Below are 144,179 nucleotides of genomic sequence, written 5' to 3'. Positions count from 1 at the left end.
CAGAGCATGTCAATGAAGCGGCTAGGGCTATGAAGATACAGGCATTTATTTACTATATAGCTTAAGAATTTTTAAGGCACCAGACTGAAGCTTCTCAAAGGCATTTAATACAATTCCACTCAGTTCAGCATACGCTTATTACTGACAAGACATTGAATCTAGGTTAATTTCATCAGTATCTTTACAAACCCAAGGCCTAGCATGCAGTGTGTGCACCATAAATGCTTTCTGAGTGAACAAAAGAATAAATGCATGAAGCTTGATGGCCCATCCAAGGAGCTGAATCAGAAACTAAATACAATCATATTTTTCACTCTGATTCCATTTCTTATATTAACTATTTTACTTATAGATACTTGCATGTTTCTAGTGACCCAAGTTGACCTTAGCTATTTCCTTGCTTGAATTTTTTTTTTATTACTTTTGTAATAAATTACTATAACCTTAGTGGCCTAGAGCAACACCCATCTATTACCTCAGTTCTCCGGCTCAGAAGCCCAGGTAAGCTCAACTGGGCTCCCTGCTTAGAGTTTCTCAAGGCTGAAAGTGAGGTACTAGCTGGGCTGGGCTCTTATTTGGAGGCTGTGGGGGAAGAATCACCATCAAACCTTATTCAGGTTGTTGGCTGAATTCAGTTTCTTGCATTGCAGGATTAAGTTTGGCTTTTTCTTGCTGACTGGTAGCTGGGAGTCTTTTCCAGCTTCTGGAAGTAATCCTCAGCTTACCCTCTCCATCTTCAACCAGCAATGTGAAGTCCTTCTCATGGGGGTTGAATACTTCTCATGCTTCAAATCTCTCATTCTCACATTCTCTCCTTTGCATTAGTATTATATACAAGTGAACAAAGTGGGTTGGTGCACTTACCATGAAGTGGGAGTAACTAAAAAATGCACGTCTACCAAGGCAATAACCCAATGTCAGATTTTCAAGAAAATTCTAAATATCCAGAATTGGAGAGAAAGTATCTCTATTTCGATATATTTAAACTCTGCAGATCAAAACAAACATTTCTGCCACCTACTTCTAACCCTGGGTTACCAGTTTATCTATTCTCTGCACTAGATTCTGCACAGATTTTTATTTAGCTCTTCTTAAAACAAGGGTTCTATTTCTGTATCTCCAACATCTGGAATTTCTCTGACACCTGTTAAGCCTTCAATTAATGTGTATTCAATGAACTAATGGCTATATTAACTTTCTGGTTAAAATGGGTTTATGCTGTATATTGTCTGCCTTTTACAGGAATGTAATGAGAGTCTGATATTTTTCATCTCCTTAATTAATGCTCATTGCACCTGATTGAGGACCACAAGAGTGGGTGTATTTTTTAAGGTTTATTTTTAATTGGCAAATAATAATTGTATAGATTATGGGGTACAATGTGGTTTTATAATACATATATATTGTGGAATGATTAAATCGGACTAATACAAATATTCATTACCTCATATACCTATTTCTTTGTAGTGAGGACATTTACCATCTACTCTTTTAGCACTTTTGAAAGATATAATGCATTATTATAATAATCATAATAATACATAATATTATTATAATACATTATTAAATATTGTCACCATACTGTACAATAGATCACTAGAACTTATGCCTTCTGTCTAACTGAAACTTTGTACCCTTTGACTAACACTTCCCTTATCCCCATTCATCCACCCTACCTCCAGCCTCTGGTAACCATCAATCTACTTCTAGGAGCTAGACTTTTTAAGATTCCACATATAACTGTTATCATGCAGTATTAGTGTCTGGCTTATTTCATGTAGCATAATCTTCCCTAGATTTATCCGTGTTGTCATAAATGACGGAATTTCCTTCTTTTTAAGGCTGAATAATATTTCTTTATCCACTCATCCATTGATGGACACTTAGGTCGTTCCACATCGTGGCTATTGTGAATAATGTTGCCATGACCATGGCAGTCCAGATGTCTCTTCAACAGAATGACTCCCTTTCCTTTGCATACACATCCAGAACCAGGATTGCTGGATCATATGGCAGTTTATTTTTAGTTTTTTGAAGAAGAACCCCATACTATTTTTCAAAATGGCTGTATTAATTTACTACCAACAGTGTACAAGGCTTGCTTTTTCTCTAGATCTTCCCAATGCTTGTTGTCTTTCTCTTTTTTTATAACCATTCCAACAGATGTGAGATTATATCTCATTGTGGTTTTAACCTGCATTTCCCTAATGATTAGAGGCACTGAGCAGTTTTTATGTACCTATTAGCCATTTGCATGCCTTCTTTGGATAAATGTCTATTCAGGTCCTTCGTCCATGTTTAATTGGATTATGTGTTTTCTTGTTATTGAGTAGTTTGAGGTCCTTAATAGCCCCTTATCAGATATATTAGCCCCTTATCAGATATGTGATTTGAAAATATTCTTCCTAGTCTGTGGGTTGTCTCTTCACTCCATTGTTTCTGTTGCTGTGCAGAAGCTTTTTTAGTTTGATGCAATCTCATTTGTCTATTTTTGCTTTGGTTGCCAGTGCTTTGGGGCTTTGGGGTTTTATCTAAGAAATCATTGCCCAGTCAATGTTGTGGAAGTTTCTCCATAAGTTTTCTCCTAATACTTTTACAGTTTCAGGTCTTATGTTTACATCGTTAACGTATTTTGAGTTGATTCTTAAACATAGTGTGAGATAAGAGACGGTACATCTTAATGCGTGAGGAATAATATATGTTCTAGGAGCAAAAGCATTCGCAATACATAAAATATTTTCACCATTGAAACTGAGATTGCTCAGGGAACAAATCAGCCTTTGACAATATTTATATCTACATCATTTAGAGATTGCCTGAAAGCATTTATTCTGTGTGTGAAGCCACATTTTGAACTTCCATAACGCCCTGAGGTACCCCTTTGAATACTTTACAAATGGCTTCTTCACTCTATCTGAAGCCCAGGTTTTAAAGCACATTATCGATCTCTTATACCCCAAGCATTTCTCACATGGCTCTTTACTAGTGTGACAGTCTTGTCTGATACTATTTTTAGCACTAACTTTGAAGCCTCCAAAATTTAAGCATTGTATGTTCTCAAAAAATAAGGTGACCCCAAAATCATGGTCAGGTGTTGGCATGAGTGCAGGATTAAGAGCATGAATAATAACTTTGTGGAATTACTGTAAAGTCCCTTAGTCAATTATATAAATGAAAGGTCAAGCCATAAAAAAACAAGCAACATATTTTGAATTTCTGAGCCAAATATCATGCCTCATTTATATGGACTCTCAGAATCTATTTCTTACCATAGCAAAGAAAATTCATTTCTGAGTTCGGAAACCATCAACAAAGAAAGCTAGGAGAACTGCCAATTCTATTACTACCGTACAAAGATGAATGACCTACAGTGAATTAGCCTGAAGACTAATTTAGACACTCAAAGCTAGAGTGTTGGGCAGGGCACAGTGGTTCATACCTATAATCCCAGCACTTCTGGAGGCCAAGGCAGGTGGATCACTTGAAGTCAGGAGTTTGAAACCAGCCTGGCCAACATGGTGAAACCCCATCTCTACTAAAAATAAAAAAAAAAAACATTAGCCAGGCGTGGTGGTGTGCACCCGTAATCCAAGCTGCTAGAGAAGCTGAGGCAGGATAATCGCTTGGACCTTGGAGGCAGAGGTTGCAGTGAGCTGAGATGGTGCCACTGCACTCCAGCCTGGGCGACAGAATAGACTCTGTCTCAAAAAAAAAAGAAAAAAAAAAAAGCTAGGGTGTTGTTACAGTGTCATTTACTATAAAAATTAAAGGATATGGGGGTGAAATGAAGAATTTTAAAAAAATAATAATATCTCTCCAGGCTCATCATTAAAACATGTGGTTGTAGAGATGTTGTTTCCCAACAGATATATAAAAATGTTATTCTTTCCCTAATATAGAAATAGTATGTTCCAAAGGGCATTGCACTGGGTTTAGATGGATCACTAGCCGTTTTCAGTTGCTAATTCTCACTTCCTCTTTGAAACCTCAATGCTTTACATTTATCAACTAAAAAGAAACCATTTTTAAAAATCATGAAGGAAGCTAATCTATACTTTGTAGTAGAATGTTATGATTTCTATTTTATGACTACAAAACTAAATTTAGTTATCCAGCGAATAATGTCTAATATCTTAAGCCAATTGAATCATATTGAGTTCTCAGAAAAATACATGAAACAAAATGGATTGTTTTAAAGGGAGTAAATCTTACCCCATAAAAGACAGCTGCTTTTCAGATAACATCAATTGGATTTTTAATATAACCTATTAGGATTTTGTTTTCTTCCTTTTTTGGAGACTTTCTTAGTCAGATATAACAACCAGAATCTACACTTTGGCTCTCTTCTCTGTGAGCATTCTTATGGTCAATTCCCACTATTTTTAGCTTTATGCGGTTGTTCCCAGAGCATACCTTTTCTCAGAAAGCAATATTTTCTCTACCTTCAAAGAGAAAATTTAGGAAAAGGTCAGAAAACACAGAGTCCCTACAGTTGGACTTGACCTGCTTCTTAGAACTTAAAAACAATTGGGTATTTTTAGTCCAGTCACTCTAAAGAACAAAGGCAACAGCAGAATTTGTTGCTATAAATATATAACTTGACCGGCTGCAAACCATCAAACATAGACCCCAATCCCATCTAAATGCTTATGTCCCTACTTAATTAACTTACTTTGTTTTGTAATTAGTTCCACATTTTCAGTCTCTTGCAGTTGAGACTGGACTTGATCACCTAAAAAATGGTAGCTCAGGCTGGGAGCAGTGGCTCACACCTGTAATCCCAACACTTTGGGAGGCCGAGGTGGGCAGATCACTTGAGGTCAGGAATTCGAGACCAGCCTGACTAACATGGTGAAACCCTGTCTCTACCAAAAATACAAAAAGTAGTCAAGCATGGTGGTGTGCACCTGTAATCCCAGGTGCTCTGGAGGCTGAGGCATGAGAATCGCTTAAACTTGGGAGGCGGAGGTTGCAGTGAGCTGAGATTGCACCATTGCACTCCAGCCTGGGTGATGGAGTGAGATTCTGTTTCAAAAGAAAAAGAAAAGAAAATGGTAGCTCAAAACACTCAATTATTATTTTAAAAGCTTTTTCATTAAAAAATATTGGGGTACTCAGCAGCATTTATAACTGACTGGTATCTAATACTAAGAGAAATTGGCATGAGATAATCTGGCCAATTAACAGTATGCAGTCACTGCATTTATGTTTTATTGTAGGGATGTGACGAGTTGTAAATAAGTAAGAACAAGTAATGCTAGTATAAAATACCTTTTAACATTTTGTTTTGTAGGTTGTCAATCTCGACACATGGTACCTTGTATGTGAGTCTCTTAGTGGATCGTGTTGCTATTATTTGTTTTCAAAACTGCAGTAGATTTGTAAACACCCTGATGCAAAACTGTTTGGTGTTCCTACATACATACCCGGCAGCTGCATAGGATGTGACATGCATAGTAAGGCTCTAGAAAATATTTAGGGAAGGATACAAGAAAGGGAAGGAAGAAAAAGGAAAAGTTTTAGAAGAGTGAAAAAAATTCAAAGGGTAAAATTTTGAGTCTACGGTATAAAAATATTACAGAGTTTTTTTTTTTTTTTTTTCCCATCACCTTGTGGGTGTCTAGGCCAAAATAAGGCACTCAGACATGCAAGAGTTTCCAACTTGACAGTGATGGAGCCAAAAGGGAACCTGATCCTTCCCGGTCTCCTCCTTGTTCCTCAGGTGCCACATATGCATCTGACTAACGTCAAAACAGAAGGCTGGACTCCTCATATAAAAATGTGCTGGCGAGCACGCCCATGACCTTTAAAATCAATCATTGCAAATGGGTATTCAAGCAAGGGGAAATGATCTTCAGCTGGGCGGTTTCTCTTCTACATCAGCTGGCAAAGAGGCAGGCATACAATTACAAGCAGCACGATTTTTGTTTGCAGACTGCCTGCCCAAACCTTCCAGTATTTTCCATAGCTTTACTGCAAAAAATAACACTACCCTCAAGTTTAACAGGATGTGAAAACTCCTTCCATGTCTTGAGACAATTTCCCTCCTATGCTGTTGCTCAGCTGGTTGGTCTCTTCTTACTCAGCCCAGTGTGATTTGCGTAAATTGCTTTAACAGCCAGATATTAAGAGCAAACATTGGCCTTTCTTATTCCTGTGTTCCTGACTTTTCTCTTTATCCAAGTGCACCTGGCAATTCACCCAAATCACGAGGTATTGCCTAGGTCGTATTTATGAGGTCAGTGTGGGTAAACACAGCTGATCACTGGCCACCAGTTTTCCTTCCTTGCTGGGTCCTTTCATTTCCCTTTTCAAGATTAGCTTCCAACTTCCTACCTTTAGTGGCTCCTTCTGGAAGGCCATGTGGAGTGGGATGTCAGGCAGCAAATGCAGGACCTCTCCAGATCTTGAAAAACAAACAGTAAAGATGGTTTCTAGAATAATATTGCTCCTCATTTCTCCAAGCTCCTGCTTGTGAAGCTTAATCCTTTTTTGTTTGTTTCTGAATAGTTTATGAAAATGGACAGTTTCTGTTTTTCCTCTAATGAGGACACACACATGCATGCACAGTCTCACACACACACATACACATACACACCTTCCTGTAGAAAACATATTTTGTTTCTTCTTAGAATAGAAAAGAGGAGGTGGCAAGAGGAAGTTGTTTTGTTTTATAGCACACGTTCTTTTAAGGTTAAAAAAAATCTGATGTATTGGCTTTCAAAAATCGTGTATATTTTTACATACTGAAAGTACTATATTGCACATTTAATTGGTGAATTATATCTCAATAAAGCTATTTTAAAATCATACAGTATCAGAATATTAGCTGTAAGTCATTTTTTTCTAAAAGATAAATATCAAGTACAAGTAAAAGAGGTCAGAAAAGAAGTTAAGCTGCTTTCCAAAGCAGTGTTTAGCTTTTCCTCAGCTACAGGAACACAGGTGTTGCTGCCAGAACACAGGTGTTGTGAAATCCACCCCTAAAAGCCAAAATAGGGAAGGAAAAGACTCACATCAACATTGTCGTCATTGGGCTTGTAGATTTGGTCAAGTCCACCCCTACTGATCTAAACATGTGGTGGGACTGACAAGAGACCCTCTGCAAAATGTGAGGAGGAGGCTGCTGAGATGGGAAAGGGCTCCTGGGTCTTGTATAAACAGAAAGCTGAGTGTGAACAAGGTATCACAATTGATATCTCTCTGTGGAAATTTGAGGCCAGCAAGTGTTATGTGACCATCATGAGACTTTATCAAAAACATGATTACAGGCACATCCCAGGTAGAATGCGCTGTCTTGATTGTTGCTGCTGATATTGGTGAATTTGAAGTTGCCATCTCTAAGAATGGGCAGACCTCTGAACACACCCTTCTGGCTTGCATGCCAGATGTGTAACAAGTAATTGTTGTCATTTACAAAATGTATTTCAATGAGCCACCCTATAGCAGAAGAGACATGAAGGAATTGCTAAGGAAGTTGGCACTTACATTAAGAAAATGAGGGCTGGGCGTGGTGGCTCACGCCTGTAATCCCAGCACTTTGGGAGGCCGAGGTGGGTGGATCATGAGGTCAGGAGATCGAGACCATCCTGGCTAACATGGTGAAACCCCGTCTCTACTAAAAATACAAAAAATTAGCCGGGCGTGGTGGCGGGAGCCTGTAGTCCCAGCTACTTAGGAGGCTGAGGCAGGAGAATGGCGTGAACCTGGGAGGCGGAGCTTGCAGTGAGCCAAGATTGTGCCACTGCACTCCAGCCTGGGCCACAGAGCGAGACTCTGTCTCAAAAAAAGAAAAAAGAAAATGAGCTACAGCCCTGACACTGTAGCATTTGTGCCAATTTCTGGTTGGGATGGTGGCAACATGCTGGAGCCATGTGATCACAGGCCTTGGTTTAAGGGATAGAAAGTTTAGGATAAAGATGGCAATGCTGCTTGAAGCTCTGGACTCCATCCTACCACCAACTCATCTAATTGACAAGCCCTTGCATCTGCCCCTCCAGGATGTCTATGAAATTTGGGATATTGGCACTATCCCTGTGGGCCAAGTGGACACTGAGGTTCTCAAACCTGTATCGTGCACACTCTGCTCCAGTCAACATTACAACTGAAGTAATGTCTGTTAAAATGCACCATGAAGCTTTGAGTGAGCTCCTCCTGGAGACAATGTGGGCTTTAATGTCAAGAACATGTCTGTCAAAGCTGTTCGTTGTGGCAACATCGCTGATGAAAGCAAAACCACCCACCTGTAGAAGCAGCAGGCTTCACTGCTTGGGTGATTATCCTGCATCCTCCAGAGTGAATCACACTGGCTGTGTATGCCCCGTACTGGATTGTCACATGGTTCACACTGCTTGCAAGTTTGCTGAGCTGAAGGAAAAGGTTGACCAATGTTCTTGTAAGAAGCTGGAAGATGGTCCTTAAATTCTCGAAATTAGGTGATGATAACTATCATTGATACGGTTCCTGTCAAGCCCGGGTGTGCTGAGAGCTTCTCTGACTATGCTATTCCAGGCCATTTTGCTGTTCATGATATGAGATAGACAGTTGCTGAAGGTGTCATTAGAGCAGTGGCTGCTGGAGCTGGCAAAGTCACTGAATCTGCCGAGGAAGTTCGAAAGGCTAAATGAACAGTATCTTTAATACTTTCCACCCTAGTCTTTTTTTTTTTTTTTTTTTTTTTTTTTTTTTTTTTTTTTTTTTTTTTTTTTGAGATGGGGTCTTCCTCTGTCACCCAGGCTGGAGTGCAGTGGCACCATCACGGCTCACTGCAGCCTCAACCTCCTGGGCTCAGGTGATCCTCCCTTCTCAGCCTCCCAAATAGCTGGGACCACAAACCTGTGCCATCACACCAATCTTTTTTTTTTTTTTCTTGTAGAGATGAGGTCTTGCTACATTGCCCAGGATGGTCTTGAACTCCTGAGCTCAAGTGATCCTCTCACGTCGGCACCCTAGTCTTAATCAATGGTGGAAGAACAATCTCAGAACTGTTTCAATCAGCCATTTAAGTTTAACAGTAGAAGGCTGGTTAATAATGCATCATAAAACCTCAGAAGGAAAGAATGTTTTGTAGACCATTTTGTTTTTGTTTTCATGTGGCAGTTTTATTAGTTCTTAAAATCGTTACTTTGTAACGGAAACACCTTGACCAAAAATCTATCACAGAATTTTGAGACCTATTAAAACAAAGTTTAATGAGAAAAATAGTTATAGCAGAATAGTCAACTTAGAATGTAACATTTTGTCACCAGCTGATGGTAAGTAACTACATCGCTGAAGAAGTTTACATCATATTCAGTAGTGAATCTAATATTATAGATGAAATACTACCAATAAAAATATTTTTCTGTTTTGAAAAATCTGTCAACAATACAAGGCAAGGCGCGGTGGCTCATGCCGGTAATCCCAGCACTGTGGAAGGCCGAGGCGGGAGGATCACTTGACTGCAGGAGTTCAAGACCAGCTTGGGCAACATGGCCAAACCCCATCTCTACCTAAAATACAAAAAAAAAAATTATTGGCCGGGCGCGGTGGCTCAAGCCTGTAATCCCAGCACTTTGGGAGGCCAAGACGGGTGGATCACGAGGTCAGGAGATTGAGACCATCCTGGCTAACATGGTGAAACCCCGTCTCTACTAAAAAATACAAAAAACTAGCCAGGCGAGGTGGTGGGCGCCTGTAGTCCCAGCTACTCGGGAGGCTGAGGCAGGAGAATGGCATAAACCCAGGAGGCGGAGCTTGCAGTGAGCTGAGATCCGGCCACTGCACTCCAGCCTGGGCAAAAGAGCGAGACTCCGTCTCAAAAAAAAAAAAAAAAGAAAGAAAGAAAAAAAAAAGAAAAATCTGTCAACCATAATGCGTATAATGGCCATTGTACATCCATCCGCAATTAAAATATGTTCATGTAAATGCTTTTGAATAAAATTTATATGGCATCACTTCCTAAAAAGCTTTTTCGGTATTCTATTTTCCTTTTAATACATCATATGGGAGTAAATTTCAAAATCTCTTAATCTTTGTCCTGTTCTGTTTATGTTTCTCCTTACAAATTTGTGGTGACCTCAAAGTCTTCCTAAGCATTGGGAAAGGCTTCTTTTCAACAGGATGGTTTTAAACTAAGTTTGCTAAATAACATGATTGCCATCACACCATTGGCACCAACACCCATAGCAGACATCGCTAATTAAAGAACTAATTTCTCCTGCAGAGTGCAGATTAGACTCAGCTGTGGAGCTCCAGACAGCTAGGAAAACCTGTCTCTCTGGTTACAGAGCTGAAGGAAGTCAACTCAGTTCTCCAAAGTTCCTCTCATTGTCTTGTAATGGTGGTCTCTATTCTATCACAATCGCTGTGAAGGTTTGTAATGCCCAGTTTGAGAAACGTGGTCATGACGTGATTTGCAGATGCTCTTCCATAGTTCTGTAAGAAAAAGGAAAAAGTTTTTAACTCTCCAATTTTATGAGCCAGAGAATTTTCCAGAATATTAATAGTACTGGAAAAGACCCTGAATAGTTAGTGCTGTGGCAGGAGGGTCCAAGCAGCTGTAGGAGAAGCACATTCTGTTCCTTTTCTTCACCAGCCAGCCAGACCAAATAAGAGTGGGTCTCCTTTCCTCTCCGGAGCCACATTCCAGCCTGGACAGGAGAGGTGCCCCCGACACACAGTGTTTCCTACTAGGAAATGCGCTAAAATTAACCGAAGTTCCTCAAGTCCTGGCTGGGGAGGTAGCACAGTCTGCAGAGCTCCCTGTTCCTTCCTCAGCACACTGCTTTCCTTACTATCTCTGGGGCAAGTTGTCTTTGGCTTCTTGAAGGATTTATACTTGTCGTGTCTTAAATGTGTAACTCACTAGTAATGAGCCAATAGTGGAAATTTCAGTGAACAGAGCTTTTTACTACAGTAATTCCAGGTGTGAACTACAAATAGAAAGGTTCATTTTGTGAAATTTTCCTCTACAGGCCCTATCTGGTGTTTGCACCCCTAGTCCTAGGAAAGCTAACACGGAAATAAAGCCTCCCAGTGTTTGTGTCTGTTATCTATAGGGCCTCCTAACTAATATTGCCCTTCTAGGACAAAGGTGCCTTCCTTTCCAATAAGCTTTCTGCAGGGAGAATGCAGTGAAGGAGCCGGATCCTCTGACACCAGTTCAGAGACACCCCCTCTCCCACACAGCCTGGTGCAGCTGGGGCCGGCAGGCAGGAAGTGTGCCCCATGGGATAGCAGTTGCGGTCCTGCAGGCTCCCTAAGAATGGCATTTGGTCTCCTCAGAGAGGTTGTTAAAGTCATGTTAGACCTCTAAGGAATTTCCTCACCTACCCCAGTCTGACTCCCAGCCCCAGCACAAACTTTTCACTTTGGATCTCCTCCCCTCATCCACAATCCCTTTGGCCTGAGATGACTTCCTGCCCTCTGGTCAAGACTGGCCCTGGTGCCCTCGCCTCTCCATTACCAGCCTCTCTCCTGTGTCCCAGGCAGACCCACAGAGAGTCTTGCCTTCTGCTGACAAAACATGCCCGTGCTCTGTGATCCTTCCTCTCCAGGGCTCTAGTCTCTTTCTAGATCTCTTCAAATCAAGATTCTGCTTTCTAGAAAGCAGGAAGGTGGTCCAAAGCATAACAATATGGCTGCCGTTCGAGCTACGTGGCAGGATCGAAGGTTGCCTGGGGTCAGAGGCACAGCCTGGGGAGTGCTGTTCCTCACTTGCCTCCTAATCTTGGGCAAATCTCTTACCTGCTCTGAGGCTTTGTTTTTCCATCCTAGAAAAGATTATACTCATAACCCAGGAGTACTTAAATATTCTATTCAAGGCATTCAGTACTGGGCTGGCAACAGGATGCTTCTCGGTATTAGTATTACTTGTTAACAGTGGCATTTATCGAAGTATCTCCTGAAGAATCTAATCTCATGATTCACTGTAGCAAATAAGGTTTAAATTCAAATATGCTTGGGAAATGTGAACTGTGAACTGAAGCTTACCCCAGGCCATATGGAGATTTATAATGATCACAAGTAGTTCTTCCCAAGTTACTTAACTGCTCTGCCTCAATTTTCTCATTCATAACATGAACAGTTTCTTCCTCTTATTATTTTTGTGAGCACTAAATTAGGTGCCATATATTAAACATTTTGCAAAATACCGGCTGTATCACATATGTGCAACAAATGTTAACAAGTAGTATTAGAATTAAGTAGTAGTATTACAATTAAGTAGTATTACAGTTTATACTACTATCGCTGTTTAATGATACTGAAAATTCCTAAAATTAAAAACAACAAATAACACCGTCTTTTTAATGTTGCTGAACTGTTGCAATGGTGCAAACTTCATTTGGCCAGGGATCTCTTCTGGTGACCAGTGGGAAACACTAGCTAAAGAATTAAACCTTTGAGAGATATTTGGTTTGGAACCAAATGCACTTGAAGATATTGTGTCTTGATCCAAATAAGTTTTCAGCCTCTAGGATTTCCCCCTGAACTCTCCTTGGCATAATGGTTCATGCTGTGGGAGAAGAAATGCTGAAGATGGTGCAGCAGTGTCTGACTTGTGGGCTTCAGTGTCCAGACAATTGAGCATCCTAGCAGAGCCCCAAGAACATGGATCTAATGCTCCTACAGAACAGAGTCTAAATCTTCACTGAATATTCTTTATTATTTTGGAGGAGGAAATAAAGTGAAATTATTTAATCTCACGATACTTCAGTGTTCTCATCTACAACATTAAAAATAATTGTACCTACCTCATAGGATGGTTATGTAGTATAGTAAATGGCATGTAAATTAACCTCAATACAGTCTGTCTCCTGTTACTATCATAGTGTATTAGTCATTCTCATGCTGCTAATAAAGACATACCCAAGACTGGGTAATTTATAAAGGAAAGGGGTTTCATGGACTCACAGTTCCACATGGCTGGGAAGACCTCACAATCATGGCAGAAGGCAAGGAGGAGCAAAGTGACATCTTACGTGGCAGTAGGCAAGAGCTTGTGCAGGGGAATTCCCGTTTATAAAACCATCAGATCTCATGAGACTTATTCATCACCATGAGAACAGTATGGGGGAAACTGCCCCCATGATTCAGTTATCTCCATCTGGCCCTGCCCTTGACACATGGGGATTATTACAACTCAAGGTGAGATTTGGGTGGGGACACAGCCAAACCTTATTGCGTTATCATTAGGATCTTTGTTATTATTACTGCAGATTCTCTGCCTGAGTGGTATGTGACCTTTCACGTGGTACGTTTCTATGTCTGGAAATTCCTTACAGCTTTTCAGGGTTGAATGAGAAAATGGATGTGAAAAGTGTGGCCTTGGAAAGCACTCACTGGGTAGAACTCCATTCCTTCCCCTGGCTTGCAGGACAGCCAGTGTATTTCATGTTTTTACTGTGCCTCATTGCTTCTTATATGGAGACATTGTTTTGACCAGACTGTAAATCCTGAAAAACAGATTGAAAATTTCCTCCCCTTGCTCTACCATTCTCTAAGTACCTGGAATACGCTGAGCTTATAGGAGAGTATCAGATTCACGGCATGCGAGGAATAATGGAAAGTCAGGTCTTAAAGCTGACCAGTGTGGGAGAAAGTTTCAAACTACCATCTTTCTAGAATTCTTCAAATTAAAACCAAAGAGAAAAGCACATAAAGAAACTCTTGTCTGGCTTTGTGTCCCAGAAACAGGCACCACCTCTTCTGTGGAAAAGGGCAAATTTAACTCTTGGCATGCTTTATTCTTTCTGAATTATTCTTTTTTGGGGGAGGTTGGCCTGTGGGGGGACAGAGTGTCACTTGGTCACCCAGGCTGGAGTGCAGTGGCACAATCTCAGCTCACTGCAACTGCTGTCTCCTGGAAAGCAAGGACTTTAACTTCTAGTGTATAATAAACTTTCTTTAAGAATACTTAAAATATAGAAATTAATGTGCGTGGCTTTGCCTAACCCATCTACTTCATGAGAAGGACCATATCTGAATTCTAGCAGACGGATAATATAATGAATTCTAGCAGACGGATAATATAATGAATTCTAGCAGACGGATAATATAATGTGAAGCTTCCTACTTATTTAAAAAATCAATGGTGCCAATGTGTTTCCATTATGCCACACACTTGCTAAGCATTCAGTATCTTGAGACTGAAATTTTTAATTTAGCAGCATTTCTTACAAGTGGACATGAATAATGAATTTGGGCCCATTTTATTGTTTGTTTAATTGTTTCAGTTTGAAGTGAATAGAAATATGTGGCTATGTCACTTTTTTCAATATATTCCATGAATGTACACAAGACACTGTGAAGGAAACCCTAGGTCCAAAAACAATACTTCCTAACAAATTTCTTTTAAAAAGCTGTAGTAAGATAACATTTCTTGTCTTTATTATGTAATAATAATAGTGAATCCTATTAGTATTGCATTTGAGATTCCTATGCAGATCCTCAAATGTCCACCCAACCATATGGCAATATTAAAGTCCTCCTTTTAAGTCTTTGGGTTGTTTTAGGAAAGAATTTACTACTCTCTTTGCAAAGTGCCACATCTACCAGAAGAGGGCACTGTGCTCCTAATTCACTCGAAAAGAAGCAAACATTCTCACTTTGCGAAACAGCACCGTGTCCTGTCTTATCCCAGAAGATCCCAGGGGTGCAAAAGGAATGTTTACACCACGCGTCTATTGCATTTGGACGCAGATGAAACAGGGAAGCCGCAATGAGTTCAATACTTCCAAAGGCAAGAAAACAAAAGTGACAACTATTTACTAGTTTGTCACCACTTCAAGTCATTTTTCGTCCATGCCACACGATGGCGCCTCTTCATCAATTATAGCTGCGCTCCCCCAGGGAGCCCGCAGCAACTTAGGTCTTAAAACCTGGAGTTGACAATCAGCACTGTCATTTTGAAAATAGATTTTTTTTTCTTTTCTTTACATAAGTAGAAGCTTTATGGAAAAACTTTGTAACAGCTTAGTTTTCTTTTTTTCCTCTACTTATAAAATTTTTCTTCTTTTAAAGAATGTCTTCCTGTTAGAGATGATCAAGTGTTGGTTCAATGAAAGAGAGAGCTATTTTCACTGTATCTGGGGGATTTTCACTAGACCCTGAACAGAGTCTTCATTCAGTGTAGAGAATTCTCAGCTGCATATTGTCACTTGTTTCCACTACTAGGTTAAAATTCTCTCAGCAGAACTAAAGGAAAGCTTTATTTTAAGCAATCCATCCATAACAATCCACCTGTTCAAGCCATGAAAAAGATAAAATTTAAAGGAATATAATTGTATTACTCATGTTGCAGTTAGGTTTTCAATTATGAAGAGCTTAGCTGGATAATTTTCTAACTCATAATACTGGCTCTCAATTTCCATTTTGACTTGTACAGTCCTGTGAGCTTGAGACGTTTCTGGGCTGTACTGCAGAACCTGGAGCTGCGGTCTCTCTTTGTCACATTAGAGTGATGCACTTTCTAGAAAGACAAAAGAAGAGAGCAGCCTGGGTGTCAGTGGGTTTATGTAAGGAATGCAGGCTGATACAATGTCACAATAAGACTACTGATGAGGGCTGGGTGTGGTGGCTCACGCCTGTAATCCCAGCACTTTGGGAGGCCCAGGTGAGTGGATCACCATGAGGTCAGGAGTTCAAGACCAACCTGGGCAACATGGCAAAACCCGGTCTCTACTAAAAATGCAAAAATTAGCCAGGCTTGGTGGCATGCCCCTGTAATCTCAGCTACTTGGGAGGCTGAGGCAGGAGAATCATTTGAACCCAGGAGGTGGAGGTTGCAGTGAGCCGAGATTGTGCCACTGCACTCCAGCCTGGGCAACAATAGTGTAACTCTGTCTCAAAAGCAAAAACAAAAACAAACAAAAAAAACCCAGACTACTGATGAGTATCTTTAAAAACCCACCACGTTGGTTAGTTAATCAATTGTTAATGCTCTAGGCTCATCCTCTACTATCATGCTTCAGTGGGTATTGTTTGGATGAAGGGAGGCAAGATGGCGCACTTCTGGGTTCTTCATCACCAACCTTTCCCGCGTGCGCGAAAATGCAGCCGGCGCCCAGGAAGGTGCAGACCAACTGGGCATGCGCCAGGTGACGTCAATCCGAAGAGACCAAGATTTACCTGGTTGCACCTACGGAACGCCCCCCTGACACGCCCATGCCCCACCTATTGCCCTCCCACTCCTAGAAAAGCCGCTCCAGGCAGACGCCCCGCGTGGGCTTCCTCAGCCCCCACTCTTGTCGGGACTGCAGGAACTCCGCCTGAGAGCTCCACCGGGTGACTCTCTTGGCCTCCTTTGCTGGAGGCCGACAGACCTCTCCCTACCCACCTTCTTCCCTGAAGCTAGGTGACCAAAAATAAATTTGCAGTTTTGCTTCTAGCCTTGCCTACTCGCTGGTTCTTTTGTGCTCGCTCTGGTGGTCTTAGAAAAACAAATCAGGTATGAGGTGGGAACTGGAAATATTTATTTTTACAAAATGTGCCAGGTGATTCTCTCTCACTTCCAGGTTTGGGGATCACTGAAATGGAAACTATGGTAAAAGAACAGATGAGAGATAAGAAGAACTTGAGTTAAATCTCTAATAGTGAGGATAGCAGGAAGCATTGAAGACACAGGGAAAGATAGATTGTGAGGACTGGATAAATGAATGAAATCTATGAAATTTCAAGTTTCTGACTATGTGAATGAGAAGACTGTGGTGCCAATTCACTAAAGCAGGAAATAGATAAGAACACAGAATTATAGAGTAAGATGAGTTCTATTGGGGATGTAACACATTTGAAATGAGTGCATAACTCCAAATTGCTGTGTCTAGTCCAGTTTGGAGGTCGGGAATTATCAATATACAAATAATGTTGAACCCTCGGGAGAAAACAAAATGCTGAATAGCACTGACATTTAAGCCTAGAAGCTGCAGAATCACAAAAAACATATTTATGGCCAGCTCAGAATTTTTTAAATTAAAAATGTATTGAAGCCTCTACTTGAGACTTGTATTCTCCAATTTGGCCAAGGATTTCTTTATTTCAAATTTTCTTACAATCAACAACAATGCTGGCTCACATCACCTTCTAGACCACCACGGTTACTGAGTTTGCCAGCCCAGATATAAGGAGTGGACAGGGTTTGAGAAAAACTGAAAGGTTGGGAAACAATGAGGAGAGAGAACATAACCAGGGGAGAAAAGTATGAAGCAGAAAGAAGGTTGCAGCAATCATTCTGTTGAATGCAACAGAGAAGTTCAATGAGACTGGTCTCAGAAGCAATTTGACTTTTTCATCTAATAATTCATGAAAGAGATGCATTTATTCAACAAATGTCTGTTGAGCACCTTCTCTGAACCTGGTAGCATGTTAGGACCAAGTGAGACGACAATAAACAAGATAGATGTAATTGATACCTTTGTAAAATGTATAGGCCAGAGACCATAGAAAATGTAGAGGGGATATATAGAGATGAAACCTATGAAAAATGTGAGTGCCTGATGCTATCAGGAAATAGATGAAGAGTGTCCGGAATAGTCTCCTGGAGGAAAGGACTTCTACTGCTGGCCCCTTCTGCTTGGATATCCGGCTTCCTATGGCTAGGACCAATCTGGCTTAGCCTTTGACTTTCTGCTCTTCTTTGGCTCTGCACTCTCCTGGTCTTAGTGTTGACTTTAAACCAGGCCCCATCAAATGGGTGGAATCTTTGTATTCCTGCCCTGGACCCAAGGAACCCCATTAACCAGGTAGATAAACTTTTCCCTTCTTTTATGAAAAGAGGAAGAATTTCAGTGGAAACCAAGTCATTTCAGATATTAGGTCATATGAGCTTTTTGACATGCAAGCTTATCAGTTTCATGAATATTAAGTTAGGATGCTACACATTGGCACCTAGAAGTCTGAAATGAGGAGACAGAGCTGTGATTATAGGAAAGCCAAGGCTGATAGGATTCACAGGAAGAGTATGAGAGAGGAGATAGATGCACGGAGAGAAAATTCCAGGAGTTTTCCTCATTAGGTATTCAGTTGACTACGAATCATTTCATGTGGAAGCCAGGGAGAAAACTACCTGAAGGAACTAGAGGAAACAGTGCCTGGAAATCACACAAGCTGAGAATAATGCTAGCGCCTGTTCACAACAGCCAGAGTGGAAATCTCGCGATTTATCAGGTAGAATACTGAGATGAGTTTTGCTTCAGTGGTGGGAAACAATTAACCCTAGACTAAATGCTGTAATTTTCACCAACAAAGCATAAAAGTAGATTTGAGGATTAAACTGTTTCCAAGTAACTTGAGTGTTCCGGAATAAAGTTCAAGAATATTTATAGTAATATAAAAACATCTGGCAACCAACATGGTAAATCTTTAAATGTCTGGCATTCAGTTAAAAATTACTGCAAAGAAGCAGGAAAATAGAGTCCATAATGAGAGAAAAAAAGTCACTCAGTTGAAACTGATGTAAAGATGTCAAGGTGATCGAATTAGTAGACAAGGGCATTATAATAGTTATTATAACCATATTTCATATGTTAAAGACACTAGCAGAAAGATTATGCATGGTAAAGAGAAACATAGAAGATATTTAAAACTTCAGCTAAAATTTCTAAAGATAAAAATTACAATGTCTTTGATGAAAACCACATTGGATGGGTATACTTCCTGGTGATATTGCTGGAGAAAAGATTGAATTTAAAGACAGCTATAGGCCGGGCGCGGTGGCTCAAGCCTGTAATCCCAGCACTTTGGGAGGCCGAGACGGGCGGATCACGAGGTCAGGAGATCGAGACCATCCTGGCTAACACAGTGAAACCCCGTCTCTACTAAAAATACAAAAACTAGCCGGGCGAGGTGGCGGGCGCCTGTAGTCCCAGCTACTCGGGAGGCTGAGGCGGGAGAATGGCGCAAACCCGGGAGGCGGAGCTTGCAGTGAGCTGAGATCGGGCCACTGCACTCCAGTCCGGGCGACAGAGCGAGACTCCGCCTCAAAAAAAAAAAAAAAAAAAAAAAAGACAGCTATAAAGACTTTGCAAAATGAAACACAGTGAGAAAAAAGACAAAACAAATAAATAAAACACCACTTAAGTATGAAACAATGTCAAGGTGCCAAATGTATTAATTGGAATCTCTGAAGGAGGAGGATAGCATTAGAAAAAAAACTTGAAAAAAATCATAGCCAAAATTTTCCAAATATAATGAAAAATATAAAACCTTGATCTGGGAACCTTGAGCACAAGAAACATGAAAAAAGTGACAACAGAGCATATCATAATCCAATTGTTTCATACTAATGGTCAATAGAAAGCAGAGAAAATACCCATTACATGCAAAAGAATAAAGATAATTATGACAAAATATTTTTATCAGAAACAATACAAAAGAGTAATATCTTTAAAACACTGAAAGAAAAGAACTGTGTCTAGAATTTGCTACCTGGCAAATATATTTTTCAAAAATAAGGTGAAGTAAAGATTTTTTAGAATATAAAAGCCAAAAGAATTTATTACTAGTGGACTTTCACTACAAGAAATGTTAAAGGAAGTCTGACAAGCAGAAGGAAAATGATACCAGATAGAAACCTGGATCTGCACGAAGGGATGAAGATCATCACATGGTTGCTAATTGCATGGATTAAAATAAAGGCTTTTGCATATTATTTAAATTTGTTTATAGATAATACACCTTAAAGCAAAAATATGTGTCATGGGGCTTAAAACACATGAAGAAGTAAAATATACGACAAAAATATCAAGAAGGTCTGAAGAGAAGAAATGGGATTTACTGTTGTAAGTTTTTGTGTGTAAAATAGTAAAATATCACTTGTAGGTAGACTGTGATAAGTTAAAGTTACACATTCTAAACCCTTCAACAACCACTAAAATAACACAACTAAGAGTCACAGTCAGCCAACAAAGGAAATAAAATGAAACTATACATAACACTCAATCCAAAATAAAGGAGAAAAGAGAACAAAGGACGAACATACCAAATAGAAAACAAGATGATAAATTTTAATCCAACCATATCAATAATTGTATTAAATATAAATGGCCTAAATACCCCCAATTAAGGCACAAGTTACCAGATTATCTTTTTAAGAAAATCAAGACCCAACTATGTACTGCCCCAAAGAAATTCACTTTAAATACGAAGATAGAAATCAGTTAAAAGGATTGAAAAATATATAGCACTATTCAGTATCAACTTACTACATGAAAGTTATTTTGTTATGAACAGGTGGCAGCCTGTTCATAACTGTAAGACAGATGAAAATAAAACTTTATTTTGTTAGCATATAATCACATTTTATAGCATCTACTAAAAGAAATGAAGCTCCTAAATTGGAGAGGAGCAGTTTACATTGTTGATTCCAGTCACCAAGAGAAAACACTGTTACTCCTTTGTCCCAGTATATACTGATAGAATTCTTCAAATGATGCTTAAGTTGGTAAGAAAGACAATTTCTATAGAAACTGAGAAGGTCTGGCCTTTCTTTGGAAAACTGTTCTTTAGAAGTTACATCAACCCTAGCAGTGACACTGGGATGCAGGAGCACCCCTAGGGAATCCGGATTGACCCTCGAAGTTCCAGCCAAAGTGAGTCAAAGGCAGGAAAGGCAGCTCAAAGGGCTCCACTGATAAAAAGACACCTGCAGCTTCTGTCCTCAGTGTGACTGCAGCTGACCCTGAGCTGGAGCTGAGCTAACTAATGTTCTAGATTATGTTTCCTAACTCTCATCCTGAAATGAAACACCCTCCTAACACCTTGTGCTTTTCCACCAAGAACAGATCATAATTCTAATAAATTATTTGTGTGATTTTTTTCCAGCGTATACATAGTGAATTATTTTTACTTTCATTATTTAACAAATATGCATATATACTTTTTATTTTGGAATAGTTTCTCATAAGAAGTTGAAAAATTAATACAGATAACTCTGGAGTATCCTTCTCCTAGCTTCCCCTCATGATAACATATTAAAAGCAATTAAAATGACATTGGTACAATAAAATTAAACTACAGACCATATTTTGATTTCATTAGTATTTGCATGTACCATTGTGGTGGGGGCAGGGGGCAGTGTAGGTTACGTAGTTCTATGAAATGTTATCACCTAAAACACAGTCATGTAACTAGCACCACAATCAAGATATAGAACTCTTCCACTATGTAGGGTCCTCCAGTCCCCCTGATTTCTTTCTGTGTCCTGATCAAAAATCACAGAATGAGTCAGGCACTGTGGCTCATGCCTGTAATCCTAGCACTTTGGGAGGCCAAGGTAGGAGGATTACTTGAGACCGGGAGTTCTAGACCAGCCTGAGCAACATAGTAAGACCCCATCTCTACAATTTTTTTTTTAAATTGATGGGCATGGTAACATTCACCTGTAGTCCCAGCTACTCAGGAGGCTGAGGTAGGAGGATCACATGAACCCAGGAGGTTGAGTCGAGGCTGCAGCGAGCTAAGATTGTGCCACTTCACTCCAGCCTTGGTGATAGAGTGAGACCCTGTCTCTATTTAAAACAATAAAAAAACCACAGAGTGTGTTGACCTCTCTGTGGCACAGACAGCTGCAGGTTTTTCCCAGCAGGTTTGCACCTAAATCAGAGCCTTGAACATTTTCAGGTACTGACTTCAGGCACTGAAAGTTATCTTGTTGCCCAAAGAAACTGGCCCTGGCTCTGAGCCAAATTCCTTTAATGCTCATATACACTCCCTACCCTGACCCCCTTGCTACAGACATACCTAGGCAGAACACTCCCTTTTTCTCACCATATGTAAGCAGGTTCCCTTAATAAATGCTTTGCACTGATCACTCAGCATTTAGTGCTTCTCTCTTTGGAACCCCAACCAGTCCCCTCTCTGGACAGTTTGGGGCTCTCCCTTGTGGGAACTCCCCAGCATTGCTTCTGGGTAGATGCCAGCTGTGGGTTCAACAGGGCAAAAGACACTACCACAGAGAGACTTCCTCATTTTATTTCTTTATAATCAAACCCTAGCCCAACCTAATCCCTGGCAACTACTCGTATGTTCTCCATGGCTATATTTTGTTACTGTGATAATATTATACAAATGGAATCATACCTTATGTAACCTGTTGAGATTGTCTTTTTCATTTAGTGTAATGCCATTGAGAACTATCCAAGTTGTTTTGTGTGTCAGTGGTTCATTCATTTTTTATTGCTGAGTAATATTTCATTGGTTGCATGTACTCCAGTTTGTTTATCCATTCACCCATTGAAGAACATCTGGTTGGTTACCAGCTTTCAGCTACTATTTTAAAAGCTGCTATGAGGATTCATAAAGGTTTATATATGAACATAAGGTTTCACTTCTCTAGTGTAAATACTCAGGGTTATGATGGCTGTGTTGTACAGTAAATATATGCTTAATTTTATAAGGTACTGCAAACCTTATTTCAAAGTGGCTGTACTATTTTATATTCCCAACTGCAATGTGTGAGAAATCTACAGATTATCACCTCACATCCTCATCAACATTTTCCAGTTTTTTTGTTTGTTTGTTTTAGTCATTCTGGTATATGTATAGTAGTAGTTGTGTGATTATTGTTCATTATTTTTCTCTCCAATTATGCTGTCAGTTCTAGAAGGTCAGAAAATGTGTATTATTTATGGCCTGGCAAACACTGACATTCAATAAATACGTACTGTCTAGCTGAGGGAGTGCAAATAAAAGACAGGGAAATGAATGGAGAAATGGAGCAGTAGAAAGGAAGGGTGGGGAGGAAACAAGGAAGAAGGAAAGACTGGTGAGGAATCTGTGGGTGTGGGGCCACAGTGTTTGCTCACATTCTAGGCTGCTGCTCTGTCTGTAAGACCAGACTGCTGGGCCCTACAGGAATGATGTGTTTCTGTAGCTGCCTGGGCATCTGCCCACACAATGGGACTTACATTCTCTAAAACCAAATAAGGATCTCAATGATATGTCACCTCTTCTATTATTTGGTAAAGTCACACCACCAAAAGGGAGAAGGCACATCTCTTATGTCTTATCCCATAATCTTGCTGCTTAATCAAGTCCATCTCTAGTTGCAGAAGACTGAAAGAAAATGTTTCTCTTGTGTATGGGGGTAGGGGAGAAGGGCATTTTAAAATCTGAATTCTGTTTTCCCTCTTGTTAATCCATGGACTCTCATTTTACAATAGAATAAATATTTTGCTGCTTTTATGGATACCAAGAGAGAATCATTGAATGCAAATCATCTTGAAAATCTTGGATGTGCAGCTTATGCACGAATATAGTGCTAGCATAACAAAAGGGAGAGGAAATTGTCTTAAACTCCTTTTCAGCATCCATTGCCTTTGCAGGCAGTCTTGTTCATTGTTCCCCCTGGAGTATGCCAACCAGTTAATTGCCTCCAGCCTTCCTATCTTCACCACATTCCCATTGTATTTCTTCTCTCTCAGGAAGAAATAACACTAAGATGTAATGTGTTACCTTTCCCATTACCAAATAATGATTATCTACTTTTGGAATTTTAAGTAGCAGCCTGAAATGAGCACAGGTTTATCATCTATCCTGTAGGCTTCTGAGTTCATGAAGCTAAATCACATGAATGGTTATCAGTTTTAACAAAGTGAACCCTGCCTGTAAAACACAGCCTCGAGCTAGTCTTATAGTTCTGTTTACTGTGTTTTTCTACCAGTAATAAGATGGCCCATGAAAAGGGTTTATATGGGAAAGCTTGATTTATTTAATCTGACATTACATGCTCTATATCACACTGATACAAAACACTCTAAATTCATATTTTTAAGAGCTATAAAAAGCATATTTATGCTAAGCCCCACTTAGCCTATTGGGCTTTTGGCAATGTACTGTTTAAAAGAAATTTTAAAAACATCCTTGGAGATTATCCAAAACTACACAATTTCATAGCGATTCAACTAATATTTATAATAAAATCACTATATGCAATTGACTGTGCTAAAAACATTACAGGGGTTACAAAGAGAAATGTGAAAGCTTTTTGGTTAAATCACATTAGATAGTCTAATATGCATACATTTCTAAATAACTATTTTAAAATGATTTTTTTAAATTAATATTTTATTCTAGCTTCTTCATTGTACTTGGCTCAACTTTAAATCAATCCTTTGTTCATTGTAATGAAGTAAGACAAAGATTTAATGTCAGTTCTTCACATGAGAGTAAGTACTAAAGGTACTATTACCTGGAGACTAAGCATTGTATAACAATTCCAAGTGCTTTTCTGTAGATATGCAAAATTAGCTACGGTACAGAATTCAGACTGTTCTCCTTTTTCACAGACCCTATGCTCACTAATCCCACCTTTCCCTTTCACTCCTGCAGGTAGAGTGCTCAGAATAATAATTTATAAATTAGGTAGAGTTGAATCAATCCAAATAATATAAAATAATATTCTTATTGGAGATGCAAACATATCTTACTTAAAGAAAGATATTTTAAATTATTGGATGTAAATAAATTCTTCTATATTTAGAAGAATTCTTCCACTTAATTATTTTAATTCCTTCCTTTTTTTTCTACAAAGTGCATTCTCACCACTGCTCACAATCAGCTTAAGCACTTCTCAAGTTGTTATTAAAGAGTATATCTTCTTAAAATAACTAATATTTCTAATACAGAAGAATTCATATCTTTTCTATATTTTCTATTATATAGAAAATATGATAGTTCTAAAATACACTAACATTGAGAACAAATACAATACTTAATTGAACACAATATATATGTCAAAGATTATGACAAGTAAATATGTATACTATATGTGAAAAGAAATTATGCCCCATGGCCATCAGAACTGATGCTATATCAGCTAAGTAAAGAGGACTCAGAAATAAGAGACTTAAAAAAAATGTATAACTGTAGTCTCTGTTTTCTTCACTAGATTTTATCATTAGCTTTCTTGTTCACTCATGTATTTCAAGTATGTAGCAGACTGGTTCAAGGGTGAATGATTGATGAAAAGTTAAAATTATTTAAATGCTGCATATGGACTTCCTGCAGAACTCATATGTACAACCATATGTCAATTAAGCAAAGAACAGACTGTAGGAAATCTCTGTTAACCATAAAAAAATGGAAGATTTTAAAAGAAGGAAAGGGAAAAGTTCTCTATCTAATTAGCAATCACCAAATAAGAGGAGAAAGCTGGCAACTTCCAGAGAGGGCTTAGTATACCTCATTGCTCATTTCTCCAAGCGCACTGCACATAGACAGCTCCTGAATGGGAAAAGGAAATTGTCATAGTCTACTCCAAACCCTATGGTTTTGTCATTTGGAGACAATGGAGTATTAAAGAACACAGTTCTTCATACGAGGACTAAATGGTCTATGGGAAGCAATTCCATTCTTGCAATTCCAGTATCCCATCTGAGTGACGGTGCTTCTGACTCTGGCAAGATTAGCAAATGACTAGGCAAGTTTATTGCAGAATCTTCATTTGGCCTGGGAAATTCATTACAGGGAGCCAGTGATGTAAATGCAGGGAGTACTAAGGGAAAAAAATTCCTTCACTTTTTCTGTCTATCAAGTGCATTCTCACCACTGCTCACAATAGGCACTTCCTCAAGTTGTTATTAAAATAAAGAAGTATATCTTCTTAAAATAACTAATGGGCTACACAATTAAAAGATTAGCAAAAAAATGCTTAAAATGATTAGATTAGAATTAATGCTGGAAATTAAATTTAAAACCAAAAAATTGAAGATAAAAGAACAAGAATTTAAAAGTCTAAATACAGTAATCTCAAAATAGAAGGTGAAGTATAAAATGCAAGCTACAACAAACTAACAATTTGGAAAATTTCAAAAGAGGCTTAGAATCATTACAGTAAAAGGTTAGGAGATTTAAGGTTAATCTTAGAGCTCAACCCTCAAGAAGAATTATTTTAAAATTATTTAAAGGCTGCATATGGACTTTCCTGCAGAACCCATCTGTACAACCACATGTCACTTAAGCAAAGAACAGACATTAGGAAATCTCTGTTAACCATAAAAATGGGAGATTTAAAAATCTTTAAGAAGCTTAAGGTAATATGAATTTAGAATTAGCAAAAAAATAAAGGCAATAGGCAAAGAAGTAGGTAGGCTGGGAAGGGCCTGGGCGGGTTCTTTGAGAAGTCTAACACCTCCAAGCCAGCGCTGGCAGGATTTATACCAGATACGCAGTAAGCCGCCTAATGGCTGTAAGGGAGAAACACAGCCCTTGTTTAATACACAAGGTCCCCCTCTCCCCTTTATTTCCCATATGTTCTTTGTGATGGCATTATTTTGATTAGCAATATTTAATGGATTATTAAAAAATAAGAGGGAAACTTGTGGTTGTGGTGGGAGGATTGCTTGAGTCCTCTCTCTTAGTAATAATAATAATAATAATAGAAGATGTGTTTGTTTATTGGCAAAATAGCACAGCAAATAAGGAATAGACCATGAACCTAAGTGAAAGGCTTATATCTGTTCGGCTGTGTTTTATAGTTGCCCATGAACAGTTTGGAAGTTTCCAAGAACTTGTTAAAGAAACCTGGACATGCTCTGCTCAGAAAGTTGTGTGCCCCAGAGTGTGTTCCTTTGGGAACATTGCTCACCCACAACAGGGGTTTGGTGAAATGAGTTTGAGAAATGTTCCTTACTATCTAACTCTTCTTGGACTTTCAAATGCACATTATTATATTTAAGACAGAGACACTATGCAGTAAGCCTGTTTAAGTTTGTAACAATGTTCCATGACTCTTCATATCTTCCATGGTTCACAGCTCCGGCCTGGGGAGTAATGGATGCTGCCATGAGCCTGTTCAATTGACCATTTTCTGCTCATGAAGTACCAGTTTGACTATGTTGGATTTAGATACAACTGTCAGTTAAAGTCTTGTACGGCTAAGATGATCAAAATGATATAAACTAAGTTCATAGTCAAAATAATCTATGGAGAAAGGATGGTCCATGATGACGATGTAAGCTTTCCATAAAGCTAAATTTATTCAGTTTGAATAACCGATATTTATTTTGAATCCTTCCAATTTGTAAAATGAAATGTTGGTGATAGGAGGTTTAGTGTACTCAGCTATGGGGCTTCATCACAATTGTAAGCCCAAAGCTGTAGTACAGAGCATGGTTCAACATAAACTCAATACAATTTGTTGATTTATTAAATAAATAACAACTCTTCTGTTTAGTATCCTATTTTGCCAAACATATAGTTGACAACCCTATGTTGGTTTGATCATTGTTTTTAAAACTCAAAAATATTGGAATCATGTGAGTAGATGAAAGTCAATTTTACTGAAAATATATATTGCAGCAGAGATGGCTTCTTTTCTGTAGTGTTGTCATTCTCCAGGTACCCAAAGAGAGATGACATTCTTAGCCCGTCTTGCATTTCAGTGAGACCATGTGACTTATTTTAACCAACATGGTGAAAGTGGAATTGATTTTTGCACTTTCCAGATCAGGTCCTTCTCTATTAGCAGGCTGAATGCAGACGACCCTGAGGCCCTAGGAATGATAAGGCCACAGGATCCTGGGTCCCGGAATCACCACAAGAAGGAAAGCCAGTGACCAAATGAATCACACACATTGAGCAATTAATTGAATACAAAATAAACTTCATTGTGTTAAAGCATTGATATTTTGGAATTTGTTTCAGAAACTGTGTTACCTAACATCTATATCTCCATCTATATATGAATACACACAGATACACACCTTCACGGACATGTTCTAGAAGCATATGCACATAAAGGTTAGAAGTGGGGAATAGAATTAAAAGATTTTATTTATTTTTATTTATTAACAGGTTTTATTTATTCTCTGGGCAATAGGATTAACAGATTTTATTATTTAAAAAATTATCATACTTGTCTAAATTTTTTTTAGCAAATGGGCATTATTACACATTAGGTTTATAATCAGGGAGAGAGAAAAAGAAATACATTATTTATTTTTAAATGATTTCCAGCCTGCAACACCTCTTCCTTTTCTTTTCTTTTTTTTTTTTTTTTTTTTTTTTTTAGTTTTTGGGATTTTTCCTCATTCCCTGGGTCCCTCAAGCCCTCTGTTTTTGGGTTTCTTTCTTTCTTTCTTTTTTTCTTTCTTTCTTTTTTTTTCTTCGTTTTTTTTTGATTTTTTTTTTTTTTCTTTCTTTATTTATTTTATTCTCTCTTCTTCTTGGGAGTTATGTCTTTTTCTTTCTTTTTCTTTCTGTTCTTGGACTCTGTCCTTCTTCCTCTTTCACTTCCCTCTCCCTCCCTTCCTCCCTCCCTTCCTCCCTCCCTTCCTCCCCCTTCCTTCTTTCCTTCCTTCCTTCCTTTCTTTTCTCCAAACTGGAAGCACATCCTATCTTTAGTCAGAACTGACAAACTTGCAGTCATCTCTGCCCTCTCTCCGGGGCATCTGAGGAGTAAGCACCATCCAGTTTCTCTCTTTACCAACTCAAAATGTAGGAATACTGCATAGGGAAGAAAACCTACCTGGATCACTGTGCTGTAGCTGGATCCTTCATGATGTGTTTTGCGTTTCTAGCTTTTTATTCTGAAATAATTTCAAACTTAAAAAACTGTGACACTAGTACAAAGAAATCTTATGTTCTCCAACCAGACTCACCCATTATTATCATTTCACATGTCTCTCTCTGTAGATAAACAGACAAATGCCAGATAGATAGATAGATAGATAGATAGATAGATAGATAGATAGATGATAGATAGATAGATAGATAGATAGATAGATAGATAGATAGATAGATAGATAGATATTTTTCCAAACCATTTGAGAATAAGTTAATCTGGCAATATTTCTTCGAAATTCTTGAAATATGCAATGATTATTTCTGTAATTCCACTTAGTATGACCTAAATGTAAGAAAATACTTAGGGATATAAAAAGGTTTTAATTTCAAAGCTGTTAAATCAGCAATACTTATATTAAAAATTGAAATGACTTTTATACCCAATGGTGAGTTTAGCTGAGCGAATTATACATAGCCATTACATACTGCTTCCAAATGTCCTTTTGTTTGCCAACCATCATTGGCCTCTGGAGCCATTAGGACAAAGTCCAAAGTTATTAGTATGTCTACCTCTATTGACTACATCACTCTTATCACGCTAGGACTCCTTTGATTCTGCCTGAGCCCCCTTTAGGAAAAAAAAAAAAAAAATCACCCAGGATACCTTCAATTTCACATGGCACTGATGAATATTGGTTTCACCTGATATGTCTTCTCCACACTCTCTGAACCTAAGGATACAACCAGGGACCATCGTACATGGAGACCCCATTCTCCCCGAAGTCTCTGGCACTTGTGCCTGACAGCCTAGGCGTCAGGAGATGCTATTTAATCCAGGAAAGCGATTAAAAGCCTCTCTGAAAAAGGTGTAATAAAAAGCCTGGCTGTTCAGGAAGGTGTGCTCAACATAAGATCAAACAACTTAGAATATATCAGGATTCTATAGAACTTACAACAGATAACCTATCCTAATTTGAAACAGAGTCTACTCCTTGAAATCACATGTATTCATGAGAATTTCCAGAAGAATAATGTCAACTTTCTTCTTAGTAACATCAGTGGAACAGATTCCCTGGCCTGGCTCCATAAATCTAAGATTCCAAAGCTATTTACCCTCTTCTAGCTGGTATGTTCACCTTCCTTACCAAGAACAAATGTAGTATTACAGAATATTTGTTCTTGGTAATAACAAATATAATATTACAGAATCTCAAGACGAAATCATTTGACTTTGATACGCCAAATTCAGAAATTCTGTAGTAAAAATCAACATAAAATTTCAAATAGGGAGCATTTGGAATTATATTTCTCATATAAATATTTGAATGGAAAATCATAGAATGTGAAATAGCACTTATAAAATAAAACAAAAAGAAATAAAGTAAATTCAAAAATATGCCTCATAAATAGTAAAAATATTTCATCAAATGTACAAGTTCTAAGAATCAAGAAGGAAATCCTCTGAACCATATTTATTTAAAAGGCAATATGGTTTGTGTTGAAGACATTGTGGGGCAAAAAGGGCTTCAAAATGGAATGGAAAATGCAACATTCTTAATTTACTTTTATGTCAATACTAGGACTGAATCACTTCTATTTCTTAAGGAGTGTATAAAATACACACAAAAATGTAATTTCATTTAGTTTATTAATATGATCCAAACAGATTTAGCTTAAGAGATGAGGACAGGACATAAAAAAAGATTTGAGTTATATAAAGAAAACCAAAAGAGTGACAAGATTTTCAATTGCTGACAATTTTAAGTCATTTATTAACTAATATAAAAATAAATCTACAGTAGAACCATGACTTAAATGGAGCCAGTATGTGGTACATGTGTCACCCAACAGTCAGCAAGGAATTATTCAGAGAGCTTACACCCTTCTGGACTGGCTCACATGGTCTGTCTTTGACCTGGAACCTCATACAAGTCCCCTCAGACCACTGGGTTTGCAGTCAGCTACATTTTTTCTCTTCAGCCTACAATCAGTTATTAATGCATACCATTTCTGTGTTTCCCACAGCATCTTTCTTTTCAGATAGTGACAGAGCACTAGGAAAAACTCATCTGGCCAGTACTAAACAGGGAAGGTGCAAAAAAGTACTTTAAGATGGGTGTGGGGTCATTTGGGGTACCAACAGACTCAGATAAACAAGGGAACCAGAGTGGGCATCAACAAAAAGCACTGAGGTAAGGGGCCCAGTGGTAGTTCACAGAAATGAACAGAACTGGACAATGTTAAAGACAGGAAGAACGGTCTTACACTCTAAAAGTCATACTAGAAGAACAAGAAAGAAGAAGAAAACTGGAATGAACAGTAGTCCCTTTTATATTTTTTAAAAGGAAGGAATTTTTTAAAGAAATACAAAAGTCAAGTCAAAAAGTGAAATAGCAACAATAAGTATTTAAATAAAACAGAATGTAGTAGGAAATAAAGAATATTCCCACATGATGGCCCAATTTTTAAAAATGGTTATCTTAAGTCAGGCCAGTTTTATTTTATTGACCATGTATATATAACATCAGATATTTCTAAGAAAGAGAAGAGAACCTGATTGATGTCTCTCGTGTAACATGGAAAGGAAAAAGGAAGGAGGGAAAAGGGGGAAGAAAAGTCTCCACACTCTTCATGCCTAAAGTGGACACAGTCTTTAACCTGTACTTCAAATGATAGGTTCAGATCATAGAAAATATTGTCAAGTTCAGCAGAATTTTGATCACAAGCGCTTGGTGCTCAGCGTGCAGCTGAGTAGCAGAAGGCACACAAGCAAGTTGACGGAGAAATCTCTGTGCAGGGAAGAGGAAGAAGACGTGCCACACACCAAAGGCTCTGCTTTATAGGGTCTTTCTATATCTGGAGGTAATGCTGTCATTCCTTGAATCTGAAAACGGAAGCACAAAGAATGCAAATGAACATCTGATTTAAAGCACGCTCAGCTGCCCACACTTCTGCAGGGGATAAAGGAGGCACGAGTGGTTACCAAAGGAGTCACACACTGGGGGAGTCAGAAACCTAGGATTTAGGAGGAAATGGAAAAGAGGACCAGGCACTCCTTTGGAAAAGAACGCAAAGCAGGCTCTATTGCTTTTTGCAGCACTCATTCCAGCCTGTTCCTGCTCTATCCCAACCTTAGTTTTAGAACTAATTTATCTCTTGAAAGGGGTTAGAATGAGGAGTTTTCAGTCAACCCAAGTAATCACTGAACAAAAATTATCAGACATTAAAAGGCAAGTGGACCCCTGGATTTATGGATATTTGTCTTCTCTTTAGGTTTTCCTGTAATAGATTCAGATAAAATGTGTCATCTGGGTTGTCAGAGGTTAAAAAGAGCTTACCGACCACTCGGCATTGTCTGTCTTGGAACATCTCACGTTCACTGGCAGGCTGAGGACCAGCTTGTTGAAGGAGAGACCTTCCTTTTTAGTCCATTTAAACTTATTCATAGCATCCATGAAAGAAAGGTTTTTATATTGCTTGGGGCTTTTGATAATGAAAGGCCAGGTCCTGAATTTAAAAGACACAATTAGTCATATTCAGAACAAATGCATTACATGTTTCCTTTACTTTTTAACATCCTAAAATAGATCTCACACTTACTCATTTTCATACACATAGATAACCTAATGCAAAATGTTAATGAGCTCATTAGCGATTACTAGAAGAAATGTACCAAATAAAATCTTTTTAAATAATGATATTTATTTTTTTAGTAGCAGATTGGCAATAATTTTATTTTTAATTTTATATTTTTAAATACAGATGGGGTCTCGCTATGTTGCCCAGCTTGGTCTGGAACTCCCGGGAGCAAACAACCCTCTCATCTCCATCACTCAAAGTGCTGGGATTATAGGTGTGAGCCACCATGCCCAGTCAAAGTTTAAACAAATAATTTTGTCTCAGAAAGCTTCTACGGAGCCTCACAATTCTACACTAATTTGGTCTGGTTCTAGTTAACAAATTAACTGGTAAGTATTCATTTCTGAAGAGTACAATGCTAATGGTGTAATCAAGAAACCTGCAGGTTCCTAAAAGACACTGTGAGAGATGGAAAGTTCAAATCCATACACTATAAAAGCCTGACCCCTGCTGGTTGGTCTGTTTTGGTTTAGCTAAGTGAGAAGATTAATACAACAAAAAATGTGATGTAATCAATGTTTGGAAAATCTTACTCATTTCTCAAAAGAAGACATACATAAGGCCAAAAACATGAAAAAATGCTCCACATCACTAATAATCATCAGAAAAATGCAAATAAAAGCCAGAGTGAGATACCATCTCACCAGTCAGAAGGGCTATTATGAAAACGCAAAAAAAAAAAAATAATTGATAGTGGCAAGGTTGCAGAGAAAAGACAATGCCTATACATTGTTGGTGGGGATATAAATTAGTTCAGTCAACTGTGGAAGCAGTTTGTAGATTTCTCAAAGAACTTGGAACGGAACTACCATTCAACCCAGCAATCCTATTACTAGCTATATATCCAAAGGAAAATAAATAGTTCTACCAAAAAGACCACATACATTCATTCGCATGTTCATCATAGCACTATTCAGAATAGCAAAGACATGGAATCAACCAAGGTGTCCATCAAAGGTGGACTGGATAAAGAAAATGTGGTATATATACACCATGAAATACTATGTAGCCACAAAAAAAGAGAGAAGTCATGTCCTTTGCAGCAGCATGGATGCATCCGGAGGCCACCATCCTAAGTGAATTACACAGGAACAGAAAACCAAAAACCACTTGTTCTCACATAGAAGTGGGATCTAATCATTGAATACACATAGATATAAAGATGGGAAAAACAGACACTGGGAACTACTAGAGAGAGAGGGAGAGAGGGAGACAAGAATTAAAAAAACTACCTGTTGGGTGCTAGGCTCACTACTTGGGTGATGAAATCATTCATACCCCAAACCTCAGTTTCACACAGTATACCACTGTAACAAACCTGAACATGCATCCCTTGAACCTAAAATAAAAGTTGAAATTTTTAAAAGTAAGTACTGAGAAAAAAAAAATACTGTGTATAGAATTACACTCTGCCTTCACCTGCCACTCAAAAAATCACATGCTAAATATCCAAGAAAGGAGAAAGAAATCACAACAATGACATGAGCAGACAGAAAAAGTGACAGAAAAAGTGAAGTGAAAAAGTGAAAGACGTGACTTGCTTGCAAAGATACTTTTCAGGTGTTGTCTTTCATTAAATATAATATTATTGATTCCTGAAAAACAGAAAAGTGTAAGTATTGGCGTATCACAAAATTTTACATTAATCCATGGACCTTGCAGGAAATTATCATGGTGACTAGGAAGTATTTGGCACCCACAACATCCCAAGATGTTCCAGTAATTTCTATAATTACCAAATAATCTCAGCTGAAAAACATACATTAATCTTCACAATTTTTAAATTTATTTATGTCATTTCTCTCTCTCTCTATCTCTCTCCGACATACATAACCTACTCAGGCACATTGAATATCATCTTCTTAAGTAAATTAAACATTCTTTATTAATTTTTTGGAGTCACAAAGATAATTTTTAAGTCTAAATTTGAAATGTTTCTTCCATATCTAGTAAGTGAGACAATGAGGAAAATAGGTAATATATGCAGATCTTTACATTTTTCGTAACTTCCTTTAATTAGAATGAATATATATCTTTGTTGAGTTTTTAAATGCATTATTTTATACAAAGACCTTAAAGTGAAGCCCCATAAAGTAAGAACAATCAGCATCACATTACATAAACATACCTAGCAACAACCTGAAATCTACAGCATTTGAAAATTAAACATATTGTGACAATTTTATAGAGCTACAATCCAGAATTAGTATAAAGCAAAAACTTGACTTGAAAGAAGTTATTATATTCGCATACAATGTCCTTTTAAATGCTCTAAAAGCTACAGCTATTGATCATTCTAAGTCAATTATTAAAAATAAAATTTACTTTTCAAAAAGATAAAATGCCTAATTTGAAAAAGAGAAAATCAATTTTATAACCAGATAGATGCTAGGGGAAAATCATCGGTCTGTAACCATCTGAAACACCACAAGGTGGCTACAGTCTTTACTATGGTGCTTAGGCGGCCTAAAGCCTCTGGTGCCTCGCTGGCTAGAGTGAATAGTGTGACCATTATACACAGATGAAATCTTAAAAAGCTTTGTTGTTATAATAATTTACCACATTGCCTACTACTGAGATTGCCCAACATAAAGTGACACAAGATGTGTAACCCTATTTGCCAGTTTTTAGAACAGATCTGTAGAAAGGCCAAACCCAATGGCTTGTATGTTGGAGACACAGTGACAGAGGCTGGGTGACCTGGGGATGTGGTCATCAACCTGTCTGAGATGGCATCTTTGTCTCATATTTATCATCTCCTTTCCACTCCTACTAACTTGGTTTAGGCCCGTGTTCTATAATAACTTTATACTAATAAACATCCTATTTGTCATCTCTAATCTTTTTAGCCTATCCTACACACTTCCAAATTATCTTCTAGAGAAAAGAGTAGACAGAAAAAGTGAATATTTATCCTGAATACTTTTTTTTCAAAAAGACTAGGCTTTAAACCAGAAACAGGTAACCTTAAAGTAGCAAGTATTTCTGTTTTTACTGGATTTGGGGATTAGTTAGAAATAATTGGGAATGTTACAGAAATAAAAACAGTTACATTTCTGCATATCTTGTCAGTGTGTAAATGTCTATCCATCCATACATGTAAATGAATGGTATTATATATATATATTACTGTAGTCGATAAAAAGCAGTGTTACTATTATGCTTTAATATTGATGGGTAATTTTCCTTTGTAAATTCCATCTAAATTCTGAGACACTATTTTCTAAGAAGATAGCAAAGTTTACTGCAATACACCATGGTAGAGTAATTTTTTAAATTTTTAAGTGAAACATAAAGCTATTTATTCTTATAAATTCAAAGTGATCAATGGAAATTTTAAAAGTTTAATGATTTTTATACTTGGTCTCCCTGTTCTACATAAATTGAAAAGCAGATGGAGAAAGATAATCTGTAGTTACATTTCTTATCTGAGCCTCTCTGGACTCCTGTTTTAAAAGTTTTATTGCTAGTGTCTTTCTTAGGGTAGAGAAGGAGGAGGAAGGAAGGGAGATGGAAGATCTAACCAAGAAACAGTGTCCATGTACTTATAGCTAAATGAACTATATCAGACTCTCCATCCATCAAGCAAGTAAACATGTGATCAAAAAAAAAGCAAAAGGAACAAAAATTCAATAACAGACTTCCACTTTTGGCCATGTTGAAGTAACTGACACTAACTTCCTGTAAAAAACTCAAAATTCAACAAACCATATGAAACAGCTGGTTTGGACATTGGAAAATAGCATAGAACTATGATCCCCCAAAGGAAGGAAACAAATAAGGTGTTTGAATATTATGTTCATCCCAGCTTTCTGCCTAGAAGCATTCTCTGGACTAGAATGCAGGAAAGGCAATTTTGAAACAGAAAATGACAATCTCAATAAGTTAAGGAGATGAAAACTAGAGTTAAGGGAGTCTGAAGAAGCTTATGTATTCAAGGTAGACTATTGCAGAGGAAAAATCTGTATAAGGATCCTCTGAATCAGTAACTAAGCAATAAGTCAACTATATTTAGGGTAAAATCCACAAGACTGGGCAATGAACAACTAGAAGATTGTAACCTAAACAATTCCCAGAGCCTGTATAGAGTTAGCAGACATTTGAGCTCAAACTAGCCAGAGTGGAATGTCTCTGTTGACTACACGGAGTAAATATCTATTTTAGACTCACACTAACAAGGCTCTTTAAAGAAATAAAAACAACCTAGTACTAATTAACACAACGTGCATACTGCCCTGTTGTCTATGCTTAGTCAAAAATTATTAAACGCATCAACAATTATGTAAATGTGAATCTAAACCAGAAGAAAAAATCAGTCAATACTCCAAGATCTTGAAATGTCAGAGATTAAAAAACGAGCAGACAAGGATAACTAAAACTTAAAAAAAAAAAAACACACACATTAACAAAACATGTGCAAAACTTCTATATTAAAAACCACAAAAAAGTGCTTAGAGAAATGAAAGAACAGTAAATAAGTGAAGAGGCATACCATGTTCATAGATTAGAAGACTCAATATTGTTAAGATATCGATTCTCTCAAATTCTCTAGAAATTCAGTATAATCCCAATCAAATACCAGCAGGTCCTTTTTTAAAAATAAAATTGACAAGTTGATTTAAATATGTGTATGAAAATAGAATAAACCTAGGCTATCAAAATAATTTTGTGAAAAAATGACAAAGTTTTGGAGACCTACATTTAAGACTTCCTATAAAACTATAATAATTAAATTTGGTTTTAGAGTAAGACTAAACATATAGAGCAATGAAACAGAATAGAAAATGCAGAAAGAACCAATTTATGGACAAATGATTTTCCAGCTAATATTCCAAAGTAATTCAATAGTAAAAAGGTAGCTTTCTTTCATCAAATGGTTCTTGCACAACTTGATATCTATATGAAAAACAATGAACGTTGGATTTACCTCACACTACACACAAAAATGTGTTCAAAATGGATCCACCTAAATGTAAAAGCTAAAACTATGAACTTTTCAGGGGGAAAAACAAGAGAAAGTCTTCCCTTGAGTAGGCAAAGATTTTTTAAGCAGGATATGAAAAACACAAAACAAACCAAAAAATGATGAAACAAACTGCAATAAATACAGCTATAAAATGAAAGTCAAAACACAGACTGGGAGAAATGGTCTGTAAACATGCATCCAACAGAGAACTTACATCCAAAGTATAAAGAACTCTTACAACTCAATAATAAAACAAGGAACTAGATTAACAATGAACAAAAATTCTAATAAACAATTAAGAAGAAATACACAGTTGTCCCTTGGTATCCACGGGGGACTGAGGATAGCAAAATCTGTGATATTCAAGACATTATATAAAATGGTGTAGTAGTTACATATAACCTATGCACATGCTCCCATCTACTTTAAATTATCTCCGGGTTACTTATAATACCTAACACAATGTAAATGCTATGTAGATGGTTATTATGCTGTATTGTTAAGGAATGATGACAATAAAAATATTCTGTACATGTTCAATGTAGATGGAATTTTTTCAAACTTTGTTTTTTATCTGAAGTTGGTTGAATCCATGGATACAGAATCCATGTTCTGCATCTGAGAAAGCAGAGAGCTGACTGTATACACACACACACACGTTTATACACACACACATATATACATATATACACATATATATGTGTGCGTAAATATATATAAAACTTTAGGACAATTCTCTGGGTGGCTCTGGACCAATCCAATCCATTCTCATTTTTGCCTATAGTTTTCAAGAATAACTATAGAATGTGCTGGACATGCAAAATCTTGAAATAGGAAGGGACTGACTAGAATAGCCCAGGTTCTGTTCCAGTACCCCCAATAGGGTATGAATGTTCATGTCCTTCCAAAACTCATGTTGAAATCTCATCTCCACTGCAGTTTATTAAGAGGTGGGGCCTTGAGGAGGTGAGCAGGTCAAGAGGGTTCCATGCTCATGAATGGAATTAGTACCCTTACAAAAGAGGCTTGAGGGAACCTTCCAATTGTACCTTCTACCTGTGAGAACACAGCAAGAAGATGCCATCTTGGAGTGGAGAGCAAGCCCTCAGAAGACACTGAAACTGCTGGTGCCTTGATTTTGGACTTCCCCATCTCCACAACAATAAGCAAGAATTTCTATAGTTTATAAATTACCCAGTTTATAAATTACCCCGTCAATTTATAAATTACCCAGTCTAAGTTATTTTGTTATCACACCCCAAGGTGACTAAGAGACTCCCCTGGAAACGGAGTGTTTCAATTGTTAATTGAATTACTTCAATGCTTTAGCCTTGAATCTCACATTGCCCCGGGATATAAAACCAAGGATGGGCTGCTTTTCAAGCTGCAATGCAACGGGGACACGTACAGTAGAGGTTCCATCTATTCCAGGCAGATTTTCTGAGCCTTGGAGAACTGGCTTACAATAAATTCTAGGATTCTGTTGTTTTCGCGGACTATGTGTAAGCAATAAACCCATTTAATGTAACTTGTTGTGTATAAGTACGATCTTTCTTACTGGACTCAGACAACCTGCACAGTGAACCTGCTTTACAATAACCAATAAACATGTGAAAGAGGCTCAATATCATTAGTCACAAGGAAAATGGAAAATAAAGCCGTAAGAAAATACCACCAATACACATTAAAATGGATAAAATGCAAAATACTGAAAATACAAAATACTGCCAAGAATATTGAGTAACAGGAGTTCTTACACATTACTGGTAAGAATGAAAAATAAATCATTTTAAGAACATTTTGAGAGTCTATAGAGTAAACATAAACTTAGCCAACAGTCTCTCAAATGGAATCTGCTTAAGCCTACCGAACTCCCGAGGGCAGGGTCGACCAGCACCACAGTTGCCTGCTGTCTAAGCTGTTTGAGCTCCTTGGGAGAGGAACAGCAGCCAGCTCTGGGACTCGCAACTGCCTAACATACTAAGCTCTCTGGGTGGAGGAAGGGTGACATCCATCTCTATAGCTCCAGGCTGTACTTTTCCCCCGCTGGAGCCAGAGAGGCTGGATGGCTTGGTCACAAGACTTGTCACCCACAGCCCCACACACTCTGTGGCAGTCTTCCGCCAGAATGCCTCTTCAGGCTTGACCCTGACCCATCCTTCCTCACTGGGTGCGGCTTCCCTGGAGGACCTCCAATGACTCCAACTGGAGGCTCAGGGACAGAAGCTGGATCTCCCTAGCCCTGAGCCCCCAGCAGGAGGGGTGGCCGCAGTCCCTGTGGACCAGCAGACTTAGCCTTTCCTCCTGGTAGTTCTGAGGAATCTGGGCAGCCCAGATGAGTGGGTTTTCTCCCAGCAAGGCACACCCTCTCCACCCAGGGACAAAGTGCTTTGTTAAATGAGTCCTGTTCCTTGTGCCACCCAAACGGGTGAGAACCTCCAACAGGTGTTGTCAGACACCCTGTATAGGGGTAATCCTACTGGCATCAGGTTGGTGCTCCTTAAGGTCAGAGGTCCCAGAAGAAGGAGCAGGCACTCATCTTTGCTGTTCTCTAGCCTCCTTGAATGACATCTCCAAGTGTGGGAGTAAATCAGATGAATAGGGCCTGAAGTGAACCCCCAGCAAACTGCAGCAGCCCTATAGAAGAGGGACCTGACTGTTGAAAGAAAAACAAGCAGGAAGCAACAACAGCAGCATCAACGACAACAAAAAAAGCACCCACAAAAATCCCATCCAAGGGTCAGCAACCTCGAAGACCAAAACTAGACAAACTCATGAAGATGAGAAAGATTCAATGAAAAAATGCTGAAAATCCAAAAGGCCAGAGTGCCTCTCCTCCTCTAAATGATTGCAACATCTCTCCATCAAGGGCGCAGAAATGGATGGAGGATCAGATGGATGAATTGACAGAAGTAGGCTTCAGAAGATGAGTAATACAAACTATGCTGAACTAAAGGAGTATGTTCTAACCCAATGCAAAGAAGCTAAGAACCTTAATAAAAGGCTGAGGAACTGCTAACAAGAATAATCAGTTTAGAGAGAAACATAAATGACCTGATGAAGCTGAAAAACACAGCACAAGAATTTCGTGAAGCATACACAAGTGTCAACAGCCAAATCAACCAAGCAGAAGAAAAGATATCAGAGTTTGAAGACCACCTTGCTGAAATAAGGCATGCAGACAAGACTAGAGAAAAAATTTTGAATGAAAAGGAATGAACAAAGCATCCAAGAAATATGGACTTCATAAAAAGACCTAACCTATGACTCATTGGAGTTCCAGAAGGAGATGGGGAAAATGGAAACAAGCTGGAAAACATGCTTCGGGATATTATCCAGGAGAACTTCCCCAACCTAAAAGACAGGTCAACATGCAAATCAGGAAATACAGAGAACACCATTAAGATACTCCACGAGAAGATCAACCCCAAGACACATAATCATCAGATTCTCCAAGGTCAAAATGGAGGACAAACTGTTAAGGGCAGCCAGAGAGAAAGGCCAGATCACCTACAAAGGGAAGCCCATATGACTAACAGTGGACCCCTCAGCAGAAACTCTAAAGCCAGAAGAGATTGGGGGCCAATATTCAACACTCTTAAAGAAAAGAATTTTCAACCAAGAATTTCATATCCAGCCAAACTAAGCTTCATAAGTGAAGAAGAAATACAATCTTTTTTAGATAAACAAATGCTGAGGGATTTTGACACCACCAGGCCTGCCCTGGAAACGCTCCTGAAAGAAGCACTAAATATGGAAAGGAAAACCTGGTACCAGCTGCAGCGAAAACATACCAAATTGTAAAGACCAATGACACTATGAAGAAACTGCATCAACTAGTGTGTGGAATCACCAAATGGCAGCATGATGACAGGATCAAATTCACACATAACAATACTAACCTTAAATGTAAATGGGCTAAAGGCCCCAATTAAAAGACACTGATTGGCAAATTGGATAGAGTCAAGACCCTTTATTAGCGTGCTGTGTTCAGGAGATGTATCTCACATGCAAAGACACACATAGGCTCAAAATAAAGGGATGGAAGAAAATTTACCAAGCAAATTGAAAGAAAAAAAAAAAGCAGAGGTTGCAATCCTAGTCGCTGACAAAATAGACTTTAGACCAACAAAGATCAAAAAAGACAAAGAAGGGCATTACATAATGGTAAGGGGAACAATTCAACAAGAAGAGTTAACTATTCTAAATATATATGCACGCAATACAGGAGCACATAGATTCATAAAACAAGTTCTTAGAGACCTACAAAAAGAGTTAGACTCCCACACAACAACAATGGGAGACTTTAACATCCCAGTGTCAGTATTAGACAGAACAACAAGACAGAAAATTAACAAGGATATTCAGGACTTGAAATCGGCGCTGGGTCAAGTGGATCTAGTAGACGTCTACTGAACTGTCTACCTGAAATCAACAGAATATACACCCTTCTCAGTGCCACATGGCACTTATTCTAAAATCGACCACATAATTGGAAGTAAAACACTTTTCAGCAAATGCAAAAGAACTGAAATCATTAAACAATCTCTCAGATCATAGTGCAATCAAATTAGAACTCAGGATTAAGAAACTCATTCAAAACCATACAATTAATGAAAATCGAACAACCCGGTCCTGAATGACTCCTGGGTAAATAATGAAATTAAGACAGAAATCAAGAAGTTCTTTGAAACCAATGAGAACAAAGAGACAACATACCAGAATTTCTGGGACACAGCTAAAGCAGTGTTAAGAGGGAAATTTATAGCACTAAATGCCCACATCAGAAAGCTAGAAAGATCTCAAATCAACACCTTAACATCAAAGTTAAAAGAGATAGAAAGGCAAGAGAAAACTAATCCAAAAGCTAGCAGAAGACAAGAAATAACTAAAATCAGAAAAGAACTGGTGGAAATAGAGACAAGAAAAACTCTCCAAAAAAATCAATGAATCCAGGAAGTGGTTTTATGGGAAAAAAAATAACAAAATAGATAGACCGCTAGCTAGATAATGAAGAAGAAAAGAGAGAAGAATCAAATAGACACAATAAAAATGACAAAGAGGATGTCACCACTGACCTCAAAGAAATACAAACTACCATCAGAGAATATAAACACCTCTATGCAAAAAAACTAGAACATCTAGAATAAATGGGTAAGTTCCTGGACACATACACCTTCCCAAGACTAAACCAGGAAGAAGTTGAATCCCTGAATAGACCAATAACAAGTTCTGAAATTGAGGCAGTAACTGATAGCCTACTAACCAAAAAAATCCCATGACCAGATGGATTCACAGCTGAATTCTACCAGAAATACAGAGAGGAACTGTTACCATTCCTTCTGAAACTATTCCAAACAATTGAAAAAGAGGGACTCCTCCCTAACTCATTTTATGAAGCCAGCATCTTCTTGATACCAAAACTGGGAAGAGATGCAACAAAAAAGAAAACTTCAGGACAATATTCCTTATGAATATCAATGTGAAAATCCTCAATACAATACTGGCAAACCAAATCCAGCAGCACATCAAAAAACTTATCCACCACAGTCAAGTCAGCTTCATCCCTGGGATACAAAGCAGGTTAAACCCATGTAAATCAATAAACATAATCCATCACATAAACAGAATCAAAGTCAAAAACCACATCTCAATAGATGCACGAAAGGTCTTTGATAAAATTCAACATCCCTTCATGTTGAAAACTCTCAGTAAACAAGGTATTGATGGAAATATCTCAAAATAATAGGAGCTATTTATGTCAATGCCACAGCCAATACCATATTGAATGGGCAAAAGCTGGAAGTACTCCCTTTGAAAACTGGTACAAGACAAGCATGCCCTCTCTCACCACTCCTATTCAACAGAGTATTGGATATTTTGGCCAGGGCAATCAGACAATAGAAAGAAACAAAAGATATTTGAATAGGAAGGGAAGAAGTCAAATTATCTCTGTTTGCAGATGACATAATTTCATATTTAGAAAACCCCATCATCTTAGCCCCAAGACTTCTTAAACTGATAAGCAACTTCAGCAAAGTCTCAGGATACAAAATCAATGTGCAAAAATCACAAGTACTCCTTTACAACAACAATAGACAAGCAGAGAACCAAATCATGAATGAACTTCCATTCACAATTGCTACAAAGAGAATAAAATACCTTGGAATACAGCTAACAAGGAATGTGAAGGACCTCTTTAAGGAGAACTACAAACCACTGCTCAAGGAAATCAAAGAGGACAAAAATAAATGGAAAATCACTCCATTTTCATGGATAGGAAGAATCAATATCAAGAAAATGGTCATACTGCCCAACATAATTTATAGATTCAATGCTATTCCCATCAAACTACCACTGATATTCGTCACAGAATTAGCAGCAACTATTTTAAATGTCTATGGAATCAAAGAGGACCCTGTATAGCTAAGACAATCCTAAGCAAAAAGAACAAAGCTGGAGGCATCACATTACCTGACTTCAAACTGTACTACAAGGCTACAGTAACCAAAACAGCATGGTACTGGTGCAAAAACAGATATACAGACCAATGGAGCAGAATAGAAACCTCAGAAATAACACCAAACATCTACAACCATTAACAAACTTGACAAAAACAAGCAAGGGGGAAGGATCTCCTATTCACTAAATGGTGCTGGGAAAGCTGCTTAGACATATGCTGAAAACTGAAACTGAACTCCTTCCTTACATCTTATACAAAAATTAACTCAAGATGGTTTAAAGACTTAAGTGTAAAACTGCAGACCATAGAAACCCTAGAAGAAAACCTAGGCAATACCATTCAGGACACAGACATGGGCAAAGACTTCATGACAAAAATGCCAAAAGTAATTGCAACAAAAGCCAAAATTGACAAATGGGATCTAATTCAACTAAAGAGCTTCTGCACAGCAAAAGAAACTATCATCAGAGCAAAGAGACAACCCACAGAATAGGAGAAAATTTTTGCAATCTACCCATCCAACAAAGGTCTAATATCCAGAACTTACAGGAAACTTAAACAAATTTACAAGAAAAAAAATCCCATCGAGAAGTCAGCAAAGGATATGAACAGACACTTCTCAAAAGAAGACATTTATGTGGCCAAAAAACATGAAAAAAACTCAGCATCACTAATCATCAGAGAAATGCAAATCAAAACCACAGTGAGATACATCGCATTCCAGTCAGAATGGCATTTATTAAAAAGTCAGGAAACAACAGATGCTGGTGAGTCTGTGGAGAAATAGGAACACTTTTACACTGTTGGTGGGAATGTAAATTATTTCCACCACTGTGGAAGACAGTATGACAATTCTTCAAGAATCTAGAACCAGAAATACCATTTGACCCAGCAACATCCCATTCTTGGTATATACCCAAAAGAATATAAATCATTCTACTATAAAGACACATGCACTTGTATGTTTATTTCAACACTATTTACAATAGCAAAGCCATGGAACCAACCCAAATGCCCATCAATAATAGACTGGACATAGACAATGTGGTACATGTACACTATGGAATACTATGCTGCCATAAAAAGGAATGAGATCATGTCCTTTGAAGGGACATGGATGAAGATGGAAGCCAATGTCCTCAGCAAACTGACAAAGGAACAGAAAACCAAACACCACATACTCTCACTCTTAAGTGGGAGTTGAACAATGAGAACACATGGACACAGAGAGAGGAACAACATACACCGGGGCCTGTTGGGGGATGGGGGGTGAGGGGAGGGAATTTAGAGGATGGGTCAATAGATGCAGCAAACCACCATGGCACTCGTATTCCTATGTAACAAAACTGCACATTCTGCACATGTATTCCATTTTTTGTTTATTTATTTTTAGAATAAATAGATAAATAAATAAATAAATAAGAACACTTCGTGTTCTAGGAAAATTTAATTCAGATGCTCAACACTAAAGTGTATTCAATTTAACTTATGAATCCTACAGGTAAAGGAAAAATTATTCCACTGGTCCAGAGAGATCTCCCAAGGGAAAGAAATATGACCCCAAAATATTATATCCAGACAAACTACTGTCCAAATAAATGCGCAGAAATTCCCAAATGTGAAAGAACTTGGGGCATAAGGCACCAGAAGCCCTTACTGATTAAACAACTTGAAGATAAAATTCTAATGACTCAAATTTAAAAACTCATTAATGTAGAAATCATAAAAATTAGGGTTATCATTGAATCGATTTATACATACAAGTCATGTTAAATATTCTGGGAATTACAGTTTCATAATTAAGTGTAAACATTAAAAATCTTGACAATAGAATAATTATAATATAAATAACAAATATTTGGTGGTATAGAAAGCAGAAGTGGGAAAAATGTGAAAGTATAAACATCTTCATCTTTCATGACCTAAAATTGAAACATATAGTGAATCTAACAACTTGACAAAACGTATTTTGTCAACATTTGTGATCCTCTTTATAAAATATTATTTCTTGTGGTTAAAACAACACCAACAACATTTATTTGAACTTCAGCAAATGTTCAGTTTTACTTTAGTTTCTTTCTTATAAGTTAAAACAAAATTAAAATTCAATGGTTTTTAAAAAATACTGCACAAATTATAATCTTGTAACAGTATTTCATCAATTCATTTTATATAAATATACGCATATTAAGATGTTTGGCATAACATTCAATCAACATGTTAGCAATGTTTATTTTGAGTAGAATTTGAGGTGGTTGCTTTTACCTTCTTTGTAACAACTTTTTCTGCATTACCTGAACTCTTTATAATAAGCATGTGTGAGTTTTAAATAGTAAAAACATAAAGTGATTTTTCCTGCACAGAGGAAGAGAAACAGCTATTGATGCTTTTTAAGGAACAGAACCAATAACACAGGAACTTTCCATTACTTATATCTCACCAGACCTGCATATTCAGTCTTGATTTATGGCACGACAGGGAATACACAATTTATCTAAACTCATTATCTATTTTGTTATTTGATCTTTGTGAGTTTTTTGTTTTTCCCTAAGACTTGCCAGATCTGTAGGAGGCAGACAGAAATAGCATCCCTGAGAACAGACAATAAAATGGAGACAAGACGTAGTTGTCTCATGTTTTCTATCAATCCTTCCTAGGATTGCTATAGAATGTTTAAAATAAATTATAGAACCTGATTAATCATTATATGAAAAGCACAGAATAGAAGATTTTTGTTCATATGTTATATGATATTCCTTTTTAGTACTGTATGCTGAACACCAATTGGTAATATTCTTTTAAGCAAAACAGAAAAAAAAGCACCTAAGCCATTTTTCATTCTGATTTTTGAGCCAGCACCTTGTTAGTTTGGCCTTCACTATCATTTATGTCACTTGGTGATGAACTAGATTTGAATGTCTAATCTAAAGTCAAAACATGTATTTTTAAATAGAGGCTCTTTTTTGCTCATAGTTTTGAGGAATAAATTTAACCATGAAGTTAAATGGGTTTTGTCCTTTTGTTTTTTGGCACTGGAGAATGACATCTCAAAAGTAGCCTTATTCTGTAAAGCGATTCTTCCTGTCTTTCCAAATGATGAAAACCCAACTTGAGTATTTCCTGAGGGAGACCAAAGTTATGGACACTGGCAGAGCTCATTGGGAAACAGCAGCTGAGCATTTTTAGAGGCTTCATACCATTTAAACTTAAAAAAAAAATTGCCATAGAATGCATTTCAATCATCTTGCAAACATACAGCTTTTAATATCCTTTTCTTTTAACATTCTCTCAAATTAACCATCAATTAGAAAATTTCCATTCAATATGTAAAACATATTCTAAATGGGAAAAAGACTACTCAAGGCTAAGTAAGGAACAATATAACATCAATATTTGAAAACCAAGATTATATCCTAGTGTTTTTAAAATGATATTTTATGTGATGCTTGGATTTTTGTTGTTTTAATTTGTTTACATATGTAATTATTTATTTGTTATATATTTATGTATATTTATACATTGGCCTATATGTTCATGTTGTATGGAGAGAAAGAGATCAGAGACTACATACAAACCCCACTCTCCCTTTTATTACGTACTCTATAATGTTGAATAATTTCTTAATCTCTTGGTTTCTATTTCCTCCCCTATAAAGCTGGGATTGCATGTTTTGCTCTACCTGTTGGAATTGTGTAAAAATGAATTAAATAAAATCATGTATATGAAAATACTTAGTAAACTATAAACCAATTTATATAAGCATTTTGTTATTTGTATATCTAATAGCATTTCTTCCAGTGGTTATTTTGTTGTTTGCATAAAAATTCAGTAAAACCTATCTATGAATGATAAATTTAATTCAAAAAGAGGGGTTTGTCTCAGTTCATAATCTATAATGCTGTAATATGTAGGCACAAAAACTTGATCATATTTCTATTCTCCTTCATCATCTGCATTTTACCATATCCTCACTGAATATTTTTTCACTCTCTCCTTAAATACATGTCTCAAAATTCTATGTATGGCCAGGCATGGTGGCTCAGGCCTGTAATCCCAGCACTCCGGGAGGCCGAAGCAGGCGGATCACCTGAGGTCAGGAGTTCGAGACCAGCCTGTCCAACATGGCGAGACCCTGTCTCTACTAAACTACAAAATATTAGCTGGGCATGGTGACAAGCACCTGTAATCCCAGCTACTCAGAAGGCTGAGGCAGGAGAATCACTTGAACCCAGGAGGTAGAGGTTGCAGTGAGCTGAGATCGCGTCACTGCACTCCAGCCTGGGCGACAAGAGTGAAACTCCGTCTCAAAAAAAACAAAAACAAAACCAAAAAAAACCTCTACGTGTATATTTTCTCTAATTACGTAATTACATCAGTCCCTTTCATTTTGAAAAGCAGTGATCACTAGAAAATTCTTCTTTATATTAAAACAAATTCAGCCATCCCCAAATTTCCACCAGTCATTCTAATTCTTCTCACTGACATCAGTAAGAATAGATACATCAATCTTAATATATCCAAAACAGAATTCTCAATATCATCCTCAGGCCTGTTCCCCTAACGCCATTCACACTCTGCTCTGTCCTTCACTGCCTCCCTGAGATGCCATTGATCAGCAAGCCTGTGGGTGCTCCTTTTGAAAGGTAACCAGAATGGAACGTGTCTCATCAGCTGTGTCATCACCTTGGCACAAGTGACCCTCATCCCTCAACTAGACAATCACAATAGTTTCCTGATTGTTATTCCTTCCAGTCTAGCCCTCTTAGAGTCCTTTCTCAACATAGTAGACAAACTGACCTTGTTTATATCCTTTAATTGCTTCCCTTAAAGCCCCAAGGCCTTATGTTGCCCATAAAGTCCTAAACAATCTGGTCCCACCTATTCTCATGTGTCTTCACTTATTCTTTACCATACTTCACTCTTCTCCAGACAAATGCACTCTCTTGCTGCTCCACAAACACGATAGTTTCAGACTAACCACAGGGTCATTACACTGGCTCTTTCCTTTGCAGTATTTGCATATCTCTATAGCTGACTCCTTATCATGGAGGTCACCGCTCAGATATCATCAACCCAGAGAGGCTTTCTTTATCCTATTGACAACAGCTACATACTTCCTTCACTGTTTTGTCTTCATAACATCTATTACTATTTAAAATATCATATTTGTTTTTGTTTATTACCTCTCCCTCACTCCAGAATACAATCTCAAGAGGGCAGGGATAATATGAATCTTGTTTATTATATCTTAAATAGCTCCTATAATTGTACCTAAAGAGTACAATTGTACCTAGAGAGTTAACCTAATAGGCCCACCTCAGAAAGGCCTGCTTGCAGGTGCCTGGACACTTAAATAGTAGACGATTTCCTATATGGACATAAACTTTCTTTAATGATAAGAGTGACTCATTGTGCCTAGACTGTGCAACAATGCAGTTTACGCTGAACACCGCTTTCCATCTGGAAGTATGGAATTTTAGTAAGTGGTAGGCAGAGCGCACCTGTATGACTAGTTCCCCCCAAAATCTTTGGGCACTGAGTCTGTGATGAGCTTCCCCAATAGACAACATTCCATACATGTTGTCACAATTTGATGATGGTGGAATTTGGTGCATTCTGTGTGACTCCACTGGAAGAGGGCTCTTGGAAGCTTGCGCCTGCTTTCCTCTGGACTTCGCTTCACGTAGCTTTTCCTTTTGTTCTTTCTGCTTTGTATGCTTTCACCATAATAAATGTTTTCCATCAATACAACTATTTGCTGAGTCCTGTAGGTACTCCTAGCAAATCACAGAACCTGGGGGTGGTCTTGGGGACTCTGGACATAGTAATCATAAAGGTTACTTGGTCTCCCCAGTTAAAAGTAATCAAATAGAACAAAGAGTGCATAAAAATGTCTATAATGTGGTAATGAATCCAGCATGACAATAAAGCCCATCTTTCTCTGAAATACATTACCCTATCATGAAATACATTTACTACTTACGTGACTGGTCTGTAGATCTCCTTAACACCAATAAACTGAAGTTGTTCCATAATGTCTGGAATACTTGCACATCGAGTAAGATTGATTCTTGGGTAATAAAGAAGGTATGAGAGACACATTTCACTCCTGGTGCTTAGTCCTCCCTGAAAACAGAGAGTTTATTTAGCAAAGTATGACTTTGACATTTAAAGCACACAAGTCATCAATGTCATACAGTTCCTTCCAGTATTAAAATTTAATAAACCTTAAAGCTGAAAAGTAAAAAAACTGGCTTTTTAAAAAGGTAGTGATACAATTAAAAAATAATAGAATTATTTCCACTTTTAAAATTTGCCTTTCTTAAATAACCTAATAAATTCTGCTGATGGGATGTAAACTTTTCAACACAGTGAACATTTCAGAGAATCATAAGGATGTTTGGTTAGCATAATACTAATCAATCAGGAATTTTTTCAGGACATTTTTCTGATTTAATTGAATTTTCTAGAATCTTGTCTTCATGTGTATAAACATTAGCAGCTGCATACCACAGGGGAGAAATATTTCAATTTTTGAATCCAGGTAGTTAATTATCTATTAAAATTTGGAAAAAGATTAAAGACCCTCAAAAGAACAGAATCCAGAAGTTACTACAACATATTATCTAATATGTCTAATTTCAACCAAAAATTATTAAGCGGGAAAAGAAACAGGAAATTATTGTCTATATTCAATGGAGAAAAGTCAGTAGAAATGGATTGTAAGACTGAGATGCTGGATTTATCAGACAATGACTTGAAAACAGATAAAAATATGTTCAATAAAGCTGTTTTAAAAAGTGTTCAAAGAGTTAAAGAAAAACATGCTCACGTAATTAAAGGCAACTATCTTAAAAATGAGTGAACAGAGAAGGAATGAAATCAGGAAAGAAAAACATTTTTAAAAATAGAAATTCTATAGCTGAGAGGTACCAAAACGAAATAAAAACTTCACAGGATGAGCTCAACAACAGGTTTTCAGATGAGCAAGGAAAATATCACTGAACTTGAAGATTAATCAATAGAAATTGTCCTATTCAAATAATAGAGAGATAAAAGACTAAAGAAAAGTGAACATACTTCAGAGATCTATGGGACAATATTAAATATTCTAGCATTTATGTCTAACATATACGTATGTTTTCATTTATGTTAAATACATGTAATTGGACTTCTAGAATGAGAGGAAGAAGACAAAAAGGTAGAAAAAATATTCAAAGGAATAATGCCTGAAATAATCCCCAATTTAATGAAAAACATTAACTTACAGACCCAAGATGCTCAACAAAAGCCAAAGGTAAATACAAAAAGAGCCATACCTAGACACATCACAGTCATACTGCTGAAAACCAAAGATAAGAGAAAATCTTGAAAGCAGCAAGAGAAAAATGACACATCACATATAGGTGAACAAGAATACAATTGACAGCTGATATTTCATCATAAATGATGGAAGTAACAAAGAGATATTATAGTTATATATTCACAAGTGTTGCAAAGGAAAAGCAACTGCCAACCAAGAATTATGTATCCAACAAAATCCAACTTTCAAAAACAAAGGTGAAAAACTTAATACTGTTTATATTCTAAATTAATGTAGGGGCTAATATACAATGATTTTACTAATTGCACAAACATGACATTTTGCACTTGATGAGCAAGGCAGGATTAGGCAAAGGGAGATGCTGATCTGCAAATGAAGTTGCATCTGATGCCTCAGTAAATGCTGTATTTAATATATCCTTAAGTTAGGATGGCTGTTCAGAGTTGTACCAAATTGTAGAAAGAAACCTGGGCCTTTGCAGCCTCTTATCAACTAGTCATTGACTGCTGGCTCTCCTACTGTAGGGAGTATAATTTTAAGGAGTTATTCTCTAATACCAAGGGGGAATTTCCATTGAGGTACACCGCTGTTAACTATCATATTGTCATCTGATATTCCCAGTGGCTGAGGTTTGGTTGTGTTGGCCCTGAAGAGGGTATCAAGACAGTGCACCAAAATACCCACTACAATAATAACTTATTTACTATGTCTTTAGTAAAATATTTCAACAACAAAAATTATACATAAGGCATGGGAAAAAAATAAAACCAACACCAGTATCTTGACTACCCCGTGTGTGTCCAGTTTCTAACCCTCTTCTTCCCATTTCAACCAAAGGTGATTACTAGGTTAATATTTTTTCTTTCTGTTGCTTTTCAGTACACTTTACATTCGGTATATTGAAGTTTGTATCCCCAAATAATATATTGCTTAATTTTCCTGAACTTTACATACATAATATCACACTATATATATTCTGCTACAAGCTTGCTCTTTTCAATCAACATTATTTGTTCTTCAGATACATTCATGTTTCTTTTCGATCAACATTATTTGTTTTTCAGATACATTCATGTTAATACAGGCAGCTTTCATTCATTAATTTTCATGACTTTACACTGTTTCATTATATAATACCACATTTATTTGTTCTCCTTTTGACAGGTATTTGAGATATTTCCAGAATTTTTTCATTCCTATATTATTACATGTAACTATGAATAGCTATGAATTTCTCTCCTGAAACGCATTCTGCAAAAGTAATTCCAAGGTTAAATCTACATAGGAATGGAATTGAGTAGAGTATATATAAATCTCTAATTTTACTAGATAATGCCATGTTTTTACCCAAGATGGTTTGACAAATTCAAATCACTACTAGCAATGTATAAGTGTTCCAGTTTCAGCACAATGGAAATGCTATTTTAAATTTTGCCAAACCGGTGAGTGCAAAATATCTTACTCTGGTTTACATTTGCATGATTTTGGTTTTAAACAAAATTGAGCATCTTTTCATATATTTATATTATCTATATGGGTTGTTATTTCTTTGAAATGCTTTTTTCTTATCCTATTTTATTGTATGCTTCTCTTCTGTTACTGATTTGTGGACTTTGTTTTATAAGCTGGATACTAATGCCCTGTTAATCTATGTATTGCAAATATTTTTTCCCAGCTTAAAACTCTTTTTAATTTCTTAATAGTGTTTTATTTTAGTAAGCAAAAGCTTTGATGTAGTCAAATTCATTCATCTTTTATTCATAGTTTGTGCTTTTTATGTTTTGCTTAAAAAATTCTTAAGTACTCCAAAGTCATGAAGACATGTTCAGGTACTTTTTCTTCCAGTGGTTTTAAATTTTTGCTGTTCACATTTAAATATTTAATACATCTGGCATTGATTGTTATGCATTTTGTAAAATTAAGACTCAGTTTTGTTTATGTCAGGGATATCCAATAGTGCCAGCATCATCCTTTAATAAAAAGTTTATCCTTTTCCATTTATCTAAGTGCTATGTCTGTCATAAACTAAGTTTCCATCTGCAGAATTTGTAGGTCTGTTTCTGAGATGCCTCTTCTGTTCCAAATCTTCTAACTTGTGACTCAAAGCATACTGTATTAATCACCAGTTTTAAAATAAGCCTTCTTATCTAGTAGATTGTTTTCTATTTTGTTCTTTTTAGTTTTGTCTTGTCTATTTTTTAACATTTTGCTCTTCTGTGTAAATTTTAGAATCAACTTGCTCCACGTAAAAGCTAAAACAGCAAAATGTTTATCTAAATAAAAAATAGATGAAAATATTTGCAGCCTTGGTCCAGTAAAGATTTCTTAGCTAGGATACCAAAATCTCAAATTGTAAAATTTCTCTGATTTTTTTTACTAGAATAATATCAAATTTATGGGCCAATTTGAATAGAAGTATTTTCTTTATTTTACTGAGCCTTCCTATCCATGAACACAGTATGTCTTACTGTCTTTAGGAATTCTTTAATGTTTCCCAATAAAGATTTATACTTTTTTTTACAGAGATCAAATACATCTAGTGTTAGATTTTATTTCTGTTTAATTTTTATTTTAAATTGTATTTTCTTGAGATAATTTCTTATACACTGAAATGCAATTAATTTTAGATAGTATCAATTTGGAGGAGGGTTTGATGCAGAAAACTACAATATCTGTGAATAACGTGTTTTGCTTCTTCACTTCTTCCTTTCTGAACCTTATATCTCATTTTCGTTTCTTTTCCAGTACAATGTTGAATACAAGTAGTGATGACAAATACTCTTATATTCTTCCTAACTTGACAAAAACACTTATGGTATTTCATTTAATTTAATATTTGCTATAGCTTTTTCATAGCTAACTTCTACCTAGTTAAGATATTCCCTTCTATTTCAGGCTTGCTAAATGTCTCCCCTGGTAACAATAAACTTGAATTTTATGACTGCTTTCTCTACCTCTGTTGAGGTGATTATATGTCTTTTTCCTTCCATATCTTCATGTAGAAGACTTTAATATATTTTCTCATTTAAATCCATTTTATATTCCTTAGCTAAACTCAAGTTGGTCTTATCATTAGATTTGTATATTAAAAAGGATTTGGTTTTTCAAGCTCTTGTCCAAGTTATTTCCAACAGGTGCATACTACTGGCCCCTTCTATACTATCCTTGTGAAGTTTTAGTTTTAAGGTTATGTTAACTACATTTTATGACTTGGTGGGAGGTGTTCCCTCTTTTTGTGTTCCTGAAAGAGATTGAGTAAGACATGAATTATCTATTTCTTGAACGCTTGGTGGAATTCCCCCAATAAATCTGTTGGGACCAGATTTCTCTTTGAGTCAGAGGCCTCGAGGTCACGAAATTCATTCTTCCTTTGGAGGTCTGGATTTATCTGATCCAGACACAAGCATACAGTCAATTAATGACCACAGTTCTTTTAAAAATGTTAGATGAGAAAAATTAAAAGACTAAGGATAGCTTTTAATGAAAGAGTCAATAAATTACACTCCAAATATTATTTAATACTATAATATCATTAGTTAATTTGAAGTCTTAGAAAATGCTGAAACATCTTTGATGTCACTTTTATGATACTTGATGCTCAAGATTTTTAGAACTTTTCTTTCCAAATGGAAATGGCTTTTACTTGTTTCTTCTAAAATCAAGTTTATTTCTTTCTCTCCATAAATGAACTTTAATAATAATAAAAGTTTTCTTACCCAAGTCATCTCAGCTCTATCTTTCGTGTTGTAGCGACATTCAGTAATTAGGTTATCTCCCTGAAACATAAAAGTAAAAGCTTTCAGATTGAAGTTTTATGCTGGCTTATTTATCAAATACATTTGTACATCAACAGTTAATATTTCCTGTATGAATGGATGCACCAAGTAATTTGATTCAGCAGAAGACCTCTGATCTGTTTAATTCTAGGTTTGCTAATGTAACAAGCAAGCAAATAAATAATACCCTCTGTGTTTCAGTCAGACTCCACAACATTCTAGCTGGATGACCTACATATAACCCAGGCATAATTTGTTCATCTAAAACCTAAAGATAAAAATTGTTCTTATTTTTGGCCCCAGCGCAGTGGCTCACGCCTGTAATCCCAGCACTTTGGGAGGCCAAGGCAGGTGGATCATGAGGTCAGGAGTTCAAGACCAGCCTGGCCAAGATGATGAAACTCCATCTCTACTAAAAATACAAAAATTAGCCAGGCATGGTGGTGGGCACCTATAATTCCAGCTCCTCAGGAGGCTGAGGCAGAGAATTGCTTGAACCCAGGAGGTGGAGGTTGCAGTGAGCCGAGATCGCACAACTGCACTCTAGCCTGGGTGACAGAGTGAGACTCCATCTCAAAAAAAAAAAAAGTGATTTTTTTTTCACAGCTGTTACAAGGAGATTAAATGACATAACACACAGTCATTAGTAGCAAACGAACACTTAATAAATCTTAGACATAGATCACCTCTTCATTTACATTATTTTCTTTAAAGCTCTCTAGTCATGCCTTTATTTCCTTGCAATTGAATTGTGAGGCAAATTAAAAGAAATTTATTGTTCTAGTGTTTTCCACCCTTTTATACATAACAATACACATGGAAAATGGTAACATTTTTATGTTTCCCCTTTAAGGTAAGCAGATGAAGCTATTCATGGACCTGAGGCTGCCATCTTTGGGCTTTCACCCTTAAATTTGACCTCCCTGCAACGCCACTCAGAGGGCCCAGAGATCAGTATCTCATCGCACTTAAGCTGTAATCATGGTGCATCAGTTAGGAAGCTCTGAGATAACACTGTTTGGAAAGCCCCAGAGACATCATAATAAAATAGAGTGTAGTCCTTAAGAACCTTGACAAGATCACTGTTTCTTAAACTTCTTCTTTCTACTCTCAGGATGTATCAAAGAATTTCTAAGATCCAAAGCTATGGATCTGTAGAAAGAAGATCCCTTTCCTCTTTATCACTTTCTTCTGTTTTTTTCAACTTTCCTTTTACATCCTATTGTGCCATGTCTTCTCCTTGACAGTTCATCCCATCTAAAAATCCTGTTTCCAGCATCACGTAGAAAAGATATTGCCATTACTCTCATTTTATAAATGGTATAGGGATCTGACTTTTCAAAGTAAAATAAGGGGAGAAAATTATACTACAATTGAACTTGATGGTCATGGAATAAAAATTTGAGAAAACAAAGCATTATAACCTTTTTAAAGCCTTCATTCTCTTCTCTCCTTCACCATAACCTCAAGTATGTGTCAAGCTGGATCACACAGCATAGTTTAATTAGCTACATCCAAATAGCTTTATCAGATAAAATAATTAACCTTACATTCCCTTTTACTGAAATAAAACTTCTAAAAATATCCTATCTTGTCAACGTAGCATAAAGACACCTCTGATTTTACCAATGCAGGAATTGCAACCCAAAGAATCACTAACTGGAATGTCAAATATAAAAAAAGAGTAATGTTCAGTCCTCAGAACCTGAGATTTTTATTTGGGGTTGTTTCTATTTTTCAGTCAGCAACTTGAATTACTCCTGGGAATCATAAGAAAAATGAGTTTCAATTTTGGAAAACAAATCAAACACATTCTATCTGGGTTGTACAACACCCACAGTGGGTGGTGTTAAGAATACAGACACAAGGAAAAATTCATTTCACTAGTAGAAACCTTGCCACATCTCAGCAGATACGTCTCATGACTTTTATAACAGTCAATGAAAAAGAACAAAAACACGCATACTGGTAAGATTGTTTGCTCTTCCTTTAGATACTGAAACTCCTGGAAATTGAAGTCAAAATCATCATCATAGGCAAGTAATTTCATTTCCTTCCCGTTTCGAAAATGACGCAGCCTGATGCCTCTGCCAGCCAGGTGAGCATGGAGAAGAACAGCAAACACATGAATTCCACTTGGCTTTTCGGCTTCCAGAGCCTGCAGGGGACACCGAGGAAGACCCGATTAGCCCAAAGAAATGCATGTTCAGACAGTTCACATTCAAACACACTTGGAGGGACAACTGAGATGAAAAGCTAAAGCAATTTAAATGAATGCTTGAACTGCCAAACATTTTGAACTCGGATTGTTTAGTGTTCTCCTTGTGAAGCAACATTTGCCGGGAGAAAAGTAGGGGAGCTGATGCCTATGAGGGGCCTCCCAGACCATTTATACATGTTATCCTCCTTTTTCCTTCTTTTAGGAGGATAAGAGGTGGTAAACACTCTTAGCAAAAAGATTCCTGTATGTTAGTAACCTGAAAACCCAAATTCTTAAAAGGAATATTACTCCCACTTTTCCAGATAAGAAAGTGAAAGTGGGTCAATGGAATTAAGTGAATCACTCATGGTCCTACAGCTTGTAAAAGAGGTCATGGCAATTTGAATTATGAACTGTGGCCTAAATAACTCGGAAGAGCATAATCTTTCCACTTCGCCAGTCTGCCATACTGTACTCAACCACAATATCATATAATTCATAAACAGTCTGATCCATGTTGAAATATTTTCATTAAAAAACTTTAAGTGAAAATTGTCATTACTAAATACTTATACTTTTCTCCTATTCAATATCTTTTTTTATGTTAGTTATTTTTGCTCTGTGGTGAAGGAAGGGAAGGAAACTATAAGGCAGAGAAAAATGAAAATAAATGATGGAAAAAAATCAATATGGATAAAAGATAAACTAGAGAAAGGAAAAAGAGACTACACAAAAGTTGAAATTGTAAAAGATGATATAAAGCATACAGCATGCAACAAACAAAAAAGGTAGGAATAAAAAGAAAAACACCCTGCCAACTATTTCTTTTTTTTTTTTTTATTATACTTTAAGTTCTAGGGTACATGTGCATAACGTGCAGGTTGTTACATATGTAGACTTGTGCCATGTTGGTGTGCTGCACCCATCAACTCGTCAGCACCCATCAATTCGTCATTTATATCAGGTATAACTCCCAATGCAATCCCTCCCCACTCTCCCTTCCCCATGATAGGCCCCGATGTGTGATGTTCCCCTTCCCGAGTCCAAGTGATGTCATTGTTCAGTTCCCACCTATGAGTGAGAACATGCGGTGTTTGGTTTTCTGTTCTTGTGATAGTTTGCTAAGAATGATGGTTTCCAGCTGCATCCATGTCCCTACAAAGGACGCAAACTCATCCTTTTCTACGGCTGCATAATAATCCATGGTGTATATGTGCCACATTTTCTTAATCCAGTCTGTCACAGATGGACATTTGGGTTGATTCCAAGTCTTTGCTATTGTGAATAGTGCCGCAATAAACATGTGTGTGCATGTGTCTTTATAGCAGCATGATTTATAATCCTTTGGGTATATACCCAGTAGTGGGATGGCTGGGTCATATGGTACATCTAGTTCTAGATCCTTGAGGAATCGCCATACTGTTTTCCATAATGGTTGAACTAGTTTACAATCCCACCAACAGTGTAAAAGTGTTCCTATTTCTCCACATCCTCTCCAGCACCTGTTGTTTCCTGACTTTTTAATGATTGCCATTCTAACTGGTGTGAGATGGTATCTCATTGTGGTTTTGATTTGCATCTCTCTGATGGCCAGTGATGATGAGCATTGTTTCATGTGTCTGTTGGCTGTATGAATGTCTTCTTTTGAGAAATGTCTGTTCATATCCTTTGCCCACTTTTGGATGGGGTTGTTTGTTTTTTTCTTGTAAATTTGTTTGAGTCCTTTGTAGATTCTGGATATTAGCCCTTTGTCAGATGAGTAGATTGCAAAAATTTTCTCCCATTCTGTAGGTTGCCTGTTCACTCTGATGATAGTTTCTTTTGCTGTGCAGAAGCTCTTTAGTTTAATTAAATCCCATTTGTCAATTTTCCTGCCAACTATTTCTATCTTTAGAGTTCTACTCCTGTAGCTTCAAGATTTAAAAAAGCAGTCAAAAGTCCTACTAAAATTGCAATAATGGTTTCACAGTGTGTCAACAAAAAAGGAATTGATAGTAAACATGCACAGAATTTTTCACACCATAGTTTCTAGGAGCATTGATGAATCTGCAGAGAGCAGCTCAGACTCAGATGCTGCATACCTCTTCTAGGCACTCCAGAGTACAGTGACCCTCAGACTGGAACTCAGGCATCCCTGGAGGGATGGTATGGAAGAGGCTCACCCAGAGGCCAGCCTCAATTACCCCAGCATCATATTTCCTTATATCCATGGTATAAAATAACCTCAGTCCGGAATTATCTATTAAGCCTAGAACAAAAGCACATAATTAAAGTGAGTTTCAGTTCTTAAAATGTTTCCATTCCCAAGAAAATTCTTGGTTTGAATTTTTTAAAGTTTTCATATTCTGTTGAAATAGGTTTATTTATTTTCCGTAAATTGTCATGAGGGAAAGAGATACAAGCAGAGATTAGTGGCAGACAACATTCAGTTGCATAAACAAGAATTAAAAGATGAGTAGCCATATTGCCTGCAACTTTTGTGGACTTACACAGCATACCACAAGAGAAATGTTTCAGTTATGTGGCTGTTATATTCCACAATTATCTAACATGAAGACAGAATGAAGATTCTAAAGTCATTCATTAGCATATAGAATAAATAACTCAATAAAAGTTTTATATTGTTTCAAGATGAAGTTCGATAACATTTACTTTGAGGTAAAAACTCCTTAGTTTAGAAACCATCTGCTGATGAAGAAAACTACTAAAGATTCACTTTATTTCTTTAAAGTTTGTCACCATTTTCTTCTTCATTCAACAGCCATTCAATCAACACATAGTCATTAAGAATCCATTATGTAAATGGCACTCCATTAGGCATTGTGGGGATGAGAGATGAAGAAGACACACTTGTTGTTATGACATACTCATTACAGGGAGGGAGAGTATGAGCCCCAAACATTTCATAAATTCATTTCACTAACTTGGAAATTAATTGACTTCCTGCTGCAGTAACTAACAGATTGATTCCTTCCCCTCAGTTCCTTTTTTGTCTCATTTAAATCAATCAACTTAATCTATTTCTAGTCGATCATTTTTAAACACGAGGTCTTTATATCAAATATTCCTCATTGTATGTTATATACCCCTCGGTCACGAACACACACACACACACACACACACACACATTTAGAAGATATCCATTACTTTGAATGTTTTAGGATGTAATAAGTTGTTAAAATTAAGTATTCCAATAATTATCCCAGGAAATTCTTACCTCTTAACCTCCCTAACAGCCTTGAAAAAAATCCAAGCTTCCTTTCCTGCTTTGTGAATGTGTTATTGTGAACATAAAATAATTTACTATGTGTTGGTTGACTCCAGCTTGTTCAGATATTCAGCGTCATCACAAGGAAGCATTGTGATGTGACAATTAAGGACACTGACTCTGGAGCTGACCAACCTGGATGCAAATCCCAGCTCTGCTGCCTATGAGTTATGTGACCTTGGGCAAGTGCTATGATTAAATGTTTATCCCCTCCAAAAAGTATGTTTGAATGTTGTCAAAATTTAATGGCCATTGCGATGGTATTGAATGGTGAGATCTTTGAGAGGTGTCTAGGCCATGAGGGCTCTGCCCCTGTGATTCGATGAATGCCATTATTTCAGAAGTGGCTTTGTACTATCTTGCTGTCTTTACCCTTCCACCATGTGAAGCCTACTGCCATGTTATGACACAGTAAGAAGGCCCTCATCAGATGCCAGTACCTTGTACTAGTACTTCTCAGCTTCCAAAACTGTGACGAATAAGTTTCTGTTCATTATAAACTATCTAACCTGTGTTATACCGTTATAGCAGCACAGAACAGATGAAGACAGGAAGTTACCCAAACTGTTTGCGCTTCAGTTTTCCAGTATGGAAAATGGCCATAATAGTAGCACTACTACCTCATAATGGTGATGTGTGGCTTGAACATGAAGTTCTAAGAGCAGTGTTTGGCACAAATGAGGTGCTCAATAAATGGCAACTAGTCACACATATAGTGGTCACACATCTACCAGGGTTTCAATCAATTGTTAAACAAATAAATCATAAAAATCAGTTCTTCTTTTGTGCTATTATCAGTGCAGATACAAATAAGCATGATAATGTAGAACATCTATAGTGACCTTAGAATTTTCTCTGGACATATCTTGCAAAATTTTGTTTTCTGTTTTGTATTTTTGGGATCTACCTCCTTATAATAGCTTGACAAGGAAAAAATGTAAGTAGAAATTTCAGTTGCATTTAGTATAGTTAGGTTCATTAGTTGCATTAGCTGTTTGGACCATTAATAGATAATCTAGTAAATAAAGTAATAATTTCTTAAGCAAATATAAAATGATTATTAAAAAACTTTTCTGGAAACATAAATTAGTATTATGCTATATTTATAAAAATAAAATTATTATAATCTAAAATTTGGTCTAATTATGTATATGAATAAAAATAGAAAGTACTAGAAATCCTGAGTTCTCTATTAACCTGTTAGGAAAATAAGCTTATGTTTCATTTTTACATTGAAACTATGAGAAAGTCAACTTAATTGACAACAGAGAAGGCAAATAAATTAAGCCTTCTACTTTTGTAATAAACACTAAAAGGAAGAAGTAGTTCACATGGAATTTCCAATTGGAGAAGTATTATACATTATATAGCATATTTATTCTATTAATAATTTAAAATCAAAAATGTAAAAATTTTTTAAAAGGAAAGTTGCAATGTAAGACACATTCAATAATTAATCCCACTGTTATTGTGATGACAATTTTTATGTTTTATAGTTACATATGATTTCATGGAAAATCTAACTTTTAGAATTTATTAACAGGTTATTTTGCTTGGTTTATGAAAGTTTTAAACTTTATCATAGATTCATGGTTCAGAGTATGGGATATAATTGGTGGGTGGAAATTAAAGTGAATTCAGAGAGAAGCTATTTCCTATTAATTACTTTAGGATAAAAAAAGATACTTTATTGGCTTGCTCACAAATAGAATAGCTTAACACCTACTTTTATAGAAACATCACTCTTCAAATATCATACCACGTGTGCTCTCTTCAAAATCTATTATTCATGCTGCAGCAGCCAGAGTGTTCTTTTCAAAATACAAACCTCAATATTTGACTCCACTGTATCAAACTCTTCAATTGCTTCTCATTGTCTTCAGGGTAAAAATCCTTAATAGGCCCTACAAGATCTTAGATGGTCTGCTTCAGCCTTCCTCTGCAGGTTCATCGGCATCTTTCTTTACTGCACCCTAACCCTTCAGCATCTCCAGTCACCCAGATGAACAGTTTGATTCTTTAACAAAGACTTTCTAGCCCATCCTCACCACCACACACCCCTGGCTGGATTAGGTCACTAATTAAATACTCTCATAGTGTCAGGTATCTCCTTTGGATCAACTGGCACATATATAATTTCATATGATTGCTGTGATCGTTTGATTGTTTCTCTTTCCCACTGGGCTATAATTTCCATGAGGGTGGGAACAGCATCTGTTTTTCACTCACATTATATCCTCAAGCACAGATCTGGCACATAGGTGGGGCTCAGTATTTGCTTAAAAATTGCATGAGTCAATACAAAATAACAACTTGGAGTTACTTCTGTTGATAATTTCGTGTTAAATCTATCACTGTTGGTATTTGGAATATCATACAAATGATTTCAGAAATCAAATGCACATCCTTACATTTCTTTACTTCAATATCATATTACACAGTGTCACTGCATAAGTACTTTTTGAGTATATCTATGATTTGCTTACCACACAACAAAATGCTTACACTTTTTAGTATAATAAATGGTAACTTTTTCTTATGTGCAGTTAGAAAGAAAATGTTCCATAAACACCATGTACTGGGACTAACCTATATCACAAAGGAAAAGTGTATTACTCTACTTCCTGGTAGGTAGTATGCAAGTGTTTTTGTTAAGATTAGTGACTGCATGTGCTCATTTACCTGGTTTGGTGCTGGTTAATGCCTGCTGTTACAGTATAATTATAAACAGTACCCACTTTCACTTCTAAAAGCCTCCTAATTTGAATGACAAATGTAGAGGTTAATTCTTTCTAGCATTGGCTTCTATTTTGTTTCAACTCTGTTAAAGACAAGACTTATGAGGTACAAAACTTTTTATAAAAACCATAGGTAAAATATATGAACAATAAACTCACCTTCCTCATAAGTGGGATTGTCATAATGGACTTCTAGGAGCACATAATGCGGATCTAATGGAGTGCCGAGGGATAATCCAACATGAGGTGGATAAGAAAAGCCCTAAATATGGAAAATGCCATGAGACAGTGTCCTGTGAAAGTCCCTGAGAGCTCTATTCCACTCAAAAACCCGCCATCTTCAAGGATATTTCAACCCTGTGGAACCCCATTCATCTACAACTGATGAAATAAAATAAAAATAACTTAAAGAAAGGATCCCTTCCTATGAAAATGGAGTTAAGCCACCTTCATATCAAAAGTAGCGTTAGAGCTTTACTTCTAAGTATTAATTTACTTCTAAGTATTTACTTCTAAGTAATAATTATTAAACATTAGCCCCACCTCTCCACCAATAGCCCAGGCAAAAATCACGGTTTCACAGGTGAGGAACGCATCGGGCATGTTGGGGTGATAGCACTCGTGGCCGGACTCCAGAACACTGTCGTTAAAGTTGCTGCTGCACTGATAGAGCAGGATGTGGTGCACCAGACTCTCGTGGCCTCTCTGTATCACTGGCTCAACCTACACGAACATAAATGAGAGGGAGGACACAATAAATAAAACCACCCTACAACATCCCACAACACACATGAAACTAGCATAAATTATTATCAGTTTCTCAAAGGGATATTCTCAATTATGTCAAGGTTGTGTACTTCAAGTCTAATTTGTTCTGAAAATAGTGACAATGGTAAAGATAATGATGATGACAATGGCAACAACAAAGATGAGATAACCATTTACTCCAAGAAACAGGACTCTACTAATCGGCTTTTTTGGTTGTTAATTCACTGTCGTGTCCCTTGCCCATTCTGCGGAGCGATTGTTTTGAAACTTGCTTGCTTTCTCCCAGGCTGCTCTTCTTCTTCCTCCTTCTTACTTTTTTTTTTTTTTAAATTATACTTTAAGTTCTACGGTACATGTGCAAAACATGCAGGTTTGTTACATAGGTATACATGTGCCATGTTGGTTTGCTGCGCCCATTAACTCATCATTTACATTAGGTGTATCTCCTAATGCTATCCTTCTTCCCTCCCCCCACCCCAAGACAGGCCCCAGTGTGTGATGTTTCCCTTCCTGTGTCCAAGTGATCTCATTGTTCAATTCCCACCTATGAGTGAGAACATGTGGTGTTTGGTTTTCTGTCCTTGTGATAGTTTGCTGAGAATGACGGTTTCCAGCTTCATCCATGTCCCTACAAAGGACATGAACTCATCCTTTTTTATGGCAGGATAGTATTCCATGGTGTATACGTGCCACATTTTCTTAATCTAGTTTATCATTGATGGGCATTTGGGTTGGTTCCAAGTCTTTGCTATTGTGAATAGTGCCGCAATAAACATACGTGAGCATGTGTCCTTATAGCATTTTTTTTCCACATAGAGAAAAAAAGAAGTCAAGGCCGTGGGCACAAACGCTCTTAGTCTCCCTCTCTTCCACCTCAAAATGTTATCTTTACCCATCCCTACCAGAGGTAAGAGGTGAGATCTCATTCATCTCTATAAATGCATGGTGCTGAGAAGGCGGCTAGGGTTCAATCATTTTTATTGATGATTTTATCATCAATAAAATTCAAGAAGAATTAAACTGTAAACTGACCTCCAGATTACAAATTGAGGGTATAGCCTAAAACACAAGGATTTCCTAAGAAAATGAATCCACCCATGAAACAACAAGGAAATTTGCTGCAAGTTTCCTTGCACATTTTATTTTTATTTGAATGATTAAGATCAAAAGCCAATAACAATTTTATTCTTAGAATTTGGAAAGGAAAAAATAAAACATTGTTAGCTATGTGCTCTTGTGACACTGCTCAAGTTAAAAGAGGAAAACTAGAAACAAGGAGAATGGGCAGTGAAATTGGTCCTAATGTGGAAAGCGTGATCTACATGAATATGCTCCTTCCACTGTTTGCTCTGTTAGTTCCCTTCATAACAATATCCGCTTTAGTCCAAGAACCTAGGAATCAACTCAGAATGAGCGAAGCACACCCTAACATCCCAGAGATTCTATATGCAGACCAAATGGAGCCTTGTACTTGGTGTAAGTGGGCTGTAGGTGTTGGGATCACTTAGAGCAGGGGTCCCCAATCCAGTACTGGTCCGTGGCCTGTTAGGAACTAGGCCGCACAGCAGGAGGTGAGCAGTGGGCAAGTGAGCAAAGGTTCATCTGTATTTATGGCTGCTCCCCAACACTGACATTACCGCCTGAGCTCCACCTCCTGTCAGATCAGTAGTGGCATTAGATTCTCATAGGAGTGCATGTGCACATTCTCATAACTGTGCATGTGAGGGATCTAGGTGGCGTGTTCTTTACGAGACTCTAACTGATGTCTGATGATCTGAGGTGGAACAGTTTCATCTCAAAACCACCTTCCCCATCCTCCAGTCCATGGAAAAACCGTCTTCCATGAAACCAGTTCCCTGTTGCCAAAAAGGCTAGGGACCACTGAGTTCCAGGGTTCCTTTTTTTTTTTTTTTTTTTGCCCTCGGAGTTCTTTGAATCTTTGTTCAGCTGGTAAAGAAGCTCTGGTGTGCTCCTAAATATCCAAGAGTTTAGCCTTAGAGTTCATCAACACTTCTGTGTTTAGTCCTAACTACTCAAATTCAGGCACTGCATTTTGAAATCTTTGCTTACTCTCTACTTTCAGCATGCACATTTACATGAAGCATTTTCAGCTGTTTTCTCCTATGGGTTTGTTTTCCATTTTCTCCATAGTTTTTCTCTTTTCTGTAGGAAAATATAAGCAAGAAGGGAAACGGTATGTAGTAGGTCGAGTCTGAATGGGCAGTCAAGGAATTCAAGTTTTTAAATCCAGTTTTCTTTTGTGTTACATAGTGAGTCATGGCACACCTAAGCCTCAGGTATATTTTCAACATCACATTCATGGAAAAAACATTGCACACGGTTTTGTTTGCACTTGTTTTGTCTCTAAAAGGTCATGAGCCCTGAAGGCAGAAACTTTTCTGTTTTGCTTGAAGAGGGTGGTTATTGTTCAAGCATGATGGCATAATAACAATGATTGCACAGAAGTATAACCCAGCACTTCTATAAGAATTTCATTTCTATGTCTAGTTTGAGCTTCTGTCTGAGACTTGACGTTTTTGGGTTCCTCAGTCCTCCAAGGGGGACAGGGCACTGCTAAGTGTCAACAGTAAAATATTCAGGCACATGTGAGATTTTTGCTAAGTACCTCATAAGTTCAGGCAGAACCTTAAGGTTATACTGAGCTCTACAAGGTAGGTCTTGGAAAGAAGCCGTTAGGGCAAAGGAGAGTTGGTTACTGTCACGACAGTTTCAGGAACTAGTGGCTTTCACTGAAGAGTGGGAAGAGGGAGTTAAGAGTGTGTGATGCTGGGTGGTGCTTGACTTTGGGGAACTTCAAATAAACAGTTTGAAAAAAACTTTTAAGAACAAGTGTTTTTTTTTTTTTTTTTTTTTTTTTGTCTTCATAGGAAGTGCTAAAACTAACACCAAACTGCAAAGCTACCAATTTATCCCTGGAATAATAATAGCATCTGTCTTTTATTTAGACTTACTATCTACTAGCCACATATGAATCATTCTAAGTATTTAATTTAATATTTACAACAAATCTATAAGAAAGATGTTATAACCTCATCTTACAGATTTACTGAAACTCAGAGATTAGACAACAAGCTCAAAGTACCACAGCTGGGAAATGGTAGATGAGATTTTAAACCAGGCTGGTCTGACCCCAAAATCTGTACTTTTTTACTGGCTACATATTATCGCAGGAAGCATGTTGGAGATGCATCAAGGACCCTGGAAGTTACTGCCAGTGGGAGGGAGGATGAAAGGCTTCAGTAAGGCAAGTTGCTGACAGCTGTCATCAACAAGGGTGATGACCTCAGGAGCCAATGCCCGAAGGTGCTTCTAGAAGCCATTAGCAGGGACCATCACATGCTGATGCCCTCAGAGGTGCAGTGCCAGACTGGGAGTCTTACACCTGGGGGAAGGGGCTCCTGGCCTCCCTGCCACTCTGGTCCCAGTGCCCCTTGGCCTCTAGGATGAGAAGACAGACCCATGGCCTTTCAAGGTGTTCCTTCCTACAAAGGACAAATATCAAGGCTTCTCTCTGAAACCTGATGAGGGCTTCAAGAAGAATTAAACTGTAATCTGACTTTCAGATTACAGATTGAGGGAGCAGTCTAAAACATGAGGATTTCCTAAGCAAAAACATCAACCCATAAAACAACAAGGAAACTTGCTGCAAACTTGGGTACTGATCATGGGAGGAGAGGATAAAAAGGCTTGGAAGAAGCAAGCCCCTGGCAAAATAGAAAGGATGTGAGCAAAGAGAGGGAAAAAAGAAAGAAAAAGAAGTGCTTGGAAATGATATGTAAAGATAAATATAAATTATGAGGCTGATAATATGGGAGAAAAAATTACCTGATTATCAAACTCCTGAAAAATAGAAGAATAATTTCTAGAGAGGAAATGTTCAGACCACCATGGGGATATTAAGTGAGACACCAAGAATGTTCCTTAAGGATGGACATAACATGTTTAGTGGAAGGTACAACTCGAGGAAATGGGAGTACTTTGATCAGTGCAGGACAGGGCCATTGGCTCAAATGTTTAGCACAGGATAGGATTTCCCACAACGCTTCACGCCATGCTTAGAGAGCCTGATGAAGCCAGGGCACTGCTACCAATTCCCTAATGGAGGCTGCTCATTATTTTTCACTCCCACAACAAGTTCTACAAACATTTTAAGCAGTCAACAAACTTGTGTTTTAAACTCTGTTCCGTCTGAGGAAGCGGAGTGAGGCACACACAGAGCTCCATGCCCCCTCCTGCCTGTTGGCTGAATGTGGCATTAACCCGACTTTCTGATGTGCTGGGCAACCAACCACAGAAAAGACAAGACTTCTGCTTTTGCATTACTACATTATTTATAATGATGATAGTTATACATTTTTTAATTAAAAATACTAAGACTTTAAAGTATCAGTATATTAAAGAGTAGCACTTAAAAAGTGTTCCTTATTCTGGTTACTTCACATATTCACATTATTATCACAATCACAGCGGGAATGCCAAGAGTTGCCTCTATCCAAAAATATTAAAATTGTATGAATTATTTAAGAAAGTCATGGCCATAGAAAGTATATAAATATAGATATATTGGTATTTCTGATACTGGAATGACTATTTAATTTAATCTTGCTTGTAGCCTGGCTATATGATGGCAGAAGAAATAAATAAAAAGAAATAGAAAGCAGTGCATACGGAAGTGGAGGCAAGACACAAACGTGGAAATTCCCCTGATGACATCAAATTGTGTTACTGATCCCACATTCTTCTACAAAGGTGGGGTGTACAGACCCAGAATGGTGACAGGCCTGTGAGCTTACCTTCCTATGGCAAAACAGACCAAGCAAGGAGGGCCTGGCAGCTGTTACAATCTGTAACTGCTGTACGTATTAAAGGAACAGCCCAGAAACCAGAACACAGATAGAAAGGGAAAGACTTCAACCTGAAAGAATCTTTTAAAGAGGAAAACAGTCTCCTCTGTTAGATCAAGTAACTGGAGCTTTCAGATACACTTGAGGTATCTTAGCAAGAAAAGAAGAGAACAACAATAAACAGTTACTCAAGAGTAGCCAAAACCAAGGTGGAAATTAACATTGACCATAAAGTTTACCTTGGCAATGACCATTTTTCCTAACCTCATCATCTCTTCTTACGTACTTTATCCAGGTCAAGTATGCCTAACATAGCCCCTGCAGCACAAAGAGTGCTTAATAACTATTTATTGAATTGAAATAAAATGAATACAACCCTTTCCATGAAGCCAACATCAATGAGGCTGAATCACCAAATTCATTTGCCTCTTAGTTTCTTGGTTATCTCCACTATACTGCATCCCACTTCAGCTACAGAATCCCATTGTCACAGCCTGTCCTTGTAATTGTCCATGAGTACATTACCTCTGAAATTCTCTTTCTGTGAATTCTGTGAAAGTGTTCCTGTTAGCTCTTTCACACTTGTCCAGTTGTTCAGCCCGCCATTTTCTCCTGGGAGGTCACTTGAACTCATCACTCACCAGCACTCACAACTAACCCAAATGCTCAAATGGTGAATCACTCCTGTAATCTGCTCCTTCTCACCCTCCACTTAGGACACTGGAGATATACTTTACACAAGCGTTTGCATAAGACTTCAAAGATCATAACTCACACTTTTGTCTCAGAACATCAATCTTTCTTTGGTTTTGCTCTGCATTCTGTTCATCTCTCTGAAGCGGCTATCCTAAAACCTTTCCCAGTCTATGCACACCTCCTAATCAGATCTCAGCAAATGTCTTCATTATTTTGGTGGGAGAGGAAACCATTTCTATCCACTCTATAGTTGCCTGAGGGCAGAGCTGGGGGGATGGAATTTGATGCAAAGGACACAATATGATTGAAAAAATCTTAAATGTCAGCAACTCATTCTATATATTCATTTTTTACAATGTAGAAAGTAATGAAAGGACTCAAAGAATCTACACTTGGTGACATCTTATTCTACTTAACTTGAGCTATACAGGGTGGGATGAGACATACAGAACCCAAGACCAAGTGACTGAGTATATCGGTAAGTCCAAAAAATTCTGTGTGTTGCAGAATTCCCTAGAACTTAGAACAAAGAAAATGTTTCAGAATTTGAGGCAAGAAAATCTTAGGGGAAATGTATATTTCCCTTCAGTGACTGAAAAAATGAGATCTTTGACAAAACTGTGCCTACATGCTGACCTCTCTTCACCAGCACCTACCCTGAAAACAGATTCAGTTCAGAAATGGCTTTTCGTGAAAGACACCGAGTATTGGCAAACAAAAATCCGTATGGTTTTGGAGGCTTCAAATAGCCAATTACCTAAACAATAATGCTGGCTGAAAGAAACTTTTTTTTTTTTTTTTTTTTTTTACTTGATTCCCCTGTGCTGGGTTGAACAGCGTCTCCTGAAAATTCATGTTTACCTTGAACCTCAGAAGGGGACCTTATTTGAAAATAGGGTTTTTGCAGATGTAATTGGTTGAGAGGAGATCATACTGGATTAGGGTGGGATCTAAATCCAATGACTTGTGTCTTTATGAGAGAAAGGAGAGGGAGATTCAAACACAGATACGTACAGAGACAGGATGGAGGCATGAAGATGGAGGTGGATGTTGGAGGGTTGCTGCCACAAGCCAAGGAATGTCAGAAGCTACCAGAAGCTGGAAGAGGCAAGGAAGGGGACCTTTTGGAAGGAAGTTGGCCCTGCCTATATCTTGATTTCAGACTCCTGATCTCCAGAGCTGTGAGAGAGTAAATTTCTGCTGTTTCAAGCTATTCAGCTTGTAGTCATTTATTATAGCAGTCCTAGGAAATTCACACATTCTCAATTTTCTACCACAAACTAACAATTTGGAGGTTTGTACATTTATACCTAGGTCATGGTTGTCCCTGTCATTGTTTGTGACACAAACTCATCACAAATACACATTTCTCATACGTGACTGAAGTTAATTAGGTTTTTTTTTATTTATAGCTCAATATGTATGTGTCAAGCTTTAGTTATTAATTTTGGGGGTAAAGCTGGAGAAAGTACCTTTCTTGTCTTGTCTGATTATACTCAGCAAAATGTGAGAAACACAGAGGTTACTAGCGCCCCTTTGAACAATTTTCCTGTACTCATTCTTCCAACTCTACCCATTTAACCTATGGCTCCTTGCCTGTTAAAACATGACTGGACAAGTGGAACACAGCTCTTCAAAAACAACTTGCAATTCAATAAATTCAAAGCTAAAACAAAAGGAGACAGGTGATGGGTGTAATCTATAATGAGGTGGAAATTTTCTAAATTCCCATCACTTTTCTTCCTGCCTGTTCTTGTTCCTGGCACCCAGCTTTATATACCCACCTGAGGCACAAGTTGCTGCCCACATAAAAGCCCGTAATCCATCTCTGAAAAAAGTTATCCAAAGGTCAGCTAGCTCCTAAAGTGATGCTGCCTATGGGAACATTTCAGCCAGAACTAACTGTGTAGATGGGTGAGTATATGATCATGCCGACATGCTCATGTGACAATGGGAGCACAGAGGTATCTGCCCCTCTCTCTCCGTGTCTCCTGCCATATCCTCATCCCTAACAGGAAGGGCTCTTTTAGCATGACAATATATCCGAGGTATGAGAGGCAACCAAAATTAAAAAGTGAATGGTATCTTTGCACCACAGACACTCCACTCTGAAGAAGGTAAGTGTGCAACGCAAATCCTGACTTGCTGATGTGGTGTCAGGGGGCCACAGTCAAAAGGCCACAGCATGAATGGACCTGTCAGTTAAAGCACACGAGATGATGGCAAGAAGAGATGAAGTGGGAAAGAGACGAAGAAAAGGAAGGAAAAAGAGAAGAAATGAGGGCGAGGAGGCTTCTGGGAAATAACTCACCCCTTACTTCAATCCTGAATTCTCATGTGTCTACCATCTTCAAACACAACCTTGCCCTACCAGCCACAATTGGTCAGTTCAGGGAAGGGTGCCCAGCCTATCTTGGAACTTTTCTAACGATGAAAAAGAATTCAACCCCCTCTAAAAACTGAATATGTGTTGTGAGGCTCAGCAACCTCCAGGGATGATGTTTCTGAGCACATGAAAGAAGCCAGCATTCAGTGAGATACCATCAAGCAAGCATACAGAGAGGTACCAGAGACAAGATAAGACAGGTTTGGCAGAGTTCGAACACTTCACTGAAGCCGTTCCTGAAACCAGTTGCATCTCTGCCAACTGTGGTTTATTCACTCAAGTTTTCCTCTTAATAAATGAGTCGATACATTCCTTTCTTTTTCTGAAACTAGTTCAGCTTGGGTTTCTATTACTTGCAAATAAAAGTCCTAATTAATAATCTAACACAAATAAGTATAAATCGTCAATTCATCATATGTATGTGCAATCATGCATGGCTACCTGACATATTTTTCTTCACATTGGAACATTGCCACATAAAATATTTTGCTTTTGTTTTACTCTTCCAGTTTATTTGCTATTCTTAATTGGACTGGTGTAAGTTAAAAATAAAGTTACTTCAGTAAATGCCCTTGAAGAGAGATATGTCGGGAGAGAATCACTTCCTCTACCCTACATACCAGTGTCTTTCTCCCTTGCTTGCTGATTTCTGAATTTCCACCTAGACACTTAGGATTAAAGCTGTTTGACTTGATGAATATGCAAGTACCCTTGGAAAGAAGTAACATGTTATGATTTACAGCCATTATTTTTAAATATGAGCGAATTAGGTCCTCTGGCCAAACACTTCAATAATATAAAAACAAACAAAACAGAACATTACTTTTAAGACAGTTTATAACACAGCATGCTTAGTGTATATATTGTTGTTTGAATTTTTAATAGATTACTCATGAACTCTAAGGTACCTTCTGACCCTATATTAGCATATATATTAATTTTCAATTACTTGAAATATTCAATACACCAGAGATCACCTAGAACTTTATGAAATTTTGAAATTAACATATCTATGGCCAGCAAAAAGTAGTCAATTTTAAATTAATACATATATGCCCAGCAAGAAGTAGTAGTGTCCTGGAGGTCCCGTCTTGGCTGTGCGACTAATCAGCTGTGGGACATGCCATAAGTAAGTCACGTGGTAATAGCTCTGCTTCCCATCCAGCTCTAGTCTACGTACAGACTAGATGAATATATACATTCACGTAATCCTCAAAACAACCTTATGTGTTAGGTAAAAGAATTACTCCACATTTCACAGATACAGAAAATAAAGCACATATAAGTTAAGAAACTTGCCCAAGTGTCACAGCCCAGATTTGATTTCAGCAGTCTGGATCGAGAAGGTGATCCTAACCACCACATGATATACTCGTATCTTTATTACCAGGATCACAGATGGGATAGCATCAGTGATCTATCAAGAACATTTCAGACCCCTGGAGCTTTTTCTGTGAACCCACCACCCAGGTTCTGTTATAAGTTTCTCATTTCTAATCACTTGCATCTGCAACTTTCCTCGGAGGACTATCTTGCAGAGAGCTAGTGCCACAAAATACACATTCCTCTGGGGTAGGTGAAAGGTATGGGGATGGGAATGTCCGGCAACCTTGCCCATATGGGATATGTTCTCCATGGGCTTGGGTTGAGGCTGGAACTGCAACAGAATCACACTCTTGCTCAGCTTCTTCTTCCCTAGCCTTACTCTCCCTACCAGCCAACCCCCGACCCAGTGTTTTCTCCTGGCACTTCCTTAGTAAATCAATTGTACATAAATCCATGTCTCATGGGGCTACATTTCAAATAAGACAAGCAGCATAATGGTGGAATATTTTTCTGGGACACATTTTATTGGGTTTGATTCATGATTTATTATTTTCTGTCTCCATTCCTTTGTTGTTTAACTTCTCAGTTCCTTTAGGAGTAAATTAGTGATAACGAGGCTTACTTACAAGACTATTTAAGCATTCAATGGCCGGTCCATGTGAAGTGACAGATACCTTGTAGGTGCTCAAACAATAGTACTAGTATTACTATCTTAAGTTGGTTCCTGAGTTTTTAAATGCAATTTTAACATTTTACCCTCACAGACAACAAGCAAATCTATACAAGTAATCCATTCTCAAGTTCCAATATTTCAAAATCTAATTTTAAGGCTTGTATGTCACAAATATTCAGGCAAAAATATTTCCATAAATATTAATGTTATTGCAAACTATGTAATCATGAAATATATATTGAGGTGTGTGCTATCTCCATATATTAAAGATTTGATTTTCTAATTTTTATGCATAAGATTTAGCTATATTTTCTCTACAGAGATCTTTTCCTGAAATATGGCATCCCTCTTTTCTCAAAGAAAACTTATCTACATTCACTCATGTATGTTTATAGTTTTAAGTATAACTTTTCCTTATCATTTTGATTTAAAAGTGTTTTCTTTCAAGTGGTCTTTCTATGAATGAATGAATATTCATTCATGGACTCAACTGGCAACTCCCCACCCGCCAACAAAAGCCCCACCTATATCTATATACTATGTGCTATTTGTTAGGTGGTGAGGGAGGAAATAATGATGCATCACACATGAATCTGACAGTCTTATGGGTCAAATTCTAAAACAGTAGAGAAGCTAAGGCTAGAGAATGATCATTTTCTATTGCCTTTCAGCATTAGTTCCTCAATATTTTCCTATCAGGAATCCTGAACTTCCGAGCTATAGCTTTTGGCTAAGAATGATCCCCAAATTCCTTGGGTGGCCTAAACTCAATTATGTAATCCCATCCTTGATATAAGCTGAAATTGATCCAATCACAAGGAATCTGTAGATTTCTACATGGTAGCTAAAAGCTATCCTCTCCTTTCGCCTGGATGTGAAAGAGAAACTGTGTTACATCAGAAGTCTGTGCTGCCATTTCTCTACCATGAGGCAAAATAGCCTAAGGATGAAGACAATACAATATTACAATATTAAGGGCAAGCTCGAAATGAAGCTACAGCTCTTTTTTTTTCTGCAATGGAGTCTCACTCTGTTGCCCAGGCTACAGTGCAGTGGCATGATCTCGGCTCACTGCAACCTCCGCCTCCCAGTTTCAAGTAATTCTCCTGGCTCAGCCTGCCGAGTAGCTGGGATTACAGGCACGCACCACCACACCCAGCTAATTTTTGTATTTTTAGTAGAGACGGGGTTTCACTGTGTTGGCCAGGCTGGTCTCAAATTGGCTGGTCTCGAACTCCTGACCTTGTGATCTGCCCGCCTCAGCTTCTCAAAGTGCTGGGATTACAGGTGTGAACCACCGCACCCGGCCAAAGCTACAGCTCTTGAAATATCATGAATCTCTAGGCTAAGGGATTTGCTTCAAATAAATCCAAGCAACACTCAGTTGAAATAAAAATGGGTTTGATGATGTTAATAACTGTCAATGACAATTATTTTCTTCAATCACCCTTTATTTGTTTCTTCCCCTTTTCAGACAAGGAATGAAAGCTGTGGTGACTACTCAAATCTGGATTAACCCATTTCTTGTTTGCCCTGAGAAACGAGTACTGGCAGCAAGCTACATTTTTTTTTTTTTTTTCTAAACGAGAAATGGGTTAATGTAGAAATTTTGTTAATTCAGCTATCTGGAAAAATATACATATAAAACAAAGCATTCCCAAAATAGCTAATAGCTAAGCCTGGTTCTATAATGTGCTTGAAAAACAATGTTTTTAAGAGAACAATGAGTATTTAGAACATGCTAAAACAAACAGACTCATCTTGTTTCCCATTTCTCATCTTCAAAATGTCCTTTAAGTTGCTTTATAGTCACAGCTATTATCCTAATCCACATCTCTCATTAATCCTATAGGAATTATATCAGTAGTCATCTACTTATCTTCTTGGATGTTGCTATTGGTATGTGTCCCCCAAAAATTCTTACGTTGAAATTTAATCATCAATGTGATAGTATTAAGAGGGAGGGTCTTTAAGAGGTGATTACATGGATGGGATTAGGGCTGTTATGAAAGGGTTTGAGAGACGGAGTTCATTCTCATGCCCATCTATTTTCTACCATGTGAGGACACAGCAACAAGGTGCCATCTTGGAATCAGACAACAGCCTTCACCAGACAGCAGACACCAATGACAGTGCCTTGACCTTGAACTTCCCAACCTCCAGAACTGTAAGAAATACATTTCTGTTCTTTATACATTACCCAGTGTAAAGTATTTTGTTATAGCAACACAGACTAAGACAGACGTTTAGTAACTTGCCTTTTGGAGAACACTCTATATCCCAAGCAGATGATCTTCCCAAATCAGCACTTTTCACCTTGTTAATCTGACCAGTCATATTCAATGGCTCCACACTGCCCATCCTATAGCTGATAAAGGCAACACTTCTTTTTCTGACATTCAGGGCCCACTGTCATTAGCTGCATGTTACCCCATGGTCCCATATGCATGAATTCCAGTCACAGAAATCCCTTCCCTTTATGCACTATGTTCATTCTTACACTCATGATTTCATTCATGCTGTTTTCCTCATCCAATAAGTCCCCCTTATGCAACTTTGCTTATTTAAATCCTATTCATTTTTGAAAGCTCAAGTTTTGTTTTCCCTGGATGCTTATTTGATTATTTTGGCTCACATTTGCCCTGTCTCTCTGAACTTCTTTCAGGAGGCAGTACTATGTGGTAGCTTAAAGTCAAAGACTTGGTTTGGAATCCAAAGTCTGCCCCTTACTAGCTGTGTGACCTGAGGCAAATTACTTAACCTTACTGAAACTCAGTTTCTTTAGTTATAATATAGAAATACAAATCAACTTTTTTTTCTTTGAGATGGAATCTTGCTCTGTTGCCCAAGCTGGAGTGCAGTGGTGTGATCTCGGCTCACTGCAACCTCTGCCTCCCAGATTCAAGTGATTCTCCTGCCTCAACCTCTCAAGTAGCTGGGATTACAGGCATGTGCCACAACATCAAGCTAATTTTATATTTTTAGTAGAGACAGAGTTTCACCATGTTGGCCTGGCTGGTCTCAAACTCCTGACCTTGTGATCTACCTCATCCTCCCAAAGTGTCAGGATTACAGGCGTGAGCCACCACGCCTGGCCCAAATCAAATTTTAATCTATTATAAAAATGAAAGCAGAAATGTGTCTAGCACATAATTTGTTGTAAACATTAGTTTAAAACTATACTCAGTTCTGTACAATTTATCACAGACATAACTTTTTTACTGAATGCAATTATTTCATATGCAAATATTTTTCTCCTTAGTTGGAGTAACAGCTCATTGTTTTACTACTTGCTGCCAATTCATTATGTGGGGCTGACTTTTTCAAAGCCTTTGTTATTTGTGTATGAGTGTCTGTGTGTGTATAATTAAGAAAACATAACGTGAACATTAGATCTTGCCATTCTTTGACATGCTATTGCTTACATCTCTATAAGTATGAGCTGTTTTTAAATGATAGATGAATTGATTTTTAGTTTAACCTGTATTTCAAATTCCAGCATTTCGTAGAGTCAAATGCACATACAGTTCATATAGAGTAGATATATATGATTTTGCTTTTTCATGCTGCAGAAAAAATGATTCAGTGAACTTTTCCAATAGTTTTTTGGGGGTTTTGTTTGTTTGTTTTGGTCAATACATGCACTTCAACTCAGCAATACATCAAAGGGGTGGGTATATCTGAATTTCTTCCAGACCTATGCAGGATAGATAGATGCACATGGACCAACATGTTTTATGGAGGAGGAAAAACTGCAGAAATGGGCAATATACAGGAACATAACCCCACATCACAGAACGACAAGGGAGACAGAACTATGCAGTAAATAAATGCATGAATACTACAACTTTATTTTATGTGACCCATCCTCCTATCCTGGGGAAGTAAAGATTAACAGAAGAAATTGAAAGCAACATTAAACTAAGGAAAGATAAGTAAACATTAAAGTACGAAAACAATGGAGAAATTATTTGCAACACTTACATCAAACAAAAGGTTTAATTCCCTTAATATAAAAAAATTCTGATAAAACAAGTCAAAAAACAAAATTGTGAAAATGGGCAAAGTACATGAATCAAAAGTTCATGGAAGGCTGGGCACGGTGGCGGCTCATGCCTGTAATCCCAGCACTTTGGGAGGCTTAGGTGGGCGGATCACCTGAGGTCGGGAGTTCAAGACCAGCCTGGCTAACATGGTAAAACCCCATTTCTACTAAAAATACAAAAATTAGCTGGGCATGGTGATGCACACCTGTAATGCCAGCTACTCAGGAGGCTGAGGCAGGAGAATCACTTGAACCCAGGAGGCGGAGGTTGCAGTGAGCCGAGATCACGTCACTGCACTCCAGCCTGGTCAACAGAGTGAGACTCTGTATTTAAAAAAAAAGAAAAAGAAAAAGAAAAAGAAAAGTTCATGGAAAAGAGATCTACATGGTTACAGAGAAAAAGGTGTTAAATAAATATATTGAATTAAATATACTGAAATGAAAACAACAATGACATGCCTATCAGTTTGGCAATATTCTTCCATCAGATTGGCAACATTTAAAAAGTCTGTTAATAGGCAATTTGAATCGAAATAATATAATAGCATAGAACAGGAAAAAATTAATATTGCTAGTTAAATTATATTAAATTCAGATATTCATACAAGAATAAAATGGATCTATACATACTGAAGGGGAACATTTTCCAAAAGGTACTGTCAAATGTTAAAAGCAAGTGTCAAAATACATAGCTTAATCCTATCAGGATCTAAAAGTTAAAACAAGAAAGTTATATATACATACAAGATATATGAAGTTTTTTCTATATCTATAAAGAGGAAGGAATGAAAATATAAACAGAAATAGACATAAAGGTAGTGATTTCATACGTATAGATAATTTCAGAAAAAATATTAATGATGGCTTTATAAGCAGTGACACTTGAGCCATATTAATAGAAATTAGGGAATTTTACTTTTCACTTTACAATCTTCTATATTTGAATTTTTACAGTGGGCAAATATTACTTTTATAGTGTATTTTTAAAAATTCTGGTTTCATCACTTACTAACTGAATAGTCCATGACAACTTGACAACTTAATTAACTGTATGAGTCTCTGTTTCCTACCACACAAGGTGATCATGAAGATTGCATGAGACAGAAAATTCCACACAGGACAAGAAAGTCTTTTTAGTAAATGACCTGAGGTCAGCTGGTTATTCATATGGGGGAAAAAGTCAATCTTGACTCTGATAGCAGCAGGAAGCAGACAAATTCCTAGGCAGATAGGGGCAGGTCCCTGATGACACCTGACCTTCAAACTAAAGACAATTTAAAGCCTGAAAACCAAGCCACAAGTCTTGGATAAATCCACGGACTGGATTGGAAACCTCTGTTCCCATTTGACGCACTTTCCTCTGATTGATCCCCATCCATCACCTATTTTACACATATCTACCGTTCCCTAATTGGTGTTTTACACTGTTGTACCACCTTTGAGTGGTGTCTTTATTTTAGCCTTTTTTGCATACTCACAAACCAATCTGCACATATTCTCCTATTCTGAACCCATAAAATTCCCAGACTCAGCTACATTGGGGGACTGTCCACCTTTGAGCCATGAGCACTACCCAACTTTGGGTAAGTGGGCTGCCCAACTTGTATTTCACTCTCTGCTGAAAGCTGTCTCATCACTCAGTAAAACTCTCCACCCTGCTTACTCTTCAGTTGTCCAAGTAATCTCATTCTTCTTGGACACAGGACAAGAACCTGGGACCTGCCAAATGGCAGGTGCAAAAGGAGCTGTAACACAGCTGCCCCATGTGACAGGAAGCAGCAGCAGGGTCAGGCCAGCCCAAGGACCATGGTCCAGAGTGGGGCAATGGTAACAAATGAGCAGAGGTCCCACCAGCCACAGAATTTTCTGGCTTGTGAAGTGGCATCGAAAAACATCTTGTGTCATTTCCTACCCCACACTATAAACTATAAAATACCAATTCCAGGTAAATGTTAGATTTAAATGTAAAAGCCTAAAATAATATTTGTAGTAGATGACATAGAAAAATACTATCATGTTGTTGGATTCAGGGTTATAGTGTTTTTGAGAATTTCTGTGTCTACATTTATGAGGAATAATGGTCTGTAGAGTTCTTTTTTGTGATGATTTTGTCTGGCTATATTATCTGCTTAGTGCTGGCCTCATAAAATAAATTGGTAAGTTTTTCTTCCTCTTCTAAAAAAAAGAACAGAAAAGAAAAGAATTCAATACAGTGCAGGGTATATATAAAGCATTTATCCTATTAATTCTCAAAATGTTAGTTCTCATAATCCCCATCCCTTATCTGTCTATAATATTTCCTTGAAAATTACACTCATATTGTATTCGTGGTAAGCTATCATACTTAATTAGATAATAGATAATAGTCTCCAAAGACCTTTGAAAATATTTACTTCCCTATTACTGAGTCAATGCAACATAATTTATCTCCTCTTTTTTAATGTAAAATTTGTATTTAGAGTAATAATTGACTAGGAAGGATTTTGAGCTGGGTTTCTAGAACAACAGATTTTTCTTCTGTAAACCCAATTGTATTCTCTGAGTTTTTAGGCCTTTAAAATAACTAAAAGAGTCTCTTTTTTTTTTTTTTTTAACCTAAATCTGCTCTCAAGATTGACAGACCAAATAACAGATATCAGTACATGTGGCTTTACCTCTGACCAGTCACATCTCCTGATGGGGGGATCCCAGCAAAGATACCAAGACCCTTCCTTGGTTCTATATCAAACAATTTCTGTTTCTCTGGATTATATTTTACTTTTTTGGCCTCCTTTGAAGTTATAGCTGTGGGTCTGTTTTTTTGTTGTTGTGTTGTTGTTGGGGGGAATTTTTTTTTTAATGATTTCAAGGCCTAATAATTCTATCCAACAAAGGGCAGGACTTAATTACTAACACATGATTCTCATGATAAAATGCCAGAGCCCAAATTAGAAGAAAGAAAAAAACTTAGTTTTTTACTTAGTCAAATATAACTTACATATAAAAATAACCAATTTAAATATGCAAGTCTTTAAACTAAATTCCTTTTTAAAAAAAAGTTTTCATATCCTGAAACTTCTAGTACCTGTGTTTATATGTAATTTGTCATAATTTTGGCAATTTTAAATAAATTTATTATTTTAGCACTTATTCATCATTATTTAAGGATTTTATTTAATGAAGAAATGCAATAAATTGCCCATCTTTTTTTTTCTAGGAGCAGGGAAATAACATCAATGACTTTTTTTTTTATTTCTCTGAGCATAGTCTAAAGGCTAAATCTAATTGTGGGCAATACAAATTAATAATATTGCTTCATGCAGAATTCTATGTTGGTTTTTATCCAAAGGTCTAGAATTCACTGGTCTTTTAAATGTCTGCAAAGTAAGTTCTGTTCTATCTGGTAATGAAAGTAGGAGAAATTGATGATAAGTGGTCTCTAAGATACAAAATAAATTTGCTTTAGAACTGATAATAAGTCCAGGTCTTTAAATCATATTTTTTTGCCCTTTCCATGAACTATCTACAAGTAGCACAGCAGAGCTGTTTTTCAGTTAACTAGATGCATAATCCACAGTGCCACTCATTCAAAATGCATTTGTCCCAGGAACAGAATAAATTTTTTGAACATCGTTTACAACTCCCCATTATTAGCTTGTGTCTAGATTTGAGTCACTCATCCAACAAGCATTTACTAAACACTATAATAAACTGTACCCAAGGCTGCAGATCTAAGGCACAATTGAATCAGTTGTCAAGGAGCTAAAGTTTTATGGTCAGGTGAAAGATAAATTCCACTAAAAAAGATGCTAATATATCAATAATAGCTATCATTTGTGAGTACTTACATGTACAAAGGACATTACACAGGTTATCACATTTAGTCTATATACAACACTGAGACTGGTATTACTGTCTTCATTTTGCAACCAAGAAAATTGAGGCACAATTAAGCAAACTGTAGACATTAACACATATTCTTAGTGGCAGACTTGGATTTGTACCGTGGTTCAACTGGTTTAAGTGTCATTCTCCAGGTAACTGATTGTCTACCTTTATTATCTGTACAGGATACAGTGGAGATACAAGAGAAGGAGCTATGGTCAGAACAGGAATTAAAATAAGGTTCAAAATAATTTTGTACTTTAATTTTGTAGGGCTGTTTCAAAATGTCATTTGGGCTGGGTGTAGTGGCTAACACCTGTAATCCCAGCACTTTGGGAGGCCAAGGCAGGCAGATCACCTGAGGTCAGGAGTTAGAGATCAGCCTGGCCAACATAGTGAAACCCTGTCTCTACTAAAAATACAAAAATTAGCCAGGTGTGTTGGCTGGTGCCTGTAATCCCAGCTACTCGAGAGGCTGAGGCAGGAGAATCGCTTGAACTCCGAAGGTGGAGGTTGTAGTCAGCCAGGATCATACCACTGCGCTCCAGCCTGTGCGACAGAGCACGACCCTGTCTCAAAAAAAAAAAAAAAAAAAAAAAAAAACTGATTTATTTTATGGAGTGTTGCCCTGTAGTTGGAAAAGGGATAACAAAAAAATTTAAAAGACTATGCTTAACTTCTTGCAGAATTTGCAGCGAACCATTGCTACAATGAAGAAATACAGTCTTTTATAAGTCATGAAAGTTAAACAAATAAATGAATAGGAGTGGACAACTGTTTTAGTTCTCACTCTTCTCTCTCTTTTTTTCTTTTATTCTCCATTTGTTTGAACATGAGGCCCCCATTTAAAAAGTTCTCATTTATAGAACAGTTCCATGAAAAAGAGAAAACAAACTAAACTAAGACTATGGCTGTGTTAAGTAAACACTGGCCTTCATGTCTGTAGGTGAATCTCCATCCTAGGTAGACACCCCCAACTCCAGGAAGTCTGTTTATCTTAGTAAATAGGTTCACACTGAACTTACTTTTTCAAAGCTCCTGAATCTCCTGTTGCTTTCCAGATACTGTACAAAAAGTCTTCTCTTACAAACGTAGGTTTCTTGAGAGGAAGACAACTGTCTTATTAATCTTTGGGTTTATTTGATTGTTTGCATTTTGTTTAATTTGCAAAGATAATAGAAAAAATAGTGTAACACCATTCATATAACAACCACCCAGGATTCTGTCATTTTTACTTTGCTATTTATCTTCACCCCTACTGAATCCAGTACATTTCAGTGTTCCCATTGGGTACTCAAATGTTGAAGTGACCTGCCAAACTCAAAGATCAAGGTAGGTTCCCAAGGACAAACTCAGGGGTCATTAGTCTTAACAAGTCTGATGTGTTTTTTCCCTAAACTTGTCAACATCTCTTTTAAGTTAAGCCTAAAATAACTTTTGCAATTAATACTTTTTATCAGAGTTTAAATACTCTCAGGTATGTAGCCATAAAAACTACATTAAAAAGGATGTATGTATGAAGAAAACATAAAAAACATGGGTGATTTATTCCATATTGGATTAAAACCACACTTAATCTAAATGTCAAAATTCACAACCTGCATAAGTTTTCAAACAAAAATTTACAGTTTCAGGAATGTGGCCAATCTCTTTTCTTGGCAAACAAAGGAAGAAATCTAACAAAAGATCATATAAATCAAGCTATGATAATGGTTCCAAAAAAGACTGCATCATCTTTACTCCCCGCTAAACCAGCATTTCTTTTTGGATTTTTACTAAAGTCCTAACCCCTAACATCAAAGAAGCTGCCAAGTCTTTCATCTTCTAACCCTTGTGTGTATTCTCTCTTTATTTATTTTTATTTTATTTTATTTTTTATTTTTCCAAGGCTTACGAGGGCACAGATAGCATTTGGTTACATGAGTAAGTTCTTTAGTGGTGACTAGTGAGATTTTGGTGCACCCATCACCCGAGTAGTATACGCAGCAACTTATTTGTAGTCTTTTATCCCTTGCCCACCTCCCACCCTTTCCCCCAAGTCCCCAAAGTCTATTGTATCATTCTTATGCCTTTGCGTCCTCATAGCTTAGCTCCCACTTATCAGTGAGAACATACGATATTTGGTCTTCCATTCCTGAGTTACTTCACTTAGAATAATAGTCTCCAGTCTCTTCCAGGTCGCTACAAATGCTGATAATTCATTCCTGTTTATGGCTTAGTAGTATAATATCATATATATAGGTATATTCCATCATATATATGTATTCCATCATACATACATCCCATCATATATATATTCCATCATACACACACACACACACACACACACACACACACACACACACCACAGTTTCTTTATCTACTCCTTGATTGATGGGTATTTGTATTGGATCCATGATTTTGCAATTGTGAAATGTGCGGCTATAACCATGTGTGGGCAAGTATCTTTTTCATATAATGACTTACTTTCCTCTGGGTAGATACCCAGTAGTGAAATTGCCAGATCAAATGGTAGTTCTACTCTTAGTTCTTTAAGGAATCTCCACACTGTTTTCCATAGTGGCTGTACTAGTTTACATTCCCACCAGCAGCGTAGAAGTGTTCCCTGATCAGCACAACCTCCTGTTTTTTTTATTTTTTGATTATGGCCATTCTTGCAGGAGTAAGGCGGTATCACATTGTGGTTTTGATTTGTGTTTCCCTGATCATTAGTGATGCTGAGCATTTTTTTTCAAATGCTTGTTGGCTATTTGTATGTCTTCTTTTGAGAATTGTCTATTCATGTCCTTAGCCCACTTTTTGATGGGATTGTTTGTTTGTTTTCTTACTGATTTGTTTCAGTTTGTTGTAGATTCTGGATATTAGTCCTTTGTCACACATAGAGATTGTGAAAATTTTCCCCCACTCTGTGGGTTGTCTGTTCACTCTGCTGACTGTTCCTTTTGAGGTGCAAAAGCTCTTTAGTTTAATTAGGTCCCAACTATTTATCTTTCTTTTTATTGCATTTGCTTTTGGGTTCTTGGTCATGAAATCCTTGCCTAAGCCAACGTCTAGAAAAGTTTTTCCAATGTTATCTTTTAGAATTTTCATAGTTTCAGGTCTTAGATTTAAGTCCTTAATCCATCTTGAATTAATTTTTGTATAAGTTGAGAGATGAGGATCCAGTTTCATTCTCCTACAAGTGGCTAGCCTATTCTCTCAGCACTATTTGTTGAAAAGGGTGTCCTTTCCCCACTTTATGTTTTTGTTTGCTTTGTCGAAGATCAGTTGGCTGTAAGTATTTAGGTTTATTTCCGGGTTCTCTATTCTGTTCCATTGGTCTATGTGCCTATTTTAATACCAGTACCATGGTGTTTTGGTGACTATGGCCTTATAGTTTGAAATCAAGTAGTGTGATGCCTCCAGATTTGTTCTTTTTGCTTAGTCTTGTTTTGGCTATGCAGGCTCTTTTTTGGCTCCATACTAATTTTAGAATTGTTTTTTCTAATTCTGTGAAGAATGAATGATGGTGGTATTTTGATGGGGACTGAATTGAATTTGTAGATTGCTTTTGACAGTACAGTCGTTTTCATAATATTGATTCTACCTATCCATGAGCATGGGATGTGTTTCCATTTGTTTGTGTCACCTATGACTTCTTTCAGCAGTGTTTTGTTGTTTTCCTTGTAGAGGTCTTTGGCCTCTTTGGTTGGTATAGTTCTAAGTTTTTGTTTGTTTGTTTGTTTGTTTGTTTTGCAGTTATCATAAAAGGGGTTGAATTCTTGATTTGATTCTCCGCTTGGTCACTGTTGATGTATAGAAGAGCTACTGATTTGTGTACATTAATCTTGTATCCAGAAACATTGTTGAATTCTTTCATCAGTTCTAGGAGCTTTCTGGAGGAGTCTTTGGGGTTTTCAAGGTAAATTATATCATCAGCAAACAGTGACAGTTTGACTTTCTCTTTACTGGTTTGGATGCCCTTTATTTCTTTCTCTTGTCTGATTGTTCTGGCTCGTACTTCCAGTATTATGTTGAAGAGGAGTGGTGAGTTTGGGCATCCTTGTCTTGTTCCAGTTCTCAGAGGGAATGCTTGCAACTTTTCCCCATTCATTATTACGCTGGTTGTGGGTTTGTCATAGATGGCTTTTATTATATTGAGGTATGCTCCTTGCATGCTGATTTTGCTAAGAGTTTTAATCATAAAGATATGCCAGATTTTGTCAGATGCCTTTTCTGCATCTATTGAGACGATCATGTAATTTTTGTTTTTAATTCTGTTTATTTGCTGTATCACATTTATTGACTTGCCTATGTTTAACCATTCTTGCATCCCTGGTATGAAACCCACTTGATCATGGTGGATTATCTTTTTGATATGTTGTTGGATTTGGTTAGCTAGCATTTTGTTAGGGATTTTAGCATCTAAGTTCATCAGGGACATCAGTCAGTAGTTTTCTCTTTTGGTTATGCCCTTTCTTGGTTTTAGTATTAGGGTGATGCTGGTTTCGGTATTAGGGTGATGCTGGTTTCATAGAATGAATTAGGGAGGGTTCCCTCTTTCTCTATCTTGTGGAATAGTGTCAAAAAGATTGGTACCAATTCTTCTTTGAACGTCTGGTAGATTTCTGCTGTGAATCCATCTGGCCCTAGACTTTTTTATTGTTGGTAATTTTTAAATTACCATTTCAATCTCGCTGCTTGCAATTGGTCTGTTCAAGGTATCTAATTTTTCCTGATTTAAGCTAGGAGGGTTGTATTTTTCCAGAAATTTATCCATCTCTTCTAGGTTTTCTAGTTTATGTGTATAAAGGTGTTCATAGTAGCCCCAAATGATCTTTTGTGTTTCAGTTATCAGTTGTAATATCTCCCACTTTGTTTCTTAATGAGGTTATTTGGATTTTCTCTCTTCTTTTCTAGGTTAATCTTGCTAATGGTCTATCAACTTTATCTTTTCAAAGAATCAGCTTTTTGTTTCATTTAGCTTTTGTATTTTGTTTGTTTGTTTGTTTCAATTTCTTTTAGTTCAGCTTTGATCCAGGTTATTTCCTTTCTTCTGCTAGGTTTGGGTTTGGTTTGTTCTTATTTCTCTAGTTCCTTGAAGTGTGACCCTAGAATGTCAGTTTGTGCTCTTTCAGTCCTTTTGATGTAGGCATTTAGGGCTATGGAATTTCCTCTTAACAGCACCTTTGCTGTATCCCATAGATTTTGATAGGCTGTGCCATTATTGTCACTCAGTTCAAAGAATGTTTAAATTTCTATCTTGATTTCATTTTTGACCTAGTGCTCATTCAGGAAAAAGTTATTTAATTTCCATGTATTTGTATAGTTTGGAAGGTTCCGCTGAGAGTTGATTTCTAGTTTTGTTCCACTGTGGTCTGAGAAAGTGCTTGATATAAATTCAATTTTCTCAAATTTATTGAGATTTGTTTTATGGCCTATCACATGTCCTATCTTGGAGAAGGTTCCATGCACTGTTGAAAAGAATGTGCATTCTGCAGTTGTTGGATGAAATGTTCTGTATGTATCTGTTAAGTCCATTTGTTCCATGGTATGGCTTTAATCCATTGCTTCTTTGTTGACTTTCTGCCTTGATGACCTGTCTAATGCTGTCAGTGGAGTATTGAAGTCCCTCATTATTATTGTGCTGCTGTCTATCTCATTTCTTCGTTCTATTAGTAATTGTTTTATAATTTTGAGAACTCCAATGTTAGGGGCATATATGTTTAGGATTGTGATATTTTCCTGTTGGACAAGGCCTTTTACCATTATTTAATATCCCTCTTTTTCTCTCTTAACTGCTGTTGCTTTAAAGTCTGTTTTGTCTGATGTAAGAATAGCTACCCCTGCTTGGTTTTGATGTCCATTTGCATGAAATGCCTCTTTCCACCCCTTTACTTTAAGTTTATGTGAGTTCTTATGTGTTAGGTGAGTCTCCTGAAGGCAGCAGGTAGTTGATTGGTAAGTTCCTATCCATTCTGCAGTTCTACATCTTTTAAGTGGAGCACTTAGGCGATTTACATTCAACGTAGTATTGAGATGTTAGGTATCATTGCATTCGTTGTGCTATTTTTGCCTATGTACCTTGGATTTTCTGTTTTTTGTTTTTGCTTTTTAAATTGCATTTTTGTTTTACAGGTCCTATGTGATTTATGCTTTAAAGAGGTTCTGTTTTGATGTGTTTCTGGATTTGTTTCAAGATTCAGAGTTCCTTTTAGCAGCTCTTGTGGTGCTTCCTTGATAGTGGTGAATTCTCTCAGCATTTGTTTGTCTAAAAAAGACTATATCTTTCCTTCATATATGATGCTTGGTTTTGCTGGATACAAAATTCTTGGCTGATATTTGTTTTGTTTGAGGATTCTGAAGATAAGGCCCCAATCCCATCTAGCTTGTAGGTTTTCTGCTGAGAAATCTGCTGTTAATCTCATAGGTTTTCCTTTATAAGTTAACTGGTGCTTTTGTCTCACAGGTCTGAAGCTTCTTTTCTTCATCTTAACTTTAGATAACCTGACAATGACGTGCCTAGGTGATTATCTTTCTGTGATGAAAGATAATCTTTGTGCTTCTTGTATTTGGATGTCGATGTCCCTAGCTAGGTCAAGGAAGTTTTCCTTGATTGTCTCCCCAAATATGTTTTCTAAACTTTTAGATTCCTTTTCTTCCTCAGGAACACCTCTTTCTTATTATTAGGTTTGGTCATTTACCATAATTCCAGACTTCTTAGAGGTCTTATTAATATTTTCATATTCTTTTTTCTTTGTCTTTGTTGGATTAGGTTAATTTGAAGACCTTGTCTTCGCGCTCCGAATTTCTTTCTTCTACTTGTTCAATGCTATTGCTGAGACTTTCCAGAGCATTTTGCATTTCTATAAGAGTGTCCAAGGTTTCCTGAAGTTTTTATTGTTTTTTCTTTGAGCAATCTATTTCCTTAAATATTTCTTCCTTCACTTCTTGTATTGTTTTTTGGATTTCCTTGCCTTTCTCTGATGCCTCCCTGATTAGCTTAATAAGTAACCTCCTGAATTCTTCTTCAGGTTAATCAGGGATTTCTTCTTGGTTTGGATTGATTGCTGGTGAGCTAGTGTGATTTCTGGGGGGTGTTAAAGAGCCTTGTCTTGTCATACTACCAGAGTTGGTTTTCTGGTTCCTTCTCATTTGGGTAGGCTCTGTCAGAGGAAAAGTCTAGGGGTGAAGGCTATTGTTCAGATTATTTTGTCCCAGGGGATGTTCCCTTAATATAATACTCTCCCCTTTTTTCTATGGATGTGGCTTCCTGTGAGATATGCTGCAGTGATTGTTATCTCTCTCCTGGGTGTAGCCACCCAGCAAGTCTACCAGGCTCCAGGCTGGTACTGGGGTTTGTCTGCACAGAGTCCTGTGATGCAAACTGTCTGTGGGTCTCTCAGCCATTGATACCAGCACCTGTTCCAGTGGAGGTGGCAGGGGGGTGAAATGGGCTCTGTGAGGGTTCTTACCATTGGCTATTTAATGTTCTATTTTTGTGCTGGTTGGCCCCCTGCCGGGAGGTGGCACTTCCCAGAGAGCATCAGCTGTGGTGGTATGAAGAGGAACCCGTGGTGGGTGGGGCCCTAGAATTCCCAAGAGTATATAGTCTTTGTCTTTAGTTACCAGGGTGGATAGGGAAGGCCCATCAGGTGGGGGCAGGGCTAGGTGCGTCTCAGCTCAGACTCTCCTTGGAAGGGTCTTGCTGCAGCTGCTGTGGGGAATGGGGGTAAGGTTCCCAGGTCAATGGAGTCATGTACCTAGGAGGATCATGGCTGCCTCTGCTGAGTCATGAAGGTTGCCAGGGAAGTGGGGGAAAGCCTGTAGTCACAGGCCTCACTCAATTCCCACACAATCCGAAGGGCCAGTCTCCCTCCCACCATGTCCCTCCCCCAACATCCTGTTTCCAGGCAGTAGGTGAGCAGGGCTTGAGAATTTGCCCCAGACTAGCCACTTCCCAGGTGCAAACGAAAAGGGATTTGGTTCTTCCCCCCTCTGTGGAGTCTGCACACCAGATTCGTGCCCTTCCCCGGGTTCTGGCCAGGAGGCTTCTCACTGGGTTCAAACTGTTACAAAGTTCAGCTGGGGCCTTCCTTCTCCCTGTGGCATTTTGCCCTGTGCCTCTGGTCACCCTCCCAAAGGATCCGTGTGGTACCAAGCAGGGATGGCATGCTTAGGGACCCAGGGAGCTCCCAGGTCCTTTCCCGCTGCTTCCTCTACCCCTGTAGTTTGCTCGGCTCTCTAAACTGACTCAACTCCAGGTAAGGTTGGAAACTTCTCCCACAAACTAGAACTTCAGGGGTTGGAGACTATCACCATTCTCTGGTGTGTAGGCTGGGCCTACTTCTTATGGCAGGAGTAATGGTGTGCTAATCCCAAACCAAGCCTCAAGTGGCCTTATAGTTTCTACTGTCTCTTTTGGAACTTTGCCATCACCATTTGAACAAGCCCAGTCTAGACTTCTAGAGAACAAGATACTATAAAGGAGAGCCCACTTGTTCAGCTGAGGCCTCCTAGACCTGCTTACAAAGAGCTGACTCCCAACCAGATGAGAGAGCCCAGGCACCATTAAAAAGCTGCATACCCAACCCAAGCTGGTTGCATACCTGTTTGTAGCCCAGCTACAAACACAAGAACCACCAGCTGACTTGTAAACTATAACATGGGCTTCTTCATTTAAAGCTTATTTAAAGCTGTTGAAGTTTGGGTTGATTTGGTTCATAGAAATAGCTAACCAATACAAATGAATAAAAAATTCTGATATGTTCAGAAAATGAAATTCAAAGATGAAAATGAACACATTATTTTCTACAAACAACATGGCCAACTTGCACATCCTGTTAAGCAAAAAAAGCCAGAAGCAGAAGAGCACTAGCGTTTCTGTCTACAAAAAGTTCACAACAGGCAAAATTAGTAAAGACTGATTTAATCAGCAAACTGGTGACATCTAGGGACAGACAGTACCTGGGAGGGGATTCAAAGGACACTTCTGAGTTGATACTCTGTTCTTGATCTTGATCCTGGTTTCATGAGTCAGTTCACCTTATGAAAATTCAATGAGTTGTATACTGTTTGTGCACTTTTATGTAGGCAATTCAATAAAAGAATGTTTTAAAAAGAAATAGGTAAGGGGACCGGAAGCAGAAGCGGCGGCGGTGGCTGCGGCCCAAAGCGGAGTGAAGGAGGGAGACACGGAGCCGGAGAGCCGGAACCGGAGTCGCAGTGGCGGAGACCCCTGTGCGGTGCGGAGTGGGCAGCGGCCCCGACTCTGACCCGCGCGGGGGGTGGGCCATGGCGGAGATCAGCGACCTGGACCGGCAGATCGAGCAGCTGCGTAGCTGCGAGCTCATCTAGGAGAGCGAAGTCAAGGCCCTGTGCGCTAAAGCCAGAGAGATCTTGGTAGAGGAGAGCAACGTGCAGAGAGTGGACTCGCCAGTCACAGTGTGCGGTGACATCCATGGACAATTCTATGACCTCAAAGAGCTGTTCAGAGTGGGTGGCGATGTCCCTGAGACCAACTATCTCTTCATGGGGGACTTTGTGGACCGTGGCTTCTACAGCGTCGAAACGTTCCTCCTGCTGCTGGCATTTAAGGTTCGCTATCCTGACTGCATCACGCTCATCCGGGGCAACCATGAGAGTCGCCAGATCACGCAGGTCTACGGATTCTACGATGAGTGCCTGCGCAAGTATGGCTCGGTGACTGTGTGGCGCTACTGCACCGAGATCTTCGACTACCTCAGCCTGTCAGCCATCATCGATGGCAAGATCTTCTGTGTGCACGGGGGTCTCTCCCCCTCCATCCAGACCCTGGATCAGATTCGGACAATTGACTGAAAGCAAGAGGTGCCACATGATGGGCCCATGTGTGACCTCCTCTGGTCTGACCCAGAAGACACCACAGGCTGGGGCGTGAGCCCCCCAGGGGCTGGCTACCTATTTGGCAGTGACATGGTGGCCCAGTTCAATGCAGCCAACGACATTGACATGATCTGCCGTGCCCACCAACTGGTGATGGAAGGTTACAAGTGGCACTTCAATGAGACCATGCTCACTGTGTGGTCAGCACCCAACTACTGCTACCGCTGTGGAAATGTGGCAGCCATCTTGGAGCTGGACGAGCATCTCCAGAAAGATTTCATCATCTTTGAGGCTGCTGCCCAAGAGATACCGGGCATCCCCTCCAAGAAGCCCGTGGCTGACTACTTCCTGTGACCCCCCACCCTGGCCCCTGCCCCTGCCCCCTACAGCTCTTCTGGCCCTCGGACCACTGTGACTCTGCCTTCTTCCTCAGACGGAGGCTGGGCGTTGTGGGGGGAGCTGTCCCGGCTCTGCTCTCCCCCAAGAGGGTGCTTCGAGGGTGAGGACTTCTCTGGAGAGGCCTGGAGACCCAGCTCCATGTTCCTCCTCTCCTCTCTCCCCACTTGAACCATGAAGTTTCCAATAATTTTTTTTCTTTTTTTCCTTCTTTTTTCTGTTTGTTTTTAGATAAAAATTTTGAGAAAAAAATGAAAAAAAATTCTAATAAAAGAAGAAAAATGGTAAAAAAAAAAAAAAAAAAGAAATAGGTAAATGGTTGAACAGCAAATTGACAGAAGAGAGCATAAAAAGAGCATCACCCTCACTAGTAGTCTAAGGAAAGCAAGTCAAAGCAATCAGACATATTAGTTTTCACCCATTAATAGGCAATAAATTTAAAAGACTAAAATATCCAGTGCTCGAGAGGGGATGAGAAAATATTCACATATGGCTAGCATGTGAATTTTATAAAGTAATCTTAGAAATACATTAAAGTTCGAAATACATGTAATCTTGATTCAATCCATCTATCAATCTAGCCTATAGAAATGAAACCACCAATACATAAGGATATACTTACAAGAACATTTACTGAAGCAATGTTTATGGTAGCAAAAAGCTTAACATCTTGAATGTGCATCAAAAGTGGATGGCTGAGGGGCGGAGCAAGATGGCCGAATAGGAACAGCTCCAGTCTCCAACTCCCAGCGCGAGCAACACAGAAGACCCGTGATTTCTGCATTTTCAACTGAGGTACTGGGGACATCTCACTAGGGAGTGCCGGACAATCGGTGCTGGTCAGCTGCTGCAGCCTGACCAGCGAGAGCTGAAGCAGGGCGAGGCATCGCCTCACCTGGGAAGTGCAAGGGGGAAGGGAATCCCTTTTCCTAGCCAGGGGAACTGAGACACACAACACCTGGAAAATCGGGTAACTCCCACCCCAATACCGCGCTTTAAGCAACGGGCACACCAGAAGAATATATCCCTCACCTGGCCGGGAGGGTCCCACGGCCACGGAGCCTCCCTCATTGTTAACACAGCAGTCTGCGGCGATCTAACGGCAAGGCATCAGCGAGGCTGGGGGAGGGGCCCCTGCCATTGCTGAGGCTTAAGTAGGTAAACAAAGCCGCTGGGAAGCTCGAACTGGGTGGAGCTCACAGCAGCTCAAGGAAACCTGCCTGTCTCTATAGACTCCACCTCTGGGGGCAGGGCTCAGCTAAAAAACAACAGGGGAAACAGCAGAGGCCTGAGCAGACGCGAACGACTCTGTCTGACAGCTTTGAAGAGAGCAGTGGATCTCCCAACACGGAGGCTGAGATCTGAGAACGGACAGACTGCCTGCTCAAGTGGGTCACTGACCACTGAGTAGCCTAACTGGGAGACATCCCCCACTAGGGGCAGTCTGACACCCCACACCTCACAGGGTGGAGTACACCCCTGAGAGGAAGCTTCCAAAGTAAGAATCAGACAGGTACACTCGCTGTTCAGCACTATTCTATCTTCTGCAACCTCTGCTGCTGATACCCAGGCAAACAGGGTCTGGAGTGGACCTCAAGCAATCTCCAACAGACCTATAGCTGAGGGTCCTGACTGTCAGAAGGAAAACTATCAAACAGGAAGGACACCTATACCAAAACCCCATCAGTACGTCACCATCATCAAAGACCAGAGACAGATAAAACCACAAAGATGGGGAAGAAGCAGGGCAGAAAAGCTGGAAATTCAAAAAATAAGAGCGCATCTCCCCCTGCAAAGGAGCGCAGCCCATCACCAGCAAAGGATCGAAGCTGGTCAGAGAATGACTTTGACAAGATGAGAGAAGAAGGCTTCAGTCCATCAAACTTCTCAGAGCTAAAGGAGGAATTACGTACCCAGCGCAAAGAAACTAAAAATCTTGAAAAAAGAGTGGAAGAATTGACGGCTAGACTAATTAATGCAGAGAAGGTCATAAATGAAATGACAGAGATGAAAACCATGACACGAGAAATACGTGACAAATGCACAAGCTTCAGTAACCGACTCGATCAACTGGAAGAAACAGTATCAGCGATTGAGGATCAAATGAATGAAATGAAGTGAGAAGAGAAACCAAAAGAAAAAAGAAGAAAAAGAAATGAACAAAGCCTACAAGAAGTATGGGATTATGTAAAAAGGCCAAATCTACGTCTGATTGGGGTGCCAGAAAGTGAGGGGGAAAATGGAACCAAGTTGGAAAACACTCTTCAGGATATCATCCAGGAGAACTTCCCCAACCTAGTAGGGCAGGCCAACATTCAAATTCAGGAAATACAGAGAACACCACAAAGATACTCCTCCAGAAGAGCAACTCCAAGACACATAATTGCCAGATTCACCAAAGTTGAAATGAAGGAAAAAATCTCAAGGGCAGCCAGAGAGAAAGGTCGGGTTACCCACAAAGGGAAGCCCATCAGACTAACAGCAGATCTCTCGGCAGAAACTCTACAAGCCAGAAGAGAGTGGGGGCCAATATTCAACGTTCTTAAAGAAAAGAATTTTCAACCCAGAATTTCATATCCAGCCAAACTCACTTTCATAAGTGAGGGAGAAATAAAATCCGTTACAGATAAGCAAATGCTTAGAGATTTTGTCACCACCAGGCCTGCCTTACAAGAGACCCTGAAGGAAGCCCTAAACATGGAAAGGAACAACCGGTACCAGCCATTGCAAAAACATGCCAAAATGTAAAGACCATCGAGGCTAGGAAGAAACTGCATCAACTAACGAGCAAAATAACCAGTTAATATCATAATGGCAGGATCAAGTTCACACATAACAATATTAACCTTAAATGTAAATGGACTAAATGCTCCAATTAAAAGACACAGACTGGCAAACTGGATAAAGAGTCAAGACCCATCAGTCTGCTGTATTCAGGAGACCCATCTCACATGCAGAGACATACATAGGCTCAAAATAAAGGGATGGAGGAAGATCTACCAAGCAAATGGAGAACAAAAAAAAGCAGGGGTTGCAATCCTAGTCTCTGATAAAACAGACTTTAAACCATCAAAGATCAAAAGAGACAAAGAAGGCCATTACATAATGGTAAAGGGATCAATTCAACAGGAAGAGCTAACTCTCCTAAATATATATGCACCCAATACAGGAGCACCCAGATTCATAAAGCAAGTCCTTAGAGACTTACAAAGAGACTTAGACTCCCATACAATAATAATGGGAGACTTCAACACCCCACTGTCAACATTAGACAGATCAACGAGACAGAAAGTTAACAAGGATATCCAGGAATTGAACTCATCTCTGCACCAAGCAGACCTAATAGACATCTATAGAACTCTCCACCCCAAAGCAACAGAATATACATTCTTCTCAGCACCACATTGCACTTATTCCAAAATTGACCAAATAATTGGAAGTAAAGCACTCCTCAGCAAATGTAAAAGAACAGAAATTATAACAAACTGTCTCTCAGACCACAGTGCAATCAAACTAGAACTCAGGACTAAGAAACTCAATCAAAACCGCTCAACTACATGGAAACTGAACAACCTGCTCCTGAATGACTACTGGGTACATAATGAAATGAAGGCAGAAATAAAGATGTTCTTTGAAACCAATGAGAACAAAGATACAACATGCCAGAATCTCTGGGACACATTTAAAGCAGTGTGTAGAGGGAAATTTATAGCACTAAATGCCCACAAGAGAAAGCAGGAAAGATCTAAAATTGACACTCTAACATCACAATTAAAAGAACTAGAGAAGCAAGAGCAAACACATCCAAAAGCTAGCAGAAGGCAAGAAATAACTAAGATCAGAGCAGAACTGAAGGAGATAGAGACACAAAAAACCCTCCAAAAAATCAATGAATCCAGGAGTTGGTTTTTTGAAAAGATCAACAAAATTGACAGACCGCTAGCAAGACTAATAAAGAAGAAAAGAGAGAGGAATCAAATAGACGCAATAAAAAATGATAAAGGGGATATCACCACCAACCCCACAGAAATACAAACTACCATCAGAGAATACTATAAACACCTCTACACAAATAAACTAGAAAATCTAGAAGAAATGGATAATTTCCTGGACACGTACACTCTCCCAAGACTAAACCAGGAAGAAGTTGAATCCCTGAATAGACCAATAGCAGGCTCTGAAATTGAGGCAACAATTAATAGCCTACCCACTAAAAAAAGTCCAGGACCAGATGGATTCACAGCTGAATTCTACCAGAGGTACAAGGAGGAGCTGGTACCATTCCTTCTGAAACTATTCCAATCAATAGAAAAAGAGGGAATCCTCCCTAACTCATTTTATGAGGCCAACATCATCCTGATACCAAAGCCTGGCAGAGACACAACAAAAAAAGAGAATTTTAGACCAATATCCCTGATGAACATCGATGCAAAAATCCTCAATAAAATACTGGCAAACTAGATTCAGCAGCACATCAAAAAGCTTATCCACCATGATCAAGTGGGCTTCATCCCTGGGATGCAAGGCTGGTTCAACATTCGCAAGTCAATAAACATAATTCAGCATATAAACAGAACCAAAGTCAAGAACCACATGATTATCTCAATAGATGCAGAAAAGGCTTTTGACAAAATTCAACAGCCCTTCATGCTAAAAACGCTCAGTAAATTCGGTATTGATGGAACGTACCTCAAAACAATAAGAGCTATTTATGACAAACCCACAGCTAATATCATACTGAATGGGCAAAAACTGGAAAAATTCCCTTTGAAAACTGGTACAAGACAGGGATGCCCTCTCTCACCACTCCTATTCAACATAGTGTTGAAAGTTCTGGCTAGGGCAATCAGGCAAGATAAAGAAATCAAGGGTATTCAGTTAGGAAAAGAAGAAGTCAAATTGTCCCTGTTTGCAGATGACATGATCGTATATTTAGAAAACCCCATCGTCTCAGCCCAAAATCTCCTTAAGCTGATAAGCAACTTCAGCAAAGTCTCAGGATACAAAATTAATGTGCAAAAATCACAAGCATTCTTATACACCAGTAACAGACAAGCAGAGAGCCAAATCAGGAATGAACTTCCATTCACAATTGCTTCAAAGAGAATAAAATACCTAGGAATCCAACTTACAAGGGATGTCAAGGACCTCTTCAAGGAGAACTACAAACCACTGCTCAGTGAAATCAAAGAGGACACAAACAAATGGAAGAACATACCATGCTCATGGATAGGAAGAATCAATATCATGAAAATGGCCATACTGCCCAAGGTTATTTATAGATTCAATGCCATCCCCATCAAGCTACCAATGAGTTTCTTCACAGAATTGGAAAAAACTGCTTTAAAGTTCATATGGAACCAAAAAAGAGCCCGCATTGCCAAGACAATCCTAAGTCAAAAGGACAAAGCTGGAGGCGTCACGCTACCTGACTTCAAACTATACTACAAGGCTACAGTAACCAAAACAGCATGGTACTGGTACCAAAACAGAGCTATAGACCAGTGGAACAGAACAGAGTCCTCAGAAACAATACCACACATCTACAGCCATCTGATCTTTGACAAACCTGAGAGAAACAAGAAATGGGGAAAGGATTCCCTATTTAATAAATGGTGCTGGGAAAATTGGCTAGCCATAAGTAGAAAGCTGAAACTGGATCCTTTCCTTACTCCTTATACGAAGATTAATTCAAGATGGATTAGAGACTTAAATGTTAGACCTAATACCATAAAAACCCTAGAAGAAAATCTAGGTAGTACCATTCAGGACATAGGCATGGGCAAGGGCTTCATGTCTAAAACACCAAAAGCAACGGCAGCAAAAGCCAAAATTGACAAATGGGATCTAATTAAACTAAAGAGCTTCTGCACAGCAAAAGAAACTACCATCAGAGTGAACAGGCAACCTACAGAATAGGAGAAAATTTTTGCAATCTACTCATCTGACAAAGGGCTAATATCTAGAATCTACAAAGAACTCAAACAAATTTACAAGAAAAAAACAAACAACCCCATCCAAAAGTGGGCAAAGGATATGAACAGACATTTCTCAAAAGAAGACATTCATACAGCCAACAGACACATGAAAAAATGCTCATCATCACTCGCCATCAGAGAAATGCAAATCAAAACCACAATGAGATACCATCTCACACCAGTGAGAATGGCAATCATTAAAAAGTCAGGAAACAACAGGTGTTGGAGAGGATGTGGAGAAATAGGAACACTTTTACACTGTTGGTGGGATTGTAAACTAGTTCAACCATTATGGAAAACAGTATGGCAATTCCTCAAGGATCTAGAACTAGATGTACCATATGACCCAGTCATCCCACTACTGGGTATATACCCAAAGGATTATAAATTATTCTACTACAAAGACACATGCACACGTATGTTTACTGCGGCACTATTCACAATAGCAAAGACTTGGAATCAACCCAAATGTCCATCTGTGACAGACTGGATTAAGAAAATGTGGCACATATACACCATGGAATATTATGCAGCCATAAAAAAGGATGAGTTTGCGTCCTTTGTAGGGACATGGATGAAGCTGGAAACCATCATTCTTAGCAAACTATCACAAGAACAGAAAACCAAACACCGCATTTTCTCACTCATAGATGGGAACTGAACAATGAGATCACTTGGACTCGGGAAGGGGAACATCACGCACTGGGGCCTATCATGGGGAGGGGGGATGGGGGAGGGGGGAGGGATTGCCTTGGGGAGTTATACATGATATAAATGATGAATTGATGGGTGCTGACGAGTTGATGGGTGCAGCACACCAACATGGCACAAATATACATATGTAACAAACCTGCACGTTATGCACATGTACCCTAGAACTTAAAGTATAAAAAAAAAAAAAAAAAAAAAGTGGATGGCTGCAAAAATTGTGGTTTATACATGATAGGAGATTAAATTATGTAAACATTAAAAATAAAGTGTCACAATATTTTGTTCAGTAATGATAAGGGCATTAATTTGAAAAGCAAAATTCAAAGTAATAGATATAGAGTGATTCTAATTTGTTTAAAAATAAAAGTGATTAACCCAAAAAAATCCTATGTAAATGTTGTAAATGTTTTCTTCAGCATAAAACTTTAGAAAAATACAAATAAATCTGTTAGCATTAGTCACCTCAAGAAAGTGGAATTTGGAGAAAGAGGACACTACTAATTTTTATTTTATATATTTTTTACTTTTTTACTTGTTATAACAAGTATATGTTACATTGGAAATGAAACAAATACACGTTAGAAAATATTCTCAGATTACAAAATAAAGTGTTCTCTAGAGGAACAAATGCCTTAATCTTTCAAATGAGGAGAGATAAAAACTCAACAGTTGTGATCTCTCTGCAAGACTGTTAAAAATCAGTCCAGAAGCACATCATATCACATATGAATTGTATCGATTATTAATTCAAGTTGAAGAAGAAATAAATTATCCCATAAAATATCTCTTAGCACTTAGAGTAAATACAGTTTGAAAAAAATGTGACTGAACCAACAATCTGTTGGAAAATTCTATTTGCTATATGAGTGGAAAATATTACTCAGAGTACTGACATTTCCTGTTTATCATTGAAAAAAGAACTTAGTTGTCTAACCTTGTAAATGTAATTCAACTGTGAATCTTACAAATGCTTACAATAAGAGTTTGCCTTACTAAACAAATAAGGTGCATTTGGCGGTCTGGTTCTTAAAGGAACTAAACTTTATCTTAAAAGTAAGTATAGAAATAAGAAGGGAAGACAGTAAAAGTAATGAATTCCAAGTTATAAAGGAACTAATATACCATATTAAATCTAGTTAAATATCAATATTTCAATTTTTCCCTCTTTTAAATGTCTCAGAAAAGTCAATGAAATCAAAGTGAGTGTCCAGCTGTTCTAAATTACTGGATAACAATATCCAAGTAATTTAGAGCTTTTTGAAAAGCTTAAAAATGATTTAATTATAGATTGTTAAGAGATGATAAAATAGAGATCTAAATCTTAGGTGTATTTTTTACTTTGAAATTGTTTTATATTTCATATTTTGAAGGAGAGATAGAGATAAATAACAAAAATTTATGACCTAAATTTCAATCTCAATTTCAATTAATTAACTAGATGAGAAAGGCAGTTTTTTCCTCTGGACTTCATTTTCTGCAACCATGAAATAAAATGTTGACAAAAGCAAACAGAAGGTTTACACTGCTAGAGGAAAGAAGGGTTACTATAAAATGACAATATTTCACATCTATTGTGCCTCAAGTGTTCTATAAACATTTTTCAAATAATTTTACAGTAGTAGTATGCATAGGTCATATCTCCATTTTACCAATGGGGAAACAGATTCAGAAAAGTTCCGTAAGTTACTCAAGGTCATATAATGGTAAATGGTAGAGCCCAGATTTGAAATCAGGTCTATGTGACCAGAAAGACAGGAAGGGCCCTTCAAACTTAGGTTCATACAGGTTAAATAAAGTGTTAAAGCTCCCCTACTAGACTAAACAAATGGTGTTCATAATACACGTACTAATAACACCTATGTGTGTAGCACATTTGCACTGAAGAGTTCAACAGAGTAATTCAGATCTCGGGCATTAAAATTAAACAAGGCTAGGTTCCCACCCCATGTTTACCACATCTGGCCCCATGACATTAGGGACGACATTACATTTTTCTGATCCTGTTTTCTCATCTAGAAAATGGTATAGTAAGTAAAGCACAGTGTTTGGTACATGATGAGCAATCCATAAATACTTGTTTTCTAAAATTCAGTATTTTAAAAGTATTTTCAAAGTAATCTTGAGAAGATAGAAATTGTTATTTTTATATTATATATGGGTATATACTAACACCAAAGTCATAAAAGTTAAGGGAAAAGTAAAGGGACATATTCAAAACCAGGGCATGATACTGATTATTATGATAAAAACCCTGTGTTTAGTTTGCATCCAAAAGGACCAATTTTACCTTGAAGGTATGAGGCTAAAATCAGCTATTATGGAGAAAATACCCAATTTTATTAATAAAGGTAATTTTATAAAGATTATGGAAGATTTTGATAACTAAGAGAAACAAACATACATCTTTGGAGGATGAAATTAAAGCAGTAATATTCAAAGCTTGGGCAATAAATACATAATTCCTCGAGATCTTTTTTTAGGCCCGTGTTTCAATAAAATAGAAAGCAAAATGAGACAAGCCTTTTCTATAAAGAAACCCACATATATCACATACCTTTAAATTATTAAGAAAACACAACTGACATTAGCAATGGAAATGGACACGGCTCTAACAAACTCCACTGTCAAGTCACTGGCTCTAGGGAAGCCCTTGTCATTTCCACAAGAACTGAAAGGTCATCATCCTCTTAGGAACTGCCTGCAGCTTTCCTTTTGTTTTGTTGTTGCTGTTGTTGTTGTTGTTTGTTTACTTGTTTTTCTGAGACAGGATCTTGCTCTGTCTCCCAGACTGGAGTGCAGTGGTGAGAAAATGGCTCACTGCAGCCCCAAACTCCTGGGCTCAAGTCATCCTCTCACTTCGGCCTCCCAACTAGCTGATACCAACTAAATGTTTTAAATTTTTCTGTAGAGACAAGAACTCTCTCTATTGCCCAGGGTGGTCTCGAATTCCCCTCCCAAGATGCTGGGATGACAGGTGAGAGCCACTGCACCCGCCTAGCTTCACTTTAAAGAACTAAATGGTTACTTGCATATGTGTGCAATTAAGAGGCTGGCTTTATTTCCATTTTAGAGAATATGATACAAATTGCCAGAGTTTTAACAATAAATAAATTTTTTAAAGCCACACAAGAGTAACATTCAAGATAAAATTAGTGACCCCATTTAGGTATTAAAGGCCTCGGACTTCAGTTCCCCCATCAGTATTACACACTGGAGACTTTGGTATGGTTAAGGCATTCTCTGATCAAAAAATCCATTTATCCTGACAACAAGTAACTGCAGGGATTCTGCATTCTAATTTGGTATATTATACTATGGGTTTAAAACTTAGCCAGCAGCTGTTAGCTGGTTTTAGTATGGGCAGATGTTGGTTGTATCAAGTATTCTTTGCCACATGTGGAACCAAGTGGAGCTTCCTCAGAGACCAATGTGTAATACTTCAGAATGTTAATGTTGAAGTCAGGGTCCTTTCTTTTAGTCAATGAATGCTGTTTTCTGTAGACCTAACAGTCATGTTGGAGGCTAAACCAGCAAAAGTGTTTATATCTCTTTTCTTTTTAGATAGATCATATTCCCCAGGGAAAGGAATACTAAAGGAGAACATTTGCAATGGGCAAATTACTTAACCTCTCTGGGCTTCAGTTTCCTCATCTGTAAAATGAGGATAGTAACGCTGCCTACATCATAGGCTGTTTATGAGGACTGACAATCCACAAAATGTACAGTGCTTTCAATAAATGTTGGTTCTTAACATCCAATTTTATTTTGATACTTAAGCACATAAAACAGAGGTTGCCTCTGTTTACGCCTCTGCACTCATCCTCACCACATCACTACTTCCCCCTACCTAAAATTTATCTCCTCTGTGCTTTCCCCAAATTATTCTCTCCATATGGCATGGGACTGTGCTCAGACAATCACTGCTTTCTCCTTTCTTCTTGCCCTTTACTGCCACTATCACACAGCTTGACACAAACGTTCATTTGGCAGCTTTGGGGGCTCTCTATTATTTATGTGTACATCTCTTCTTGCCATCCAGACTGTGAGGTCTTTGGGGTGAAAACTACGTGTTATATTGCTCTATATACAAGACATAGCATTGAATGCTGTCCAAAGCAGACACTCACTAGATACTCTTTGATTCTTCTTCATGATTTGCAGCTGTAGTGTGAAGGGATGTTTCCAGCTGATTAAGATATATAGTGGGCATATCGAGTACACATCTGAGTTCTGAAACATACCATAAACCAAGGTGTCTCTCCTATATTTTCAACATTTCCTCAGGACAAGCTAAAGACCGAGAGGCTATGGGAGCATTATTAACAGTTATTCATATGGTCTTGCCTTCACTTAATTTTTAAAATTCTACACAGAGCAATTCAGTGAGATTTCAGTGGTGCAAAGATCTCTCTTTATTGGTAATGGGGTGCGTTTTAAAGTCAGTGAGGTGGTTTTCAGTGTATGGTTCCTAAAATGGACCAATTACATTATAAACATGAATGTATAGCATTAACTTCCACGTATATATTTCACTAGAACATAAATCTTTTTTCTTTCATAGAAGAAATTATCCCTTCTATCTGAATTAGTTCAATAAAACTCAGCTGTGGTTCCAGGAAACAGCTGGGGTTTTTGCCTCTCCATTTTCACCAAAAAATAGCAAGCAATGCATCAAGGAATAAACTATCTCAAAACCATAAACTGCTTAACTCTTCTTCATGTGCCTGCAACTAACATAGTATATTTTGGTAGACATTGAATGTGTGTTCACTTTTTACCATATTTGTCTAATAAAATAGTTTATTACTATAATAAGATGTATTAGTGCTACTTAATATGAAGGGCATTTTACTAGGTGCTATAAAATGTAACTTGACAAATACAATCTCCTGGGAAATTTTAATAAACATAAAACAGTTATTTTCAAACAAAGGGTTTATATCAGAGTCACTTGGGGAACTTTCCCAAAAAACAGCAACAACCACTATCATCACAAAAGCCTGGACTCCATCCCTAAAGATTCTGATTCTAATGTGCACCCTAGGTTGTGAATCAAGAAAAATACAATAATGGCTCAATGAAGCAAACCTCAGCCATAACATTTTTGATATGTTAGTGTAGATATACTACTAAGCTGATATATAATCTGAATTTTTGATGCACAAACACATTCATGTTAAATGACCCAAAGACAGTCTTGATACCTTAAAGAAGGTATTGATACCTAAGTAAAGGTGTGAAAAAGTATCCTCTGATTTATGAGTTTTATAAACTTGAATACAAAATATCTCACTTATCAAAAGTGAGTTTCTACATATAATTTTTCCTGCTAATCACTAAAAGCTCTGTTTATAAAAACTATTAAAAATTTCATTGTTGTATCATAGGGCAATAGACATCTTCCTGTTTTGATAAGTATACAATTGTTTACACTGAAAATAGAAAACATAAAAATAAAATTGACCTGTTATATCCTATGGCAACACACAAAAATGATCTGAATTCCTTTCACCATTTTAAGAAAATCTTTTATTATGATTTTATTCATATATATTTATACATTTATTCTATAAATTTCCAACTTTGTCAATTCCAATAATACAATGAAAGAAGTCTTAGAATTTTAAGGGTTAAAGATCACTTAGAACAACTTCTCAGTTATACAGATTTATAGTCTTTGAGTTGTGTTATTAACATGAATTTGGTCTCTTGAGAGGCACTGTAGTGCAGTCACATTAATTTTCAGCTGACCAAAGGTTAAGGTAAGATTAGAATGCAGACTGTCAGCCTGGTTCTTAGGTCTTTTCTGAGATGCCAACACTTCTAGTTTTCTCCCCAACAACATATATCTCTTCGTGTTTTAGAGCACTTTAGGCATTTTGTCATAAATTTAACTGCCAAGTGAAAAATGTTAGTATTTCTTCTCACGAGTAGCTTTTTACAGATCGTTATAGCAAAGGGGAATCAAACAGTCCATTACCATTATTTTCACTTAACTCCAAAAAGATCTTAGCTTGGCTTAAACAAAGCTTCTGGCTTACTTCCAGCAATCTTTATGCTACAAGATGTGTCCAATAAGATTAGCAGGCTCATTAACTTCTTTCCACTGAAATTATTTCCAATTCCTTTCTCCCTAATATCATCTCCAAGATTTAACATGAAGCCTTTTTGCAGCCATATGCATAATCTTTAGCCTAATCATCTTAACTCTAATCTTACTTAAACGACTTCCTAAATCACGAATGAAACTTCGTATGTGTCATCCATTCTTAATGAGCATTTGTAACCCCCAAGGGTGAAATCACCCAGCCTCTGCATACTCATAGGCAACTAGATCTAAGTCAGTTTCCAGGATCTCTGGACTGATGTCTCTGGAAGATTCTGGTGGGGTCTGCTCACACAGTCTTGTGTCTATGCATTAATTCTGTAGGACTCAAAAGTAGTCCAGCACAATATAGTATTGTGCACTTCCAAATTTGTTGAGCGTAGATCTCATCTCATGTCAAATGTTCTTACCACAAAAAAAAAAAAAGAGAGAGAGAGAGACAAGGAAACAAGGGAGGTAATGAATACGTCTATTACCTTGGGTGGTGATGTCACTGTAAGTGTTTGCATATGTCCAAGCTCATCAAATTGTACAAACTAAAACTGTGCAGTTCTTTGTATATCTGTTATACCTCAATAGAGCTGTCAAAAAATAAAAAGTAGCTCAGGTTCTGACAAGTGTACTTAAAGAACTCATGGCTGGATATAAGCTATCAGACATCTTCTTCCACACAAAGTATTTTTCATTGTAACGTATGGATCTTGAAAAAAATCATAAGGCCTGGATAGATATTTAGAAGTAGAAGGCTAGCAAAATTGTCTGGAGAAAGCCCTATTAGTATTGCTCAGAAGATCTGCGTTCAAATCTTGGCTGTACTTCACCTAATTTGTGTAATGTTGAGCAAGCTACATAAGCTTGCTATGTCTCAGTGTGTTCATATGGCAAGTGGTGGTTATTCAACGTACTTTGTGGGAGGCTGTGAAAACCTAGTGAGATAATGTATTTAAAGTGTCAAAAAAACCAAGAAAGTATTTTACCTACATACTTCCTTGTATGTAAGTAAAAGTCATTCATAATTTAATGTTACTACACCTCTTAATCCCATTGTGTTATCGACATCTAGAATTCAACATAAATATCTTAGTATCATTTCAATAAAGTGCTGTTAAATTATTTACTAATTTTTATAATGAATGATTACCAAGAAATGTGCTAGTGCTTTTCAATTTTGTCATCTAAACTTTTGTACTACCTGAAAAAGATATACAAGGTTGGAGTAGACTTGGGTGGTAGAAGAAAAACTAAAAAATAAAAAAAAAAATGGTTTTATGTCATTTGAAATGGCATTATTTTAAGGCCATGGAATGGAAGACTAATGGGTGACTTAAGAATGTGAAAGATTATTTCCCAGAGGATAGTCACCAGTTGGTTTTTATCCTTACTTAGACAAGAACAGGAGGAAATTAGCTTAAATTTCATTTGGGTTAGAGTAATGGAAGCAAGCTATGAAATCTAATTCCCAGAGAATCTTTTCTTCAAAATAAAATAGAGACTTACTGCCTACCATTGTTTCAGTGCAGCCCTGACTCCAAGAATGAGAAAACACTAGATGAAGTTTTTGTCGTTCATCTCTATAATCCCCTGCGAGGGAAGAAAACAAGCAATAACGAGCCTATTATGCAACAGGTGTTTTCACTTGTTTTCATTTCATTTTTGCTGAAAATTATTTTCCTTACTTTGCAAGTCAAGATGCAAGCTATGAGCATTTAGTCTTCCCAAGGTTATCGAGTGAATGAGAAAAAGAGTTTGAACACAACTGCTACCTACCTCCAGAACCAATTCTCGTACATTGCACCAACTTATCTCAGTAAAGTCTTGCTCACCCTGGCACTCCTAATTTTTAGCTTTATTTTAAAATGACATTATCTCTGTGACTTAAGAGGTATCTGAAAACTGAAGCAAATTGGGAATACAGCCAGTACTTATTGAGCTATCTAATACATTGCCAAACATACAAGCACTCTACAGATACTGCCTTCATTTGATGACAGCTAACACACAAGGCAAATACTGTTATTAGCCCTACGTACAGATGGAACCTAAGGCTCAAGGAAGTTAAATTGATTGCCATGGATTCCACACTAGTAGGCTGAGGAGCCAAGCAAGATTCAAACCAGTTGGTCTGACCCAGTAGGCCATGCTACAACCACTAGATAATACGGATATTATAAAGATTTGTGGTTTCAGAATTTGATTTGTTGTGAATACTTTACATTTGCAGCCTTTCTGTGTTTAGAACCAGCTGTTACCAAAACTTAATAGCCATTAAATACTATCAGTAACAAGTTTAGTTAAGTGCGTGAGAATTCAGAGATCAAAAAGTGAGCGTTGTATAGCCCAGAAATAAGAAAGTCTATGAGCCTCTTTTCAAAACAATCAAGTATTTCTGTCAACAGACCAAGCAGCCACACATGTCTCTAGACATTCTGGATTCTCCTGGGGATTCTGGGGCACTTTGGCATGCTCTAGAAAGGACTAAGATGCCTCAAAACTTATGCTCCAAGTCCATGCTCGAGGTGCTAAAGAAAGGGGCCTTTTTCACTTCAAGGGAGGCAGTGGCGTACTCAGTATTTTCACCTCAGCATGCCCCGTGACTGAAAAGCATGCATGTCAGGAACTCAGACCACAGGGCAGCAGTCAAACCCCAGTGCAGACTTCTCTTTTTGTTTTCATCAAATCACAGATATTTAGAAGTAGAAAGAGCCTATTGAGGTCATCTGGTCCAATCCCTTTATCTTACAGACAAGGAATTTGAGGACCAGGCAAGGTTAAGTACTTTCTCTAGGGTCAGAAAGCTAATTAGTGACAGAGTTAGCAATAAATCACTTCCATGAAAAGACATGCTTTCAAAGCAAATTTAATTACCTTGTACTCTCAAGTGACTAATAAGAACACCCATGTAGCTAGACGATCTCCAGTGTTTCCGTGAAGTAGATGTAACTCAAGAGGATCTTGAATGAACTTTCTATAACATTGAGTCAGCAGTCTTTCAAATGCACTAATTTGAGTCAAATCATTACTTTTAGGGGAAGTGTTCTTACCAATTTTTTTTCTGTACAAAGTTACAGTTTCAGCCACAGTAAATGCCCCAGTATTTTCGTCTCTTGTCTAGTAGATAAAAAATAGTAAAACTTAAGATACATTTAGAAATGAGGAACAATTTTTGGCATCCATAAACACTGTACCATAAATTCTTAAAGGAAAATATTCTTTTGATTTTATGGCGTAACTTTTTCTCTAGAAGATCAAGAATTATCTATTTTGTCAATTGATGACAAAACCCAGAGGTGCAGGGGTAATCTATTGGTGTTAATAATTTCATAACCAAATAAAGTGTTGCAAAATATTTAAAAGAAATGGAAAGTATTTTCATGTAAGATAGATTATGAAAGTTAATTTCTTTCAACATGAATCTAGCTAAAAATCCAAAAATTTGCCTGTAGAAAATAAACAGAGTTAAATAAGAAAGGATAAAAAGGAAACATCACTAAGTAAAAAGAAAAAATTCTAGAGTTGGAATGGATATGGGTTAAAAACACAAATAACCATTAAGTCAGTAGTCAACAGCAAACACCTAGTCTCCCATATGAAAAAGTGAAACAGAAGGTGAACACATGAAAAAACAATGAGAACTAGACGGGACAGTCTGTGCAAACGCAGGCTGACAACAAACCAAAATGCTGCTTCCAACAGTGGGATAAACTGCATCAATTAAAATATGTCTTGAAACATTATTTCAGGAAAGAAGGAAAAAGATGTACTGTCAGAGAAGAGCTAATTCTGACAGCCATAAAAGCATGTAGTTTGACATTGAGAATGCTCAAATTCCCAGTTAACTCAATTTAACCCCAAAGACTTACACATTCTCAGAAAATAGAAACCGTCTATCGCATTTAACATTTCAGAAATGTGTTAATGATAAGGTTTTCATTTGACTGTGTCTTTTTAAGTGAACTCAGTAGAAAAACGGGCAGCAACGTCCATTTGACATATTGCATTAAGCCTAATGTTCATGTTACGTGCCTACTATAGGAAAATCAATTTTTGAGTGGCTATTTCATGGCTCTACAGTAATCTGGCTTCAAGAACATTCCATGGCTGTTCAATGTCAATTATTCTTAAATTTTCATGTTCTAGGAAACACTCCCCAAATGAAATCATTGAGATTTATGAATGCTACCTATCGAAGAGAACAGATGCATGGATGTTTCATGGAAAAAAAGAGATGTTCTGATCAGTATCAAGTAATAAAGCATAGCATTTCTCTTCCTGTAGCAATTGATGATGAAGAGGATGATGACAGCGTTTTACCTCAACTTCACATTTCTCCAAAGCTGAAGATTTTCTAGGTGACCTCCCTAAATGAAGTGATGGACAAGCTAGGTTTTCTTTGGAACTCTGACTGCCTAGAAAGGATTGACTTGTTCGGGATCCCTCTGTAATCCAGAAACCTAACAAGATGATCAACAGATTAGCAATTGTGTGTTGCTAGTGATCTACAAAATTTTATTGAATTTACTTACTTTGTTTAATAGAAACTATGTTCCCAGCACTGTTATAAATACTTTACAAATATTAAACTCACTTGATTCACTTAATACTCATAGCAATCTTGTTAGGTAGGAACTATTATTATCACCAATTTCCAGAGAAGGAAGCTGAGGCAGAGAGAGGTAAATTAATTTGCCTGAAGTCACACAACTAGTAAGTATAATCCTCTCTTAAAACTCAGCAATGGTCAACCTTTTAGCTTGATGCTGCATCCTTTTCTGGGCCTTCTCACTAAATGGTAGTTTTCAATGAAAAGTCATTCAGGGAGCCACACTGAAAATGAATAGTTGCCTGATCATAAGAGTTGAGTTTATTAATAGTTTTCTAAGTGTCAGATACTGTGCTAAGTGCTTAAAAAAACAACAACTCCTGTTTGATCCTTAATGTAAGCAATTCCATTAGGAGGTACCACTTGCATTTAAGTGAAAATACTGAGCTGTGGGTGGCTAACAACTTTTCTGTAAATTACATGGCTAATAAATGGAAAACAGGAATTCAAACCTGAATCATCCACCCAGTCATGGAACCCACCTACTGTAAAGCATGAGGTGTACTGCCTCCCTATTAAGGAGCTAGTCCTTTAAGGAGAGAGGACTAAGGGATGATGATTTTGGCTGACTGTTTTTCTTTTTTCTCCTGTTTGCCATAATAGGCCATCAGCAAGTTTTCTATTAAATGGAATGAGCCACATCACATTTAAACAGATATATTACGAGTGTAGTTCATCTATGAGAATTCCCTGACAATAAAAGCCCCTCAAAAAAAGCAGTGTGTTAAACCAATTCAGTAACCCCCATTTCTAGCAAACTATATCCGACCATGACTAACAGCCATGACAATGCCATTACTGTTGACTAAAGAGAGTGGTAGAGTCAATCTTCTTTAAAAAATTTTAAATTTACGGTAAAGTCACATCTAAAATAAAGCTTAAAAAGAGTCATGCTGAAATATGGAGAGGTGGGCTGCAGAGTGGTCTCATGTACCTGACACAGAGATGATCTCACATGAGAAGTAAAGTTAAAATATAAATTACCAAGAATATTCTTTTCTACAATTTCTATATTCACCTGCAATGTGATATGCTGTCATCTGATAATACCCGCATTTTCAAGTCACAATTTTACATTTTTTTCAAGAATCAAAATACAAATCAATAAATTGAGATCACAAATGAGTTGCAACAGCTAATAATTTTATTGTAATCCTTTCTTTTCTAGAGATAAAATCAGTTATGTTTATTTTATATTTTAGTAATTTTAGAGATTATTTACCTTATTTTATAATTTTAGAAGCAAATAATTTTTATGTGGTTAAAATTTAAATTTTAAATGTAATAAATATTTTTAAATTTAGTGATTCTTATCAAACTACTAATATATTTTCTTTGCTTAGTCTTATAGTTACCATAAGTATAAAATGTATGCAGTAGTCCTCCTTCATCTGAGGGGAAAACATTGCAGAACCCCCAGTGGATGGCAGAAACTACAAACTCTATACATACTGTGCTTCTTCCTATACCTGCATTAAAGCTTAATTTATAAATTAGGAGATCTCTAATACTTTATTGTAAGAGCTTGACAACAATAACTAATAATAAAGCAGAACAATTATAACAATATAATGTAATTAAAGTTATGTGAATGTGGTGTCTCTCTCTCAAAATATCTTCTCATACTGTACTCACCCGGAAGGTGAGTACACCTTCTCTGTGATGCGAGATGATACAATACCTACATAATAAAATGAAGTGTGATGAATAACATAGGCATTGTGACATAGTATTAGGCTACTACTGACCAGAATTTATATTCCTGAATCTCTGCAACTATTCCTCACTTGCAGTAAATGACTTGGTGTCACTCATTTCAGGCGATCCCTTGTTGAAGTCTTTGTATAGGCTCAATGCTTTCTAGCGCAGCACGCTGTCGTCAATCGGAACATGTTTCTGTTCATGTCTTCTACCCATAAATTTAATGCCTTTTCCATTTCAACAAACACTTATCATGCACTGTGCCCGTAGCTTTTGCAGTCTGAAGTGAGACAGCAAAACTGGCATGAGTCTCTTTTTCCTTCTTCACAATTTCACAGAGAGAAAATTCATTCTTAGCATAGGTCTTAGCAACCTTATTATTTTTTTCTTTATTAAGTTGAGAGCTTTCTCCTTTTCACTTAAAGAAGCACTTGATGGCTTCTCTTGGACATATCTGAATTGCTAGCTAGCATCACTACTCTTGTGCTTTGGGGTCCATTGTTAAGGAAAATCAGGGTGACTTCAACACAAGAACTCCGATACCATGACAATCTGATAACTGCAACAGTAAGTCTAATAACTGAGATGGCTACTAAGTGACTAAAGGATGGGCAGCATTTCCAGTGTGAATATACTGGACAAAGGAATGATTCATGTCCCAGCTGGAATGAAGCAAGACAGTGCAAGATTTCATCAAGCTACTCAAAATGGCATGCAACTTAAAATTTATGAATTGTTTATTTCTGAAATCTTCCATTTAATATTTTCAGATCACAGTTGATCATGGGCAACTTAACCCCTGGAAGCGCAGATAAATTGGTCTAGGCACTATCAACATTTAAACTGCAAATACAAACGAATTCTTTGTGTGGATTAGACACAAGAAAATGAAACTGATTTCTCACAATTCAACTGTAATCGATATTCTTACAACTCACTGCAAATGACACACCACACAATACGATATAAAATCAATCTTCTCATTTCTGTGAAAGTACCTTTTGTTTGCAGCAGAAAAGGACTGAGGCTTTTTGATACAGTGATTTATGGAACTTAAAATAAAGAATAAGGAGAAGCCCTTAACTGATGGCTTTTCAAAACATAGGAGTCTTTGATTTTATGAAAACAATAGATACTTTTCTTAAATTATTAGAAATTATCTCTACTAGAAAAAAGAGCATGGAAATCAGACAACTTAAGGCAATTCCTAGATTTATGAGTTCTACATCATTAGAATTTTGTTGAAACCTTGAATAAGTTGCAAATGAAAACTGGTTTTGAAAGGCTGCCTTAAAACCACTTACATATTACTAAATATTTTGAATTTATTTTTTCTGTAGAGCTCTCTTTGTTTTTGAATAATATCCTATTTGAGTTCATTTTCAAGGAAAATGTTTCATAATACTTAATAAACTTTAAAATATTTTAAGGTTTAGCAAGATAAGGAATCTATCCCATAAGTAGTATTCTCACATAATAATAGGATTTTAAATTCTAGCCACCAAACCTCTGTCTCCTGTAACAACAAAAGTTTGTATGAACACTCCCTTGTGACCTACTGTTCCTCCCTCAAATCCCCTCTTGCTCAAGGTAAAGAACTTTTGTTGTCTAGAAGACCTCCAAACATTGCAAAAAATGCTCCAATGCCTTTTATGTTGATACAAATGTCTACCAAAGACAGCTATGTATTCCCAAAAGTACTTAATTATAAGTTCGTGTACCTGAGAATTACTTGATATGCTTCTTATAGGAAAGTTTATCTGAGTATTATTTGATATGCTTCATACAGGAAAGTTAGCGAAGAAAGATGAGGTACCAAGCAAATATCCTACATAGAGGGTTGAAACATACGCTGACCTCTCTGAAACATACATAATTAATTTATATCATTCAACTCAATTATTAGCATTAACAATGGCAAGAATAAAAATGCATTAACAGTAAGTGGTTAAGAAATTTACAATTAATGTTCGCCAAAAAGTGGATAAAGGACTGATTGTTTGAAATACTTGTTTTTATTTCTGAATCTACACTTTTACATTTGTCTCTTAAGCCAGGTTCCAATTAAATTTACTGCAAATGACATACAGTATATATAAATGAAATATTCTCCTTCCTGCGAAAGACTTTTCATTGGTACAAGGGAAGGACTTAGGCATGGTATTAATTATACAAAATTAGAATTTGCATTCCCCTTTTCCATACACAAGGTAGAAAATAACTTATTGCACAGAGGTAAAAGATTCACCTGCAGTCACACTATTGGTAAGTCTCCTGTTTGCAAAAATATCCTATAAATATTTAGGACTACCTATTAACTCAATAACATTCCCTAAAGCCACCCCCTTTGCCTCTGTATGTAGTTATGAATCATTCTGTAAACCAAAGGCAGAACTGTAAAATATTTGTAAACAAAAGGAAACTAGGGAAATATATTAGAAATTAACAAATTTAAGCCACAAATAAACTTATCAAATGTGCTCAGTGTTTCTGTCTCTGCTAAAATGTCTTGAGGTTGATAGGAAAAGTATTCTGTCTACCTTTTACAGATGAGAAAACCTAAGGCTACAGCATTACCCCTGAGTGACTTACCTGAGAGCACATAGTTTAATTAAAGGGTGGACTTACGATTCTCAAACCCATGTATTTCCCTCTAGATTCCAGAGTCTGGCAATTCATTCCTTATCCACACCGCTTCATTACATAGTCTGGGGACTGACAGAAAGGGAGCAATGTCTGGCCTTCTGAATGTTTACAGTGGTCCGTATGCACTATTTAATTCTATCTTATTCTTTCTTGTGTCTTGGCCATGTCTCCCCAATCTCACTGTAAGTTCTTTGAGAGCATGCGTCATACCTTTGGCCTCTGTGGAACTGTCAACAATTACTAGCACACAGCCAAGGACTTGTAACTTTTAAAAAATATTTGTTCATTCACTAAGTAGATGCAAAAGTTCTGGGAGGCCTGTTCCAGAAGGGTGGAAAATAATTTTATGGCACAGGCAAATTGGGTTTATCTACTACCCAATTCTGTATTTTTTTATTTCTGTAGAAATTCACTAATTTTCTTTCTTCTATTTTCAAAAAGATATTATAACTGTTTTTTTATGACAGTATCCAGTGTTTTCAATGAAGCAGATGTTCTCAAACATTATTGGTGAGGAATGTAAGCTTTATGGGTATAATTTATCAATATGTAAACATACTACTTTAAATTGCAATTCCAGTAATTCCAATTGTGGAAATGTTGTCTAAAATAATAATTAGCAGTGTCCACGTGCATACCAAAACTTGTACCTTTGACATGTAAAATTAGGAAATAACCAAAATATTAGCTATAATCCAAGCTTTCAGACTCTTGAAACAGTATGCAGGTGAGCCAAGCCAGCTCTTTGTTCTCTAAAAATCTTTCAAATAACTGAAAAACATTTCTGTATTTTTTACTGTTTTCATTATAGTAACAACATCAGTTTCTTCTTCCATTCATGCAAATTAGTTTTAGCCTATGAATGAGTCACATACCTTTATTACATGATGCTTTTCTTGGAACACAGGAATCTTAAACATTTGGCACCAATATGTTGTATCTTTGTTCGGGATGGGGACCTGTCTTAATAAAAAGAGGAGGAAGACACAAAGTCACCTTCTCTTAACATGCGCCTGAATACAATAATGTAAGCAAAAATGTTCATATACACTTTGAATAAGCCCATCCCTATAATCATAAAACCTGAAAACACTTACGTCCTGATTTACCAGATCAAAGTACTGTAAGGCTGTAGACAGCACACTGGTTTTCTCAGGATTCAATAACCGCAAACTCTTGGTGCCCCTATTGGAGTCATGGTACTTGGGACCAGCTTCTCCTGCATCTTCGTGGTGGTAGGCCCAGATCACTCTCACAGTGCTATCCTGGGGTTCAGACATGGGCATGGTTAGGTCTCATGAGAGCACTTTCCTTACCACTGAGTTGAGTTTAAAGAACTCTATTGTAAACAAGATATAGAAGTGAAGAAAAGACAATAATGACAGTTGGAGTTCTCAACATGGTCTCTAATATTAATTGCACAAATTTGATTAATTCATTAAGGGTCCAAATATATGAGTCACTTTTTGGAAGGAATCATCTCTCAGCATGCAAGATTATGTGTTCCAAAACATACTGAAGGACAATTGACTCAGTAATTACACTTTTAAGTGTATGACAACAATAAATCATTGTCATGCCAAAACTTTAAACTTGCAACTGGTAGCTTCTAAACAAATATTCTTGTTCAGCAGCAGAGACTTTGGAAAATTAAATGCCATGGAATATTTTGGGGAAAAATAAATTAATACAATAAACATTAAAATTACCTAAGACTTTTCCTTTTGCAGTTGTTTTCCTAGGCACTAGCCTAGTCATACATATAAATTTGCAGAAAGTATAAATATAGAGGGATTTCTAATTCTGGATTTTTTAATTATACTACCGTTAATCTATAGTCATTTTATGAAACCGGGGAATTTCCTAGGGACTGGTTTACCACAACCACGGAAAGTACTGTCAGATGAAATTGGTTTCCATTGAGCAACCAAGAGAGACTGCCCAAAGGGCTATGGGGTGGGGAGGATTTGAGGGGTGTAAAGAAATTGTTCAGTCTTCCCACAGATAAAGGTGTTTTTGCCAGATCTTAGTAATAAGAACTTTGAAAATAAAGAATAAAGCAAAAGCTATTTATTTTAAACGTTCTCTTTGCTATATTCTTTCTTAATAAGTCAAATGGCTATAATTATTATTCCAATTAAAGTATAATTGCACTGTATATTGCATAAAAAGTAATCCCTCTCTTTGCATGCATTTTTCTGCCTCGTTTACTCTTTATGCTGAATGCTAATCAGAACTGCTTCATACTTTTTACATTCCCATTTTTGAAGCTTTGATCTACAAAAAAAGGTAATTGTATCGGTCTATACAAAATAAAATTAATCCAAGCAATTCATGGAAATGTCTGAAGTATTACATATCTTCTAAATATTTAATTTGAATGCACATAAAGATATTAATTTTTGCATGAAGTCTGAAAATAAGAAATCTCATTTAATATGCCAGTGGGCAATTATAATCAGCCACCTATTCATCTTGATTTTAGAAATGTACAAAGATGAGTCCATTACAAATCAGATGAATTATATCCTAATATTCAGATTCATAATTCTTTCTTGTGTAATGCATTTCTTCAAACATTTATCTGTTGTGTATTTTCAAACTTTATGGAGAAGAAACCAAAATGTATTTATAGCTAAATCATACAAATTTTAAAGGGATCTTCAGAATGTTAAACTCACACAAAAAATGGATTTTATTGAAATTTATAGTCTTACATTTTTGGCTTCTAAAAAAAGTAAAAAAGAAAAAACTAAAAAACAAAAAAACAAAAAAAACAAAAAAAGATTTCAAAAATATTACAAAAAAGACTATATGGGCCGGGCGCGGTGGTTCAAGCCTGTAATCCCAGCACTTTGGGAGGCTGAGACGGGCGGATCACGAGGTCAGGAGATCGAGACCATCCTGGCTAACACTGTGAAACCCCGTCTCTACTAAAAAATACAAAAAAACTAGCCGGGCGAGGTGGCGGGCGCCTGTAGTCCCAGCTACTCAAGAGGCTGAGGCAGGAGAATGGCGTGAACCCGGGAGGCAGAGCTTGCAGTGAGCTGAGATCCGGCCACTGCACTCCAGCCCCGGCGACAGAGTGAGACTCCGTCTCTAAAAAAACAAAAAAAAAAGACTATATGACTTAAAGGGCTTCACAAGTGTAAATATACAATTTTTTTAATGCATGCATTCACTCATAGATGCCTTACCGTTATACTCTTGTCATTTATGTCACATGTATGCAGCTCTCTGGTAAATTCAATTATTGTGTGTGTGCTATTTTCCATGGCATATTCTAGATGGTAATCTTGTTGAGTATCTTTCTTCAACTCTCTATTTGCATTTGTAAAATAATCCTATGGAAAATATGGAAAAGAAAAATCAGGATACCTAAATACAGAGAAAAAAGAATTTATAGGACCTTTAAAAACAAAGTCTTGTTATCTGGAGTTATTTTATAAATCCCGGGAATTTCCAAGGGGCTGGAGTACTCCAACTGGGGAATCAGGTCCCTGGAAAACTAGTCCATCTTTGAACTTCTGACCTTTCAGGAAAACATAGTGTAGATTGATAATATTATAGAGCATCAAGAGATGGAATGAATGAATGTTTGATACCATCGTGTGCCTTTCCTTCCTTGTAAGAATTAAAAGAGGGACTATAGCACTATGAAATGTCTTACCACAAAGTTAGCATGTATACAAAAAAAGTTTAATAGCTAGTTAGCAGCAAAGCCAGAATCAGCCCTAAGGTCATCACTCTTTTCATTACAACTCCTGGTGGAGCCTCACTTCACCATTCACAAGAGCAAAGAGATGTGGGCAAGTGCGGATTATAGGTTGTTTCAATATGACTGTTGATGGCATATTCTTATTAAAATAAAATGCAATGGGAAATATGCAAAGAAACAAAACTAGTTGAATTACACAATATCGAAAAACTAGGGAAGCTTTGTTTTGGGGGAGTAGCCATAATTTGGGTACTAAACTTCTTCAACGGTGTACCTATCACTTCTTTTTGAGACAGAGTCTGGCTCTGTCACCCAGGCTGGAGTGCAGTGGCGCGACCTCTGCTCACTACAACCTCCACCTCCCAGGTTCACGTCATTCTTCCAAGTAGCTGGGGCCACAGGCGCCTGCCACCACGCCCGGCCAATTTTTAAATATTTTTAATAGAGACAGGGTTTCACCGTGTTAGCCAGGATGGTCTCAATCTCCTGACCTCGTGATCCGCCCATCTCAGCCTCCCAAAGTGCTGGGATTACAGGTGTGAGCCACCGCGCCCTGTCAGTGTACCTATCACTTCTGGGAGGCAGACCAGTGCAGTGGAGAGAACATGGGATTTGGAAGAAAATGACTAGGATGTGACTCCCAGCTGTACTCTTAAACAGCCTTGAAGAATTGTTGAAGTAAAACTCTGAAAGCTTTAGTTTTAACATTACTAAAATGGGGATAATATATACCTATTTTATAGATTTTGAAAAATAAACAAATGAGATAGCATGGGCAGGGGCATAACTGCCTACATGGTTAGTGCCCATTCGATACATATTTTCTCTTTTGCACCATAGTTTGGTTTTATCCCCAAAATATCTTCTTATGCCTTTTACTATTCACCTACTCTGTTGAGTCATCAAAATCACAGTATTAATTTTTGTCACTTATAAAAGACACAAAATTTGCCTTAATGACAGCCTTTCTGGTTTTTCAGTAGCTAATGATATTTTATTTTTCAGAAGTTGTACAGTTGATTTAGAATATACATGCTGAAACATAATTATAATTACTTTTACTAACAGTAAAATTGTATTTGAAGAATTGATTGCTATGTTTGACTGAGAAAATGCAATATACAAGACAAAACCTCACATTGTCTATAAAAGTCATACTCAAATAGATGGCATTTGGCATTTTTATTCCTAGCACCTTTGTACGGTAATTATCAAGTGTGCATGTATTTCCCATCCAGGGTACCACATCTAGATTTTCTTTAGTATGTTAAAACCCCAAATTATTGGCAATGCAGAGTCCAACTCACCTTTCTTCACAATGTTAACAATAACTACAGCTTCTTATATGCACCAGGCCCTGTTTACACCTATTACATATATTAACTAAACTAATCTTCAAATCAAATCTATTAGATAAAACTATTTTTCCATTTTACAGATGAAGACATCAAAGAACAAAGAGGCTAAGTGACTTGCTCAGGATTTACAGCTAGTAAACGGAAAGGCAGGATTCAAACCCTGGCACTCTGGCCCGAGTCTGTATCCTTTTTCACTCTTCTACAGTGTAGTGGCCACTGCTGGCATAGGATGGGTACATTTATTTTTGTTTATTTTTTCTGTCTCCAGAAATTAGCTATGTCAGTTTTTCACATAAAATGTTACTTTTCTTCTGCCAAAGTTGAGGTTTGTCAAAATTCTTATTTTGAGAACTGGGTTGCAATTGTGAAAGCAATTTAAATGAAATACTCCTGTGAGTCTGTGATTTTCCCATTTTTCATCACATAGATTTTCAATATGTAAATGAAATAACAATGTCTGTATACAACGAGAAATTTCGATTAGTTAACTATGCCTTTTCACTGAACTCATACTTCATTACATGATCCAAGCAATCAGTTTTTGCAATACAATACAAACTAATCAGTTCAAAGAGTAGAATAATTATCCGACTCTTGCAAATATGTTTCCAAAACCATTATTTCCACAAAATATCCAGTTGGTTTGCCAATTTTCCACTCATTCTATTTCCACTCAACAATAGCAACTCCTTCCAGCTATTCCACCTTTTTCTGGCTTTTCAGTTAACTCAGTTATTAGAAAACGAGAGAAACTTCGCTCAATTTACGTTGATGACCCCTTGCGCCATCTGCCCTGTGTAATCAAGTGAGTGCTTAATATTTAGAAAAGACAGCTGTCAATTATAGCAAAGTTCTGAACTCCTGGAAAAATGCAGTTGTCTAAAAGAAGCTCATATCTTCAACCTCCCTGAAGGAAAATATGGTTGGATCTTATTTTATATAAAATTTAAATATGAACTAACCTAACCACCATGGTAATTCCACTATAATTTTTTTCACAGGATGGACGCAGTGGCTCATGCCTGTAATCCCAGCAATTTGGGAGGCCTACGGGGTTGGATCACCTAAGGTTAGGAGTTTGAGACCAGCCTGGCCAACATGGTGAAACCCCGTCTCTGCCAAAAATACAAAAACTAGCTGGACGTGGTGGCAGGCGCCTGTAGTCTCAACTATACAGGAGACTGAGCTGAGGCAGGAGAATTGCTTGAACGTGGGAGGCAGAGGTTGCAGTGAGCCGAGTCTGTGTCATTGCACTCCAGCCTGGGTGACAAGAGCAAAGCTCCATCTCAAAAAAAAAAAAAAAAAAAAAAAATTCACATTTTCCAACTTTGAGGTCCTATTTTGGAGGCAGATCTTTAGATTTGATTACTATACACCTTAGTTATCCAAATAATATTATTTAACATGTTTACTTCAGCTGGGCCCTTCTAATGGCTGGCAATCCATGTTAATCTCTTGCTATTTTCTGAAGACACCTCCCAAAACAAATATTCTAAACCTTCTCTATGCAAGATTCTGACATTTCCCCACTCTCAGCTTGTGATTACACATCTCAGTTTATTGAGAGAATTTCAGTTATGAGATATCAGAGCTCCCATTTTCATTCTTTTTATCCTAAAATATCTACTTCATGGAATAAAAATAACAATAATGATTTTAAAAGAAAGCAGAAAAAAAGAAAAAAAAAATAAAGAGAAGATGGAATAAATAGAAAATAGATGTCAATGAAATGGAGAAACATCACAATAGATTCTACAGACACCAAAAGGTTAATAATATTATGCTTATCTTGAAGCCAAATAATTGGATACTTTAGATGAGAAACAAAGTCCTTACAAGACAAAAACCAGCCAAAGTCATTCAGAATAACAGAGGTACTCTGAATAGCCCTATAGTCTACTCATGGGTAAAGACCTTCCTAAGAAAATTCTAGGCCAAGATGCTTTCACTTGGAATTTTACCAAATATTTAAGGAAGAGGTAATACCAACTGTCCACAAACTCTTTTAGAAAATGAAAGAGGACAGAACACTTCCTAACTTTTTTTTTTTTTTTTTTTTTTTTTTTGAGACAGAGTTTCACTCTTGTTGACCAGTCTGGAGTGCTGGAGTGCAACGGCATGATCTCAGCTTGGCACGATCTCAGTTTACCGCAACCTCCACCTGCCGGGTTCCTAATTCTTTTTTTTTATACCAGCATTACTTTGTCACCAAAATTAAAGATACTACCAAAAAAAATTACACACCATTATTACTCATGGACCTAGATGTGTATTTCCTTAAAAATAGAAATAAAAATATTTCTTAGCAAATAGAAGCCAGCAACATAAAAAAAGAATAATACAGCATGATTGTGCAGAATTGTCTTAACATTAGAAAATCAATCAATACGACTTAGCACATCAAAAGTCTAAAAAAGAAAAACCATATGATGAACCCAATAAATGCAGGAAAAAAACAGTTGATAACATTCATTCACTGCAGAATGTCTCAGTAAACTAGCAATAGAAGGGCACTTCTTCAGTCCTTTAAAGGGCACCTATAAAAAACCCACAGCTAACATACTTGATGATAAAAGACTGAATTCTTCCCCCTAAGTTTAGGAACAAGTCTGGGAAACAAAGCAGGCACATTTTCCACATGGAAAGCCCTACAGGTGATTGTCCAACTTGAACAGTTTATTTCTGTTATTCCCTGGCTCTATTTTCACCTCCCATCCCCTAACTAAGGACTTCAAAGTTCTGTCCTTAAAATTATATTTCTGTCTTCATATTTCACCATTTGGGAATCTCATCTGCTCCAACAGTTACAAATCATTACCTTTATTCAGTATCACATATTCAAAAGTCTTTTTCACTTGGAAGTCTTATTGTCATTTCAAATGCAATAGATCCAAAATTGTATTCATATTTTACTTGTGTTCCTGAATTTCTTTAATTATACTGCCATTCTCCTAGCTATCTAAATTCAAAACTGTAGTCTTTATTTTTTTTTTCTTTTTTGAGACAGGATCTCACTCTGTCATCCAGGCTGGAGTACAGTGGTGGAAACACAGCTCACTGCAGCCTCATCCTCCTAGGTTCAATTTTATTTCTTGTAGAGATGAGTTTTCACCATGTTGCCCAGGCTGATCTCAAACTCTTGAGCTCAAGTGATCTGCCTGCCTCAGCCTCCCAAAATTCTGGGATCACAGGTGTAAGCCACCATGCCCGACCTGTAGTTTTCTATAACTTCTTTCCTGTGACTCACATCTCCACACGTAGTCCCTGCTTCTATCAAGTCTTCCTTTGAAAATGAACCTACTTTTTATTTCTATTTCATTTTGACTTCTCCTATCTCCCACAGTCTACATTTACATACTCTGTCATAGTCTTCCTTGAAAAATCACTCTCAGCATGTCACTGCATTTTATTCAACTGTATACAGTACAAAGTCTATAATTTAGAGTCCAGGTTTCCTCACATTGAGCCTAACCTGGCTTTCCAGGTTATCTATTATCAGTCTCACCGCAGGACCTGCACTAATTGCTCCCTTCAATTACTCTGCCTTTTCCCAGCTCTTCGCTTTTGTTCACATTCTTCTTCCCTATCCCCCCAACTCTCTTCACTCAACTAAGATATACTCTTCACTAACTCCACCTACTGAATCTCTTTTTTTCTGCTAAGGCTCATGCTTCTATTTCCCCTATGAAGTTTTCCTTGATCATTCCAACCAGAAGTGATCATTCCCTCTCTGAATCCCTATTCCTCTATTTACATTCCCATGTAGCATGCAATCTATTCTAAGCATTGCCTTATCTTCTCAACCATGTGATAATTGCCCAGAATTAAAAAGTTAATCTGAGTATTTCAGTTATAAATTTGTGCCTTTAGAATACTTATTTACACTGTCAATGGAACAAAAAAAAGGGGGGAAGAAAATTATTTTCCCATTTGCTCTTAATTATATTTACACATGGTTAAGACCGGATATGGAATGTGTTTAACCAGATGCTAGAATGAATTTGGGTCTGCATGATCTGCCATACAGACACATCTGGCATTGAAATCTGGGAATGTTATTGTGACCTTTTAGCCGCTACATGCACATGAATCTTAGGAAGCTGACACTAGTATTCAGAAAAAAGAGTTTATACATGCAACAACTATTTGAAATCCTTTTACACAAGGAGATAATCCCCTACCTATTTTAAGTGAATAAGAAAAAAGAATAGATCTAAGAGGGAGAAGTCATGTTTCAGAAGGAATTCTGATGTTAATTTACATCCTCAGTACCCAACACAGTGACTGGCATGTTGAAGATGCTCAAGAAATACATGCACATACTTTGAAAAGGAGCATCCTGCTTTTCTTTCTGTTAAATCTAAATAAGGAGATAATTTTGAAAGTAAAAGATAAAACACAAGAACCTATCATCTGATATTCACGGCTTTGTGGTAAGAAATAGTTGAACTTAATGGGACCAAAGTATTCCCCAGTAGTACCTTATTTCTTCTGTCCATATTAAGAAAATACATGGACTGTAATCAAACACAGCCTTAATGCTGTCAATATTATACAAAAGAAGTGGCATATTGGCCAAACTTAAAAGCACAATTAAATGAAGTAAAAGAAGAGAAAAAGGCAAAACAACAACAGCAACAACAACAAAAAACTGGGATCCTAAACTTCATAGCATTCAACTATTCTTGCCTGGAGGATGAAAAGCAGAAAAGAAAAGAGGGAAATAGAAGGAGAAAAAGAAAGCAAGCCACTGGAAGAACAGTCAGCAATAAAACCATCAGTCTTTAAGCAGATTTAGATTGGTCAAAGCTGAAAACAAGTGTTAAATGAATTTAAGTTTCCTGACAGTCTGACAAAAGGATAAATGTTATTCAAGTGGATAATCAATGGATATGTTATTGTGTTACTATCATCCTCTAGGAGAAATACTAGAGAATGAAACGGACACAGTAAAACATTGACCAATTAAGAGTTCGAATACGGGTAAAGTCACTTAAAAGTTGATATTCACAAAACCATACTGCATAGTACTTAGGAGATACTTAAGAAAACTTCCTAGATCATTTTCACTACATCTGATTTCACCTTTAGAATTAGAACCAAATGACATTCTCACCCACTCCTCATTTTATTTAGCGAATAGAATCAAATGCAGCCCTATTATGCCCTCATGGTAAAGGCCATTCCTCAGCTATCTTCCTACGGTGCTTTATAGTCCAGGATTTTAGAAATAAAAATAGAAATGTTGATCACTGTGCACTCTTATTATCGTGGCCTGATATCACAGTCATTATAAAAATGTAATTGTATAATACATGTATTTAACATATCATATATATGTATCATAAATATACAATATTGACAAAAGTCACTCCAATTAAGAATCATTAAAATTAGGCTTTATGTAGATAAGAAGGATGGAGAGGATTCAGAGAATCATGATTCTGTATAAATTTTGTAAGAATTTAAGAAAAAAACATGTAGCTTTTTTAAAAATGTAAATATAAAAGCTGATATACACAAGTCATTCTCACATTTATACAGTATTAATTATCTGCAAAGCGAAATATACTTGAGGTAATGTTATTCTACACAAATGGCTTTATGTGGATCTCAATCATATTCTAATTCAAATACTTTGATTTAGATCAGCTTCAATATGAATCATCACTGAGGTATGATTTTTGTTTTTGCGGATTATTATATGGATTATGTATTTAGCTTGTTTATTCATTTTTAGATAAAAAATTACTTGTTACACCTAAAAATATGAGTTAATAATTCAATTCCAATAATAAAGCTAATTTTCAGTTGTACCATACATAGACTATTACTCCTGAAACATGTTGTCACAAGATATTTTTTCTTTTGAACACTTTGTGCTTTGCAAACCGTATGAAATATATACTTGAGGTTTTGAAATGCTGTGTAACAACAGTAACATAAATTGCCATCAGAAGCTGGTGGTAAGTTGACATCTATTATTTAGCATGATAGCATGAGTACTTGCTCTCACTTCCAAACTGAGATAACATATACCAAAAAACCTTGCTATGACCTCTTGTTTAAAAGCATAATGACACAGATGTTAAATTGATTCTCACTCATTGTCAGTCTATTTTTCTCTCAAATAAAATCTGTGACTGGTGCAGTGTTACACAGGAGGAAGTAAAAACTCTTACGGGTGTAATGAAAGATATGAATAGACCTTGGTTGAGCTTGGAAAACTGAATATAAGCACAGCTGCAGGGAGATTCTTGAGAAAAATGTTACCATCTATCATCATTTTCTTCAACAGGTGCTTGTAGTTTTTCTTTTTCTAAATCTCAAAAGCCTCACTACTTCAAACATTTGTTTATAATATTAATTTCTATGATAAGTATTATGGTGGTTTAATAATATTGATAGTATAATAATAAATATTTTGTATTAAAGGGAATCTTTGATCCTAAAATATCATCGAGCTGTATAAACAAATTATATAAACACAATCTTCAGAGTTCAATATAAGCTGATCTTAATAAGTTATTTCTTCACTAATCTTAGAAATTTAAGTGGAATGTCAAAATAGAAGGTGCTTACCTTTTAGAAACCACTTCAGATAAAGCTGAAACTGTCTGTGTCTAATAAGGGATCTGTTAAATACCTACCAAAATGCCAAAATATGAACCCTGTAGCTAGTGTTCCAATGAGAAAGACGCCCACCTGAGCAACTTGTTTGCTCTTTAAGTTGTTGTTCACCTAACAACAAACATCCTGAATTTTCTCCCATGCCAACTGTCTCATTTCAGTTGTCACATAGGATAATGTAACACTTTGCTGTAATTATGGAATCATCAAAGATACAGAATAAAATCAAAATTTTGACTCTTCATTTGGAATAATATATTTCAGTGGAAAAACAATTTCAAACTACACTATCCGAATAAGATGCTATTTTGTCTTCATCCTATCCCATCACCTTAATTTTTAAAACATTTGGATGACAGCCGGGCATAGTGGCTCACACCTGTAATCCCAGCACTTTGGGAGGCCAAGGCGGGCGGATCACCTGAGGTCAGGAGTTTGAGGCCAGCCTGGCCAACAGAGTGAAACCCCATCTCTACTAAAAATACAAAAATTAGCTGGTCGTGGTGGTGTGCACCTATAATCCCAGCTCCTCGGTGGGGTGAGGCAGGAGAATCACTTGAACCCAGGAGGTGGAGGTTGCAATAAGCTGAGATCATGCCACTGCAGTCCAACCTAGGTGACAGAGTGAGATTCTGTTTCAAAAAAAAAAAAAAAAAAAAAGAATTAACTGGTTATGTCTATTTTTTGCAAGAAATAAACTTTGAAGTTAAAACTGGTTCTTTCCTTTATCCTTCCCTCCCTTTCTTCCTCTCCCTTCCTTTCTTCCTTCCTTCGTTGCTTCCTTCCTTCCTTCTTCCTTCCTTCCTCCCTCCCTCCCTTTCTTCTGTCCTTTCTTCCTTCAACCCTCCCTCCCTCCCTTTCATTCTTCCTTTCTTCCTCCTTCTCCCCTCTCCTTTCTTTCCCCAGCATATACTTTATTGAGTGACTATTCTTCAGACCTTGTGTAGGCTTGAGGATACACGACTATACAGGACAGTAGACAATGGAACTTATAGTTTAGTTGTGGGTGGGGGGTTGGGCAGACAATTTCTGAAGAAATTTAAATAATAAAATATCCAACAATGTTTAGATAAATACTTACAGAAAAATAAAACAGAGATAACAGGCGGATCAGAAGGCTATTTCAGGGTGAGTGATCAGAAAAGTCACCACTGAGGCGATGATACTTAGGCTGAGACCACAATTAGGAACCGTCCATGCAATGTATGGAGAAAGTAGTTTCCAGGAAGAGAGAGTAGCTATTGAAAAGGACCTGGACAAGAGGTTGGGTTATCCAGTGTGATGAAGCAAATAAAAGCTAGTGGGACTGAATTACAGTGCCCAAAGAGGTCCCTGAGGTTAGCAGAGATCAGCTGAGGACCCAGACATTGTGATAACTTACATGCCATGGTAGGGAACTAAAACCAGCAAGTGGCATAATGTATATCTATATCTGTAGCTCTATATTTCTGTGGCTTCCATGTGAAGAATGAGGAGAAGAAGGAATAGGAGTGGTGGTTGGAAGACACTTAGAAGCCTGGCAGTGGTCCTGCAGGTTCAAGCTTGAGTGGTAGTATCACTGGAGAGAGGTAGGCAGGTGTTAGATTTAGTTTCGAGGAAGAGTCAATAGAACTTGAAGATGGGTTTTATATATTGGGTGAAGGAAGGAGCAGAAAGAAGGATGGCTCCTAATTTTTGACTGGAGCTAAAGCTAACAAGAAGTGCCGTTTGTGAGATGGGGAAGCCTGGGAAGGAAACAGGTTGGAGTTAAGTCAGGTCAAGTTTCAGATGCCTACCTAGAGGGAAGGCCAGGAGGCAGAGAACATGTAGACTGTTCTTAGGTCAAAGTAATGCACCACTGGGGAGGGGCTCAGGACCTCGGAAACTTCACATTCAGCTTCGCTTTTGAAGCCCTCCACCTTCTTTTGAGTATATACCAGTCAGAAAACATTCTTTTCCCTCTTTTAATTATTTTTTCAGATTTCAAAACTTATATATAACAACTATAGAGAACTCCAAATATACTGAAATTATTATTATTATTAATTATTATTTGAGACACAGTTTCACTCTATCGCCCAGGCTGAAGTTCAGTGACACGATCATGGCTCCCTGCAATCTCCGCCTCCTGAGTTCAAGCGATTCTCGTACCTCAGCCTCCCAAGTAACTGGGATTACCGGTGCCCGCCACCACGCCTGGCTAATTTTTGTATTATTAGTAGAGGCAGCGTTTCACCATGTTGGCCAGGCTGGTCTCAAACTCTGGAACTCCTGACCTCAAGTGATCTGCCTGCCTTGGCCTCCCAAAGTGCTGGGATTACAGGCATGAGCCAATGCGCCCAACAATATACTGAAATTAAAAACAGGAAAAGAGATGAAATACTCTTATAACCTTTGTAGTGATTCAATGTATGTCTATCCAGAGACCAGGCGAACTTCTTGAGGCAGGTGAAAAAACAATATAGACAGTTTTATAGTTGTTAATGGCTTCCCCTCCATTCATTTCTTGAATAACCTGAAAGCGTAAAGGCAAAGTAATTTTAGCATCACACATAAGTTGGAAGATAGGCTGAAGGAAACCTAATTCCAGCTCCCACCAAAGGAGAATTTGTCTCAAAAATGTTTCAAGAAATCATCACATAGTATTTAATACTTCCAGTGACAACGCTCATGATCTCACAACCTTACAAGGCAACCCACTCAATTTTAATATCTCTGGTTGTCAGAAATGTATTCCCTATAGTAAGCTAAATTCTTCTACTCTTTAATTACATTTATTGGGTCTTCTTTCTTCTAGGGCCTAATAAGTAGGAACTAATCCACCTTTCCTGAGCAAGACTGTCCACTACTACTCCAAAGACAATGACCATGTCTTTCTCATTGTTCTTTCTCCAGGCAAAATATTGCCAGCTGTTTTTCATTCCTCAGGTACTCAGATTTCCCAAGGTTTCAACCATCCTTGTAATTCTTTGATATGCTCCAGTTTACCCACATGTCCATTAAAAGCTGTTTCCAGAAGGAGTCCTCTGGTGTGGTCAGCCTAAGATAGGGTGCTATGTCAATATTACTTCCCTTGATATGAACAGTAGAATTTTAGGCTAATATTGCATTTATCAGTTTGGCAGCCACATTGTATTGAGCTAATACAATATGAGCTAATACTTAGAGCTTTTTCATATGAATTCCAGTTAAGTACAATTTTATACTGTGTACATGCATGGATCATTTTTTAACAGAGTTGTTTAACTTTACGTGTATTCCCAATGAATTTTTAACTTTTAGTTTCCTTTTATTATTTTAGAATATCACTATCTTTTAAGTCCTCATTATGTAATCTAATGTAGCCAGTCTATTAATAATGAGTTTGGGGCGGGGCACAGTAGCTTACGCCTGTAATTCCACCACTTGGAGAGGCCGCCGAGGCAGGTGGATCACTTGAGGTAAGAAGTTTGAGACCAGCCTGGCCAACATGGTGAAACTCCATCTCTACTAAAAATATAAAAATTAGCCAGGTTTGGTGGTGCACGCCTGTAATCCTAGCTACTCTGGAGGCTGAAGCAGGAGAATCATTTTAACCTGGGAATCGGAGGTTGCAGTGAGCCGAGATTGTGCCACTACACTCCAGCCTGGCAAAAAAGTGAAACTCCATCCAAAAAAAAAAAAACAGAGTTTGGGGTATGGGTTTAAAATATTAATGATTACAATTAACTCAACTTGATTAGTGCATCCTCTATAAGGACATAGTGAGAAACCCTGCAAAATACCTTACTGTCACTCAGACGCACCTATATTTAATACCCTAATCTACAGGTCCAGCAAATCAAATGCAAAATAAAATGTAGTCTTGTATAATCTGTGTGTACTGAAACCATGCCGGTCTCTGGTCATTAATGATTACAAGGTGTTCACAAACCAATTACTTCAAGTTTCACTTCGAAGTTTTTTCAAAAATTACTATAATCTCTCCTACCTATACATTCAGTGCAGACCTTTTCCCTAAGTTCAAAAGCTGGAATATTTGTCTTCATCTGGTCTTTCTGACCATCCTCTCATTACGCTAAGCAATTGATTCATTACAATATCTTGTATTTATTAAATACTTTCAGTGTGTCACACACTCTACTAAGAGTTTTACATGCCTATTTCATTTAATCCTCATGAAAGCCCATGCATTAAATATGATCTCCCTTCTTCACAGAAAGAAACTGTCACTTAGGTTAAGGAGTTTGCCAAGGGCCATACAATGAATAAGTAGCAAGCAGTGCAGGGATTCACACCCAGTCTAGAAGATTTCCTGCTCTTCACTTCTCAGCAGATATTTCTTGAATACCTGCCAACCACATGGAATTATTCCTGGTACCTCTAGAAGATTTGGCAGCATTGACATAGTCATCAACTTGCAAATGTTCCTTCCATACTCTAATAAGATACTAATTATCCACCACTGCTGTTACTCTTCCTCCTCCTCCCTCTGCAACTATAGCTTGAGGGCATTGCACTGCTTATTAGTGAATTGGAGAATGAAAAGGAAAGTGAAGGGGTATCTATTTACATAACTAGAAAGATGCTGGAGAATTTTTCAGAATAAAAAGGGGGTCCATTTTGTTACTGTTAATTCTAATAAAAGATTTTGGAGAAGAATACTTCTCTTGGCTTAAACACAAGCCTAGAATTACCTAGGACTTTCATTTACTAATGAAATGAAGTAACATTGCTTTGACACCCTGTGACCACACACAACTGTTAAATTTTAAACTCTGTGTGTGCAGTTATTAGTGTTGCTTAGAAATAGAGCAGCTGGTACCGGTTGACAAAAGGTGTGTAGGAATGGGAGAGGGTTATGAGGATGAAAGAAAGCCTCCTAGTTCAGAAAATTTTGAAACACACCTCTACCCTCAGTTCAACAATTGTTGTCTCAGTCCATAAATTATTATTATTATTATTTGGGGGACAGAGTCTTGCTCTGTTGCCCAGGCTGGAGTGCAGTGGTGCAATCACAGCTCACTACAGCCTCAAACTCCTGGCTTCAAGTGATCCTCTTGCCTCAACCTCCCGAGTAGCTGGGATTGTAAGTGTGAGTCACTGTGCCCAGCTTTCACTATATAAATTAGTGAAAATACTTACCCATTAAGCTTATCCTAGAAGAGTTTCCATGTCAGGAAAACCCAGCTTATTTTCCTATCTTAAAAAATAATCTTAAATGTGCAAGCACATGCTAGCCCTTGCTTAAAACATCAGATGGTCACTCTGAATGGCTGTGTATGGGAATCTTGCTTTGTATCCCCATGTCCTATGCCTGGAATTTTCCATGCTTCTGCAGGTTGAGTTGCCTGATTCCCACCAAAGAACCTAACCACATAAGGTCAGTAGTTACTGTACTTGCCCCACACTGGAATCAAAGGAGAAACTTGAAAAATATATTAATGCCTGTGTCCACCTCCCAAGGATTGTGCTTTGACTGGTGGGGGACGGGGTTGCCTGGGCACTGGAATTATTAAAATATCTCCAAGTGATTCTAATGTGCAGATGAGCTTGAAATTTTGACATAGGAATAGAAAGTATCTTTCCCAGTTCTCATTTCTCTATTAACTCTGACTGCTCATGACTGGACTGCAGTCTGCCATAGCATGAACTCATCTTGGCCCTATCCAAAAGGATCTGGGTCTCCCAAGTACCAGGAGGCCTAGTGTCTACCTGGTTACATCTATCATGAGTTTCTTTTTATAAGTGAGATTTCAATGTGTAAACTTCATAGGGAAAAAAAGGCAGAAATTTAGTTTTTCCTAAGAAATTTGAGATTTCAAAGTTTTAGTTTAAAAATTGCATGAAAGATGGAAATCTTCCCCAGATATACATTTTTTGTTGATCTATCTTCTCAAAGGCCTTTAGCTCTCTAATATTATTGAAGATGAGAAAGAATATAGAACATAAGAGAAATACATCCACGCCTAGTACTAAGAAAGAAACTTCTATAAAATCACCAAGTCTCTAGATCAAAGCTTGAAAGACTCTAGTTGAGCTTACTAAACATCTGTGTAACAATCCCACAGAAATAGAAAAGAGAGCTCATGCGGTTCAGACACATTTGAAAAAACATTAATTATATTTTTCTCAGGTAGGTAGCTTCCTGTATTCAAGGTCTACTGAGTTCTTTGATGCCCATGCCAGATAATCTTCTTCATAGTACATAATGCTTTGAATTGTACACACTATGGTTAACGTCGAAAGACAATCTTCAAAACTTGGGACACTTGTTTTCTTTCATGTTTTGAGTATCAGCACCCTAATCTCAAATAGCCACACAGACACACTGCTTATCACGTCACTCCATTTTAATTATCTGCACAGCACTTAGCACTTTCTGATGTTTCTCTTGCTTATTTATTTGTTTACTGCTGCCACCCCCCCACCACAATACGGGCTCCTTGATACCAATGGTTTTATCTCATTCAATATCATGTCCCCAGCATCTAGAAGTGTTCAATAAATATTCAGTAAATGAACATTCCAACATTCTGAGTATCTTCCTGAAACAGTCATACGATAGCCACAGACGATTTCCATGCTGTGTGACGTGGAGCCCCAGGTTTATACACCTACGAAATGAGAGTAATAGGATATTGACCTCACAGGACTATCATGAGAATTGCATGAGGACACACTATAAGGACTTATCACAAGGTATGGCATATGATGAATGAAATCATAAACATCACATTATGGAAATGTGTAAGTGTGCCATTTATAGTGGAATAAAAGCATTAGAGAAATGCCATGATTTCATTTTATGAATTTGTTTAAAATGTATCTGATTATACATGTTCTTTCACTATTTAGGAGGAAAATTAACATATGTTTTTATGTAAGTTACAGTTTGCTTTCAGGAGAAGACCACCAAATTGGGCCTCAGAGGAATAAATCCAGGCTGCTGATCTGTATGGCCCTAGTAAGCCATTTAACAGTTACCTAAGGTTTGGTTTTCTCACCTGAAACATTGAGGGGAGAGGCAAGGAACAGTAGGAGGTTTGAGGGCAATCTACCAAAGTATGAGCTCTTAAGAGGCAGCAAGTAAATACACAAAACATCAATATTTAGCTCATAAAAGCAGGAATGGTGTCAAGATTTTTTCACAATGTTTGGCTAAATTAGATGAATAAGACAGACCTTCATAATAAATTAAATGTGATCCATACATTACTCGTATGATATTCAGATATATAATCCCTAGCTTACAGTTAATAAAAATTATCCATTTGAAATTATTTTTGCAGACATTTTTGTGTGTATGCTATATGGTGTCCTTATGAACAGCTTTTTTCCCTACTGAAATTTAACAAGTTAAAAAGAAATAGATTTAGAAGAAGCTTCCTGGAGAAATGTTTTTCCTGTTTAAAAGTTATTTACCAGTTGTTTTTTTAAGTTACAATGAAAAGCATTATGAGTCATCCATATGCAGTTGTTTTTATTATATATGGATCAAATACTTCCAGAAACATGACAATGTGTAATAAATTCATCCCTTTCACCAGTAACTCTATTTTAACAGGGCTCTATTACAAATGAAAAATCAATAAACTACCATTCAGTTTCTTTGAAGTAGACTCTTGCCTCTCCTTCCAACACTCCAGAAATATGCCATAGGTTGCCTAAAGCCTTGAACTTTGTTTGTCAATTCAGGTGCATTGTTTCCTTGGTGGTTAGGTCTGCCTGTTTCCTCGGGCTAATTATGAAATCATCTGCTCTGCCAGTGAGAAGCATACAGCTGAAGAGCATCATCCTGTGTTCCAGCATTACTCTGGAGCATGTGTCCTTATTACTAATGCACAAAGCAGGACGCTTGGAGAGGTCCCTTCGTTGTCTGGAAATCGGGGGCCATAATCCGAAGACTTATAAATATCTCTTAACAAAGCACCAGCTGAGCTGCGTCAGGGTTGCACACTCTCTTCATCTGTCCCTTACAGCCTTTCAATTTGCTTTCCAAACATTTCTTTGTTGCCGTTGGCTGGGGTGTGCTTAAAAGAAGCACATCATTAACCACAAAGAATGCTGGCTGTTTTCTGTGATTTCAAATCAGTTCCAAGCACTTCCTCAGCAAGTGGCCCAGCAGCAATTACCCTGCTGCTGAAGATACATCGCATCACAGAAGGCCTCAGTTTTTGAGACAAGCAAGCAAGGTTGTAAGAAATGGTAACGTATGTTTCAGCCTCCATTCACCGGCAATTTATACCCCCATAAGAAGGGTGAATCAATTTTTGTGCAAATTCAACAGGCATATTCAACAACATAGCTCTCTTCTCTAATTCACACAAACTCAGCATTCATCAGCTGCATTACTTGCCTCAAATGGGCACTCACAGTTGCTAAATGATTCGGGTGGGGGTAGAGTTGCTCTGTGTCAAAAAGGGGCAAACAACAAGGAAAGGACATGAATCCTTCAGGGCAATGAGAGTTGAGCTGATTCACTAAGACAAAATAGTGAGGTTCTGAAAAGCCAGTGCAAAAGGAGATGGCTTCCCATCTCACCCCGGCACTTCTGTGAAAGACGGTATAGAAACTGACCTTGGCAGCATTCAAGGGAAATGTTTCCACAAGCATGAGCTGCTCCAGAACAGCTTATCCAATAGATTATGCTGAGATAGGCTTCACTTTACAACCACATTTCTCTCTTTCTTTCCCATTTTGATCATACCTGTTAATATCCTCTTTGCAGAAATATCTCCAGAAGGAGTCAGAAAGATTAAAATGGGCAGTGCAAATTTCCATATGCCAGGTCCCTGGATATAGTTTTAAAGGGCCTGTGGCCTTAAGTAAAATCTGATTTCTTAACTCCACAAGTCCGCAGGTAAATGTCACACTGCCCTCTGGAGGTAGTCTCATTGGATCTAACCCTGAATTAGTGATTGCCAACTACTGAAAAATATATGGCTGCTGAATTTCGAAAGTCTTCTTCTAGGGTGGAGAGGGTATGGAATAGTAGGACAGTTGAAAAATTATCAACTGCTTCCAACTCCTTGTGAGTGGAGTGTGTGTGTGTGTGTGTGTGTGTGTGTGTGTGTGTGTCAGAGAGAGAAGGGGGTGGGAAAGGAAAGGAGAATAAGTGAAGACTGCTCCCAATTTCAGTAGCGCCAAGATAGAATGGATGCCTGTAGACAGGTACTAAAAAGTGGTAGTAGGGAAGCTTCAAGATGGCTGACTAAATGCATCCGGTACTCACCTTTTCCAGGGAGATGAGCTAAAATAGCAATTAGATAATCACATTTTGAATAGATCATCTGAGACAGAATACTGGAATTCAACAGAGAAGTGATGGGAAGCACTGAAAACAAGGAAGAAGAAGGAAGCAAGGAAGCCAGCTTGGCTGGGATCAGCTGGGAGCCTGGAGACGGTCCTTAATGTGAGGAAAGGGTAAGTGAGAGACACCAAGTGGTCCACATTCCTGCCACAGAATTCTACAATGCTAGCCATAGGAGAGCCCCTGGACTCTCATGGGCCCTACGACTCACAGAGAACTGCCTGAAGATCACACGATGGCATTGCTCTAGAGAGGGAGCTCATGCTGAGTCCTACAAACCCCCAAGTCCTAAGCAGCTGCAGCACAGTGCCATTATGAAAGCCCTGCCCCAGACACAATGAGTCCTGCCTGGGGGCCCAAGAGACCCTGCACCTCCATATCCCTGGAGCCCAACTGACACTCATCACTCACAGACACCACTGTTGGGCTGAGGCAGGAACCACTGGAAGTGACCTTGCCACCCCAACAAAAAGGCAGCTGTACATTTTCATGTGCCATCTGCAGGACTGAGGACCAGCTCGCCCAGTTCATCATGGACATCACCAAACCAGCACTGACGATGTGGGTTCCAGAAAGTTGTCCCACCACAGCTACTGCCATTGCCACAGCATACCTGCTACCCAGGAGCATGATAACCTGCCCACCCTCCTGACCCACCCTGATATTCCCAACACCTAGAGAGGCTAATGCTCAACCCACTGCTGCCACCACTGAGGCCCAAAGACTGGCCCACCTAATGTCCTAGTTCCCAGCAAAACTTCACCACAACCTCCACTAATAATCACACCCTAAACCACTGAGGAAATCACAGACACCACTGACACTGTTTACAGCTGGAAAAATTACACAGAGACTATACAACCACCCACACCTAGAGTCAAGGCCAAAGTGCCCTACCCAGCCAACACCATAGATAAATCTTTAAAAAATGTCATCCCCTATGAAAGCAAATTCAAAAAATTGGAGCGACCGTTATATCAGATGCACAAATGATAAATGTAAGGACACAAGAAACATGAAAAAATAAGGAAATATGATATCTCCAAAGGCACACTATAATTATCCAGCAACAGATTCTCATCAAAAAGAAATTGAAGAAATACTCCCCAAAAAAGAATTCAAAATATTGATTTTAAAGAAGCTCAGTGAGACACAACAGAATACTGAAAAATAATGCAAAGAAACCAGAAAACCAATTCAGTAAATAAACGAGAAATTTACCAAAGAGGTAGATGTCATAAAAAAAGAACCAACAAATTCTACAATGGAAGAATTCATTGAATTAAATACAAAACACATTCTAAAGCTTCAACAATAGATTAGATGAAGCAAAAGAAAGAATATCAGAACTTGAAGACAGGTATTTTGAAATAACTCAGACAAAAATAAATAAAAAGGATAAAAAAAGAAGGAGCAAAGCCTGTATGACATCATAAAGTGACCAAGTATTTGAATTTAGGATCTGAGAAGGTGAAGAGAAAATGAAGGAGTTAGAAAACTTATTTAACAAAACAATAGATAAAAACTTTCCAAGTCTTGCAAAAAACTTTAGACATCCAGAAACAAGAGGCTCAAAGGTCTCCAAATAGATGCAATTCAAAAAGTTCTTCTTCCCAGCACATTATAGTCAAAATATCAGAAGTCAAAAACACAGAGAAAACTCAAAAAAGCAAGAGAAAAGCATCAAGTCATTTATAAAGCTATCCCTATCAGACTAGACTAATAGCAGAAACCTTATAGACTAGGAAATAAAGGGCTGATATATTCAAGATGTTGAAAAGAAAAAAAAAAAAACAACTGCCAACCAAGTATACCATACCCAGAAAAGTTATTCTTCATAAAATGAAAGAGAAATGAAGTCTTTCCCAGACAAGCTAAAGCTGAGGGAGTTTATCACCACTAGACCAGATCTACAAGAAATGCCAAGGGAGTCCTACACCCAAAAGTGAAAGAACAATATCTAATATCATTAAAACACATGAAATATAAAAACTACTAGAGCAAACATACAAAGAAGGAAAAGACTAGAATGTTACCACTATAGAAAAATCACAAAACCACAATAATGAAAAATAAGCAAGTAAGAAAGGAACAGAAGATACACAAAACAACTAGAAATCAATTAATAAAATACGAGGAATAAGCTCTCACATATCAATAATAATCCGGAATGTGAACAAATTAAAACTTTCACTTAAAAATACAGACTGGCTGAATGGATTAAAAATCATGACCTGACTATACACTGCTTTCCATACTCATCTCACCTGTAAAGCCACATACTAACTGAAATTAAAGGATGGAAAAAGAACTTCCATGCAAACAAAAATCAAAAGTGAGCAAGAGTGGCTATGCTTATATCAGGTAAAACATACCTTAAGTAAAAAACACTAAAAAGTGACAAAGAAAGTCATCATGTAATGATAAAGGGATCAACTCAGCAAGAGCTGCATGCATATTTAGAAATACAACAATTCTAAATATATATGCACTCAACACCAAAACATCCAGATCTATAAAGCAATTATTATTAGATCTAAAGGAAGTGATAGACTCCAATACAGTAATAGTTAGGAACTTTAAGAGCCCACTCTCAGCATTAGACAGGTCATCTAAACAGAAAATTAACAAAGAAACATTGGATTTACATTGCACATTAGACTAAATGGACCTAACAGACATTTACAGAACATTTCATCCAACAGCTACAGAATATACATTCCTCTCATCAGCACATGCAACATTCCTTAGGACAGCCCATATGTTAGGACACAAAACAAGTCTCAATAAATTTTAAAAAATCAAAATCATATCAAGTATCTTCTCAGACTACAATGAAATAAAACTGGAAACCAATAACAAGAGGAACTTTGGAAACTGTGCAAATACATGAAAATTAAACAACATACTACTGAATGACCATTGGGTCAAGAAAGAAATTAAAGAGGAAATCAAAAAAATTCTTAAAACAAATAAAATGGAAACATAACATATCAAAACCTATAGGGTGCAGTAAAAGCAGTGCTAAGAGGAAAGTTTACAGTAACAAACACATCAACAAGTAGAAAGATTTCAAATAAACAATCTAATAATTCACCTAAAAAAACTAGAAGAACAAGAAAAATCACACCCAAAATTAGTAGGAGAAAATAAGTAATAAAGATCAGAGCAAAACTAAACAAAACAGAGACAAAAACATACAAAGGATCAACAAGTTTGTTAAAAGATTAACCAACTTGATAACTTGCTAGAATAACCAAGAAAAAAAGAAAGAATACCCAAATCAAATCAAAAATGAAAAAATAGACAAGTATAACTGATACCAAAGAAATGCAACAGATTATCAGGGACTATTATGAACAACTATACACTCACAAACTAGAAAACCTAGAGGAAACAGATAAATTCCTTGACTCATACAACCTACCAAGACTGAATCAAGAAGAACTAAAAAACCTGAATAGACCAATGATGAGTAATGAGATTGAATCAGTAATAAAAAGTCTCTCCCAACATCGAAAGTCCAAGACTTGGGGCTTCGCTGCTGATTTCCCATGTGACTGTCTTCCAACGTGATGTTCAGATAGAGTCTACATCCCCTCTTGAATCTAGTGGGCTTGTGACCACAGCGAAAGACTAAGTCATAGAAGGCTATACAGTTTCCACCTGGCCTCTTGGTTCCCACTTGGGACCTGCCACTATGCTGTGACGAAGTCAAGCAGCCACACAGAGAGGCTATGATCCTACCACAGCATCAGGCAAGGTCCCTGCCCACAGCCAACATCAACTGCCAGCCATAACTTCAAGGAAACAAGGCTTCATATTCTTCCAACCACCCACCTTGGAGTTGTCCCCACCAAATTTCGGACTTGTGAGCAAAAGAAATTTGTCATTGTGTTAAGCTACTCTGTATGGAGATGGTTTGTTACACAAGAACAGACAGCCAAAACAATGGGCAAGGCCCCCAATACTGTACCCATTTCCTGGCACAGAATAGAACTGGCCTAAAAAGAAATGGGATTCGCCTCTCTGCCTTTCATGAATTTTCATTACGTGGGTTGATTCTTTATTAATATTAGACTTTCTCTCGGAGTCCCAGATTAGGCTGTCTATGAGATATATCCCAGCTGAAATTGTGTGTGTGTGTGTGCACGTACACTATATGATGGTTGAATTGCTGCCAGTATTTAGTAATTAGAAGATTTTTATATAAACACACAGAGAGAGAGAGAGAGAGAGAGGGAGAGAAAGAAAGAGTAGAGAGAATCTAAATTTTTGTCTTCTCTCAAAAAAAAAAGAACAAACAGAAGATCTGGCAATACTGGATTTACATTCCCTTTTAACAGTAATTCTCTCACAAAACCCCCGGTTCCCTCGGTGCCATCTCCTCTCGGTTGCATTATATCCTGCCTGTTCCATTCAAGCTCTCATCACTCTTTTCTTTTTCTCATTTTTTAATTTGTATCAATGCATGGCTTACAAGTACAGAGTCTTTACACACGGAGATTGAATAGTGGTGAAGTCAGGGCTTTTAGTGTATCCATAACCCAAATAACATACATTGTACCAAATAGTAATTTCTATTCCTCCACATCTTCCCACTCCTTCACGCTTTTGAGTCTCTATTGTCTATCATTCCACACTCCACATCCTTGTGTACACATTATTTATCTCCCACTTATAAGCAAGAACATGCATCTAGCTTGTTTCACTTAAGATAATGGCCCCCAGTCACTCTTAGATTTATTTCCTGACATCTATAGACAATTGGGCCTGTGACCTCTATTAAGACAATGATTCTCTACCTGATTGATAAAAATTTACACTTACATAGTTCTCAAGGAGTTAACACCCTTTTGAAAAGAAGAGTTTAATATAATTAGAAAATAAAAGTCAGAATAATTTTTAAAAACTAAAGTTTTAGTTTAAAATTAAATTTAAAAGGATAAAATAAAATATATGCAAAAAAGTCACATGATGAGGTGACTAGGATAGCAACTTACGTTATTATCATACACCCTGATGTAAATGTCCAACTCTTAGTGGCTGCTGTGCATATATTGATGCCCCAGAAGCCAGTGTTTTTGTGTCATTTTTCTATATAAATGTTGTTCTCACTGGGAGCAAAATTGCGTAAAACATAAAGTCTACAGTAGAATCAAATATGCTACATTTAAGAATCCTATTTATGGCCAGTCACGGTGGCTCACACCTGTAATCCCAGCACTTTGCAAGGCCGAGGCGGGTGGATCACCTGAGGTCAAGAGTTTGAGACCAGCCTGACCAACATGGTGAAACCCCGTCTCTACTAAAATACAAAAATTAGCCTGGCGTGGTGGCGGGCGCCTGTAATCCCAGCTACTTGGGTGGCTGAGGCACGAGAATTGCTTGAACCTGGGAGGTGGAGGTTGCAGTGAGCCGAGATCGCACCACTGCACTCCAGACCGGGTGTGCAACAGAGCGAGACTCCGTCTCAAAAAAAAAAAAAAAAAAAAAAAAAAAAAAAGAGAGAGAATCCTATTCACTTTTTGGTATAGTTGCTGAAAATACCCTTCTCACACTAGTGTATGAAGAATCTTAAATAGTTTCTAGAGAGGAGATTGAATTTCAAGCATTGGAGAATGGAATCATTCTGCCTGAATAATAAAACTGAAATTGATACATTTATTTCATTTATAGTATTTGGTGTATTTCATCTTATTAAACAGATTTTAAGTAAACTGCCTTTCCATTCAATCGAATAGCATAATTTTAATGCGTTTTATATGTCCTAAAATGAGTAGAATGTTTAGGGAAATGGAATGGTAAAATATGTCAGTCAAATAAGAAAATGATCATCCTTTACATGTAAAAACAATGTTATTTCCTTAGTAATAAAAATGGAGGTGAAATCCTATTTATTGCTCATTAAATGTATTGAGAATGCAGCCAGTCATAATTTATCTCACAGTGATGTGTATTCACTAATTACTTTAAGAAAATGTCTATGTTTGAAAATCAATCTAAAGAGTACTTAACTAAGTCCTATGCAATCTTTATGAAGAACCACCAACAGGGTGAAAACACTGAGTTTAACCAAGTTCATCTTTGTAGTGGGCCTATTATGGCACGTTGAATCAGAATTCTACCCGCGACCTTTCATTTGACATACAATTGGGTGGGCTTTCTAGAAATGCTACTCTTTGGGGGAAAATAATACGGAGTTAATATTCAAAGTGTGTCCCATTTTATAATATTAGTATAATAAGAGTTACGCTCCCTTTTGTAGAATATGCAAGGAGAGTTAAGGGGCATACTATACTCCTCGCCCTAAACAAACAGTAAAAATTTCTTTTTTAAGAAAATGTTAAATAGGTATTTATATAAGGTATTGTCTACTTTATATCACAGGAGAGTAAGTCATTCCCCTAGTGAGGCCTGCGTTTGTGGTCAAATACTTGGTTCATAAAGTTAATGTCTGAGATGCTGCAGGAGGAGAATATTTATACATCAATGACTTCAGCAGAATGCAATCCTCATAAAACTTTATTTTATTGGAGTTGTAAAGTTACTTATTTGGGGGAAGAAACGATTAATTTATGAAAAAATAGACAATAGAGTGGTTTTGAACTTTTTACTTTTGTCACTTTATTTCCTGCCAGAGTTAACAGCTCAGTGCCAGAATCAGAGTTCAAATTTGATGGTATATCTCAGTCGAAAAGGTGTGGAAATCTAACTGAGAACTTGGGGATAAAATTACTAAGAAGTGCATTCTAGATCCACCGAGAACACTGATTTAAATACTATTATAAAGCCTTAATGCAATGCCAGAACAATTCGGAGTTTTCATCTGGATCAAGAGACTTTTAGCAAAGCGCAATATGTTCGGATGAATTTTTATGAGTAACAAAGGGTGTACATTCACCGTCGTCCAAACATTGGTCACGATCAAACAAGGATGTCCAGGAAACCTAACCACCTAATCATTCTGGTCATCTCACAATCTTCTTCTTCCTTTTTTTTTTTTTTTTTTTTTTTCTATTTAGTAAGGCACCCATGAACAGGCAAGGTGGTTACTTAGGCTCCTTCAAAGCAATCAGCAGCGGTCAAATTGACTTTGCTGGTTATTAAACTAAGCCAAAGTTTTGCCACTTCATAGGCTATTTTGCCTGGGGACCTTCGATTTTGGTCTCTAAATGTGGCTTCCTGAACAGATCTCGGAATAGTAAAGTCCCTAAGCGATTCTTAGGGACCCTTCATTCTTCTAGAGAATGGTGTAGCTGACATCAGCCCCGCGCCTGGGGGCTCCAAAATAGCCACAATTTGGAAAGTTCTGAGATTTCTACTCCTAGACAGCAAGTCCGCGAGTGCTAAAGCGCTCTGTCCCCTCCCTCCTCTGAGAGCTGTCCCGGTAGGTCCCCAAAGCCAAAGCCTAGGTCACTCTCCCTTCCCATCAGGGATGAAGGGGGGTGTGTTGCAGGTGTGTAGACTGGGGGCGGGGGGCCTCTATTAAGTGGGGTGCACAGGAAAGTGTTCAAAGAAGGAAACCTGCCTGGGGTCACCCGGGCTCGGTTCCCCTACCGCGCGCCTTTTTGGGGTCCGGGAGCGCAGGCGCTGCCCGCGGAGGTGAGAGTGAGCGTGTCTCGGGGCGCCGGGCTGCGCCGGGTGAGAGGGAGCTGCGGGTCCCGGGGACGCTCCGCACCTGCGCCCTCGCTGGGGTCCGGACGGGACCGGGCTCCGCCGGGGGAGCTCCGGGAGGAGACGCGCTTACCTGGAGGTAGGGCCGCCCGTGGGCCACCCCGCCCACGACGATGTCGGCGGACGCCATGGCCCCGGTGGGCGAGAAGCCGAAGCCCACGTAGCCTGCAGTGCGCACCTGGAGGCGGAAGGCGATCTGGCTGCCCCTCTGGCTCCAGTCCAGCCAATACTTGCCCTCCGAGTCCAGGAGGGTCCGGTGCGGGTAGGTCCGGCCCGAGACCCCCGCCGTCACCCGGGGGAGCAACCCCCACAGCAGGAGCAGCGGCCAGCAACACATCCTCGGGCGCCTCCTGCCCGCCGGTACGGGTCTCCAGCCGCTGGGGAGTGAGGAGCAGAACGAGGAGCGGCGGCGGCGAGCGGGAGCCCAGGGACCGCCCCTCGGGCCGGCCGCGCGCCCGCCCGGGAGGGGCAGGACCCGCTCTCCCCGCCCCAGGCGGCCTGCAGGGAGCGCCCCGTCCCGTCCCGTTCCGTCCCGTCGGGTCCGCGCCCTGCCAGCTCTCACCCTGCCCGGCCCTTCCAGCGGATCCACCTGCCGCCCCGACCCCTGACTTGGTCCCCGAAGTCGGGGTTCGGTGGGAAGGAAAGCGAGGGGCTTACCGGAAAGAAAGGGAGGAGGAGGCAGACGCCGAGAGAGGAGAAAAGGGGGCCAGAGGCAGAAGGAAAAGGAGGAGGGCGAGAGAATCCTAGAGCGGGAAGAGCGTGGGCTCTGCGGGACGTGGGGGAGAGGTTCCCGGGGAAAGAATGGACATTGACGACAGAAAGCAACTTTAGCCTGGAGGGGAGGAATTGAGTGAGCAAAGGGGGTGTCTGGGGTGCGATGGACACAAAGCCCCGTCCAGGGTAACCTTCACGTTTCTGTATCCGTTGCTGTCGACTTTCCAGAGCCTTTGTTCCCAGTGACGTCCCTACTTCCATGGAGGGACACAGTTCACCTTCCCCCACCCCGCTTCCAGCATTTCTTTCACCCTCCCGCCCTGCGGGGCCCCAGAGCTTGCTCCTCACAGCAGGAGTTGGAGCCCTGATGCTCGCCTTCACCTAGATTTTGTTTGGTTTGGTTTGGCGTTGATGGGACAAAGTCAGCCAAACTACTTTACCATCAGCAGAGAAGGTAAGGGGTGAATCGTCATTTGAGAGTTATATTTTAATTAAACATTCTCTTTTCTTGCTATTCCAAGTTCTGACCATAACCATGTTTATCAAAATTTGTTTTGTTTTGGTTTGCCTCTACCTTTGACCACTCCTGTCTTCAGAATGCTAAATACAATATGGCCACTAAACTTCACCTTGCTTATTTATTCCTTTATTTATAATCTACCAAGTTTCCAAAGAAGTTCCAAAGTTTGTATCTATAAAAATACAAACAATGCAAAATAGAAAAACAAATAAGAAAGAATACCAGATGAGAAATATGGGTAAGAAGAGCAGGCGCCACGCTAGCCACCTCCACTCCTCATTCTCTCTCCTCACCTCGTATTTCAGCCTGTTTTTCCCTCTACCTATCTTTTCCCAAAACTTTTCCAAAGTTACCGTCTTGCATCTAATCTATATTCTTCTAAAGATACAGGAATATTTAACCATGTCTGGAAGGTGACTTCTAGGTGGATCTGCTTACCAAAGTGCTCAGGGACTTGCCTGGGAAGGGACTTTTCCCAAGGAGAGATTGGATCAAGGTCCGCAGGGCTGACCAATGGCAATAGGCCAGCATCAGAGAAGAGTGATGTTGGAACCTCAAAATAAAATGAGAAATAAAAGAGCCTGCAAAGCCTTACAAGAAATGGGCATGGAGACTGTGAAATATAAATAGCTGGTGCCTCACCTCCACCAGGACCCACTGGGCAACTGTCAAGGGCAGTAACAGCCATACAGCAATGTAAGGGTGGCAACCTCAGAATTGGGTTTCTACAAGCACCACACCAGGGACTTGACTTCAGCCATGAAGAAAGGAAGGAGGATATGGAGAGAAAGAGGAACAAAACAGGGGGAATGGAGTCCCAGAGGAGTGGCT

At 37.8% G+C, this 144,179-nt stretch overlaps 1 protein-coding gene and 1 pseudogene across 2 annotated transcripts; one reads left to right on the top strand and one right to left on the bottom strand.

The window, feature by feature from the left end:
- Nucleotides 1-30,111: 30,111 nt before the first annotated feature.
- On the bottom strand, nt 30,112-142,561 carry MOXD1 (monooxygenase DBH like 1). The gene is made up of 12 exons (XM_010357901.2): nt 142,188-142,561; nt 116,658-116,804; nt 114,558-114,725; nt 114,336-114,419; nt 63,400-63,579; nt 63,016-63,118; nt 58,932-59,098; nt 56,617-56,808; nt 54,591-54,650; nt 49,534-49,676; nt 31,821-31,989; nt 30,112-31,366 (listed from the first exon to the last, which is right to left on the bottom strand). Exons 1-12 carry the CDS (start codon nt 142,449-142,451, stop codon nt 31,202-31,204), a joined length of 1,842 nt encoding a protein of 613 aa, XP_010356203.2. The 5' UTR covers nt 142,452-142,561; the 3' UTR covers nt 30,112-31,201.
- On the top strand, nt 90,598-91,676 carry LOC104658007 (annotated as a pseudogene). The gene has a single exon (XR_747368.2). The product of XR_747368.2 is annotated as a serine/threonine-protein phosphatase 4 catalytic subunit pseudogene (transcript).
- Nucleotides 142,562-144,179: the final 1,618 nt, after the last annotated feature.

The sequence above is a fragment of the Rhinopithecus roxellana genome, chromosome 4 (genome assembly GCF_007565055.1).
Source record: "Rhinopithecus roxellana isolate Shanxi Qingling chromosome 4, ASM756505v1, whole genome shotgun sequence".
In the NCBI taxonomy this organism is placed as follows: Eukaryota; Metazoa; Chordata; class Mammalia; order Primates; family Cercopithecidae; genus Rhinopithecus; species Rhinopithecus roxellana.
The sequence above is the reverse complement of the archived record's forward strand: the minus strand, read 5'-3'. Positions and strand labels throughout refer to the sequence as shown.

Excerpts from the sequence above, each read along its gene's own strand:
- MOXD1 (XM_010357901.2), bottom strand. The coding sequence starts at position 142,451 with ATGTGTTGCTGGCCGCTGCTCCTGCTGTGGGGGTTGCTCCCCCGGGTG. Across the intron at positions 116,805-142,187 it reads ACGGGCGGCCCTACCTCCAG|GATTATTTTACAAATGCAAA; the intron begins GTAAGCGCGTCT and ends TATTTTCCATAG. Across the intron at positions 31,367-31,820 it reads CAGACAATGCCGAGTGGTCG|ATTCAAGGAATGACAGCATT; the intron begins GTAAGCTCTTTT and ends TTCCGTTTTCAG.